This window comes from Magnolia sinica, chromosome 2, assembly GCF_029962835.1.
Source record: "Magnolia sinica isolate HGM2019 chromosome 2, MsV1, whole genome shotgun sequence".
NCBI lineage: Eukaryota > Viridiplantae > Streptophyta > Magnoliopsida > Magnoliales > Magnoliaceae > Magnolia > Magnolia sinica.
Window position 1 is genome coordinate 123,820,094 of NC_080574.1, and position 144,179 is coordinate 123,964,272.

At 41.9% G+C, this 144,179-nt stretch overlaps 4 protein-coding genes, 1 long non-coding RNA gene and 1 pseudogene across 11 annotated transcripts; 5 read left to right on the forward strand and 1 right to left on the reverse strand.

Moving 5' to 3' along the window:
* The first annotated feature begins 6,346 nt into the window (after positions 1–6,346).
* LOC131237541 (pentatricopeptide repeat-containing protein At1g11290, chloroplastic-like) lies at positions 6,347–11,177 on the forward strand. Of its 4 annotated transcripts, XR_009167303.1 has the most exons (5): positions 6,437–6,811; positions 7,025–7,104; positions 8,035–8,149; positions 9,313–9,587; positions 10,879–11,177. XR_009167303.1 is itself a non-coding variant. In XM_058235358.1 (3 exons), the coding sequence occupies exons 2-3, from the start codon at positions 9,321–9,323 to the stop codon at positions 11,104–11,106; spliced, it is 507 nt and encodes a 168-aa protein (XP_058091341.1). In that variant the 5' UTR covers positions 7,564–8,149; positions 9,313–9,320; the 3' UTR covers positions 11,107–11,177. The 4 variants fall into 4 exon arrangements, 2 of the variants coding, with proteins under 2 accessions (XP_058091341.1, XP_058091342.1); XR_009167304.1 differs by lacking the exons at positions 9,313–9,587; positions 10,879–11,177 and adding an exon at positions 8,534–8,762 and having other exon boundaries at positions 6,347–6,811; positions 7,025–8,432; XM_058235358.1 differs by lacking the exons at positions 6,437–6,811; positions 7,025–7,104 and having other exon boundaries at positions 7,564–8,149; positions 10,867–11,177.
* Positions 11,178–19,134: 7,957 nt separating this feature from the next.
* On the forward strand, positions 19,135–26,035 carry LOC131237542 (uncharacterized). 3 transcript variants are annotated; one of them, XR_009167305.1, is made up of 5 exons: positions 19,135–19,451; positions 20,716–20,841; positions 21,476–21,762; positions 21,898–22,706; positions 25,872–26,035. It is a non-coding gene; the product is annotated as an uncharacterized LOC131237542 (long non-coding RNA). The 3 variants fall into 3 exon arrangements; XR_009167306.1 differs by having other exon boundaries at positions 22,655–22,706; XR_009167307.1 differs by having other exon boundaries at positions 20,734–20,841.
* Positions 26,036–31,340: 5,305 nt separating this feature from the next.
* LOC131230392 (subtilisin-like protease SBT3) lies at positions 31,341–34,129 on the forward strand. Its single transcript, XM_058226299.1, has one exon. It carries the CDS (start codon positions 31,731–31,733, stop codon positions 34,050–34,052), a length of 2,322 nt encoding a protein of 773 aa, XP_058082282.1. The 5' UTR covers positions 31,341–31,730; the 3' UTR covers positions 34,053–34,129.
* An 18,913-nt stretch (positions 34,130–53,042) lies between these two features.
* On the forward strand, positions 53,043–55,375 carry LOC131227329 (subtilisin-like protease SBT3). The gene has a single exon (XM_058223115.1). It carries the CDS (start codon positions 53,043–53,045, stop codon positions 55,359–55,361), a length of 2,319 nt encoding a protein of 772 aa, XP_058079098.1. The 3' UTR covers positions 55,362–55,375.
* A 31,787-nt stretch (positions 55,376–87,162) lies between these two features.
* LOC131227336 (subtilisin-like protease SBT3) lies at positions 87,163–95,584 on the forward strand (annotated as a pseudogene).
* A 2,409-nt stretch (positions 95,585–97,993) lies between these two features.
* LOC131237543 (probable receptor-like protein kinase At1g49730) lies at positions 97,994–111,083 on the reverse strand. Of its 2 annotated transcripts, none has more exons than XM_058235361.1 (9): positions 110,925–111,083; positions 104,898–105,035; positions 101,934–102,230; positions 101,236–101,497; positions 101,112–101,164; positions 100,552–100,619; positions 99,550–99,639; positions 99,375–99,459; positions 97,994–98,914 (listed from the first exon to the last, which is right to left on the reverse strand). In XM_058235361.1, exons 1-9 carry the CDS (start codon positions 110,998–111,000, stop codon positions 98,403–98,405), a joined length of 1,581 nt encoding a protein of 526 aa, XP_058091344.1. In that variant the 5' UTR covers positions 111,001–111,083; the 3' UTR covers positions 97,994–98,402. The 2 variants fall into 2 exon arrangements, with proteins under 2 accessions (XP_058091344.1, XP_058091343.1); XM_058235360.1 differs by having other exon boundaries at positions 104,484–105,035; positions 110,925–111,082.
* Positions 111,084–144,179: the final 33,096 nt, after the last annotated feature.

Here is a 144,179-nt window from a genome sequence, read left to right on the forward strand (position 1 = left end):
ATGGTGGTGTACCACCATACACATGCTTAATTTATGTTAATCTAGACCTTCCAAATTGCTGGCTCATTTGTGGATGGAACATACACCAAAAAATTACCTTGAATTTTCTCTATGATTTGAGCCACTTACCATTTCAAGTTATGCGCTTTATCCAAAATGTGCACTACAATTTGTATTGTTTAAATAGCCATACATGAATACCGCATGGAGGAGAGTCGATACCATTTTTCAAAATGGTGTCGACTCTTCCTGTGAGACCATACCCGAGTGCGGGTGTGTGTATGTGTGTGTATGAGTGTGCATTTCGTTTCTCTTGTTCCCACGATCCTACCGGTTGAATCCCGGCAACCCGCGACCCTCGGATAATGTTTGCAGTCATCCTTAAGTCCGGTCATGTAGACCCAATTCGAATCGAGCCGAAACCTGTGCCGTCTTGTCCGCTTCATCGTTGCGGTTCCGACGCCGCATCTTGTGCATCCGTCCGACGTGTTGATCATAAGTTGTGTGCATTTCATTTTATGAGCCCTTGATCATGGTCATGTGGCCCACCTAGGGATAGTGTGCACGGATTTCTAAGTAGGTCTCATTTCTTGGCACTATTTCCAACGCACACTACACAGTACACACACTTCCTAGGTCCTATTCTTACACCACCTATCTCTAAAACACCACCCACAAACCTAAAAAGCCTACTAACCCTACAACATTATTTCTAACTCCCTACTGTAATCATCACTCTTCTCTAACCATGGTAAGAGAGAAATGATTACTAGGCTTAAAACCCTCCCTCTCTCTCTCTCTCTCTCTTCTCTTCTTTCCCTAGCAACTCCAAACCGTCCCACCTCCCTCCATTATTCCAGCCCCTTCTCCCTCTAATCCCTTCCCATGTAGCCCTTATCACTTCATCTCATCCATTGATTCATCATCCTTAGAGCACTAGAAGCTAGGTGATACAAGTTTGGAAGAGATCTAAGGTGGGTGTACTCCTAGGATGTAGGATCTTCATTTTTATGTTCTTAGATATCTTTTTTCTTTCACATGGGAAGTGTCGGACCCACCAATAATTGGTAGAGATCCTCTATCATCCCTTAGTTGTGGCCAAATGGCTAATTTGATGCATGCATGCCCATGCATTGGGTTTTCCTCTTATGGGCCCCATCATGGAGGATCCCTTGGATTTCATTGCATGATGGGTCATCTAGACACTAGAATCATGGTTGGGATGGCATCTCAACCATTGATCTCATTCTAGGACATGCATGTGGTTGATCTATGTTGTAACATGTGAATCAATGAAATATGTGGTGTGATTGATGAAGGGGAGGGGCTCAATGTGGCAGAGCCCCTCCTCTTGTGGCCGATCCTTTATTTTTTTTTCGGCATTCTGATCATGCATGTGTGGCCCACCTTGTGGACCAACAAAAATCCAGACCATCCATGGAGGTTGGATGTCCACGGCGGTCCATCCTTAGACATGTGGCCCCAAAATCCACCTAAATGGGGCACATGCAAGGGGTTTTTTATGATGGGGAAAGTCTGGATATTTGTGGGGCCCACTGGGGTGGTCCACAACATGATTTTTGGGGGTTAAATCCCATCTTAAGTGATGTCTATATTTAATTTCTTTCAATTACATGTTGCTGTCTAGAATTTTTTGGACAGTTTCTGGTTGATTTTGGACCAGATTTTGGTACTGTTTGGGGGACTATTCATACCCATCACATATACTTTTCTGAAAGGTGGGGATCTCATCTTGATGTTCCCCAAATTTCAGCCCCATCTGACCTTGATTGAGGTCCCAAAGGTGTGGTCCAAGTGAGGTGGACAGTCTGGATTTTCTGCACTGTTCCAGCAACATGACAGTTTGAAAATCCTAGATTATAAAATAATTTTTGCATTGGGGGGCCACTTGTGCGGACCCCACCCTGTGGTACACATATGAGGGGACATAAAAACTATTTTTCCCCAATTTTTGGAGGCCTTTAGTCCACCCCATTGGGAGCTCAGATCAGGGCCAGCCAAAAATCTGCACTAACCAGATTTTTGGGTAGGCAGTTTTCTTTAATTTAAAATAAATACTTCCCTATTTCAAAAAATTCTGAAATTTTGTGGGGGTGTGGCCCACCCATGGTAGGACTCACCTACTAATTTTCGGGTCCAACGGACCCCTGTGCACACCGTGGCAAGGGCTGGACCGGCCAACCACGTTAGGACGTCCAGATCAGACAGATTTTCTGGACAGATTGTTTTCTTTAAATTAATTAAAATACTTCTAAGTATCCAAAAATCACGAAATTTAGTGGAGCTGTGGCCCACCCATGGAAGTACCACCCTGCAAATTTTCAGGGCCATCGGGCCCCTGTACCATCCGTGGTGCGGCCTGGAGTGGCCCACCAGGCTGAGACGCCCAGGCTGGGGAGTCCAGCCTTGGTTGGCTGTCCAAGCCACTTTGTGGGCCCACCTTAATGTATTTTATATCCCACTGTTCATTCATGTGGGGTCCATAGGGGACTTGATCATCCCTTCCTTCAGTAGCATTCAATTGGGGCCCATTGGATGAGTTTTTGGGCCATATACCCAGGCCCATAGAGCTACCTATGCATGGGACGCCCAACCCATTGGGCTGCTGCTGGATGTCCAGTCCAGCAGCATGGCCCATCTGATTTATGTATTAAATCCACTCCCTTTATTTGTTGGACCCCCCTATGACATGTATGGGTTACCAGGAACTAAAATAAATTTATGAATTAATTATTTTGGAATTTCCAGCAAGCCCAGATTGTGGGTGGACTAGAATTTCAGCAATAGGCCTATGATTGCTGCCCATAAATGAATGTTTTAGGGCAGCATGGTCCACCAAATTTGGGAACATTATTAAACATATCTTGCCCCATTTTAGTTAGATTTTTTTTTTGGCTTAATTAGTGTATATTTAAGGCCCATTCCAATTGGGTTTTTATTAGACTAATCTTCTTAATTATTTGTTGGGTTTTCCTAGGCCCATTACCTTGAAACTCTTGATAGGCCCTTTAGACCCTTGGGGCTTATATTTATTTATGCCATTGTGATGGGTTTTATGGGCCAATATTCAAGTAGTTGGGCCCTTGCTTGCCCATTAAAATAAATCCATACTTGGGCCGAGATGTGAGGCCCAACTTACTTGTTTTAAATATAAGGGTTACCCATATGTTGGAATAATGGGCTGTCCATTAGGCCCACCACAATGAGTAGTCTTATGATCTTTAGGGTTGGGCCCAAACCTTGCTTAAGGGCCCACCATCTTGCTTATGTATTGGGCTTAGTGTATGGCCCATTAGGCCATGGATTGATTGGGCCTTGGACTTTACTTTATATGCGTAGCGGGCTACCTTTTGGGACTCAGTTAAGGTTGGATGTCCTCCTTGGTGGCTCTAAGGTAGGCCCATATGGCCCTTATAGGTGGTTGAAGGCCCACCTTGGACCTTGTTAAGACCGTTTCCTCCATTGAGACTTTATGACTCTCGTAGCTTGTGGGTCACCCCAAAGTATTGGGCCCCCACTAGAGGACTTCACTTCTCCTTAAAGTACCTGTGTATGTATCTAGACCTTGTCCCTCCTTGGGAAAGAGGAATATATTCTACAGGTAGCGCACTTACATCATTGTGACCCATATGCATCATCTGTGTGAATTGATTGCATTGTGTGGTGGTCATAGAGGGATAGAGTTTCTCCCCTTGTGCACATTGAGTGCCTGAAGCTTGTGCATGATCTGTATGTGTGACTCATGCATTGGCATCGCATTTCATGATGATACCGCCCTTGCTTCACCAGGGCCTTGCCTCCACAGGGACGTTCATGGATGGCCGTATATGTGGACACCGAAAATATTACTTGAGCATACCAGGTGCATAGGATGCCCATGGGTGAAATTTCTAAAACTTCCATGGTACCAAGGATTTGCCCCAACGCCGTGACTGAGTGAAAACTATGAGCGCACGAGGGCCTTATACCGTTAGGCCATGACTCCTACTATTGTGTAGCCAGTTGGGTAGGGGTGTGGCCTTACTCGCCTAATGTAAGAAGGCATTACTAGGCTGAGTCTGACCAGCTCGTAAATGAGTCCGCTACCGTCAGGCCTTGCTGATGATTGGTTGTCCACAGGCGGGTAGTGAGGTCTCTTACGCTCGTTTGACTGTGCGGGGTCTGTAGAGCGGCAGTCATCCGGTAGTGTAATGGACCCCGGTGATTTCCTTATGATTGGAAATGTACTGGATATGTGGATTGGATATAAGCACTGTCATTACTTTGCATCGCATTTGCATCAGTTGTATAAGCCCCTTTATGCATCGCCTTGGTAAGGCGCCCAGTACTCATTGCATTGTATTCATGATAAGCCTTGGTAAGGCTAGTGATATTGTTATTGAGCATGTTTCCCTTCCTATACCTCCACTATTCTTCTGTGCACCATTGTCACACACTTTCACCACCCTCTAAGCTTCTATAAGCTTATGCACGATTGATGCGTGCAGGAAATCTTAGGCAAGCGTCGTAGCGGCAGAGCTTGGATTAGAGCTGAGCTTGAGGACCCCGGTGTTGCAGACTTTTCTTTCCTTCTTCTATTATCTTATGTATATCCTTTTGGACCTTATGAAAACATGTAAAAGTTCAAATTCATAGTAGATTTTGTGATGTGTGCCTTTATTATTCTCAGATATACTTTTTGTGATCTTGGGTATGCTCGTATTGGAAATGATTTTACTATTATGGAAATCCTCCTTGTAGGATCCCAGGATCAGAACCTGCCTCAGGAGCCGAGAATGGGGTATTACAGAGGCTGTTCCGGCCAGAACTGGCTATCGGGTCCCTGTGAGTCCCGTTACCGAGTCGGGGGCGTGACACTTCCATTGGGACACTAGTTGATTATCTTAGTCATTCATTTGATCGGCCACCATTTGTAAGGGTAGGAGACCATCGGTATTAAGCATTTAGGTATTCTACATCATTGGAACCCCAATTAGTATGATTTGGATGTTTGTATGTGCATGCCATGTGTGGTAGATGCAAATTGTGGTGAAACCAAAGCTTAGTTAAATTGTTCCCTACAGCAGACATGTCACTGACAGTTACAAGATAACTGCCATATTGCTGTTGAAAACACTATAAAAAGTTATTTCAAGGCTCTTCCTGTAAAATCATTTCATTGTAATAGTCCTGTGGATGACATGTTTATCAAATCAAAATCATGTTTGTCTGAGACTATGGATGACCGTTGATTGAGTTGAATGGTGGAATGGGATTCATGTTGCCGACCCTATAGTTCTTGTTAGTTTAGTTTGTCTGTTCTAATATGTTCTTTGGCCCTTGATTGAGCTGTTCATTCTATTTCTTTATTGAGTAGATCTTTTGGATCTTTTGGGTTCCGATTGTCCATGAACAGGGGGCAAAAATTCCCCATTTTGAAATGTTGAACTGGAATATTATATTATATTATTGATATTTAACTGGACGATATGCATGTTATAGTCACCTCTTCAGTTTGCAAAGGTGGGAACCATGATTCTCTTGTCCAGGCTATTGGTTTGTTTGAGCTTGTTTCCAGCAAAATTCTTATAAAAACGGCTTGTAGGTGATTAGTTCTCTTTCATTGACTCTGCAGCATTTTCCTTTGCAGGAACTCATTTAAAATGTGGGTGATATCTAAAGTTGAGTTGGGAGCAAAGGGATGCATCCTTCTTTTCTTTTCTTTTTCTTTTTTTTTTTTTTTTTCGTTCTTTTAATTGTAGATACTATTTAGTAAGACTAATTAATACTAATGTGTCTATGGTCTTTTAGACAACTAGTGGTATTCCTCAGTGGTCAATCAGATGAATTGGAAACCCAAAAAAAATGACTCCCTCTTTTTTTTCAGCTGTTATTAGTTGGAGGGAGTAGGAAAGAAGAATCAGAATTTCTTCATTTTTTGGCATGTCTTTTTCCTTTCAAAATCTTTATCATCAAGAAACTTCATGATATTTAACGACTAATCTGTATAATTTTGAGAAAAATATAATGAATTGGTATGTTTGAATGTTTTGGCTTTGTGGTGGATGGACGCATTCTATCCCAATTTGTATAATGAGTATAACCAGCTGCACTAAGTAACTGGGTACTATTAAGAGGTTATTTCTCTGATACAAATAGTGCTGTGGGAAATGATCCATTGCAAAACACAGTAGTTTTGTTTCATGTTCCGTTCAATCTTAGGACATGGTGGGCTCAAATGCTTGGTGAAAATACGCATCAATAGCTAAAGATTTGCAGACAAATGCTGATTGCTGCAGATTTGGGCATTTACTCTTTTAATTAATTTAGCTGGAGCTTGCTGTATTGAAATGGCTCTTTGCTTCTTTTTTTCTTCTTATTATTTTTTTTTGAACATTTAGTAGCTCTTTGCTTTTAAGGTTGCATTGATAAAATTATAATTCATCAAAAAAAAAAAAAAAAAACTAAAGATTTGCTACTGGTGTCCTGCAGTGGAGATGTTGAGAATATTTACCTATAGCCAATTGCAATTGGACTTCCTTACTAAAGATGGAGTGACTAGAGCATCAGTCATTGCCTGTTCTTAGTATTCTATTTTCAATCTTTTCTTCTAAACAAATATTGTTACTGTCCCATCTCAGATTTGAAGCAAAACAGAGAGAAACACCATGTTAAAGAACTCTTTAAAAAAACATTTCTGTTACAGGTCATTATCTATCATTGTGCTTTCTCCATGCAGAGACCTCAGCTTTAACAGCCTGACTGGCGATATTCCAAGCTCCTTTGAAAGCCTTGCAAGAGTGGATTTCATGTAAGTCTAACATTATCAAATGAAAATTTGCTATTTGAGTCAATGCTTACCCTTGATAACAATGAAGTGGGGATTTTCTTTCTTTCTTTTTCTTTTCTTTTTTCTGTTTCCTCCGTTTAGGTATTTAATTGGGAATATGCTGACTGGGCCTATACCTGGATGGATCATAAAGAAATATAATCTTACTCATCAGACTGATTTCCTTAAATGCAGGTAGTTTTGCACTGAAGAAGCAAATGCTGGATGACAGAAGATTCTCCAAAATGCATCTGAATTTGCAATGCCTCCTGCAGGTATTTTCTCAATGTCTATACACATTGCCTTAGAGAAAAATATGTACAAAAGGTGCTTACCCAATCACAAGGGAAGCGCACTAAATAGGAAAACTCCACAAACATCACTACTTGTGGCTTCACCTAGCAGATGTGGGACATCTGTATGGTGTGACTTACTGTGTAGATACCTGGTCCAGAAATCAGGTGGATCACTCATCAGGGAGCCACTTGTGTGTGTGATTGTGGACCATTGGGAAGTTGTTTATGAATGTGAAAACCAAAGTAGCCTGTATTGTGAATGCTATCCATCCAAGTGGGGCCCAATAGAGCAATGATCCCAGATTTACAAAAATAAAAAATAAAAAATGAAGAGAATGCCAATTGTGTTAGATGCCCCATTTGTTTGGATATCAAACTTAAATAAGTATCTTTTTTTAAAAAAGTAATTTATTTCAGTCCTTTTTCTTTTTTGCTTTTCAAGTTCCAAAAGCAACTTATTTCCTTCATTTTTGTTGGTGACACAGCAGGTTGATTGCAAAACAGTAACAGTTCCTTCAATCTGTTGATACGAGACAACTTTTATCCATTTGTAGTTCTATCCAATCCTCTTCTGTAGTTCCTTGTTATCATGAAAACCCATTCTCCGCAAACATAAAACTTTCTGTGCTTTTCCAATTAGTGATGCTAGATGTTTGGAACAAAAAAAAAAAAAAAAGGGAAAGAAAGAAAGAAAGAAAGAAAAGAAAAGAAAAGAGAGAAAAAAAGAAGCTAGAATGTAAGAAAACTGCAAGTGGACTAAGACCAAACCACTAACAATTAACTCAAACCACAACTAAAAAATCTAAGGATCAATTAAAAATACATTAGTTTGTGTTTATCAAATATAAGAGAAATGTGCTCAAGGGAACTAAGACCAAACCACTAACAATTAACTTTGGTGCTTGCAAGTTATGTTGAGGATGCAGGGGATCCTTATAGAGATCAGATGGAAGATTATATTAGTTTAATAATGGAAGAATTGAAATCTAGAGGAATTGCCAACAATCACACTCTTGCATACCAGGTAATTCATTTAAAATTTCAGCTTTTGGTTTCTAGCTTTGATTTCCAACTATTAGAAATTTCCAATAATCACTCAAACATCATGGCCGTCATCAAAGTAGGTTTTTCTGATTTCTACCTGATCAGCTTTACATTGGATCGTTTACATTTTTATTTTTTGTTATTTATGCAAGTTCAGCTAGGAATAATTCTTTGACGAATTAAAAGATGATCATTGCATGTTCTTGATTTGGATTTCTACCAACCATTCCCTTGGTCAGTAGCCAATTACCTTCTTTCAAGAGGTAACTCGTAACTCTTCAATTGAAATGCTAGCATGCACAGAGAAGAAAAGGCAGCTTCCCATATTTGAGTTATCTTGATTTTCTCATTCCCTTGCTCTCAGGTTTTGCATTATGTGACCATCCTTCCATCTTGGACAGAGAAGAAACACAGGGCTTGTTCAGGTACTAGAATTATGTCCATGTTGTCCATATTCTTTTCTATCTTTCCGTATTCATACTAAAGGCATATAGTAGATTCAATTTCCCTCTGAAAAAGCAGCTTCCCATATTTTACCACTTAAATATGGTTGTGTTGTGTACCAATCACAACCAAATTCAAACAAGTGGAGAGAGAGAATTCTATATGTTTTGAGGTCACAATGCTTGATCGGTGCCACAGTTTCTATCCGAGCATATCGGGATGTTTTGAAATTGACCAAAAATTGACACTTAAGTGAAAAATGGAGGAAGTAGGGAATCCTAATTTTTCCATTTTTATATTAGAAAATGTGTAATTGTGCATCTCACTATGGGAACTATTATATATGGCCTTTAAAAAAAAAAAAGTCCCCTTGATGGGAATCCTAAACCCTCAATTTGTGGCCAGAAGATAAATGTTTAAGAAGGGAAAAAAAAGGGGGGTAGTTCCACATTCAACCAAAAATGGCCATTTGTGAATCCTATCACTGTTCAATTAATCTAGGTAGTGATGCTTGCTTTGATTATTTAAGAGGTTGGATCAGGTGTGCCTAGCTTCATGCTCAGATGGTGATGGGATTTGTCACTAGTGTGTTTAGGAATTTTTGTTTGGTACTAGATTATTTATCTATTCCATGTTGACATTATTATCATGTTTAAAACAAAAACTCTTTCTTTTTTCCTTGTTGTTTTGCTTTTGAAGATATCGCAATGTATCGATTTCTGCAACTGGCTCAAATGGAAGGAATGCAGCTATACATTTTATCTCTGCAAAGCAGATCAGATTCTTCTTCTCTGATTGGTGGTTATTTGAGGACTGGGGACATAGTAAGTGCAAGGTGCCTGTTTGATCAGATGGTTGAGAGAGAAGTGGTAGCATGGACGGCCATGATCTCAGACTATGCTAAGAATGGGGAACCTGGTGAGGCAATTAAGCTTTTTCACATGATGCTGGTTGATGTTGTGAAGCCAGATGAGGTGAGATTTTGGATGATGCTTTTGAATTGATGTGTATTTTTATTTTTATTTTTGCTTTTTTTCTATTGACCAATATATTGATATGGTATCATGTTATCTGATTGTTGAATACTTTGACATAACAAACGGCTTCCGTAGTGTTTGATTTGTATTTAGTGTATCAAATTTTGGATGTAATGTGAATATATTCAAAGCGGAAGAAATTGCTTTTGGATCTGCATGTAAGGGTGCTAGGAACTTAATTTTTGTCCTGTTTTATACATGACTAGTTTTAATACATGTATATGCTTCAACTTCTTTTACATATTTTTAAACTAGCCAAATCTTTGATCACAAGTTTGATAATTAGCTGTTTCTTTCACGGGAGAGATTCTGATGTGACACATCTAAATGGGAGATGGATGTGCAGATGGTGGCATGGGAGTCCATTTCCTTTTTGTGGTTTCTTCTCACTTCTTATTTGGATTTTGTTTTCAAATTATAGGATGAGGGTTTTAGTGTGCTGCCATTCTTTTGACATGGTGCCATGTTGTCATAGGAACTTCATTCTCATGGGCGCCAAGTTGTCACAGGAAGTTCATCCTCATGGGCCCAAGTCATGGACTTGACTAAATTTATGGTAATATTGTACATTACAGAGATTTTGCACCAATAAATCAAATTCCATTTTAAAGCATTGTGGAATCATAGATAGAAGTTGGTCTTATCAACTTAACAATTATATAAATTATTAATTGATATTTTATCAATTGAAGTATGAGAGTATTCAACTTTTGAGTTAAAAAAAGAAAAAAGAAAAATCAAAGATCTATTTGATTGCTATTGTACCTTTTCTCTTGATGTATCTACCTACGGACTGAAATTTCAACACTGATGTGTTGCTCATGATGGGAATTGGAAGAGTTTGCATGGACCCTGCATGAATTCTGGTTAGTCAATCTTTCTTTTAGACCTTTCTTTTAGTCGATCTTTCATTTACAGTCTTGCATGCACAGCCAAATTGAATCATAAATGTTCCATTCACTTAAAAGAAATAGTTCAATAGTAATTGAGATTATTTCATGACTTACTGAAACTAATGTGATTGGAACTTCTTTTTTCAAATTGTGATTGAGATTATTTCATGACCTACCAGATTTTGTGTGTATGTTTCATCAATCTGGTAGTACTGTGCTTTTTTGGGTCTATGGAGTTTGTAGATTTATTCCTATTATATTATTATTATTTTCTTTTGGCTTGCACCTTTTGGCTTTTGCTTAGCCTTTTCACTTGAACTCAGTCTGTGGTGCAGGTGGTTGTTTGCAAGGCAAGTCTAATGACGGTCACAGGCACTCAGAATCTATTAGTGGGGGTGAGGTCACTTGCGAGTCTTTATTGTAGCACTTACAAGTCAGCCATTTTAGGATTTAGATTTTCAGTTCTCGTTGTTATTATTACTTTTGCAACATGGATTACATTGGAAATGAAGGTGGGAGGAAAGGTAAGTCATCCTATGTTTATGTTGATTCTTTTAGCTTGATACAAAGGTTAGGTTAGGAGTAGATATCAAAATTAACAATGAAGGAAATATGTTGCATAAAAAAACAAGGTTAGACAAGCTCAAAAGATAATGTCGAAAGCCCTTTCTCATGCCTTAACCTACCGCATCAAGAAGAAAATAGGTGGGTCCATTCATCATGTGACCCACACGTATGTAAAAAAATGCCAGTCTGAAAGACCTGTCAAAGGTCCACATTCAATATACTTGTGTGACCCTCCTGATGAATGGAGCAATCTAATTTGTGGGCCAAATCATCCATGCAATGGGACTCATCTTGTGCATGGGTCAGCTGTCCCACACACATGCAATGTAGAAGGTGAGCAAAACTCAGTGAGTTGGCCTACGAGCTAAGCAAACTCCTAAGCAAACTCATTTTAGTAAATATTTGGTCCTCGTCATGTCTCATGTGTTTTAAGATTTTAAATTTTTTCATCAAGCTATGAAGACAAATCGGAGGATGAGTAGTGGCAGCTTATCCCGCTGAAAGTGTTAGGATTAATAAGTCTTTGTACTCCTTCCAGAAAGTTGTTCTCTTTGAATGCCAATGATGGTCACATCCCATAATGAGAGACCAAACTCGTGTTACAAGATTCCATAGGCGGAACAAGCCAAGCTTTGATGATCGCTTATTTGGTGAGGGTTTTTGTTGTTGTATTATTAGGATTTTCTGATTTTTCTTAAATTTTTGTAGCTTATTGTTTTCAATTCAAATTGGGGAGTGAATATGACAGTTGAACACTTGTATCTTGGTTATGAAGCACTCACATCTCTGTGCACGTGGCACGTATGCACAAATCCAGGCCATTCATTTATTAGATTACCATGAATTACAACAACGATGGTTCCATTTTATTGGCTTTTGCTCCTAGTTGCACGATTTTTGGTTTAAAACCGTTCCTGAGTTGGAACAAATACCGTTCCCAAAAATTAAGAAAGATCGGAAGGGGCTGGAAATTGAAATTTTGCGACGGTTTTCAACCGCCCCTAATGTTTTGTGCCCTATCTAGCCACGGTTGAAAACCGTTCCTAAATGGTTTCTAAAGAAGGATTTTGGTGGTGTTTACAACCCTGATTGATTTTAAGTACACCCATTTTAAATTTATGGATTTGAAAAATTGCAAGAATGCGGCTGTAGGCAAAATGGGGTGTTTGCTAGTGATCTGTAATGGAATTGCTTTAAGGTTCAAGTATATTTGATATGCATTGGAGCTTGTATATAGTTGGATGTTGCATATATTAGTGATTGTTTGCAGGTAGTTTATAGTGGAATAGTCAATTGGAGGAGAAAGGTAGTGTTTGATCCATGCAGGTGTAGATTTATTTGCTTGCATTGGAGATTCTATGAGGCTTTTAGACTGCTTACATTTATCGATTTAGGGTAAGAGAGTGTGATCCTTTCAATCTCATCCTTCCACATTGTAACGTTAGGCTTGTTTGGTGAGTCAACAGGCATGATCAACATATATGATTCTTGAATTTTGCACCTCAAGTGAATGCACCACTATTTTCAATATGCATCAAATATTCTATTCAGCTCATCATGTGATTTCCTAACTGCAGCAGGATCAAAGCCAAAGCTTGAATTGAATCTCTAGGATTTTGGCACCGAATAAGATGGTTGCTTTCTTGGCATAACTCTGGCAGTGAAATCCAGTGTTTCTAACTTAGGCAATAATGCATTTCACCCAAGTGTTTCATAGTTGAGAAAACTAGAATATGCAGGGTTTCATAGTTATTTTCATTCCACAAGATACAAGTGGAGTAAGCTTGACCATCTATAGCATCATGATTTTGCTCCAAAGGCCTAGCCTAAGACAACTTTAGTTATGATTTTATGTTAATTTTAGAAAGTTGAGATACTGCTCAGTGACTACAGATTTTTATTTTATGAGCAAAAACTTTCGGATTATAGAGACTTCTATTCAAATGCAACCAGCCACAAGTGGGCTCTTGGAGGTAAAGTTACCTTTTACAATCATCATAAATAGTATTTATTTTTCCTTTTTTCTACAAAGAAAAAAAAAATATTTCTTGAAGAATTACATTGAACTTTAGATTAAGTTAAAAGGAGTAGCCATTTTGGGTAGTTAACTTTATTTCCTAGCATTCTGTGTCCATAGCTTTTGCTGAGATTTTAGATAGCTCTTTGAATGATGTATTTGCAATTCTCTTTGTTTGATCAATTGTTGCTGGATAACTCTTTGGATGTAATATGGAAAACACGATTAGTTTCTCAAGCGTCGGGTCTTATTGGCTAAGAAACAGCTTAATGGATAATTTGCTCGTTTGGAATGCTAGTGCCATTGGGAATCTCCCGACAATTAGAACCATGAAGTGGTTATCGAATTAGTTCAAGCCTGCAATTATTGTGATTTTAGAACCGATGCTGAGAGACGAGAAGAGAATCAGAATCAACCTCAAGCTTGGTTTCTCTAACTCGGTCTCAAATGCATCTGTAGGAGGTAAAATTTGGATTTTTTATGCTTCTTTCCTATCTGTAAATATTATTGTTGCTCCGAACTAGATGCTATCGCTAGCAGTTGGATTCCCGGGCAATCCCATTGCAGCTATGGCCTCTTTTGTCTACGTTAAGTGCGCCCCTGCCCGTAGAAGACCTCTATGGGATCAGCTTGCTTCTCTTTTCGCAACTTCCTCGGTCCCTTGGTTTGTCGCCGGCGACTTTGACTCAGTTCTTTCCTAGGAAGAAAGACGAGGTCCGGGTATTTTCGACAGGCGTAGCTCTTTAGAATTTGTGGAAGCTTTGGACAGGGTCGCCCTCTCAGATGCAGGATTCCTAGGTAATAGATTTACCTGGTGCAACAATTGCAGTGGGCCAGCGAGAGTTTGGGCCAGATTAGACAGGGTATGCTATAACAGACCCTGGTTAACCCTTTTCCCATTGTTTCAAGTCCGGCACCTTCAGACCACAACCCTCTCCTCATGTCCTTCCCAGATCAACCCCCTTCTTTTCCAAAACCTTTTAGATTTCAGAGAATGTGGATGTCTCATGAGTCATTCATGGAGCAGGTCCAGATAGTGTGGACCTCTGATTTTAGGGGAGAGCTGTTGCAGATTCTCCAAAGTAAATTGAAAAATGTTAAGGCAGCCCTGATTAAATGGAACCGTGAGGTGTTTGGGAATTTATTTCTCAACATTAGGAAGGCAAAAATGATCTTATCCAAGCTGAGGCTCTTGCGCAGGTAGTGGACAGCACTGTGGCCCAACGAGATCTAAATCTGGCCAAGATAAATTTGGCTAAGCTTGAACTATATGAGGAAATCTTCTTGAAACAAAAGGCCAAAAACCATTGGCTCCAAGAAGGTGACAAAAATACCAAATTCTTCCATAGTTCGGTGGCGGACCACGCTAGAAAAGCCCGCATTCAGGAGATCAAACTTAAGGATGGGTCGGTGGCGACTGACCGCCAATCCATTAAGGAAGTAGCGATCCATTTCTTCTCCTCTCTCATGACAATGGAAATTTCATCTCCGGATCCTGATCTTCTAAATTCCCTCCACCCATCAGTTTTGGAGGATGATAATGCCATGTTGATGGAGGCTCCATCCTATGAAGAAACTTGGGCTGCGATTAAGAGTATTCCGCAGGATGGTGCTCCTGGACCCGATGGCTTTATCGGGGCATTTTTTCAAGGTTGCCGGAATATTGTGGGTCAAGACATCATCCTTGTTGTCCATTCATTCTTCGTAAGCACAACTGATCTCCCTAAAGCCTTCACTTCTACTCTCATTTGCCTTATTCCTAAGTCCCTGCCCCAGCTACTTTTGCTGATTTTCGCCCCATCAGCCTATGTAACTATATTTACAAAATCTGCTCCAAAATTATTGCGGATAGATTGGCCAGGATCCTTCCATCCATCATTTCTATCGAGCAAGGGGCTTTTATCCAAGGCAGAAACATAGCGGACAGCTTTGCATTGGCCCAAGAATTGTTCAGAGACAGAGACAGGAGAGTCAGAGGGGGTAACATCGTCATCAAGTTGGATATAAAAAAAGCGTATGATAGGTTAGATTGGAATTTTCGGCTACAGGTCCTACGTTGCCTCAGATTTGGAGATAGATGGATTTCTATGGTTGAAAAATGCTGGTCAAATTCATGGTTCTCAATCTTGCTGAACGACGAAGCATGCGATTATTTTCCTTCCTCTAGCGGCCTTCGCCAGGGAGATCCCATCTCTCCGGGTTTATTCATTCTGGCGGCTGAAGTTTTTAGCAGAGGTTTCTCATCCCTCATGTCCAATGAGAGCTGCTTGCCATTTCAAACTCGCAGGGGCTACCCCAACGTATCCCACATGCTATTTGCAGACGACACTTTACTTCTAGCAAATGGGGGCCGCAACACCTTAACTCAGATCAATTCCTTCTTGGACCGCTACCATGGGGCCTTAGGTCAAAGATCTAATGTCCGTAAGAGCTTCTTCATCCTCTCCACCTATCAGTCAGAAGCTAGAAGCAGGTCCATCCAGCGAATCCTGGGTTTCAACAGATGTGAAGCCCCTTTCTCCTACCCGGGTGTGCCAATATTCAAGGGGAGAAGTAAGGGTGTTTACTTCCAACCCATTTTGGAGAAGATCCAACGCAAAATCAATGGCTGGAAATCCAAGTTCCTCTCTCAAGCCGGCAAAATCACTCTAATAAACCACGTCCTTAGCAGTATCCCAGTTCACTCCTTTGCAGCCACTGATATTCCTCAGTCCATTCTGAGTGACATGGATAGAGCTTTTGCTGAATTCTTTTGGGGCTAGGAGGGGGACAAGAAGCGATGTCATTGGTCAGCTGGAAACGTCTTTCATGCCCAAGATTAGAAGGTGAGATGGGGGTCAGAAGCCTGACTAGCGTCATGCACACTTTTAGGATGAAGATGGCATGAAACATCTTGTACAGGGGAGCTGATGTCCCCCCCCCCCCCCGGAAAGAAATGTGCAGGCACTTTGCCTTTGTGACTGCCCACTCCAGGTGGATCATTGGTAAGGGTGCCTACGACTCCTGGCAAGATGATTGGTCCATTCTCGGCTCTCTACTGGAATGGAAGCTCTCTCAGTCGCCCCTCCATCAGATTTCATCTTCGGCCCTACGGCCCGTTTAGCTTCATTATCTCATCGGCCCGTATGGGTGGAAGGACAGGTCAATGGCCAACCTCCTTCTCCCTTCAACAGTCCTCGACCACGTTGTTGATGAGGGTATTTGCACTTCTTCATCTGAGGATAAGAGAGTTTGGGTGGACTCTAACATCGGTGAGTTTGCGGTGGGCTCGGCATGGCAATTGTCGAGAACTCCTGGTGAGCATAAAGCTTGGGCAGACTTGTGTCTGGCACCCAAAGATTCCCCCTAAATTGGCTCTCCTAACCTGGAAAATCCTTCACAGGGCCATTCTAGTTGACTCTAGAGTCCAAGCCAAGGGCATTCATTTGGCTTCAAAATCTGAATGCTGCCTCCCTCCTCTCTCGGCCTTTTCGGAATCCATAGACCACATATTCTCCATAGGTAGCTTGGCAACAATGGTATGGAACCACTTTCATCCCCTTCTTCTTTCTCCCCCAGCCCCTTCTGCATCCGCGGTCGGAAGGGCCTCTTTATGGTGGGTGTCTGCCAGGCAACTCAACCACCCTCTTATTTGAAGGGGTTTGTTGCCAATTCTCACCTTTTGGGAATTATGGAGGGGCCAGAAATGAAGCCAGTTTCGATAACATCAAGCCCTCTACACCAAGGGTTATATCTAGCATCTATTGGTGGATCTTCCATATCAGCCCCTCGCTGCCTCCTTCCATGTGTCCAAACAGCTCTTTGGATTTAGTCTCAGCTCGTCTCAACTTTCCTAGGGCCCCTCCCTACAATCGATCTTTCCAGGTGGTCCGATGGTCGCCTCCTAAGATGGGTTGCATCAAGGTCAATGTGGACGGGTCGGCTCGTGGTAATCCTGGGCCATCAGGTGGTGGCAAAGTGGCTAGAGACGCCTCGGGTTCTCTAATCTTTGCTTTCTCCTTGGGATATGGTTTTGGCTCTAATTCCAGGGCGAAGATCAGAGCGGTTTGGGAAGGCTTATCCCACTGTGTTAGTCGCAACGCCGCCAAAGTCGTGATCGAAAGTCACTCGAAGGCCGTGATTGATCTTATCAATGGGAACTCGCCCCCGTCGTGGAGCATTTTCTATTGGTGGGTTAGGATCAAACACCTTGCGAATCAGCTGAGAGGCCAACGCAATGGCTGATGACTTGGCCTGTAGGGGCAACAACAGTCAACCCCACTTGCTGTTTAGATCGGCGTCGTCCCTCCCCTAACTGACCATAGGCATGCTCTTTCTTGATAAGGTGGGGCTGGGAAACCTAAGGGCTATTTGACTTTTTGTTCTGGTCTGTGTATGCCTCATGATAGGCGGGCCTTCCCCCCTTTTTTTTGTGGGGCCTGCCCGAATTCTCCCCTTCCTCTTGTAAGGCTTTTCAGCTGATCAATGAAATCAGAGTTTAAAAAAAAATAATAAAGAAAAAAAAAAGAAAAAAAAATACAGATGGAAAATGTGGATACACAGAAAATACATCAAATATGTTTGGAACTTGGACAATGTGGATACACAGGTTGACTTATAAAGAAAATGATGGCCCAGGTATAATGAAGTGTAATTGCAACCATAACTTATAATTTAGATCCGTCAAAAACACTCTTTAAATGGGCACGATCAATTTATCCATAACTAGATAGATTTTGAAAAATCCGATCAGTCCATATTGAAGAGTAAATGATTTCAGACTGTAGATTAAATTTCACTCAAATATGACCGTTGGATCGCAAGATATGGCCCACCATACTATTGATCATTCTTGTCCGCCAAATAACTTTCTCATTTGAAACCCAATCAAGGTGAGTGACCTGTCAAATTGAAGCTCTTGATGAGTAAAATAGAGTGACTGGATCATATTCCAAATTGGGTCAAATTTTTTAGGTTAAAATTGCACCACAACTTACTAACCTCATGAATACCCATGAGTGCATTCATTGGACCCCAAACTCTAATCTAGCCGTTAAGATCTGGATCTTATCATGGTTTAGAATTGCATTCCAAAATAATATCAAGGAATAGATGGATATGATAGATATACATAAAATAACTTGGGCCCAAACGGTTGGGATAATGGATGAGGATTGGCCAGTGACCCTGCCACTAGCCAATGACTCGGGTCAATGCTATGTGGGCCCATCTTGATGCATGTGTTTCATCCACACCATCCGTATATTTTTCCAGATCATTTTATACCTAAAGCAAAAAATGAGGTAGATCCAAATCTCAGGTAGACCACATCATAGGAAAAAATGTTAATTGAACCCCCACAATTGAAAACTTATTAGAGCCGTGAAAGTTTTGGATATAAGATGATATTTGTTTTTCCCTGCATTCAGGTCTGTATGACCTAATCAAGAGCTTGGATTTCAAATAATCATTACAGTGGGCCTAGGATGTTTTTAATGGTGGAAATTCAATTACCACTGTTTTTCTGTGGTGTGGCCCATCAGTGATTTAAATCTGTCGCCCCTTTTTTACATAAAGCTCTAAAATGATCTGGAAAAATGGATGGATGGTGTGGATAAAACACATACATCATGATAAGGGCCATAGAGCATCAACTACTAAGCTACCTGGCTATTGGCCGCGTCACTAGCCATATCTTTCTAGTTGGCATTCTAAACGTGATAGTTTTGGGTCCAATGTAAAATGGTAGTGGTGACTCATTCATATCACTAATGGCAAAGACGAAAGGTTATCCAAACCAGCCAATAGTGGGTCCTCTTGTAGATGGTTAGTATTTGTCTTGGGCCCATATAAGACAATCTTAACTATCTACTAAATGGGCCCTTAAATGTATGGCTGAAAGAGAAATTCATTATATAATTTGATTGTAAACTCACATTATTCGGATGCGAATAAAAAAAAATAATTTATTTTGAAAGAGGGATTTAATCTTTCCATGTCTCTCTCGCTCTCGCTCCGGCTCTCTCTCCCCTCGTCTCTCCCCCTAGGAAGGTATTAAGGTTGTCTCTCATAAACCTATTCTTCCATTTTCCCCCTTCTTCAGTGACCCACTTTCACATTCAAATCTCGGCCATTTGGGGAAGAAAATGATTAGGGCATTTCGGATGGCCGATCTCGCCACAAAAACCATCGATGTTCCTTCTCTCATTTTCTATAGCGACAATCTTGTTTCGGTCCTTAAGAACAAGAAGGACATCAACGGCTTGATTTCCTCACTAGATGGAGCAAAGAAACTACAATCTTCTTGCGAGGCCAATCGATCCGATCTTCATATCCAAATACAAGGTTGGTTTCTCTTCCCTCATCTCGCTCTCATTACCTTTGGAATCATGCTTTTTGAATTTAAATACAGATAATCTTATAAATTTCGTTCCTTCTAGATGTCAAATGTTGGAATTAGAGTTTCCTAATCTTTTGTATGTCATTAGCTAATGGTGAGATTTTTCATTTTTTAGTTTTATTTTAAGGGTTCCGACTTCTGTACACGATAGAGATTGAGATTAGGTGCGCATCAATGCCATGCCTTCTGCATCCCAAAACATTTGATTTTGGGATTTTCATGACGAGCAGGAAAATTCATGTTGCGAATTCCCCCACCTGTCCGTGGATGTTCAGAGATACGCATTGACTGTCCCTGCGCATTCATATAATCTCCTCTCTATAAATTCATATATTTCTTGATGTTGTTTCACTATTTGGAGTTTTGGGTAGGAAGGATGATGTTCAATCTGACTCTTCTTTGATTGAAAGTAGATGGATTGTGGCTACCTTTGAAATGGAAGAGATGTTTGTTTGTTGCTTGAAGAGGAGGTATAAATGCTATTATTTGTACCTGAATTAGTCTTTGAACATGCTGCATGATCAAGACAGTTCATCTAACGGCCCAACCATGGATGAGTTGCACTCCAAAAGCTACAATATTTTACTGAGCCTAGCCACCCAGGGGAGGACTTTTCAATGGAGGTGTTATGCAATACTCAAATAGTGAATACCTACACTGCATCTGCATATTGGTTTGCATAGGTGGAATCCGTGCTTCCGGACAAATTGTTGATATAATGAGCCCCACCTTGGATGGCACATACACATGAATCTGTGTTTTTCTTTTTTTCTTTTTCTTTTTCTTTTTTCTTTCTTCTTTTTTTGGAGTTCTTTGAATCATGTATAATTCATGAATTATTCAGTAACTAATCAGCAACCAATTACACTACTCTGCAATGCTGGATTTTGACAAATGATATTGGTAAGGAACCAAAGATTTTAGCAGGTATGTCATCTGCTTCTAACTGTAGTTTCAAATAATTTTCTTCTAGTAGCAGTAATTAATCTACAATTAAGGCATGCATTTTCTGGTACTCAGGGAACAAGTATGTCATGAACCAAAATTTATGCTTATGGGGTTTATGAACATTTTTGGACAGTTAAAAATGAAAAATATCCTATGGGCCTTTTTCAACAAATAGTTAGCCTTTTGTTTAATGCAAATTTAATGTTTTGGTCCATTTTCTCTATCTTTAAATAAGACATTATTATTGGTTGATTGAGGCAGTGAAGTTGGTGTTTGAAGGAATATTTGTCAAAAGAAAAGCAACTAATGCACTTGCGCTGAGGATATTCGGAAAGCAAATTGAGGCCGGGGATTCTTCAAGTTAGGTCAGTTGACTTGCTAGTAAAGGTCAGCATCCATTTCCTCATGCATTATAGTTGTAATCTCTCTTTCTATGCTAAGGTTACTTGGTTCTTATTTTCTTTTTCCCTTTTTTTTTTTTTTTTTCTTCTTCAAAGATTTGAAATCTCACCTGCATGCTTTGTACTGAAATCTTAGAATCAATTGGAATTTATGTGAATTAACAACTTGTATTTAGAATGTAATAGTTGAGAGAGAGCCAGAGAGAGAGAGAGAGAGGACTATGACTTACGAATTACTGTGGACTATTAACAACTTGTATGTGAATTAACTTGTTTTTAGAATGTCCAATTTTTTATTTTATTTATTTATTTTTTATTTATTTATTTTTTATTATGGGGCTGGAATACATTCTAGACTATGGACTTGAAGAATATTTCATAAATTTGTAGTTTTGAACCAAACATATCAAAATTTTAATTGTTTTATGTTGTTTTAATATATGATTTGTTTGTATCTTTGAAGATTTCTGTTCTTTTTTCTTTTTCTTTCTTTTTATGTTTTGTTTTTTAAGAATGATTGAATAAATTGTATATTGCATTTTGGCCAAAAAGGACGATGATGGTTTTGTTTCAGTTTAAAATTAGGATGTACATGTTAACAACTAAACAAATGAATGTAGGTGGTGCTGGTGTAAAGAAGGGTGGTGGGCATACAGCAACTTCTTACCCTACAAAGCTCTTAAATTATGGGACCATCATTAACTTTCGACATTTCCTAAATATTCACAACTGAATTTACTTGTGTATCCAAACGCAGCCTATTAGGTTTATATTGGTGCTTAAAACTTGCTTTTGTTGTACGTATTCCTTATAAACATAAAGGGAATCGTCAGAAGCTTGGTGACTATGGTCAGCTGGTGGCCAGTTTCATACACTTTCAACTTTTTCACAAGTTAGGTATCAACAAGTGAGAGAGGTCATGTGATCCTAATATAGTTGTTTAGTTATTGGGTGATTTTATACACTTTCAACTCTAGTACAAGATTTTGTTAGTATTTACTGCTGGTTGTTTATTCTATTTTTGTTGGAATGGATAATTTAGATTGTTCCAACGGACTATCCAAATGAACAGCTCTATGTGATTCAGATATGCTTTCTTGCCTTTATGTGTGTAGAATTCGCTTCCTTCATTTTAATGTTTTATTAAACTTGATGTAATGGTGGGTAGATTTTCATTGACTATTTAAATTATGAAGTTTTCATTTAGTTCAGCTGGCCTCCAAAACACAAAATCATGCGAAGTATGACATATGGACTAACATTCCTCCTAAAACATCTCAAAACAATTACTGGTTATCCAAAGATACGGTACCTAATTAATCTCTTAAAGAAAGGAAAAAGTCGACTATCTTAATGTTGTTTACTTGAGTTAGAAGTATTCAGTTTTATCTTTGAGGATTTATTTCCTTTCAGGTACATGCAGTCTGGCTTTATAAATGTCTTAGCTGAATGGATAGACAGTAAAATCTTGTTGATGTGTGTATTTGATTGAGTGATTTATTTGCCTCTTCTGCCTATCATTTTAAGTAAAAGTCCATTTGAATGCGGATATGATTCTTATCCTCAGATGTAGATCCACTTATTGTTGTACTTTTCTCTGAAAGTGATTTATTTTCCAGCCCACTTGGCATAGGGAGTGGCTGCTTGATCTGTTGGCCTCATGGGTCTTAGTGACTAGTAAGGAAACATCTAAAGTAGAGGATTTACCGAAGGACATGAAGTCAAGGTGAATGCCAAAATCTGTTATCTTTATTTGTGTTGTTTATCACTATTTTGAATGGTATTGAATTTTGTTTCAGGATTTATTCGATGAGTAAGAAGAAGCAACAATTGGTGTAAAGAGGAATTCTGGTATGCCTCTTCTAATTTTCTACCTTGTTAGCAGTGTTTTAAATAGCGGTAGCGTGATGCATAGTGCTCAGCCCTCTATAGCGTGTAGCGTAAATACGTAGTGTGTCGCGTAAGCTACACGATACTTCTATTTTTTAATTTAAAAATAGGACAAATATAATAAATAGTGAAAAAAATATAAAAATATATAAAAATGCCTAAAAGATGATTCATTTTGTAAATTATAAGCATGTTCAAAAAACTTATTAGTAATCATTTATCAAAAGCCAATCCACATATATAAGCCAAATTAAATAATTATCACATCAACAACTTTCTAAGCAAACCACTTTAATTAATAATGTCTAATTGAAACCACAAGTCACAATTATGAAAAGAAATAAAAATCCCATAGGTTAAAAGTATCAAGTACAATGCAAGTGTTACATTCCTCAACATTAGCAACAAAGAAAACGTGAAAAAAAGAATAAAAAAAATAAAACAGTAAAAAAATACATTGTAGCTTACGCTACGGACGCTACGCGCTACATATCTGTAGCGTATGCTACGGCCCCCGCAGCGTACGCTACGGGGGATTTACGCTATTTGGGACACTACGTAGCGCTACGGCCACACTACGCTTCGTAGCGTATGCTACGGGCGCTATTTGAAACACTGCTTGTTAGTGAACTAATCCTACAGGATTGTTCTGTTTGGACAATGAGCATGGAGTTATGATTAAGTGGATCTAATTTTATTATATACTTTACTATTTTAATCATTTTTTGTTAAAAAAAATATCTATTTTTATTTTGGAGCTTAATTTATATTGATTAATTATCAATTTTTTTTTTTTTTCAATATCACTGTTTCTATATAATGACACTCACAATTTCTTGTCTTTGCCCAAAAAAAAAACAACAGGAGTTGCCTGTGGTGCAGGAAAATGTATTGTTGAAATTGTTATAAACCGTTCCTGGTATTGCTAATACTTTTTTATTGTTCCTAATTTTGGTGTAGTGCATGAATGACTTCATAAAATAGGTGAAGGGAACTTGTGCAATCTACTTGGAGGCTCACAAACTTTTGGGGCATGTTGTGGATGGTGTTGGATCAAAATCATCTTTCATTAGATAATCCCAACCATCCATTGGTAGACCTTTGCATGCACATATGGCTTGTTAGCTATATTATCCTTTTAACCATCATTTTTTAGCTTTTTTTTTTTTTTTTTTTTTTGAGACGTTACCATTCCCTTTCATATAATATTTTGAAATGTCTGAAAAGCTTACCATGTACGAGTCCAGCTTACTCTCCCAACAGTACCATTCACAGCTTTTCATCTCACAACCTTACGCTACACACTCTTGCAGATGATAGACTTCCTCTCTAGCCAATATTCTCTGAGAACATCTCAAGTGGATAACAGTCGTCTATTTCAATCTTGGCAGCTGCCACAATGGGCTGTGCGTGCCTCCAAAACCAAATGATTTCATTTCATGGGCCGTGGATATTGTGAAGAAAACATCGATGGACCTTGAAGATTATGAAGAGAATGTTGGATCAATGGTTTTGACGAATTCCAAGAACATTGAACGGTTGACAGCAAGTTTTTTTTCAGCATCTGCATACTCACGCTTTGAAGCACTCGGATGTTATTATCTCTCACTAACGAGTTCTACGCTTGCCTGTTCAGAACTCGCATTGGTTTCCACCAGCTTTCCATCTTGATTCCGTGGCCTTCTCATTTGGAACAGCATCGATCCCAGTAGCTGGATCGATATTTTTGCATTTCGTGTCTCCACCCACATCTGATGTAGAATGAGTGGCCATTTGAATTTGATCAACCTCATCTGTCATCACCTTTTCTATGTTCCCTGCAGCTGTTTGAGTCTGATCAACCTCATCCGTCGCTTTCTCTTCTATGTCCACTGCAGCCAAGCTACCACCGTCTCCTACAGCAGCTGTCGGGGGATGACCAACGTGCTTGATAGGAAGAGCATTTGGGTTTTAGCCTTCTGAAACAGAGGAATGATCCTCAACCAATAACTTGGATTCGACGTATCTATTACTATTTGCTGCAGTATGCTCTTCACTTGTAGCTTCAACATGGTTTCCTGAATCACAAGCTTTATCTTCCTCTACAACTTGAACATCATTTCTAGAATCACCTGCTGGATGATCAACTGGCATCTTCTCTTCCCTAGTCATTGAATTCAGAATGGCAGTCCCATCAAGACCCATGTCAGCTTGAAAAGGAATAGAGGGATTTTCAACCAAAGTGCCTATCAGGTTGTCGCCACTCCCAACAGTGAACTATCTCCACTAGCATTAAAATCTTTTTGATTCTCACCATCTAACAGAGTTGCCTTTTCCTCATTCACAGTGCCAGAACCATTATCAGACAGGCTCATATTCATGCTAGTAACTGACTGAGGCTCTGGATCAACATCGATATCCATTCGACCCACATTCACATTTTCAACAGTGGGATCTAGACTGACATCCACTTGCTTGGTTGATGTTTCATCATGCGGTGATTCCCCAATCGATCAACATCGATAACCATCATTTTTTAGCTTAACATCAATAACCGGAATGTTCCGATAGCTGAGTTACATGTAGCATCCCCAATCCATTGGGGGGATTGGGTATTTTCCTTGGAGTATGAGTTCAATTGGGCATACTACATTTGACTGAAAGGAAGAATCTAGGAATTGAGATTCCATCCCTTTTCTTCTTCTTCTTCTTCTTCTTCTTTTTTCTTTTTTTCTTTTCTTCTTTTTGAGTTTGAGATCTTGGTGTGTTGGTTTGGTTTTGAAGTTAGTACTGAGATTCGCTGACATTAGAAAACGAAGCTTAGCTAGTTTGCACGACTTATATTTAAATAACAGTAATATATCTATATGTTGGAGTTTCATGATTCACATGAAAATTCCTGTAAATTGGATTGAATGTTGTCAGGCATCTTCATTTTCAAAGACTAGTGCTTAAAAGGGTTAAAGGGTATATTGTAAAATAATACAATTTTGATTTCTCGATAAGTGGCAGTTTTCATTTGGTTGTGAATATAAACAGTTTGCTTCATTCTGATAGATTGATATAGAATAGAGTTCTTGTATTTCGGTCTGCGGGTTCCTTTTTCTGAATTCAGGATTATATATCTTGGTTTTGATGGATTTTCAGGAACTGAACTCTTCAATCTTGAGTTAAAGATGAGAGATTCTTCTGCGCAGTATGAGAATGTCTGTATCATACCTTGAGAAATGAACTTAAACATCAATGCAAAATACAACGTAGATTTTGGAAAACAATTGCATTTTACTAATGAGAATGTGTGCTTCTTTGAGCAGGATGTTGTAAAACAATTGCATGGAGATGGGCTGGAGGAAACGAGGAATTTTTTGTGGAGGTTCTCATTGGAAGACCATCCCCATGGTAAGATGGCAATGCTGCCACACTTCAATTTTGGTTATTTACTATATATTTAGTTCAGTTTCCTATTCAGGCCAAATGTGCATCCAAACACACCCAAAATGATATCTAGTTCAATTTCTTATTCAAGCCAATCTTTTGAATTTTGTGAATGGGGTCTTTATTAAAGAATCTTCGGAGTTTTTTTTGGACGACTATCAAGTACAACAGATTCAAAAAGCAAACACAATGATGATATTTATATTTTTGAAAATTTTAGCGACGGACCAAATCCATTGCTAATTTCTGAACAAGTTGAAAATCAACGATGGATTTGAGGTCCGTTACTTCTCCTAAGATCAGCGATGGACCGTATCCATCGCCAAATTTTATACTATCGACATATGTACAATAGTTGGCCTGCAACACAACCCAATAATGTTATGATATGCATGATTAATTAGGTATTTAGTAATTTCATGTCAAACAGTCGGTTGTTGAAGCTAAGATTTTGTCATCGTATTTGAGAAGGGGGAATGTAGGAGGATGCAACACCCTTCATATCCACCACCTTCACTCTCACTCTCTTCTTCTCTCCTCTCCTCCCAAGGCATAAAATTCGTATGGGATCAAATGTTTGCCCTTAAGGCTCCTTTTATAGCACTAGAAATGGTGCAAATGGCCCTAATGGCCCAGGGTTAGGGATACTAGCCCTAAGGGAGATTTAAGTTCCACCATTGGGGCTCATCGAAGGGTGTTACGTGTTGATCTATACCATGGAGTAAGTGACTTTAGTAAGGATCTAGGCAAGGATGTGATCGCCCCGACATTCGATTGCGTCAATCAATAGATAAGGTCCTAATTTAGTTCAACAATCATCGATGGTCGATCGGGGCCATAGCTATACGGATACGTTCATGGTAATATCCTAATTTGTCTTAAGTTTGATCGTGATCTAACGATCCAAAATCCATAAATTGGGCCGAGAGTGAAAAAGGGTTTTTAACTTAAGTTCATGTAAATACTTACAGGCACTCGTGCGCTCCAAGCAATCAGCTTTGTGGGTTCAAGTTGAGCAATCCTACTGGAAATCCCTGCTCAATGTTCTTGATGGATATCAAGTCTGGCGAGACGAACATCTTTTTATAGTTTTGAGTTCAATGGACCATGAATGAGCGGTATAGAGCTAACTCAGGTACGAGTGGCATTTCTGGAATGAGCCAAACCACAAAACTACTTGTGAACGATGATCAATGTTCGTATTAGTTAGGTTCACGATGACACCCATTCGCAATTAACGTAAAAAGGTATTTAGGTCTTAATCTCCATAATTCCACTAATCCTAGGGTAATTAGGGCATTTTGTTGGGACTATACGGTCTCCTGACAGTACCCCTCATGGACATACTCGGCTTTATTATGGAATTTTACAAGATGTTACAATCTAACCCTCTTAAAAGAAAAATTCATCTTCAAAATTATAACTATTCGTATTCCTCGAGGATTTGTGAGTAGTTCTTGGATACTTTGACTTTTGTCTCCCACGTTGCCTCTTCCTTTGTATGATGAGTCAACAACACCTTTACCAATGAGATAACCTTGTTGCGTAAGACTTGCTCTTTCTTATCAAGGATGCGAGTAAGACAAAATTCATAAGTGACATCCTCACATAACTTCACTTGTTCTCATTTAATCACATGCAATGGATCCGGCGCATACTTCTTTATTATAGACACATGGAACACTTTGTGTACACCTGAAAGAGATGTCAGTAGTGTGAGGCAGTACGCAACGACGCCGAGACAATCCATAATTTGAAACAAGCCTATAAAGCGCGGAGTCAATTTCCTTTTCTTGCCGAACCGAAGCAACCCTTTCATTGGGGAGACCTTCGGGATCACATGGCCTCCCCACACGAAATCCAAGTGTCTTCTTCATTTATCCACGTAGCTCTTCTGTCGACTCTGAGTTGTCAAGAGGTGTCGTCTAACGAAATCAATCTTGTCCGATGTTAGCTATACTAACTCCGGTCTAATCATGTTCCATTCCTCAACTTCAGTCTAGCAATGCGGAGCGCGACACAGACGCCCATATAAAGCTTCACAGGGTGTCATGCCGATATTGACCTAAAAGTTGTTGTTATACAAGAACTCAGCATATGGAAGACAATCATCCCAACAATCTTTAAATTCTGAGGCATAAGTTTGTAACATATCTTCTAAAACTTAGTTCACCCGCTCAGTTTGACCATCGATCTGAGGGTGAAATGTTGTGCTATATTTTAGAGTCACACCAATCACTTGTTAGATTCGTGACTAGAAGATAAACGTGAATATCGTATCTTGGTTTGACATGATCTCTAGTGGAATGCCATGTAGTCGAACAATCTCCTTGATGTACATCTTGGCTAGGTCTTCCGTGGAGGTCGTCACAAGAATAGGTAGAAAGTGGTCCATTTTGGTCACAAGATGCACGATCACCCAAATGAAATCGTGTCCCTTTCTTGTTTTCGGCAACTCGGAAATGAAATCCATGGAGATATAATCTCATTTCCACTAGACAATTAGCATTGGTTGTAGTAGTCTTGGCGTTCTGCGATGCTCAGCTTTTTTACTTACTGGCACGTGAGACATCTTGACACATAATCTGAGATCTTGTTCTTCATGTTGTCCCTCCAATACGTGTGCTTGACGTTTTGATACATTTTGGTACTACCAGGGCGGAGTGCTAGCTTTGGGTGATGTGCCTCATTTAGGACTTTCATTTTAACCTTGTGGATGCTCAGAATGCACAAGCGCCTACGGAAACACAACCCTCCATCGACACCAATTCGCCATTCAGAGTCTTCTCCTTGGGTCTCCCTCTCCTCCATCTTTACTAGTAACTCGTCTTGGTTTTGGGCCGCAATGATTCGACTGTCGATAGCCGACTCAAGACAGAGATGGGCTATCTTCTCATAGGGTTCATCCACATTGAGTTTCAACTCGAAGTCTTGAACGAACTCCAACATGTCTTGCTCCTTTAGCATTAGCAGCATAGTGAACTCATGGGCTTTCTTGTGGGTCAAAACATTACCTACCAGATTTGCTTTGCCTGGGTGGTAGGACACATTGAATTTGAAGTCCTTAAGTATTTTCATCCAATGTCGTTGTCGTATATTTAAATCTCACTAAGTGAAGATGTATTTGAGGCTCTTGTCGTTGTAGAATAGCTCGAACTTTTCACCGTAGAGATAATGACTCCAAAGCTTCAGTGCGAAGATAATTGTTGCCAACTTGAGATTATGAGTGGGGTAGTTCTCATCGTGCTTCCTCAGCTATCGAGAGGCATACACAATCACTCTATCTTCTTTCATGAGGACGCATCCCAAATCAACACTGGATGCATCCGTGTATTTTGTGTACTTAACCACCTGCTCTAGTAGTACTAGCATGGGATCGGACGTTGGCTTGTCTTTCAACTCTTGGAATGTTGCATCCGCTTTCTAGTTCCAAGCAAATTTAATATCCTTGCAGGTTAGTTGAGAAAGTGGCCATGCTATTTTCGAGAAATCTTCGATAAATTAGCAGCAGTGTGGAGAAGGCACGCCACCCAAACCATTGACAACATAATAGGGTCACGGCATTCATTGGTGCTCGATGGTCATTATGGGAGGTTTGTCACCCAATATTTTATCAACATGGTGGGCTCGTCGTCCAATGTTTTGTCGATGTGGCAAGCATGTCACCCCAACAAAGGTTGACAGTTTGGACGTGGTGTCCCATTCCACTATGCCCGTCCCTCGAGTCATGTCAAATCGTATCATGCTAACGGTTATGCATGAACCTCATTCACCCATAACAGGTTATCCCGAGTTCCGTATTATGTCATATAATCACTAAACATAAAGGCAATCGAGCAATGCATTAGATTGATCTGATTGACCAAGGGAAACCCGGGATAAACCAGCATTGGGTGCAAGCATCCCATGTAGTTCCGATATTGTTGATCGCGTAAGTTCCACCTCGGTCAACCACACAAGTCAAGGATGGCTACTTTCAGCGACCATCCCTTCAATGGTTTCGCAAGGCTCGATCTTTCTCCACAATAGTTTAATTTATAAAGTATACTAAGTAATATAGCAACATACTGACGTTAACAAGTACATCAAGCTTAGATCAATACAAAGCAATGCATGCCTATGAAACCGCAAGTGACCATAGTCATGCCGCAACACAAATGCACGCATCATGCCCAAGGCTATAAACACACCAAGCACCATTTGATGTCAGCGATTATCATCTTAAACCAAAATCAAACACCAATAAGATGAACATTATAATAATCAAGCATTTCATCATACACATTAACTACCCATACTATTAATATCAGAGATTTCTAAGGTAAAGCACTTGAGGAATTATTAACTTAGGGGTTTCCATTAAAGCAAAGAGGAATCATAATTTATCACCCTTGAGGGTTGATAAAAAGTAAACTTAAGGAAATAGTCTGTACCTTGCAATGACTTCCCCCAATTTACTGTTCTTTTAATGTTAGGGCTTACGGACAACCACCGGGTAAGTAATCAAATGTCAAGGATATCATGAGAGTCATATAATTTAACCTGAGAAGACCTTGATCAGGAAGAATGGCTCAATTCTTACCTCCTATCGTTGGCGGAAAGAATTCGACGGGATATTTGAAAGTTCGCTAGGGCCACGATTGAACGGGAGAAGATAAGAGGATGCAACACCCTCTCAATCCATCACCTTCACTCTCTCCTCCTCCCGGGGATCAAAGGTCTACTCTTTAGGCTTCTTTTATTTTTCGTTTGATTTCGACTTATTACATTGAATTTATATTTACTTTTGGGTTAGGGAGCATCGGGACAATCAGATCTTGATCTTAGCCTTTTCGCTCCATTCATTGTCTGTGGCAGATGGGATGAGTCCTTTGCCACTGGCCTGATTTCAGTGGATAGTCTTTTTAGTCAATTTTGAACAGGGCCTAGTGCGAGATTTTTGGTACATGATAAGCAAGGTCCGGAATCTTTTTGTTGGGACCCGCCTGAATGGCTGTACAATCTATGCAATTTGTAAAATTCAGGTGGAATGAATCGACCTTTCTTTTTAAATTTAAAAAAATAAAAAAATAAAAAAAATTGCATCCGGGATCCCAACAAATCATGCGTCACACTTATGTGCGAGCGTTTCGCGTGTACACAGCTTTATTGCATGGCAGCGAGATTCAGCCTGTGAATCCACTCATTAGGTGGGCCTACCGTGGGAATGCTCGGCCCCGAAGTGAGGTTGACCCACTGATCAGGTGGGCCAGCCATATTGCTCACTCTTTTTCCAACCATCCATTTTCTTCTTGCACAAGTGGCCCGCCTGACGATCCGAGTGATCATATTTCAAGACAATTGAATGTTGAATATTGGCCCCACCTGATGATCACATTGGCAAAGAATCGCATCTCCAGAGCCATCCTCGTCCAACAATCATCCTCCAACAATATAAGACGTACATTTCACAAGATAATAAGATCCAAACAGAATACATATATAGGATAAATCGCCCTCAACGGTTGTAGTTAACGACCAGCTAAGGTGTGATTTCTATTTATACGACACTTTTCTCAGTTCCTCAAAACCATGAAAGCTTTAATGGAAGGCTCCCCACATACCATCTTACACCACCTATTGGTGTGGTCACTACTGCTACTAGGGCCCATTTCTGATGTGTGGGCCACGGATGAACGTCAAACGTACATCATCCACCTGGACCACTCGCATAAACCCGACATGTTCGCCAGCCATGAGTCCTGGCACCAGTCCATGCTGGAATCCTTGACATCAGCTGAAGGGACGTCGAGTGAAGAGATGTTGCTCTACTCCTACACCCATGTCATGCATGGCTTCAGCGCTAGGCTGTCACCTTCTCAGTTATCCGAGCTGGAGAAATTGCCAGCTCACCGGGCTACATACCGCGAATCATACGGCAAGCTATTCACCACCCATACCCCTACCTACCTGGGCCTTAGGCATTGGTCTGGCATATGGCCTGCATCATCCTACGGCCAAGATGTGATCATTGGAATAATGGATACTGGGGTTTGGCCAGAGAGCGGGAGTTTTAATGACCGTGGGATGCCGCCGGTGCCAGGTAGATGGAAGGGTGAATGCGAGAACGGGACGGCATTTAGCCCTTCGCTCTGCAATCGAAAGCTAATTGGAGCTCGATCCTTCAGCAAAGGGCTAAAAGCCAGCGGAATTGAAATCAGTGATGGCGACTATGACTCCACCAGAGACTGGCTTGGACATGGGACCCACACGTCATCGACAGCAGGCGGAGCCTATGTGTCTGGTGCCAGTTACTTTGGGTACGCTGAGGGTAGAGCCAGAGGCATAGCCCCGGCTGCCCGGGTTGCAATGTATAAGGTGCTCTGGGCTTCGGACAGCTACCAAAGTGCAGCCACTGACGTGCTCGCAGGCATGGACCAGGCGATCGCCGATGGTGTTGATATCATGTCCTTATCTCTCGGTTTCGAGCAAACACCATACTACAAGGACGTCATCGCCATGGGCGCACTTTCAGCCATTGAGAAAGGGATCTTTGTTGCATGTGCGGCTGGCAATGATGGGCCAGAGAGGAATTCGACATACAATGGTGCACCATGGATCATGACCATTGGTGCGGGCACCATCGACCGGAGTTTCCAGGGAAAGCTGACACTGGGCAATGATCTAACGCTAGAAGGGACATCCTACTACCCCGAGAGCATATACATTGCCAATTTGCCTTTGTACTATGGCAAAGGCAACATAGACAAAGCTACATGTCTGATGTCTTCTTTGGCTCCGATCGATGTTGCCGGGAAGGTCGTTCTCTGTGATGGAGACAACAACACTGACCTTTACATGCAAATATTAGAGGTCAATAGGAGTGGTGCTGCCGCGGGTATCTTCATGATGGATGGCTCATTTCATTTTCCCAACGACTACTACATTCCTAGCCTTGTTCTAAACGGTGGGCCTGCAGCTACTTCAATCAGGAAATATGCCATGGAAGTGGTTAATGCGACGGTAAGAGAGCTGAGGTTCAAGATAACAAAGCTGGGGGTGAAGCCAGCACCTCAAGTGGCCTTCTTCTCATCGAGAGGCCCAGACCCGGTAAGCCCAAGTGTGCTAAAACCGGACATACTCGCACCAGGAGCAGATGTGCTTGCAGCATGGGTTCCGAACAAGCCATTTGCAAAGATGAAATCAGATTATTTGGTTACAGATTACGCATTGGTTTCAGGTACATCGATGGCATCGCCCCATGTAGCTGGTGTAGCCGCACTAATGAGGGCCATCTACAAAGACTGGAGCCCAGCAGCCGTCCGTTCGGCGATCATGACCACCGCAACAGCCACGGACAACACTCACTCCACTATTGGAGATCAGTGGCCAGGGCTGCACGATACACCTTTGGACTTTGGCGCAGGCCATGTCAACCCAAACAGAGCGATGGACCCCGGGCTCATCTACGACATGAACTTCCAAGACTACATCAATTTCCTCTGCAGTCTCGGATACAACAAGACCCAGATGGCCGCCATCATCAGACGGGCCGAATGGAGCTGTCCTAACACCCCTACCAATCTCAACTACCCATCCTTCATCGCAGTCTTCTCAAATGAAACTACCTACCCAACAGTTCAGAATTTCAGCAGAATCGTGACCAATGTGGGAGGCGATACTGCCTCTTACAAGGCGATAATAGATTTCCCCTATGGAATGAGAATCCAAACAGATCCGGAAACACTCACATTCAACAGTAAGAATCAGAAGCAAGGGTTTGTAGTGAGTATAGAGGTTGACAAAGAAGCATGGAGTAATGGTCCTGTGGTGTATGGTTATCTCAAATGGGTTGATGAACAAAACCATGTTGTGTCCAGCCCAGTAGTAGCTATTTCTGATTCACAGTATTAAAGAGTAATAGCTAATCTAGTATAAATACTGAAACAAACGTATTGTATTTCTTTTTGAAGAAGTTCAAAGGATAATAATGCCATGTTGGTAATCAAGACCATTGGTGATGTAGAGCGGGTCCTAGACACTTTCTTGGTGATGATGGACCAGAGAAGGCCCGATCTGATGCGGAAATGATCCAGACCGTCTGAACCATAAATTAGTCATCTCGCAAACTGGAATGAGTTTTTCGACAGCAGTACAATGAGAAGTACGACGCTAATGTGTATACTGATCACACATCTAATTCACTGCAAATGCCCCATCGAGCCATGCTAAAGTAAGATACTGGAGTGCCTCTACAATGCAGAAATGAGTGGTTGGATCTGCGAAAGGATCTCCAACAAATGGGCCTAACTTTTTACCACTAACTAGTGGGGATGCACATGACTTGGCAGACTCCATGTTCAGCACATTTCGTCTGAGTTAAATATCAAGCATTACGAAAAAAATAAAAAGTGACCTCAGGACTAATAAAAATAATGAAGATGGCATAAATCTTTCATGGCAAACAAAATCCCATGGTAGTGATGAGGCCAAAAAGATGAGGCTCACTATTACCGGTAATAAGAATACTGTCCACCTATAATAAAAGCAGTATTGAAATCCCATGGTGTTGATACGTGAACAATGAATAATTGACTTTAGATCGTAAACCTAAGGTTTTCGAGATAATCTGAAAATATTTGGTACCAAGTACGTGGTGCTTGTTTCAAAACAGAGAGAAATTTACGTAACCGGCATGCACGATGAGGAAAATTTGGATCCTCAAATCCCTTCGGCTGACACATGTATACTTCTTCGGGCCTTTTCTTTTTTTTTTTTTTTTCTTTTTTTTTTTTTTCTTTTTTTTTGTTTTTTTTAATAACCCAATGGCTATTTGTATTGCTTCTAAGAACACAACTGAAAGATAATCACCCTTACATAACAGTAAATAATTCCTACAGTAGTTGAATAATTCAGATTCACCTACCCAACTGATAAAAAGGGAGTAAATAATTCCTACAGTAGTTGAATAATTCAGGCTCGCCTACCCAATTGACAAAAAGGGTGAAAGCACAGACAAAAATCTCTCATCTCTGGAGTTACTTCCTGAGAAAAAGCTGTTAAGTATGAACTCTCAACGGTTCGCCTTGGCAACCCGCTCGATCTTTCTTCTTAATCGCATAGCTGTTCGAGGACCCTTTTGCCGCATTGATGAGCTCGTCCCCCAAGCACTCAGCCATGGTCTTGATATTCCTAAAAGCACTCTCGCGAGCACCCGTTGTGAGTGTTGGGTTTTTTTTTTTTTTTTAAAAAAAAACCAACTCTTCTAACGTATGGCTGCAGCCACCATGAAAAAACGAGAAAATGAAAGAGAAAGAAAACTTCTTTTATTACTGTACTGGGAATGAATAAAAACATTTTACACTGCTGCCTTTTATAGGCTTTCTCCTCACGTGAAATGAATGAAAATGCCCCTATCTAGATGGTTCCTAAGGGCAGTTAAAAACAGAAAAAAATCCTAATGAAATCTTAACACAGCTATTGTAATCTAAACTTAGAAAAAATTAACGCACAACTAGCTCACACGGATCTTACACGTTATGCACAGCTAGCACGGTTTTGGATTTGCACAAATCCACTACCGTGTCCAACACTCCCCTTCAAACCAAAACCGGCTTCATTCCAAGCACTGACCTAAGTCTCCTGAATGTGTCAGTTGGCAGTACTTTGGTGAAAATGTCTGCCACTTGTTCAGTGGTGTGACAGTATTCCAGCTTAATCACTTTCTGCTTTACTTGATCTCTAAGAAAATGATATCTTGTGTCGATGTACTTGCTCCTTCCATGTTGAACTGGATGTTTGGCAAGTTTGATTGTCGACTTATTGTCCACGTATATAACAGTATATTCCTCCTGTGGATGCTTCAGCTCTTTTAGCAGATTCCTTAGCCAAATCGCCTCACATACAGTGTATGAAGCTGCTACGTACTCAACTTCATATGAGGATAGGGTGACCATATTCTGCTTCTTTGAATTTCATGTGAATGTTGTCGACCCAAGATAGAAAGCATAGCCTGTGGTACTTTTTCTTTCATCTTGGTCCCCACCCCAGTCACTATCAGGGTATTCATAATACATTGCATCATCATATGGATAAAAGAGACCGAATTCAATAGTCCCTTTGATATACCTCAGTATTCATTTTGCAGCTAGCCAGTATGACTCTTTTAGCGCTTCCATATATCGGCTTAAAAGCCCAACACTGTAGACTATATCTGGCATAGTGATTGTGAGATACCTTAAGCTTCCAATTAGGCTCTTGAATAAGGTTGAGTCGACGTTTCTTCCTTTTCCATCTTTTGTGAGCTTCAGGCCTGTTGTAACAGGTGTATTTACAGCTTTACAGTCGACCATCTGAAACTTCTCAAGAAGTTCCTTTATGTATTTCTTATGAGGTATGTAAATGCCGCCCACGTGTTGCTTCACTTCAATGCCCAAGAAGAAGGACATCAATCCACCATCAGTCATCTCGAATTCTTTAAACATAGCCTGCTTGAATTCTTCAAACATCGCCTGGCTGTTCCCAGTGAACAACAGATCATCAACATATAAACAAGCTATAAGCATATCATCAAGGGTATTCTTCTTTATGTAGACGGCATACTTATACAGACATTTGACGAAACCATTCTCTTGAAGATAACCGTCGATCCATGCATTCCAAGCACGAGGAGCTTGCTTCAACCCATACAGGGCTTTCTTCAGCCGATACACCTTGTGTTCCTCCACTTACATGACAAATCCTTTAGGCTGGTCAACATAGACTTCTTCTTCGAGCACTCCATTTAGGAATGCAGATTTCACATCCAGTTGGTAAATCATCCAACTGTGATGAGCTGTAAGGGAGATAATCATTCTTACAATGTCAAGGCGAGCAATTGGGGCGAAAACTTCTTCATAGTCTACCCCATATTTTTGTTTGTAACCTTTTGCTACGAGCCTTGCTTTATATTGTTATATCTTACCATCGACATTCCGCTTGATTTTGTACACCCATTTGATACCAATGATCTTCTGGTTTTTGGAGAGTGAGGACAGCTCCCATGTTCAATTCTTCTCGATGGCATGAATCTCTTCTTCAATACTCTTTCTCCAACATTCTTCATTCACAGCCTCCTCGAATGTGAGAGGCTTGTGGTCCGCATATAGGCAGAGTAAATTTACTTCCTTAGTTTCTGCATAGATGTCATTGAGGCTTCTCATTTTTATAGGAGCAAAAGGTGAAGGAGAATTGGATGAAGATGTGCTAGCTAAATTCTGATTTGATGAAGTGCTTCCAGGGAGATGGAACGTACTTCTGGACTTCTTCGATCTAAAGGGGTTGATGTGGGTGTTTGCTCCTGATTCACATGCCTCACTTCTTCATATTCTTCAGCCTCAACCTGTCCTTCTTTGGCTGAATCTTCCTGGTTTCACTTTCAAGATTCTTCCTTGCAGAACACTACATCTCTACTTACTACCACCTTATTGGTTAGTGGGTTATAAAGTTTGTACGCTTTCGATTCTTCATTGTAGCCGATGAAGATGCACTTCTCGCCACGATCATCAAGCTTTTTTCTTCTCGCTTCTAGAACTTGAGCATAGGCGACACACCCAAAGATCTTAAGGTGTGCCACTCTCGGCTTGTATCCACTTCATGCTTCCTGCGGTGTTTGGAATCTGACACTCTTAGTCGGACACTTATTGAGCAGATAGGCAGTACATGCAACTGCCTCTGCCCAAAAATTCTTTGGCAGACTTTTCTTCTTCAGCATGATCCTCGTCATATCGAGAATGGTGCGGTTCTTCCGTTCCATAATTCCATTTTGTTGTGGCGTGTACGCTGCAGTATGTTGTTGCTTAATGCCATATTCCCTGTAATATTCTCAAAAAACATTTGAGGTGTACTCCCCACCTCTATCAGATCGGAGTGTTTTATTTTAAGACCACTTTCTTTTTCAACAAGGGCCTTAAAATTTTTAAAAATAGTAAAAGCAGCAGACTTCTCTTTAATTATATACACCCCACAATTTTCTACTAAAATAGTCAATGAAGGTAATAAAGTATTTATTACCTCCAAGAGAGATTGGCTCCAATGGTCCACAGATGTCAGTGTGAACCAACTGCAACGGTTCTCTTGCTCTTTGGGAAAATCCACTCAGAAAGGAGTTCCTTTATTGTTTCCCAAGTGTGCACGCCTCACACACATATTCTGGAGCTTCAATAGCAAGCAAGCCATGCACTATGCTTGATGAGGACAGAAGTTTCAGGCCAGTGAAATTTAGATGGCCAAAGCGAAGATGCCACATCCAGGAATCATTCTTTGCTTTCCCATAAAAACACTTCTTAAGCATTGTGTTTATATGGAGAGGAAACATACGATTCTTCGTCATCTGGACTTTCACAATTAAACATCCATGCATATCTCTTGTGAAAAAAGAAGAGTTCTCCATGTGTATGACATACCCTTTTTCGAGGAGTTGTCCGAGACTCAGTATATTACTTTTCATGTTGGGCACGTAGTACACATTGGAGATATAGTTTGAAACACCATTCTTCTGAAAGATTTTAGTTTTGCCTTTACCTTTCACCGGCGTTTTTTATGAGTTTCCAAACACCATCTCTTGTGAAAAAAGAAGAGTTCTCCATGTGTATGACATACCCTTTTTCGAGGAGTTGTCCGAGACTCAGTATATTACTTTTTATGTTGGGCACGTAGTACACATTGGAGATATAGTTTGAAACACCATTCTTCTGAAAGATTTTAGTTTTGCCTTTACCTTTCACCAGCGTTTTTTATGAGTTTCCAAACGTTACATCGCCATGAACTCCTTCTGTGAGTTCAACAAAGAGTTTCTTGTCGCCGCACATGTGATTGCTTGCACCCGTGTTGAGATACCATATATCCTGTTGATCACTGCCTTTCTCTTGTGTAAGGAGAAGTGTGGGGCTTTCTTGTTCATGTCCTGATGCTTCGGCATAGTTGGATCGCTCGTCTTGATTCACCGGCTTCCTCTAACAATCAGATGCATAGTGGCCAAACTTGTTGCAATTATAGCACTAGATGTTCTTTGTACTTTCTCATCTACGCATCGATCTACCTCTACCATTTCCTCTTCCAAGGAAATTGGTATTTTTCTGTTGGTTTTGGCCATGACTTTGTTGGTATTTGCGCCCTCTACCTCTTGCACGATTGTTAGCAAAACTTTACCACGTTGTGAACTTCCACGTCCACCATTATTATCATTTAGAGTCAATCTTGACTCCAAAGCTTGTTCCATTGGCATGGAACAAGCATTCTTTTACATTCATTGCTCATGAACTTGCAACGATCTCATCAACTCCTCAATGGCGAGTTTCTTAATATCTTTTGATTCTTTGATCGCCACAACCACATACTCAAACTTGGTTGTGAGGGATCGAAGTATTTTTTTTAATAACTCGGACATCTTCAATCTTCTCACCATTTTTTTAGATTATTGATAGTTACAAGCAATCGCGAAAAATAATCAGCAATATTCTCACCTTCCTTCATGTGAGTCGCTTCGAAATATACTCTAAGGGTTTGGAGCCGAACCCTTTTGACACGATCAACACCCTTAAAGATGGTGCTAAGGGTCTCCCATGCTTGCTTACATGATGTTACTTCAGTGATCCGTTCAAAGGTAGAATCATCCAACCCTTGATAGATGAGGAAAATAGCTTTCTTATCTTTCTTTCTTTGATCCTTGATATTGGCCTTTTGTTCGGCGGTGTAAGCAGCTTCTTGCTCCGTTGTAGGCTCTTCGTACCCATTGATGATGATCTCCCAAAGAGCTTAAGATCCAAAAAAGGCTTTCATTTGTATGCACCACTTTTCGTAGTTATCTTTAGACAACTTGGGTATTTGAGATTGTATTGTGCTTGCCATTAAAATATTTCAATATATATGCAGCTAAAGTTCAAAGACTGTCCACCACTTGAGATGAAAGAGAGAGAGAGAGAGAGAGAGAGAGAGAGAGAGAGAGAGAGAGAGAATAAACTGACAGATTTTACAAATAAAAAAATCTAGACAGTTTGATGGTGGTGATGGACAATATATATGTTGCTAGAACTTACAATAGTTCATAAATCATCCACCACTTGAGATGCTGAAAAGGAAGAAGAAAAATGACAGATGTTTCAAACAAAATTTGGACAGCAGGCTTGACAGATTTTACAAGCAAAAATCTGGACAACAAAAAAAAAAATGATGAAGAAGAAATACAATTCAGCCTCCTTCTCATGGCTGATTTTATTTATTTATTATTATTAGGTATTTCAGACCTAATATAGGTAGTGCAGGACCTGCTTTTTGCTGATGAGGCCCAAGGATCAGTAGCTCTGATACCACTTTGTTGGGTTTAAAAAAAAAAACCAACTCTTCTAACGTATGGTTGCAGCCACCGTGAAAAAGCAAGAAAATAAAAGAGATAAAGAAAACTTCTTTATATTATTGTACTGAGAATGAATAAAAACATTTTACACTGTTGCCTTTTATAGGCTTTCTCCTCATGTGAAATGACCAAAAATGCCCCTATCTAGATGGTTCCTAAGGGCAGTTAAAAATAGAAAAAATCTTAATGAAATCTTAACAAAACTATTGTAATCTAAACTTAGAAAAAATCTAACAGCACAGCTAGCTCACACGGATCTTACACGTTATGCACAGCTACCATGGTTTTGGATTTGCACAAATCCACCACCGTGTCCAACAGTGAGAAGGTATATTGCCTGTTTAACACGTATAAGAGGAGAGATATCGACTGCTTGGCACCTTACAACATCGGCAGAACCGATATGGGTCGCATCTTCTCTTGGCCCACTGTTGATCACCGCATCCACAATAACTTGAATGGGGTTGAGGTCTGTTAGGAGATGGATAATTTCCATCGTACGCTTGATAATTCGAACAGCTATCAACTTCTTTCCATTGTTCTAGCCATGCATCATTAGTGAATTTGTCAACCTCTCCATGATAAGGCATTGGGCCTTGTGGAACCTTTTAACTGAGTACCTTCCAGCAGTATGTGAGACATAGGTGGCATTGGTTAAATAGTCATAAAGAAATGCATTTTGAACATTAAGTTAGGGCACAACCCAATGTTGATGGTCTGAGATTGTGACTAGACGTCGTTACTAGACTGTTGCTCACCTGCATGAACAAAGTATAATGGAGACCATGTCTATTGCAGGGGACCCTCCCATGCTAAAGTTAGATCGAGTAATTTGGGTCTAGTGGAACTTAAGGTCTTTGTATATGTATGTGTGCATACATTTTACTGTAGATAAAGCTCTTATTTGTAATCATTTGGTGTTAGTGACGTATATATGGCAATGCTTCTGTTTAGTAGATACACATTATGGAAGGGATCTTCGCCCGATCGTGTCACAATTATCTCCCTGAGATCATTGGCAAAGATCTCAGAGAGATCCTCTTTTGATCAAGTCTCCAAGTGGTCGACTGCCAAGGAGATCTCGACAGATGGTCGAGGCTGACCTCTAGGTCGGGGGGACGAGGCTGACTTTGAGGTCGGAGGGTCGAGGTCGACTTCCAAGTCAGAGGGTCAAGGTACCACAGACCGAACCGAACTGTCGATTGTGGGAAGGGACTTTCTTTGAGGTAGGTCGGGTCGATATTGATAGTCGTTAGTTGGTCATGATAGTGAGGCTTCGGCTAGAGCCAAGGTCATTGCTTGTGGCAGATGCTCGGGTTGTTCATAGAGGTCGTGCTTAGCATTCAGGGCCGAGCTACTTCCCTTTAAATGCTTTATGTTCTCTCTATTATGGTTGTCTGTTCAGTTCAATTTTACCCAAAACACTAGCCCCCTACTTCTGAGTGTTCTTCGGGAGCTCGGGAAGTAAGTTGGTATGGGCCAACGCTTGAGTGCAGGAGCTCGTGCGTAAGCGGATGATAGATCGGGAACGCTTGTCATTATCACAGGAGGAAAGGCGGCAAGGGTAGGAATCCAGGCGGGTCCTCTAATGATCGTGACGGTTCGTACAAGGAGACATGGGCTGGAGTAGCGCATGTTCAACTTTTGACGTATAAGGTGGAGACACATGGTCCTTCCTTAATAGTCTGGTCTGTTGACAAACAGGCAAACACCACGTGGAGGGAGGCATGAGCTGTAACGCCTCTTCGTGTCGCGACATTGAATGCAAGCAATCAATGCCCAAATCTGAGCAATCTATAAGAAGGGGGAAGGGTAGCTCAAAATCAGTTTCATTTGCTTTCTTTGCTCCTGCCGCTCTTCCAGACCACCGAACTAGGCGATTTCCGGTAAGTCGAAAATCTTTCCTCCGGTACTCTTTTTCTTCTTCTCCCATTCTCTACTTCCATTCCCTTCTCATTTTCATTCTTTTTCTTCTTGTTGGTTGGAATCTTGTCAGACTAGTCCAATAGAGTGTCCTTTTCGAAGGCTTTCCATGGTGAGTACGAACTAGTAAGTGCGGACTCCCGACTAGGCACCCCTTCTGATCCACCATCTCTGATGTTGTTACGTCAGGAGGATGTAGTGGACTCCACCCCAATTGAAAGGATGGGAGCTTAGCCTGCCGTGGAGCGACCCTTGGATTTTGGCCCTTTTGGGTTGCGGTTGGGGAGCGTTGTCCTAACTTGGATTAGGGCAGAGTACCAGATCCCAAAATCGATGGTACTCCGAACTCTCGAGCTTTGGGGAAGTTCCCGGTCACCCTTGAACTGGTGAGGTGGCTACACATCTGGTCACTCTCCAATGTGGTCTTCGACTTCCCGTGTACCCTATTGTACAGGAGGTCGCTCGCCGCTTGAGGTTGTCCCCAGGCCAAATTATTCTAAACGCCTGAAGGGCCCTGTTCGGGACGTATATCTTATGCCACCAACTCAAATATACCGAGTTGTCCACCAACCAATCTATGTATCTGTATAGAGCAAAGGCCACCCCTAGCCACCAAGGTTGGTTCTACTTTAGCACATGGGCAAATAAGGGCTAAGCCCTTATTACTGACAACCCATCTTCCAGCAAGAACTGAAAGGATAAGTGGTTCTGGGCATTTGGAGAATGGGAAGTCCCAGCAGCTGAGGTGGCTAGGCTACGCTCCCGTGTCCCCACTGAATTTTCTCTCCTAAGTTAGAAATAACATTGTAGAATTTCATTTTTCTTTAGTCTTGTAGCTTTGTTTATTGACCAGTCGTGTTCTCTATAGCTCTTCCTCGGAGCCAACCTCAACTTTTCAACCTACAAATTCGTCGGTCAACCGCGCGAAGTTGTAGAATGCCATAGAGAGAAATTGGAAGAAGTTGATCAATACTCAATCTCTCTACCAATCCAGCTTATCTCTAGTCGAGTCACGAGGTAGGTAGTAGATAGCAAAATTTCTTTTTAAGTTTCTTTGCTCGGGTTTTATTCTTTCACGTATAACTGGAGTCTTTTGTTGCACAGAAATGGTTGATCTTCCTCACCCTGCGAAGAGGATCCGACTTCCTTTTGATGCTGAGATAGCTAATCGAAAGAAGACAGTCAAGAAGAGGACCGTTGTACCTCCTTCATCACATCGAGCAAGATCCTCTACCGCCGTGGAGGGTAGACCAAATCCCACCATTAAAGGGCTTATAACTAAGCAGTTGGCTTCGGCCGTTATAGGCGAATGAGTTATGGAAGTCCCTCCTTCTGAAATTCCTATACTCCTCGGCCGACTGCTTTGGAGGTGGTAATCTGGAACCTTCTCCAACTCGGGAGGAGGTTCCCCCTACTAAGGAGACCCGCGCTGCCCAAGTCCAGGTCGAGGGCGGCGGTGCTTCAGGGCATCAAGCCTCTGAGGCTAGCAGGTTGGCCTGTCCTGTGCCCCCAGGGTATCACATGGGTCTCCTTACTCCGTGGGCGGCTCGGCACGTACCGTAAGAGGAGATCTCGACTATTATGAAGACACACCTAATGTCCCTCATGACTGACTGGCAGCGACCTTCTATAAGGTAAACCTCGTATCCTTTGTATGTTGCTTTCAAATTGTCGCCTTTTCTTTTCTTTTCTTTTTTTAAAGAAAGGTGGAAAGATCCACCAAATTTTCATTAATGAAAAACTAGACTATACAGCCATTCGAGCAGGTCCCGACAAAAAGGAACCGGACCTCACCTATCATATATATAACAAAAGGGGGCTAGAAACAAATGGAAGAGAACTCAAAAATCTAGATGGGGATGGTCTAGGACTTTCTTATAGAACCCAGGCCAACCTTATCTAGGAAAATCAGCCCTCGAATTGATGGCGGAAGCAAGGCAAGGAGGGAAAAATTGGAAAAAGCTTGGGAATCACTCCCAAGGTGCGCTAGGCCATCTGCTGGGTCGTTACCTTCTCTCAGGACGTGTTGAAAGGACAGCTGCCCATACTTCTTTAGGTTAGAGATTCTCGAGCTCCAAATTTTCCAAATCCAAGATGGGTTAGAAGAGTGGTTGAGGATGTCCACTACCAACATAGAATTCGACTCCACCACTATCCTCAACTGGCCTAAAGAGAGGCAATGAATCAATCCATCCCAGACTGCTCTGAATTCTGCTAGGTTGTTGGAGCCTACATCGTACCCCACTGCATAAGCAAATAGAAAAGTCCCATTTTCAGACCTACAGATTCCTCCACTGCCAGAGGGGCCAGGATTGCCTCTCGAGGACCTGTCCGAATTAAGCTTAACCCAACCAGTCGTAGGGGAAGACCACTTGACTAGGTTCAACAAGGAGCGAGGCTAGATATGAGTACCAATTTTGAGATTGCACAAAGTCAGAACCGCAGACTGCTTGGTGGGCATAGGAATCTGCATAATCTTCCCTAATTGTTGCAGCCACCAGACCACATGAGCTATAGCTATTACAGGAGACATTCTTTTACCATTAAAATTTACCTCGTTCCTAGCTTTCCAAATCTCCCATAGCACCAAGCTAGGGACGAGGTTACAAAGGGAAGAGAGGTACCTGCCTAAAGGAGAGGAGAGCCACCATTAATTCATTTTGGCTTCAATCGAAAGAGCTCGAAGGGAGGGGATACTGAAAATTCTTCCAAAGTGGACCCAAATATGATCTACAAAGGTACTATGGAGGAACAGATCGGCCAGGGACTCGACTTCTGATTGGCGGTCTAGAGATCCCTCACAGCAAACACATTTAGAGGCTAGAGGAATACCTTTATCTTGGATTCTTACATGAAGGGGAATGGCGCCTTGGAGTAATCTCCACACGAAAACCATAATCTTTGGAGGCATCTTACTATGCCAAATTTTGCTCGTCTAGAACCGAAGAGGCCTAGGCAATCTACACAAGCTCCAGACCGATTTGACAGAGAAACTTCCAGACGGGTCCAGAGGCTAGAAACAGTTGTCTAATCTTCGAATATTGCAAAGCCACCCTAAAAGATTGTGTCCACCACTTCCTGAGGGAGGAGAGCAAAAACAGAGGATGGGGAAAGAGGGCCAGAGGTACTAATAAAGTCACTCACTTTCATATGGAGAAGAGGGATTGGAATAGGGTGGACCATGAGTCTAGAGAGGGCCCTTAGACCAATCCAGTTAGATTCACATAGACTGCAGTCCCCACGCCCTCACTGACCATTGGATCTTCTCGTTGAGGGTCTAGAATGTGGCCTTGACTTTCTTCCATAGCGGGGAGGGAGCAGCTGCCACACCAACACCATTGCTAGCTGAAATGTCTCTTCTATATCTCGCCTTCATGAAGCCACCCATGGAGAGTTACTGATGCCGAATTTTACGGCCCAGCCCAGCTTCATTCTGAATGCCTCCATCACCTCACTTTATGGATTTGATCCCTAGCCCTCCTTCTTACAGTGGCTTTGATATTTTTTCCAGCTAATCCAATGTAGCTTCCTATTGCCCCCAACCCAACCCCAGAAAAAATTAGTAAATTTCATTTCGAGGGCCCGAATCAGTTTCAACGGAACCTGCAAAGTTGCCAGCACATGGATGGGGATGCTTCCCAGAACGTGCCCGAGTAGGGTGGCTTGCCCACCCTGAGATAGGTGTCGGTTCTTCCACCCATTGATGTGATTGTGGACCTTATCAAGCAAGAATTGGAAGTCGGAGACATTAGCTCTAACTCGACTAATTGGCATGCCCAGATAACGGCTAGACAATGTGGCCTTGGAGATCCCTAAGAGATGCTCGATGCTTCTAATTCTACTCGCTGCCAACTTATTAGAACATAGGAAAGAACTTTTCCTGTAGTTTATTTTTTGGCCAGACGTATCTTGGAAGAGTTGAAGGAAGTTCTTTGCAGCCTGAAGAGAAGAGTGACTCTAGTTGAGAAACAAGAGTGCGCATGTCGTCCGCAAAGAGGAGGTGGGTGATGGTTGGACAGACCCTACGGAGATTGAAAGGATGACAAGCACCTGACTGTACTAGCGCCTTAAAGCCATGACTTAGAACTTCAGCCAAAATAACAAACAGCCCTGGGGAGATCGGATCGCCTTGTCTTAGCCCTCTTATGGAATTGAAGTAGCCCGCTGCCTCCCTATTAATAAGTACAGAAAACCAGTTGTTGTGCCAACATGATTCCAACAAAGCGATACAACCATCGCTAAACCTGAAACACTTCAACACCCCCTTCAAGAAATTCTAATCAACACAATTGTAAGCTTTCTCAAGATCGAGTTTCAGCATTAAGTTGCCTCCACGGACCTTTCTATTTAGTTCCCTAACCATTTCCTGGGCCAATGCCACATTTTTTTACAATGGAACAAACACTAATGAAGGCCCCTTGTTCACCCGAAATAATTTTGGGAAGAAGGAGGTTAAGCCTGGATGCCAGAATTTTGAAAAACACTTTGTAGATCACATTACACAGGCTTATTTTGGCTGAAAATCTCCAAAAGAAGAAACCACTGCAGCTTTGGGAATCAGACAGATTAGGAAGGAAGAGAACGCTTTCGGCAAGGGACCACCTTGAAACCAGAAGACAGTGGCCTTGTGGAGATTGGACCCATTGTTGCTTTCTCTTAATTGATTGTCCTCTATTTTTATTTCTCCTTTCAAGCCATCCCTGCCCTTTTAGCTGCCCACTAATCATTTGGACGAGTGGCAGAGGAATGTGAGTAGGTGGAGGCAGCGTTCCATGCCAAGGTCACCAAGGTTGAGACCCTCCAATGGGCATTGCAAAAATTTGGGGAGGAGCAGGATGCCTGAAGATCCAGTTGGACGAAGCCCAGCAGAAGGAAACCACGTTATGGGCTGAGTTGGAGGGAGTAAGGTTGTGCCTCTCCCGGTTTGAATGAGAGAGGACTAAGGTGGAAGCCAAGGCTGCCGGCTTGAAGGTCGAGCTGGAGGAGTGTCTCTGGTCGCAGTAGAAGTGGCAGTACTTCCGTTTGTCCCGCTTATTGGTGTCGGACTTCATTCGGTTTGGCCACTTGAGGAATCACTTGTCCTAAACTTCCATGAGAACTTGCTCAGGCGTCACATTGAGGGGAGTGTAAAAGTTGAATTTGCTTTCAGGTCATCTACTCGAACGCTGACTTTTAGTTGAATCATCGTCCTTTCTCCGCTTGTTCCTTAGGTCACTTCTCCTTGGTCAAGCTACCCTTGTTCCGAGTAGCATTTCGTGAATTGAAAAGCTCCTCGGTGTTGGAGTATTTTTTTTAGCTCAGTTGAGGAGGTCATCCAATGTTGTCAGCGGGTTCTTGCTGAGTGAGAAGAGGAACCTTCCTTCCCTCAAGTCAGCCATCATTGCAGCCAAGGTGATCTGATTTCAATAGCCCTCGATTTGCATTGTTTTTGGGTTGAAGCATTTAATGTAATCTTTTAGCAGCTCATCTTCTCTTTGGATGATGGTGAGGAGGTGGGTCATTGGTTTGAGCCTCTCCTTTCATTTGATGAAGTTAGTGATGAAGGCTTTACTGAGCTGTGTAAACGAGCTGATGGACTGTGCCTTTAGTTGTTGGAACCACTTCCGAGCTACTCCTGTTAGGGTTAAGGAGAACGTCCGACACATAACCGCAGTTGATACGACATGAAGATCCACCCAAGCTCTAAAAGATTCTGGGTGTTCGGCCGAATCGGTGGTTATGGATTAAGGGGCTATCTATGGCATCTAGAACTTGGGCGGGAGCTAAGAATGCATGATGTCGGCGGTGAACGAGGGCTCGGTTTCTTTCAAAATTGCTTCTATTGAGGTTAAAGCATGTGCACGGTAAGCCTGGCGTATGTTGCTGATCTGACCTCGTAGTTCATTGAGCTCGACCTCCTAAGGATCTTCATTTTTAGCTATCAGCTTGGCCTCAGCCTCAGGAGCTTTGTCACGCCTCTTCTTCTCCCACTCATGACGTAAGTTGGAGGCAGATAACATGGTAGTGCCTGAAGCGTGGCAAGGGGTTTTTCCTATTTGTCTACTTCTACGGAATCCTGCATGCGCTTGAGATGGTGTAGGACTTCTGTGGCTACTCGAGCAATAACCTCAGCCCCCTAGTTGGGGGGAGAAATTTGTCATTCCAGCATTCGCTTTATTTGATTGAGATTGTTGGTCAAGGCTTTGACTTGATGTTCAAGAGAGACGAACCGACCTCCCCGATTCCAAGACCACTATGCCTGGCCTATGGGCGCAAAATTGGCCTGAGGTTGGGAAGATGAGTCCCAATGATCTACAAATTGTTCTAGCAGCATAGGGCTAGGCACATTGATGGTGGTCTGTGCTTTTTTTCTTCCTTTCGCCATTGTCGAACCCCTGTGAGTGCTTACTTAAGAATGGCTTTCGATGTCGTTCCTACAAACAGCACCAAATTGTTTATGCAGTAATTTGGTTAGCCCTCCGTAGGCCTTCGATACCTACACACAAGGAAGACAAAGGAGACCCTAGCTACAGCGACGGACCCTCCGATGCCTAAGTCAGGCAAGGAATCTGGATCTAGTAAAAAGAATAGGTTTTTGGGCTAAGATTGTGCATACCTTTCACCATTAGGGGTGCTCCTACTTATAGGTGAGGAGAGGCAGTGGTGTAGAGGGATAATAGCGAGCAAACCTCCATTTTCTTTAACTCTTATGACACTCTTCCTCAGCAAGTCAAGGGTCTTATATTCCTGGATGAGGTCGGTTTAGGTTCCATCAAGTCCTAGATCTCTTGTCGATTTTGGTCTTCCCTTTTCTTTTGTAGTGGCAGGGTCCTTTTACGATAGGTTGCCACAGGCAACCTGAAAATCTGTAAATTTTGATGATATATATGGATTTGCCTTGCTTGGGTTTTGATAATATATATATATATATATATATATATATATATATATATATGTATATATATATATATATATATATATATATATATATATATATATATATATATATATATTTAAAGGAGAGGTAATGGTGTAGAGGGATATTCCCTGTTTAGTATGACCCTATTGTAGTGGGATTTGAATCCTTGGCGAATCGCACTGATCTTCCAAGATCTCCAGAGGAGATCTCGGACAACTCCGTGTTGCAATCGTCTCCTGGGATTCTCAGCTAGGATCCCGGATAGGTAAGTTTGGTAAGACCTGGATGGTTGGATTCAGGTCAGAACTAATAGAGGAGGCTGAGGTGGGGAGTCATTCCGAGTAGAGGCTCGGCCGACCTAAGTTCTTCTATCAAGTTGTTGATGACCTCCTTTCCTGTTCAGATTGGGGTTGAGGTCGAACTCTTTTCCGTATTAGTTGTTGGCCGACCTCATGGCGCGCGCAAATGTCCGACCAGATCTTATCTCATTGGTTGGTCCATTTTTACCTACAACATACATTTTGGCCAGGTCTTCCACAGAGGTCATCACATGAATAGGTAGAAAGTGGGCCATTTTCGTCACAAGATGTACGATCACTCAAATGAAATCATGTCCCTTCCTTGTTTTTGGCCAACTTGGAAATGAAATCCATGGAGATATAATCTCATTTCCACTCGGCAATCGGCATCAGCTGTAGTAGTCCCGGTGTTCCTTGATGCTCGGCTTTTACTTATTAGCACGTGAGACATCTTGACACAGTTTGAGATCTCAATCTTCATGTTGTCCCTCCAATATATGCGCTTGGTGTCTTAATACATTTTGGTACTACCGAGGTGGAGTGCTAGCTTTGAGTGATGTGCCTCATCTAGGACTTTCATTTTAACATTGTGGACGCTTAGAATGCATAAGCGCCCATGAAAACACAACCTGCCATCAACACCAATTCGCCATTAGGAGTATTCTCCTTGGGTTTCCCTCTCCTTCATCTTTATCAGTAACTCATCTTGGTTTTGGACGACAATGATTTAACTATCAATAGTCGGCTCAAGACGGAATTGGGCTATCTTCTCAAAGGTTTCATCCACATTGAGTTTCAACTCGAAGTCTTGAACAAACTCCTCATAGACTTTCTTATGGCTCAAAGTGTCAGATACCAGATTTTCTTTACCTAGGTGGTAGATACATCCAATGTTGTTGTATATATTTAAATTTCACCGAGTGAAGATGTATTTGAGGCTCTTATGGCTGCAGAATAGTTCGAACTCTTCACCGTAAAGATAATGCCTCCATAGCTTCAGTGTGAAGATAAATGTCACTGACTCGAGGTCATGAGTGGGGTAGTTTTCCTTGTGCATCATTAGCTATTGAGAGACATACACAATCATTCTATCTTCTTACATGAGGATGCATCTCAAACCAACACAAGACGCATCCATGTATATCATGTACTTAACTCCCTGCTCACGCAGTACTGGCATGGGATGGGACGTTAGCTTGTCCTTTAGCTCTTAGAATGTTGTCTTCGCTTTCTCATTACAAGAAAACTTATAAATATCTTTGCAGGTTAGTTGAGAAAGCAGCCATGCTATTTTTAAGAAATCTTTGATGAATCAGCAACAATGTGGAGCTAGAAATGGAAGGTCTGGATGTCAAGGATTGATATGCTCACAAGCAGAGGGCAAGTGAATTTTGAGCATTTTCTTAGGGAAGGTAATGTGCCGACCGATGGGATGGCATGTTTGGATAGCGAGCTACAAGGCTCCTCCATGTTCCGCCAGCTCTTGGATCTCCCACCTCAAGTTAAAGGTTCTCTATTCCTGGATAGAGTGGGGCTAGGAGCCATCAGGAATTCTCCCAGGGGTCCCATCTAGTGAGCCATGCTATTTCTGTGGTCTTTCTTTCTTCTGTTTGTCCTTGTTGCTGTGGTTCGTTACGATAGGTATTGCCCAGGTCCTTTTTCTTCTAGGCGAGCCCGAAAGCCGTCTGGGCAGTAAATTCTGTTTATTTGAATGAGAAAGTCGATACTTCTTTTGAAAAAAAAAAAAGCAATAGAGTGGAGAAGGCACACCACCCAAATCGTCGACAACATAATAAGGTCACGACATTCATTAGTGCTCGATGGTAATTACGGGGAGGCTCGTCACCAAATATTTTACCAATATGGAGAGCTTGTCACCTAATATTTTGTCGATGTGGTAGGCACGTCATCCCAGTGTAGTTTATCACCCTCAAGGGTTGATAAAAATGAAACTTAAGTAAATAGTCTGCACCTTAGAAGGACTTTCCCAAATTTAAGGTACTTTTAATGTTAGGGTTTGCAGACAACCATCGGGTACCTAATCAATTGTTAAGGATATTGTGAGATTCATATAGTTTAACATAAGAAGACCTCGATTAGGAAGAATAGCTCAATTCTTACCTCCTATCGTTAGCAAAAAGACTTTGACGGGAGATTTGAAAGTTTGCTAGGGCTGCAATTGAATGGGAGACGATAAGAGGATGCAACATCCTCTCAGTCCATCACCTTCACTGTTTCTCTCTCTTCTCTACTCTCCTTTCCGGGGGAGCGAAGGTCTACCCTTATGCCTCTTTTATTTGTTTGATTTTGTCTTATTTAATTGACTCTTTTGTCTTCGTTTTTGCCTATAGAGGGGTGACACAATAGGAGAGGTTTGAAGTCTTTTTGTTGGGACCCTCCCCAATGCCTGTATATTTTTCTGATCAATGAAAGTCTAGTGGCATGCGTCCACTTTCCTTTAAAAATAAATAAATAAATAAATAAATAATTGAATTTATATTTGCTTCTGTGATCCCAACAAATTAGACTTCACACAATTATGTGCAAGCGTGTCGCGTGTACACAGCTTTATTGCATGGCAACAAGATTCAGCCCGTTAGAATTCTGGAGTGGTGCTGATTTCTTCTGCTCCAATTGGTTTCCAGGTTTTCTTCTTGTGCTGGCCAGAAACTGGCCGGTCCTCGGCTCCTCCCCAATGCTGGATTTTTCTCCTATCTGGAGCTGCTGGATTCAGTTTGCTGTTTGGCATGGTTGCCTCTACCAGAGAGTGGACCCTTATCTCTGTTTGGCCTTCTCTGTATGCCTGGCTTGCCCTGTGCAGCTTGCACCAATCCCCCCTCTCTGTTTGTCCACGTTCCTTTCTCTTCTTTTTTTTTTTTTTTCCTCTTTGTATCTTTGGGTATACGATAGGTGACGCCAGTTGAATCTTGTGGAGCCCTCCTAAAATACATACTTATACATTTCTTCAGCAATACAAATCTGGTGGAGTATTTCCACCTTCTCTTTTAAAGTTTCAGCCCGTGAGATCCTGAGATCCAATCCACTCACAAGGGGGGCCTACCGTAGGAACGCTAGGCCCAGAAGTGAGGTTGACCCATTGATCAGGTGGGCCAGCCATACTGCTCACTCTTTTTCAAACCATCCATTTTCAAGACAAGGAATGTTGAATATGGCCCACCTGATGATCACATTGGCACGTGGCGTAAGACTTGCATCTCCTGAGCGATCCTCGTCCAACAACCACATCATCCAACAATATAAGACGTCCATTTCACAAGATAATAAGATCCAAACAGAATACATATATAGGAAAAATCGCCCTCAACGGTTGTAGTTAACGACCACCTAAGGTGTGATTTCTATTTATACGACACTTTTCTCAGTTCGAAACCATGAAAGCTTTGATGGAAGGCTCCCCACATACCATATTACACCACCTATTGGTGTGGTCACTACTGCTACTAGGGCCCATTTCTGATGTGTGGGCCACGGATGAACGTCAAACGTACATCATCCACCTGGACCACTCGCATAAACCCGACACGTTCGCCAGCCATGAGTCTTGGCACCAGTCCATGCTTGAATCCTTGACATCAGCTGAAGGGACGTCGAGTGAAGAGATGTTGCTCTACTCCTACACCCATGTCATGCATGGCTTCAGCGCTAGGCTGTCATCTTCTCAGTTATCCGAGCTGAAGAAATTGCCAGCTCACCGGGCTACATACCGCGAATCATACGGCAAGCTATTCACCACCCATACCCCTACCTACCTGGGCCTTAGGCATTGGTCTGGCATATGGCCTGCATCATCCTACGGCCAAGATGTGATCATTGGAATAATGGATACTGGGGTTTGGCCAGAGAGCGGGAGTTTTAATGACCGTGGGATGCCGCCGGTGCCAGGTAGATGGAAGGGTGAATGCGAGAACGGGACGGCATTTAGCCCTTCGCTCTGCAATCGAAAGCTAATTGGAGCTCGATCCTTCAGCAAAGGACTAAAAGCCAGCGGAATTGAAATCAGCGATGGCGACTATGACTCCACCAGAGACTGGTTTGGACACGGGACCCACACGTCATCGACGGCAGGCGGGGCCCCTGTGTCTGGTGCCAGTTACTTTGGGTACGCCGAGGGTAGAGCCAGAGGCATAGCCCCGGCTGCCCGGGTTGCAATGTATAAGGTGCTCTGGGCTTCGGACTACCAAAGTGCAGCCACTGACGTGCTCGCAGGCATGGACCAGGCGATCGCCGATGGTGTTGATATCATGTCCTTATCTCTCGGTTTCGAGCAAACACCGTACTACAAGGACGTCATCGCCATGGGCGCACTTTCAGCTGTTGAGAAAGGGATCTTTGTTGCATGTGCGGCTGGCAATGATGGGCCAGAGAGGAATTCGACACACAATGGTGCACCATGGATCATGACCATTGGTGCGGGCACCATCGACCGGAGTTTCCAGGGAAAGCTGACACTGGGCAATGATCTAACGCTAGAAGGGACATCCTACTACCCCGAGAGCATATACATTACCAATTTGCCTTTGTACTATGGCAAAGGCAACATAGACAAAGCTACATGTCTGATGTCTTCTTTGGTTCCGATCGATGTTGCCGGGAAGGTCGTTCTCTGTGATGGAGACAACAACACTGACCTTTACATGCAAATATTAGAGGTCAATAGGAGTGGTGCTGCCGCGGGTATCTTCATGATGGATGGCTCATTTCTTTTTCCCACCGACTACTACATTCCTAGCCTTGTTCTAAACGGTGGGCCTGCAGCTACTTCAATCAGGAAATATGCCATGGAAGTGGTTAATGCGACGGTAAGAGAGCTGAGGTTCAAGATAACAAAGCTGGGGGTGAAGCCAGCACCTCAAGTGGCCTTCTTCTCATCAAGAGGCCCAGACCCAGTTAGCCCAAGTGTGCTAAAACCGGACATACTTGCACCAGGAGTAGATGTGCTTGCAGCATGGGTTCCGAACAAACCATTCGCAAAGACGGAATCAGATTATTTGGTTACAGATTACGCATTGGTGTCGGGTACATCGATGGCATCGCCCCATGTAGCTGGCGTGGCTGCACTAATGAGGGCCATCTACAAAGACTGGAGCCCAGCAGCCATCCGTTCAGCGATCATGACCACCGCAACAGCCACGGACAACACTCACTCCACTATTGGAGATCAGTGGCCCGGGCTGCATGATACACCTTTGGACTTTGGTGCAGGCCATATCAACCCAAACAGAGCGATGGACCCCGGGCTCATCTACGACATGAACTTCCAAGACTACATCAATTTCCTCTGCAGTCTCGGATACAACAAGACCCAGATGGCCGCCATCATCAGACGGGCCGAATGGAGCTGTCCTAACACCCCTACCAATCTCAACTACCCATCCTTCATCGCAGTCTTCTCAAATGAAACTACCTACCCAACAGTTCAAAATTTCAGCAGAACCGTGACCAATGTGGGAGGCGATACTGCCTCTTACAAGGCGGTAATAGATTTCCCCTATGGAATGAGAATCCGAACATATCCGGAAACACTCACATTCAACAATAAGAATCAGAAGCAAGGGTTTGTAGTGAGTGTAGAGGTTGACAAAGAAGCATGGAGTAATGGTCCTGTGGTGTATGGTTATCTCAAATGGGTTGATGAACAAAACCATGTTGTGTCCAGCCCAGTAGTAGCTATTTCTGATTCACAGTATTAAAGCGTAATAGCTAATCTAGTATAAATACAGAAACAAACTTATTGTATTTCTCTTTTTGAAGAATTTTAAAGCATAATAATGCCATGTTGGTAATAAGACCATTGGTGATGTAGAGCGGGTGGCAGACACTTTCTTGGCAATGATGAACCAGAGAAGGCCTGATTGTAGGTGAAAACGATCCAGACTGTCTGAACCTTAAATCAGTCGTATCTCGCAAACTGAGATGAGTTTTTCGATAGCAGTCCAACGAGAAGTACAAGGCTAATGCCTATACTGACACATCTAATTCACTGCAAATGCCAGATCGGGTCATGATAAAATAAGATATTGGAGTGCCTCTACAATGCAGAAATGAGTGGTTGGATCTGCAAAAGGATCTCCATCAAGTGGGCCTAACTTTTTACCACTAACCAGTGGGGATGCACATGGCTTGGCAGACTCCAAGTTCAGCATATTTCATCTGAGCGAAATATCGAGCATTGCCAAACAAAAAGTGATCTCAGGACTAAAAATAATAATGAGGATGGCTCTAGTGGAACTTAAGGTCTTTGTACATGTATGTGTGCATGCATTTTAGTGTAGATAAAGCTCTTATTTATTATCTTTTGGTGCCAGTGATGTATATGGCAATGATTCTTTATAGCAGATACACATTATGGAAGGGATCTTCTCCCGATTGTGTCACAATTATCTTCCTAAGATCATCGGTAAAGATCTTAGAGAGATCCTCCTTTGATCAGGTCTCTGATTGGTCAGCTACCAAGGAGATCTCAACAGATCGTCAAGGCTGACCTCTAGCTCGGGTGGCCGAGGCCGACTTCTAGGTCAGAGGGTCGAGGTCCCACAAACCGAGCCGAATTGTCGATAGCGGGAGGGGCCTTTCTTCAAGGCAGGTCGGGCCGATATTGATAGTCATTAGCCGGTCGTGACAGTGAGGCTTCAGCCAGAGTCGAGGCCATTGCTTGTGACAGATGCTCAGTTTGTTCATGGAGGTTGTGCTTAGCATCCAGGGCCAAGCTACTTCCCTTTAAATGCTTTGTGTTCTCTCTTATTATGGTTGTTTGGTCAGTCCAATTTTACCCAAAACAGTAGCACCCCTACTTCTAAGCGTTCTTCGAGGGCTCGAGAAGTAAGTTGGTATGGACTAATGCTTGAGTGTATGAGCTCGTGCACAAGTGGACGGTAGATCAGGATCAACACTTGTCATTATCACAAAAGGGGGAAAGGCGGCAAGCGCAGAAATTGAGGTGGATCCCCTAATGATCGTGACAATTCATATGAGGAGACGTGCATTGGAGCGGCGCATGTTCAGCTTTCGATGTATGAGGTGGAGACACATGGTCCTTCCTTGGTAGTCGAGTCCGTTGACAAACAGGTAGACGCCACATGGAGAGAGACGTGAGTTGTAACCCCTCTTCGTGCCGCGGCATTAAATGCGAGCAATCAATGCCCGAAGCCGAGCAGTCTATAAAAAGGGGGAAGGGTAGCTCGAAATTAGTTTCATTTTCTTTCTCTGCTCCTACCGCTCTTCATTTGTAATATAACAAATGTATTTGATTTGGGAATTTCATTCACTTAATGATAAACAAAAGAAGATGAAGAAGACAATCACATCATTTATTCATTCCAAGTTCTTTTACATCCTTTCTTCTCCTTTGATTGCAAAATAAATTATTCATAAATTATAATATAACACAAATATTTGGCAGCATTGTGCATAGGGACATCATGCACTAAGACACTATATGCTAGAAGCGCTGTGTACTGGAGACTATTGTGCTGGAAGCACTAGAGACTATTGTGCGCTGAGCAATGTTGTGCGCTCCCTCTTGTTGTGCGCCGGCAGCATTGTGCACCGCACAACGTCTGTTCCGCATAATGAGTTCGGACTCTACCTCTCTCTCTCCTTTCAAGATCTTTTCCTCTTCCTCAATTGGATGCTAATGACCCCCTTAGAGGGGTCATGGGGTATTTATAGCCCTCTCACACATGTGAACATGCACGTAGTCATTGTGTGGTATCCCTTGTGCGCCAATTTCCCTCTGTGCGGTCTCCTCTATGCTCTCTCCATTGTGCGATCTCTAGTGTGCGATTTCCTTTGTGCGAATTTTGTTGTGCGAACTGACTCCCTTCAGCGCACAATGTCTTTCTGCACACAACGATCATCTATGCACAATGATTCTCTGTGCACAACGATCATCTGCGCATAACGAAAGTTTTTGCTGTCTTTCTCTCTCTCTTTTTATGCCTCAACAGATGCCCCCTTGATCTTATAATTTTTTATTTTTATCAACAAAATAAACAATGCAGGATCAATATTTCAATTATGCAAACCAATTTTTGCTTTCTTTTTCTTCGTTGTGCGATTCACATAATTTTGGTGCACAATGTTCTGGCGCGAAATGAGTTGCGCTCATCAAGTTGCGCACAACAATTTCAGCACAATGGGCGACTGCCAGCCTATAAATACAAGATCACCACTCTTCCCCTTTACTTCACTCTCTGTCTGCCTCAGCCCTTTTGTGTGTCGATCCTTCCTGCGCACAATGAACTCTTGCGCACAACGCTTCTCTGCGCACAACAGGACTTAGCGCGCAAGAACAGGTAGTGCACAACGATTTACGCACAACACCTTGTGCAGGATGGTTTGCGCACAATGCAGACTTAAACTTTATTTAAAATTCCCTTTCCCTTTTCTCAGCAAGCTTTTATACTTCTCCTTTAATTTTTTGGAACTTAACAAACTCTTTTCCCTGATTTTAACTTGTTTACTGATTCTTGTGTAGATTTCTAATGGCTGGCTCTAAAAGACCTCACGCCTCCCCAAGTACTGCTGGACCCTCTGACTCGCAACTAGCTGAAACCCGTAGTCAGAAAAGACCCAAGTTTGCCGAAGGTTACTCTTTCTTCTTCAAAGAACCAACTCCCACCATTATCAACTTTGATGATGATCACATCCAGCGCTTGTTTGACTATATCGCACAACTGTGCTAATGAGGGACATAGAGGGACCCCCTACTATAGGACAGGAATCTGATTGGGACAATTGGTTGAAGTCCACTACCAATTTTCGCACAGACAACACTCATCTTTCTGCTGCTGATGCTTCTCCCACTCCCGCAATTTCGAAGAAAACAAGAGAAAAGAGTAAAGATGAAGTCTTTCAGGAAAAGATTTGGGAACACAACCAGAGGCGTTTATAGAATGCCTGGGATTCAATCAAGTCAAGTGCTGATGCGATCAAATTCCGCAACCCCTTTAAAGACAAGACTATTACTATCCCTTTGCATCTCCAGCGCCACGGTCCATATTCAAAGTGAACCGACCAACTATATGACACAAAACATACTCCTGTACGTGTCAAATTGGGTGATCAAAGAGCTATAACTCCTTGAAGGTTATATCACAGAGAAAAGCTTAGTCCAAAAGACTGGGTAGATAACATACATGCGTTTCCTCACGCCATGTTACAACCCCCATGCCTTATACGCTACTCATTTCTTTGAAACGATTCAACAACATTTTCCTGATCGCGACTCCCTATGGGGTAGAGAAGAATTCAGGACACGGGATCTTTGGATTGATCGTTAGTATTACAGCACATTGACTAAGGCGATCTTGAAGAAGTATGAAGGTGTTCTTATTGCAGCGAAGATATATCATGCTATAGAAGTTACCTCAGAGTTCTTCCAAAAGGACACAATGATTTGCAAGGGTTTCTGAAGTACTGGTCCTCCACTACGAATTCTTTCCACCTTTCGGTCAAGGAAGTAAGCATCACTTTATGGGATCTATATAAGATGGTTAGCCTACCTATCTCCGGATCTTTCCTAGATGAATACGTTCCTACGAACGAGGAATTCACCTATGTTGCTCCCAAGAAAACGCCTAAGATTTCAACATCAATAATCGAACTTTTCTGTGAAATGTCTTGTTTCCCTAATGTCCATAAGATATCCCCTCTTCAATGGCTTACACATTTTTCCCGATACTTACTGTAAGTGTTCTAACATTTTTCTTATCTTTCAGATGACATTTGCCTATAGATATAAATTGTTAATCCATATTTCTTCCCTTTTTTTCAGGTTCCCTAGCAACCATTATGCCGAATTAGAAGCCAATCGCAAAAAGATAAAGAGCCCGGCCGAATTCACCACCGAAACTGAGTTAGCTACTTTCTTGGCTTACTGGTTAAGCTTAGTTGTGCTTCCTAGCTCGAAAAGCTTAGACTCTATTCGACTAACCTTATTGGTGGCGGCAGGCACAATGGCAGAAGGCAAAAAAAAAAAAAAATTTCTATGGCCCCTCCTATGTTATTCTCGTTATAAAGAGCTTTTGGTCACGCTGCGGCACACTGCTCAAGCCCAGCAATAGGAGTTTCATCTTCTTTCACTCCATGACACTATTTCTCCGGCTGGCTCGGCGTTTATTTCCCATGGACTTATAGTGACCCGGAGAAGGCTTATGTCCATCCCGATCATCTACCTCTATAGCATTTCTTGAAGCGAAAGATGATAAAGAAGGGGTATGACTGGATAGTGGATAAAATTGACAACACGGAATCCATTGACTTCTTCCCTTTCTAGTTGGATTACCAAGCTGAAAACAAGGATGTTGAAGATAACAACAACTTGGAACCCATTGAGAGAACCTTCTTTCTTTGTATTCATTCTTGCAGCCTTCCCATGCGAGAAGGAGTAGAGTTCTGGAGAGAACCGTACTATCTGAGTCGATTTTCCAGACAATTTGGGTATGATCAAGTTATGCACTAGGCAGGGGAGGAAGTCACGTGGATAATGAGAAGCTATAGAGTCGGCCCCTATAATTGGGCTTTAATATGGAAGCAGCTCTTAGCAAGAATTTTGGCTCTCGATTTCTTCTCCCAGGCTATAATCATCGAGTGACGGCTTCATATTCCTAGATGCGGTAGTGGGCGATCATTACTACTTGGTGCGCAACTGTTTTTTGGTGGATCGGCCTATCTGGGTTCCTCCTCCACGCTTGAGGAACTATAGACCGGAGCAAGGGATATGATATTTTAACGAGAAAGACCAGGCTGCTGTTCCAGGACAACTTAATCACAAAATTTTCATAGAATAGCCCATTAGAGAAATAAAGTCGCCGAATACTCTAGAAGGATGGATTACTTTCGGCTCTCCTTTCGATTTGATAAAACGAGGAGAAAGACTGGCCACTCCTGGCGATGAATTTGAAACTGCATGTGGTATTCATCCTTCCCCTACTCCTTAAGGAGGAGATCAGCCTACACACCCTGCTCCCATAATTCCTCCTACTACAAAGCCCATCACTTCTACAATTTCTCCCACTATTAAACATGCAACCACCGCAGTTGTCCCTACCATGGGTCATGCAACAACTGCAGCAAGTCGTGCTACAGCCATAGCTTCTCCTGCCACGAATCGGATTACTATCACTACATCTCCTATAACTCGTTCGCGTGCCAAGTCATTGTCTCCTGACGTTTTGGCACAACAGGTCCCTTCTCCTACTCAGAGCGCACGTCTTCTCTCTGTGAAAACTACTTATACTGAAAAATAAACTATATCAGAGAAGACAGTTCGTCAAAATATTCAGCCAATATTACAAGTGATGATACATCTTCTCCCACGAGCTTAACCGTTGAGGGAGATGCTTTATTAAATGAAGAAACTAATGCTGAAGTGGATATTGGAGAAGAAGGCAATGTTAGAGCCGAGTCTTCGCTTCCTGATGCTCCAATCACTTGTCCGAATGCCTCTCATCCGATCACAGTGGCCTCCCTAGAAGAGGAGCAACTTGATTATGGAGAATCTGGCTATTCTCCTGGCACGAATATCTTCCTTTCTTTTGATGCCTCCTATTCTCCATGTATCATGGAAACCGCCGATGTAGTTGCTTGTGAAATATCGACATTAAGGGAGACAGAGGGTCAATCATCAAAAATTCAGGCAACAATGGGAAATGTGTTTCTTCCCCATATCACAGGAGAAACCTTGCCAATAGTCACCACAACATCTAATGCCCCTATTCAGACTGATAAATCTCCTACTGCACGTCCTCCTCCTATCTAGCCAGTAGCCCGAAGTTTAGAATTCTTTTCCGATCCGGTTGACATCTAAACTTCGACGACTCTTGACTCGAGTACCGTAGGGGCTTAGGAACTTTCTTTCAACGTTGCTTTTTGACTACAGACGCACCCAGATCTGCAGCACCTGAAAGTTGTTCTATTCAAGCTACTTCCACTGTTGCCCCCAGACAGGGTATGTATCTTCTTTTCTTACTTTATATCATTTATATATATATATATATATATATATATATATATATATATATATATATATATATATATATATATATATATATATATATATATATATATAATATCTTTGCATGGGAATGGGAATCTCTTCTCTCTTTTTTTTTAGCCTTTGTTGTGCCAACTCCAAATGGGTCTGAAGGGTCTAACTCAGTAGTCATAGTTTTTTTATAGACTTTCATTGGAAAAGGTGTCCCTCCATATGCTGGGATTCTTTAAAAACGCAATCTCTGTTATCATCAGCACTTTTAAAGATCTAGCCCAGTGGCCCTTTTTGGACAGTGCCTTAGCCGTTCTTACCCATTCGGCTCGTCTGGCACACATCAATGTTCAGTCTCTTCACGATTCCTTGTCACAGTTTTATGACTCCACAAAAAACTTAGAAGCATCGCGAAGTATAGTCATTACTCCAGAAATTCTGAATAGTCAGAAAAAATTGGCACTACTTAAGGAGAAACTTTCTCGTTTAGACGATGTCCTTTCTAATTGCAATGCTGTTAGTTAATCTCTTCACCAGAAGTTGAAAGTTTCTGATAGAAATAAGGCGATCATTGATGATCAAATTGCTATTCTTAAGAGAGAGATTCTGCTACTCAAGGGTCAGAAAGAAGCAGAAGATTTAACATTCGTCAAATCAAGGAGGAGCTTGAAATGAATATTCAAGTTGTCAATATCGAGCAAGCTGAACAAACGAAGAATAGGGAAGCTGCTGCCTTTTTAGAATCAAAACTGGTTGGTGTTCCTGATCAAGCCAGGATTATTCTTGAGGCTGAATGCACGACTGTTGCGGTACAATTTCAGTTAAAAGAAGAATTACAGCGTTACGTAGCAGTATTAATCATAACTGAAGATCTGTAAGGATTGTATTTTTCATATAAATTCCTTTTGCGTTGTGATACATAAACAGATTGTGGTGTTTTATTTAGAGCAAATGCATTCTTGATAATAAAATCATTGATTTTAGGATACATGTTGATGCAATACTTTCATACTCATGCTTCATTATTTTTGCTATCTATATTCATGCATTGTATGGCGATTCTATGTGATGTTTTATTTCAATGGGCGGAACTATTTCTTTTCAAAGTTAGTTTAATTAGCTTTGTACATAGTTTAAGCTTTTGAGTAGTTGAGCAATCACAGTTTTTTAGACTCATAAGTAGTTAAAGTTGGGTCTTATGCGAATGGTCTCTTTGACTCTTATGAGTTCTCTGGACTTATCACAGCTGGGGAGTTCACAAACCGTGGTCCATCAGAGAGGCCCAGTGAAGTTACCAGAGCCGTGAACTCAATGGGATTTACACGCATGGTTGGCCATAGTAACTCTCTAGAGTTCGCGAGGCGGACAAGGCTACCTTCGGTAGCAAGTCCAGGGCCGCCAGTCCATTAATAAGGAGGTATTTTTATTAAGACATTGTCCTCATGAGTTAATACTGAAATCGAGCCAAAGACCTAGGGGGTCTTATTCTATTCCCCATTTTCCTTCATCTGTAAGTTCGGACTCATTCATAGGAGGGTATTTTTCATCCTCGTCTATGAAGCTGTCGGAGAGCTTACAAATGGCATTGGTCTCACACGTGACTAGCCATTGAGGACTTCTGACCTTTGAGGCTTTTTGTCACTGGCTCTATCCACTGCCCGCATGGGTATGCACGTGATGTGGCCTATATGAGCTTTTTAGGACTACTGGCTCCACACTATTATCCCGGATAATATATGTCTTACGCGTAGTTGGCCATATAAGGCTTGGCTTGGCTACCTTAAATGGTGAATCAATAATTGATATATCGTTATTGCTTGCTATTGCCCATGATAATCTGATGATATCTATTCTTTATATCCAGTCAGCTTGACGATAATAACAATTTTGATAAGTAACCAATAGTGACGGTGATGGCTGGAACTTCGACAATAGTGATATGCTTAAAAATTCACCTTTTATTCATCATTCGTGAAGAAAGAATACAAGGCTCTAACTTTAAAGGCTATTTCACCATTTCATCTGTGATTGCCCCCTTTTGATGTAGAAGTATTATCCTGATAATCTTATATATCAAAATCTCTCCCACTATTAGGGATGATATTTCTTAATGAAGTGAGCATTGACCGGTATACTAATGCCTCGTCCGTCTTGATCTGTTACTCTGTACGCTCTATTGGAATAGACTTTAGTTATGATATACGGTCCATCCCATTTAGGATCAAACTTGCCCGCTGTTCTTCAAGTGACTAATATTGGCCATTTCAATATCAGAACCATATCCCCTTTCTTGAAAGATTGGTGTTTAACCTTTTTATCGAAAGCAACACAAATCCTGGCTTGATATAACTACAATCGCTGTTGAGCTGCTAGTCTTTTTTCATCAAGCAGATCCAACTCTGTCAGTCGTATTCTTGCGTTCTTGTCATTTGTAATTGATCGATGCACTACTACCCTTAGTGAAGCAACTTGTATTTCGATTGGCACGACGGCCTCTACACCATAAACTAACGAATACGGGGTAGCTTATGTCGTTGTACAATGAGTGGTCTTGTAGGCCCATAAAGCTTCCTGCAATTTTTCATCCCAATCACGCTTATTCCTGTTCACTATTTTCTTCATTATTTTTACAATCATTTTATTGAACGCTTCTCCCAGCCCATTGGCTAGTGGATAATAGGGTGTCGAGAATGATTGGTGAATTTTGAACTTAAGACATAACTTCTCCATGCCCCTGTTCTTGAAAGGGGTGCCATTGTCTGTGATGATTTTCTTCAGGATGCCATGGCGATATATTATTGTGTATCGAATGAAATTAACAATATCTTTCTCTTTAACAATTCACAACGCAATCGCTTCTATCCATTTGGAGAAATAGTTTGTTGCTGCTAGTATATATATTGTTTTCCTCTGGACGACAGTGGATTTATGGGGCCAATAACATCGAGTCCCCATGTGGCAAAAGGCCAGGAAGTAGCTGACTAATGAAGATCTCCAAGGGGTACATGTATAATATCCCCATGGATCTGACACTCATGGCATCGCTTCATGTAGTCTATTGCATCTTTAAACATTGTCAGCCAAGAATATCCCATCCAGTGTACTCGGTGCCCCACATTCCCCAGAATGTAACTCTTGTAGCACTTGACCTGCCTCCTCTTCACTTAGACATCGCAACAGTATTTCATTATAGGACCTTCTATATAATCCCTCATTACACATAATGAATCTTTTTTATATCTGTTTAATCTGCAACTTCACCTCTGAATCTTCTAGTAGGATATCGTACTTGAGATAATTAATGAAAGGCTGACGCCAATCATCTATTGTCACTTCTAAGCACGATATAGGGAGTGCTTCCATTGTTTCACTGATTATTTCTGCTGAAGGCAAGAATCTCATTTCTTCGATTGTCACTTGTAGGGGGCTTCGATCTGTGTAAGATAGCACTGCTATTAAACTGGCCAAAGCATCAGCCTTCGCATTCTCGTACCGTGGTATATGCTTGATTTCAACGTTCAGGAATTGTTCCAATAAACGCTGCGCCCTTCGATAGTATGGCAAAAGTTCTTGTTTCCTTGTTTCAAACTCAGTCATCAACTGATTTATGACCAGCTTAGAATCTCCATAAATTCGCAATGCTTTTATTTTCAACTCACTGGCTATTTCCATCCCAATGATAAGTGCATTATATTTAGCCTCGTTATTTGTACATGCGGTGCCCAACGTGAAAGAGTAAGGCAACAAATCGCCTTGGGGGGTGATGAATATCACCCCTGCACCTGCTTCTGTCGCTCAGGCCGCTCCACCAAAGAACATTTGCCACACATTTGACAATTCTATTATCATGACCTTTCATCGGGAAACTCATCGAAGATAGCTTCACAGTCCGTCATAGGATGGGCCGCCAGAAAATCTGCCACTGCCTACCCTTTTACTGCTCTCGCCGGTTCATATGTAATCGCGTATTCTGACAACAGCAACATCCACTTCGCTAGCCTTCCTGACAACATCGGCCTTGTCATTAAAAACTTAATGAGGTTCGCTCGAGATATCAAGGTTATGTCATGGGACAGACAATAATGTCTTAACTTCTGGACTACAAATACCAATGCCAAGCATATTTTTTTAGTCGGTGTATACTTGCATTCTGCACCTATCAAAGTTCGACTTAAATAATAGAGTGTTGCTTCCTTCCCATTTTCGTTCACTTGTGCCAACAAGGCTCCTAATGAATTCTCGGTTGCTGATATATGCAAGATGAGAGGTCTTCCTTTCACTGGGGCTGTTAATACTAGAGGTTGTTTCAATAGTTCTTTTATCAAATCGAAGACATTCTGGCAGGATTTATCCCATATGAATTTTGTTCCTTTCTTCATCAAATGAGAAAATGGCTGACCCCTTCCTGAAAGGTTTGAGATAAAGTGGCGGATATATGCTAACTTGCCTTGCAAGCTCTTCAACTCTTTCAACATTTTTAGGGGTGGCATTTCTCAAATAGCTCTAACTTTTTCCGGATCGATCTCGATGCCTCTGTGTCTTACCACGAAACTAAGAAATTTTCCTGATGATACTCCGAATGCACATTTGGCTAGATTCATCTTTGATCCGACGAAAGACTAAAGCCAGATGCTCGCGATGTTCTTCATGATGGTTTGACCTGACCACCAAATCGTCCACATAACATTCAACATGTTTATGCATCATATCTCTAAATATATTTTGCATCACCCTTTGATACGTTGCCCCCGTGTTTTTCAGACCAAACGGCATAACTTTATAACAATATATTCCCAAGGGGGTTTTGAAAGTCGTTGCCTCCTCGTCTTCAGGTGTCATTCTTATCTGATTGTAACCGGCGTAGCCATCCATGAAGGACATTACAGCATATTGTGTGGTACTATCTATTAGCAATTCGGTGATTGGCAATGGGAAATCATCTTTCGGGCATGCCTCGTTTAAATCTCTAAAGTCGACAAAAACCCTGATTTACCCATTCTTCTTTTTTACTGGGACTATATTTAATATCCATTTGGGGTATTTAACTTCTCTGATTAATCTGACTTTTATTAATTTGCTTATTTCTTCCTCTATCTTGGGGACTAGATCTAGGTGAAATCGCCTCTGTGTTTGCTTGATGGGTCTTTTATCTTTAGAGATATTTAACCGATGCATTGCTACCATCGGCTCTAGACCCGACATTTCTGCATATGTCCAAACAAAGATGTTTTTTTTTTCTTTCAGAAGACTGACATACCGATTAGCTTCTTCTTCTAATAAACTAGCACTTATGAACGTATTTCGCGGTTCTTCTTCTGTTCCGAAATTTATCTCTCTCAAATTGTCAATTGTCGGTTGCCCCCCGTCCTCTATCTGCTTTGGAGCTGTCTCAAGCTTGCTGATCATTTCAAGGTCCCTTTCTTTTATCTGGTTAAATGTTACCATGTTCATTGAAGCCTCTGCCCCCAGTCCTCAGAATTTTTCTCTCTTCTTTTGATTCACCCCGATCGGAACCTGAATTCCTTTTCCATAATTTAAGTCAACGGGTTCTACATGATCAAAGCTCATTTTCTTCATAATTTTCTGACTTACCGGGCTATATCTTTCAAGTTCTTTGGGTGTTAATCTTCCATTTTCCACACCACTATCGACTACTTCCTCCATCTTCACTTTTGAGGGAGTATAGAATTCAATCAGCTCTGCCTATTTTATGCTAGGCTTAACATGAAATCTTTTCGTGATGAGAGGAAATGATTTACTCCTTTCAGCATACAGGAGAGGTACTGTGTAATTTGACTGCAAAATTTTCAATTGTTCTGGCGATAATAATGTCAATGGTGGTTGTCCTGGCTATCGCAAATGCTTTGGGACAAAATAGAACTTACTTTTTCACCTTTTCTGTTATAAGCGACTTCATTTCTTTTTCTTCTACTATTTTTATGCAAACATTTTCTGCGGCCTTTTTCTCATCATTCTTCTTTTCTTCTTTGTTAGCGAATGCATCATAATAACTCGCATCTGCGAAAAAAGCTTCAACTTCTATATACGGTCTCGCATCAGCTAGTACTTTGTGCTGCACCCCATCTTTGCAGTATTTAAAGCACTGATGTAATGTAGAAGGTATAATGTCATATTGATGTATCCATGGTCTCCCCAAGAGGAGATTATATGTAGTTACTGAATTTATGACGTGACAAACAACATTCGTAGTTAATTCTCCAACTTCCAATGTTATGGTGATCTTACCAAGTGCACGTTGTTCATCTTGATTAAAGCCCTGTATAATTATTCCACTAGGGCATAGGTTTGAGTGTCGATAACCCAATTTATTCAGCATCGTCAATGGCAACAAATTTACAGTAGACCCATTATCGAGCATTATTCACTTCACCTATTTTCTGCCGATGTGACCCTCTATCATTAATGGCCTGTTATGTTCCTTGTCACAAACTAGGTCATCATCGAAGAAGGAAATAATTGACATACAATCTTCTTGCCCCTCACTCTCCATCTCGATTAGCAGCACTGCCCTTATGTCTTCATCAGATAAGGCTTTAATCAAGCTTTATCGGGAGTCTTTTAACAATTTCAGAGCATCGTAGACACTCAACCGAGCCAGAATACCTTTCAAATGGCTTATAACATAATAATTGACTTTCTTTATTTCCTCTTCCTTTTCTTTCTCACTACTGTCGTTGTTGGTGTCGTGATTCTTAACTGTTCCTGTTTTCAACTTTTAATTTTTCAGATTCGATGGGCTGGCCATCTTCTTCCCTGATTGCAGAGTAGTCACTGCAACTTTCTCTCCTATTTCCTGGTTATCTGCCCTTGTCCTTCCTTGGTAATTCTCTCGAATGGTAAGCATGTTTGTTGTTGTTCTTTTATCTCTTTATTTCTCTCTTCCGACTATTATTTCTCCCCTGTTTATTATCCTTTATATAATACACTTCAACATATAACAATTTTCTGTCAGGTGTCCTATTATGCAGTGATAATGACAGAAGTCTCTTTCTTTTGTCTTGGATGCTTCTTCAGGTCGTTTTGACACAAGCAGCTCAATTGTCCCTACTTTCAATAGCTGATTCATCATGGGCAGTACATCCTCCTTTTTGAATGCAAAACCCTCATGAGAGTTCAATGATCGGGGTTTTTCTTATCATAAAACCTTCCCCTGGGGTAGTTTAGCTCTTCTTTCCTTTATATCCTTTTACCCCTTGCTTCTCTCGTATCTTGGTTTATGTATTCTCTTACGTCATGGCTTCTCTTTTCATATTCAACCATGTTCGTGAACAAGAGGTCCTCTTTGTACCAGTTCACAATTAAACGCCATCATTTTTCGAGTCATCAGTTCTAAGGCGTGGGCTTTCGTGGCTAGGTCATGGAAAGACCTGATGTCGGCATTGGTGAGATCAAATGCCACCCCCGTTTCCATGGAGTTTAGGCACATCTTCACCTGCTCTTTCTCTTCTGGTAATTACCTATGAGAAGTCCCCAAAGTCTTCCATCTATCTATAAATTTTTCTACTAGCACTCTGTCTTTCTATCTTATTGAAGCTAATTCTATGATACTGACATCTCATTCTGATGAGAATAAATTTGACATGAACCTATCTTGCATTTGTTCCCACGTCCTTATCAACCCAGTAGGCCAAAATACCATTTGAATGCTTTGTTTGTCAGAGAGGACCTCTAGAAAAATTCTCCATGCTAGTAATAAAATGCATTAGATATTCCTCTGGTGACCCATCCTCATTGAGCTTTTGAAAATCCGGATGCTTGAAGTTATTCGAGAACGGAATATCTTCGACTTCTTTTGGGTATGATGTCCGATATCTGAATCTTCTTGTATTCTCACGTTCTTCTTCTGATCCGACTGCTTCTTTAACAACTTGTCGTACCTCTTCTTGTGTTAATGCTCTCATCGCAGGGGCAAATTCATGTGACCAAGTCCGCGGCGGCTGCGACCCTCCACGGTGCTGTTCTCGTTCGTTTATGTTATCAATCATTGGGGGTGCCACCATTCATGCTACATTATGCGCAAGAGTCCCCAAGGCTTTCCGAAGGTTCCTATATTCCTCCATTAATGCTTTCTATGCTTTTGTCATCTCGGCGATGCGATCCTCTGTAGTTGGGGAAGACCCTCGGTTCGTTCCGGCCATATGAATGGCAGCTTCTCCATTCCCTGACGAGGCAGTAGTAGAGGCCAAATGGGAATGCATTAACATTATAGGAGTTGCCGAAAGAGGAGACTCATATGATCTTTGTGCATTTCTGGAGTAGCCGGCTGATTGGGGAGACAAAGATTGATGATGTGGATCCCGATGGGCTAGTCAGTAAAGTCTTTCCTTTCTGTTCTCTTATCCATCGGGAGCTCTTAATAGGTGTTGAGGGTCGAATATTGCATATCAGACCCCAGTTATTGCCAGGATTTACAAACATAGTACTGTTTAATGGCCTGATTTAATCATGTTTGTGATGCAGGGCGAATTCACGAGCCTGGACTGGAAAAGGGTACTAAAAGCATGGATTTAACAGTCTGAAGTCACCAAGGCAAGCGACGGACCCTAGGAGACCAAGATCGACAGATTTGCATGCCAGGGATCCAAGAAAATCGAGAAATTGAAGCTTAAGTGGCCTGAAAAGTGTCCAGAATGCAAGATCATACGATTCCCACCATCTAATCAGTTCAAAACTCCATACGTGGCCTGAGGACCATAAATGAACCATACACGTAAAATTTCATCCATTGGATCGCTGTGGAAGTGGCCCAATGGACAGATCAGCTCACAATTTACTGATCTGGGGCCCACCTGATCTCTGGATACACCTCATCTTCAGTCTCAATGCCTTAAATCATGTGAAGAACCAGATGGACGGAGGAGATTTTGTACATACACCATGATGGACCTCACGTGTGCATTGCATGTGTACAGTGTGCACGTGCACCAGCCATGCACCCGTGCACTCAAAGTCGGTCAGCAGGCACTGACCAACAAAAACTCAAAATTTTCAAAAACGCAATAGCGTTCACGCTGTCCGTCTGTCGGTTTTGCTTGTGGGCCCCACACATCATGCATATCATGAATCTGGACCGTCCAAGGTGTTCAGGGAGGGGGTATTACCCTTGCCTAGGTGGCATAAACACATAAGATATTGAGAGTCACAATCCAGCCGTCCGAACGGAAGATGGACAGTGGATTGAACCAGCTTGTGGGCCACACTGAAATCAAACCAAAACTATCCCTTCCTGTACGGTGTTTCGTCCTGAATCCAATGGACGGCTTAGATTTCTCAAAACAACAGTGAAGTGGGCCCCACCATCGTCACAGCGTCAATGATGCTACTCTGTTTCGTGTCCGGAAGAACCGGACGTTCCGAATCGTCCTGGCCCACTGGCGATGATCAGATGTCTGATCTCAACCGCCCATCATACAAAGGGGCTCGCTTTAGCCAAGCCCATGTTGTCTTTATGCACTCATACATGTGCAGGTGATGGTTTCAGTGATCACAAATGGACTGTCTTACAACTGTTGTAGCTGATCTCTTCCATGGGTCACGCTGAATCTGATCCAAAGCCGACCATCTCCAGTCAAAATTTTGAGGAGAATCTGGTGAACGGAGTGGATCTCCTGTTTGAATTCAAGAATGGGCCCCACCGGAACTTCAACGTAAGAATTCGATTCTTACTACGAATCGGACTGCGAAGAAAGAGCAGTTCCAGCTCCAGCAGCGTGCGTGAGGAGCTTGGGCTCTCTCCGAACGGACATTCTCTTGGCTTATAAAAGAAAGAAAAAGAGAAAAGAGAAGGGGGCCGTGGGAAGGTGATTAACGTGGAGGCTAGGAACATGAGCAAAAGGACAGGGAAGTTTGAACATGGGGCTGGAGGCAGCCGTGGAGCAGACTAAGAGGCTAGAGAGTTTCTTCTTCTTTTCATTATAATTTGTTTATTTTTAAGAGATCCGGCTCATCCATGTCTGGCTGAACCTCTTAGCTAGGGCTAAGAGGTGAAGCCTGTAGCGAGATAGGAGATTCTACTTTATGCCTTTAATTTAAAATTCATAAACTGAATTTGATTTAGTTGATTATTAAAGGAATATTTTTCTTAGTCTTTAATGGTCTGTTGTGACTGAAATTACAATGGGTTTGCAATGGCTTTGAGTATTTCTTTTCCCTTTTTATGTTTATGAAGTCAGGAAGCCCTGTTGTTCATCATTGTTCCATGGGCATGGTAGGATGACAGTACCCTTCCTGATCTTCATACATTGTTGGTTGGTTGGTAATTAGTTTAATTCTGTTGTTTACCTTGTCTCCTGGGCATAGTTTGGTGATGGAATCCATTCTAATTCATATACCTCTCATCTCTTGAAAACTATATCAAAGGAAGTCTAGTTGATTTTCATGATTTTTGAAGCAGGCATAAGAGATCTCCCTGATCTCTACAAGTAGATCCTCTGAATCCCTAGTTTCCTTCCTCTGAATTCCTTAAGTTTTAGATAATTATTCCACAATTATTCCTTAAATTCTATTGGATTTAGATTACATCTTTTTGCTAGTTCTATATCTAGTTAGTTTCAGATCACGTACAAGTTTCAGTCCCTGTGGATTCGACCTCGGTCTTACCGAGTTTATTACTACATCACAACCCTATACTTGGGGAGTGAACAATAGGCAAAGCAGGGAAATCTTGTGCTGCTGAAGGAATCACCGCTTGTGTAGGGTAAATTGCTAGGGGAGCAAGTTCAGGATGTTTCCTGGCTATATTTTGCGCTATCGGTCCCCTAACTCTTCTGAGTGGTGAAGTTGTCCCTGCCACAGTAATCTTCCGGGTCCTTGTCCTTCTTCGAGTGACGACAATCCAGTCATCTCTTTCTTCTTACGCTATTTGCGAAGCAGTTATGATTGTAGCAGCTGCTCGTGACTTTATATGCTTGATTGACACCGTTTTCTCTTTGCGGCATCCAGTTTGTTTATCAGCGTACTCCATAACGAACCCTGTCCCAGTGAAGTAAAGAACTATATTCCTCTGAACAATTACCATTGATTGGTTGGTTGCAATATTCTTTCTTCCTAAATCCTTCACATTACAAAATGACAAAAGTTAGTACTTAAATTAAGTTATATTCTATTTTGGAGATGAAAGGTAGGATGTTCCCACTGACAGGCGCCAAATAGTTGTGATTGTCTTCTATACAGTTCTTAAGCTAATATTAAGTGAATATGAGAAGCCCCAGCAGAGTCGCCATTTTTTTTGAACAAGAAACAAATGCATTCGATTTGGAAATTTCATTCACTTAATGATAAACAAAAGAAGATGAAGAAGACAATCACATCATTTATTCATTCCAAGTTCTTTTACATCCTTTCTTCTCCTTTGATTTCAAAATAGAATATTTATGAATTGTAATATAACACAAATATTTAGCAACATTGTGCATAGGGGCATCATGTACTAAGACACTATATGCTTGAAGCGCTGTGTGCTGGAGGCTATTGTGCTGGAAACACTAGAGACTATTGCGCACTGGGCACTATTATGTGCTTGGCAGTGTTGTGCGCTCAACAGTGTTGTGCGCTCCCTCTTGTTGTGCACCGACAGTGTTGTGCGCCACACAACGTCTATTCCGCATAATGAGTATGGACTCTACCTCTCTCTCCTTTCGAGATCTTTTCCTCTTCCTCAATTAGATGTTAATAACCCTCTTAGAGGGGTCATGGGGTATTTATAACCGTCTCACACGTGTGAACATGTCATGTAGTCATTATGCAATATTCCTTGTGCACCAATTCCCCTTTATGTGGTCTCCTCTATGCGCTCTCCATTGTGCGATCTCTAGTGTGCGATTTCCTTTGTACGGATTTTGTTGTGCGAACTGACTCCCTTCGATGCACAATGCTTTTCAGCGCACAATGATCATCTGTGCACAACGACCATCTACGCACAATGGAAGTTTTTACTGTCTTTATCTCTCTCTTTTTATGCCTCAAAAATGCTCGAAGCCGAGCTGTATATAAAAAGGGGGAAGCGTAGCTCGAAATCAGTTTCATTTTCTTTCTCTGCTCCTGCGGCTCTTCCAAACCACCGAACTAGGCAATTTCTGGTAAGTCGAAAATCTTTCCTCCGGTGCTCTTTTTCTTCTTCTCTGGTTCTCAGCTTTCATTCCTTTCTCATTTTCATTCTTTTTCTTCTTGTTGGTCAGAATTTCATCAAATTGGTCCAATAGAGTGTCCGTTTTAGAGGCTTTCCACGGTGAGTCCAAACCAGAAAGTGTGGACTCCTGACTAGGTGCCCCTTCTAATCCACCATCTTTGATGCCGTTAGGTCGGAAGGATGTAGCGAAGTGTGCCCTAATTGAAAGGGTGGCAGCTTAGCCTGCTGCGAAGCAGCCCTTGGACGTCGGCTCTTTTAGGTCACGGTTGGGGAGTGATGACCTAACCTGGATCAGGGCAGACTACCAAATCCCAAAATCGGTGGTACTCCAGACTCCCGAGCTTAGTGAAGTTCTTAGTCACCCCCACACTGGTGAGGTGGCTATATATCTGGTCGCTCTCCAGTGTGGCCTCCAACTTCCCGTGTACCATATTGTACGGGAGGTCACTCGCCGCCTAAGGTTAGCCCCAGGCCAAATTATTCTAAATGCCTGGATGATGCCTGGATGGCCTTGTTCGAGACGTATATCTTATGGCACCAGCTCAAACATATCAAGCTGTCTGCTGACGAGTTTATGTATTTATATAGAGTGAAGGCCAGCCCTAGCCACCAAGGTTAGTTCTACTTCAACACATGGGCAAACAAGGGCCAAGCCCTTATTACTAATAACTCATCTTCTAACAAGAACTAGAAGGATAAGTAGTTTTGGGCGTGGGAAGTCCCAGTAGCTGAGGTGGCTAGGCTACGCTCCTGCGTCCCCACCGAATTTGCTCTCCCAAGTCGGAGATAGCAAAGCTATGGACTTGTGTTTTTCTTTAGTCTTGAAGCTTTGTTTACTGACCAGTCATGTTCTTTGTGGCTCTTCCTCGAAGCCAGCCTCAACTTTTCGACTTACAACTTCGCCAGGTCAACCGCACAAAGTTGTGGGACACCATAGAGAGAAATTGGAAGAATTTATCACTCCTTAATCTCTCTACCAATCCAGCTTATCTCTAGTCGAGCCACGAGGTAGGTAGTAGATAGCAGAATTTCTTTTTAAGTTCCTATGCTCAGGTTTTATTCTTTCACATTTGACTAGAGTCTTTTGTTGCATAGACATGGCTAATCTTCCTCGCCCAACGAAGAGGATCCAACTTCCTTTTGAGGCTGAGATAACCAAGCGAAAGAAGACGATTAAGAAGAGGACCGTTGTACCTCCTTCATCGCATCGAGCAAGATCCTCTACTGCCGTGGAGGGTAGACCAGAGCCCACTGTTAAAGGGCTTGTAACTGAGTAGCTGGCAATGGCCACTACTGGCGAATGAGCTCTGGAAGCCTCTCCTTCTGAGATCCCTCCTCAGTCAGCAACTTTGGAGGTTCCCCGTGCTGAGGAGCCCGACGCTGCCCAAGTCTAGGTCGAGGGCGGTGGTGTTTCGGGGCATCAAGCCTCTGAGGCTAGCAAGTCGGCCCGCCCTATGCCCCTAAGGTATCACATGGGTCTCCTTAATCCATAGGCGGCTCGACACGTACCAAAAGAGAAGATCTCGACCATTACGAAGGCCCACCCAATGTCCCTCATGACCAATCTGGCAGCAACCTTCTATAAGGCAGACCTCATATCCTTTGTATGTTGCTTGCAAATTGTCGCTTTCTCTTAATTGATTGTCCTCTGTCTTTATTTCTCCTTTCAGGCCATCCCCGCCCTTTTAGCTACCTGTTGATCGTTTGGACAAGTGGCAAAGGAATGTGAGCAGGCGGAGGCAACGCTCCATGCCAAGGTCACTGAGGCTGAGACCCCCCAATGGGCATTGTAAAAATCTGAGGAGCAGGCTGCTCCGAAGATCCAGTTAGACAAAGCCCAGTGGAAGGAAGCCGCGTCATGGGCTACGTTGGAGGGAGCAAAGACATGCCTCTCCTGGTCTGAAGGAGAGAGGACTGAGGTGGAAGCCAAGGCTGCCAGCTTGAAGGCCGAGCTGGCCGAGTCGTCGACCAGGTCGGCAGAGGTTAGGGCCAAGCAGGCCGAAGTTGAGGCCTCCATTCCATCAACTCGGGTGGCAGCGGTGGAATATAAGGCTTCGAAGGAGCGAGTTGAGGAGGGGGAAGTATACTATAGCCTTGGCTATGAACGCTGCCTCGAGGACGTCAGGGGAAGGTATCCCAAGCTTAATCTAGAGGGCTTGGGCGAGGAAACCCTGGAAGATCCGGCCTCGATTGTCGCCGAAGCTAAGCAGCTTCCCTCTCAAGCTGACTGAGCCCTGCCACCCCCTTATACACTTGTAAATATTTTTGGTATTTTTTTTTGTAATGATCCTTTTATCAATGAAAGAACAACTTTTTTTCCATGATCATCGTGCATAATGTTCTTAATTACTTTTTTAGTATATTAGATGTAGTTTAGTAGTCGGATGTAATAGGGAGAGTAAGTCGAGCAACGTAGATAAGTCAATTGTGCATCAGTAGGTCGTGCATGGTAGAATTAATAGGTCGACCTCAAAATAGTAACCGTAGTAGTAAGCCAAGCACTATTAAGGGTTTTCTTCCCTTAAATTGAGGGAAGTCCTTATGGTTGATCGTACAGCTCCGATAGTCAAAATTTGAAAGACATTCTCTTCCCTTGACCTAGGGAAGTTCTTTCAATGTAGAATTCGCAGTAGAGGAGAATTGATATGCCGATGACTTAATAGTGGATTGAGCAATCGGTAGGAAGACCTTCTTCCTTGGAATCAAGGGAAGCCCCCATAGTCGACCATGTAGTTCGGATAGTCGAAAATACTAAAAAGAAATTATCTTCCCTTGACCTGGGGAAGTTCTTTTATTATAGAATTCACAAACATAGCAAACATAAAACAGAAGCTTTTTTAGCACCTTTTTCCCTTAGAGAAGGGAGGTTGCTCTAGTCAAGTAAAATAATAGTAATGCCCGAGCACCTTTTTCCCTTTGAGAAGGGAGGTCGCTCTAGTTGAGTAGATCAATATCAGTCGATGCACTCCTGATCAAAGGACTTCTCCAATCCTCAAGAGTAGTAGATTTTCAAATGCTTGGTGTTCCATGCATGAGGCAAGGATTGTCCATCATATCCTCAAGTCGATAAGCTCCTAGTCGCGTCGTGCCCGTAATCTTGTAAGGTCCTTCCTAGGTTAGTCCCAAAGTCCTAGAGCTGGGCTCCTTAGTGTTCTGAAAAGTTTCATGAAGGATCAGGTCTCCCACTTGAAATCTTCGTACCTTGACCCAGGAATTATATTATTGAGCGACACATTTTTGATGAGCAAAAATCTTCAACTATGCTCATCCCCTTTCTTAGTCGAGCAGATCCAATCCCAAGGCTATTTGCTTGTCATTTTGATTTTCGTCGAAGGAATCAATCCATGTAGTCGGGAGCCCTACTTCGACTGGTACTACAGCCTCTGTGCCGAAGGCCAAGGAGAAAGGGGTCTACCCCATTGATTTCCGAGTAGTAGGTATGCCCAGAGGACATATGGAAGCTCCTCGTCCTAGGCTGCTTTAGACTTCTCAAGTTTGGTCTTGAGTTGGTTCTTTATAATCTTGTTGACCGCCTCTACCTGCCCATTAGCCTGGGGATACCAATCTGATGAGTAGGCATTACGGATCCCAAGCCCTTCACACATACCTCAAAATCACGCATTGTTGAACTTCTTGCCATTGTCCAAGATGATAGTATGCGAAATCCCATACCTATAGATGATGTTCTTCCAAACGAAGTGGGTAATCTTTTGCTCCATAATTTTGGCTAACGACTCGGCCTCAACACACTTAGTAAAGCAGTCAACTGCTACAACAGTGAACTTGGTCTGACCTTTACCCATTAGTAGCGGTCCTATGACATTAATTCCCCATCAGGCGAATGGCCAAGGGCCGATAATGAGGGTCAGTTGCTCGGATGGTTATCGAAGTATGTCGAGGAATCACTAGCGCTTGTCGCACTTACAAGCATATTGTTTATCATCCTCTTGGATGGTCGGCCAGAAATACACATGTAGAATCACTTTTTGGGTGAGTGCCCTTCCACCCGAGTGATTACCTTAGATCCCCTCGTGGATCTCTTTTAGGACATACTCGGCCTCATTGGGTCAGAGACACCCTAGGTACGATAAGGAAAATCCTTTTTTGTAAAGGACATCCCCTACCATGGTGTAACGAGCTTCTCTGCTTCGAATTCTCCGTGCCTCGAGCTTGTCGTCGGGTAGCTTGTTCTCCTAAAGGTAGTTTGTAATCGGTCCATCTACCTCAAGGTCGAGATGATGGGAAGCATTTTTTTTTTCTATTATAAGTCGGCCGATGCTAGGCTCAGGCAAGAACTCAATAGGAATTGATTTAGCGATGTCATCGTCAGTCACAACTGTCAGCTTTGTGTTAAGGGTCAAATATTGCATATTAGACCCCAGTTATTATGTGGTTTTACATACATGATAATGTTTAACGCTTTATTTTAATTGTATTTGTGTTGCAAGGTGAATTTAGGAAGCTTGGACTGAAAAGGGTGCATGGATTTAACACTCAAAAATCACCAAGGCAAGGGACGGATCTTAGGGGACCGATGTTGAAGAATTCACACACCAAAGATATCAGAAAATCAAGTGATTAACAATAAAAAGGCCTGAAAATCATCCTAAATACAAGATCATAGGGTTCCTACCATATTTTTGGCTCAAAACTTTATATCTGGCCTGAGGACCCTAAATTAACCATACACGTCGAATTTTAACCATCAAATCTTTGTGAAAGTGGCCCAACGGACATATCAGCTACTAAATCATTGATTAAAGGCCTACCTGATATCTGGATATCCTTCAATTTTGGTCTCAACCACTTAAATTGGAAGAGAAAGAGGATGGATGGAATGGATTCCATAGAAAACATCACGGTGGACCCCACTTACATGCACGTGTGCACAGCACATGCGCACCCACTGCGCACCGGACCCAGACCAGGTCAAAGATCGGGTTGACCCGATCCTTCTTTGAAACGGTAGCAGCGTCCGCACGCTTGCACGCCGGGGATGTGTAGTGGGCCACCACTGTCCATCAATTAGATGATCGGGACTGTTCATTCGATCTAGGGGGTGGCCACGACTATACCCATGGACCCATGCACGTGTACACAAGCAAATCACCATCAAACACAGGATGAACGGCAACATGATTTGATATAGTGGGTCACACCAAAACTCAACCAAAACCACCCTTTTTCGACCGAAATCTTGCCAGGAATCCAATGTATGGGGTAGATTTCTCTGAAAACATCACTGTGGGGCCCACCGAGCATCTCAACGCAAGAACTTTCCAAATACGCATGTCCAGACACACCCGACCTCCGTGGGCCTCTCTGCGATCAAGATCGTGATCGGATGGCTGATCCGGGCCGTCCAAAATTTCAAAAAGGGGGCCACGACCCCAACCATGGTGCCGAAACTGAATTTTGGGACGGTCAACCGTCCCAAACTCCATCCAAACGCAGCCCTCTTGCATTCTCTGCTGCGCAACGTGCGTACAGGTTACTCCACCGACTCCAACCACCATCTTTGCTGTCTATAAAAGGAGAGAAGAGAGAGAGAGCATGGGGGTCATCCAAGGAGGGACGTGGAGAAGGAAGAGAGAGAGAGAGAGAGATCATGTGGAGTGCGGCCGGTTAAAAGAGTTTTTCTTCTTCTCTTTTCTTAATTTCTGTTTATAATTTTCTTTAAGAGATTTAGTTAATCATGTCTATGATTGGCTAAACCCCTTAGCTAGGGCTAAGAGGTGAAGCTTGTAGTGTGATGGAGTGTTTATGGCTTTGATTCATGTTAAGTTGAACTGATTTTGATTCTCGCGCCGTCAATCCGAGTTGACTCAACCTGAGATTGATACCTTAGTGACCGCATCGTCGCCGCGATTCCAATGCCGTGACTCACGCACCGATGCGATACTTTGATCAGGAGATGTAGGCCAGCGTTCAGTGCGAGGAAAACACCGCACGTGCGAATTCCTAGAGAATCTCTACGAGATGTCACATCAATCAATCAACCCATCAATCCCATCATGTCAAGTACACATCACCTTTCACCCATTCCCAAGCAACCACAAAAGTCAAAAAGTTCTTACAAGCCCATACCTTTCTTACACCATTTGCCACAAAAGTCAAAGAAATCTCTTACACCCATTACTCACCCCATCCATCACTCCATCACCCATCACTCTTTTTCTCCCTTTACAACTCTCTCTCTCATTCATTCTCAAACTACTCTCCCAAGCAAGAGAAAATCCACACGTCCCAAGCCTCTCCAACTCTTCCAAGCAACAAGTGTGGCCCACCTTTTCCACCCTCTCATCTCCCATCCCAACCATCCAAACTCCATATCCTCCGTTGGAATCGAAGCTAAGGAGCAAAGAAAGCCAAGGGAGCAAGAAGATCAAGCGGTGAGTGTGTCATAGGCTAGATTTTCATATGTTTATGATGGGTCAAGTGAGGCCAACCGATCAATGGTTTGGATCTCACTTTGGACCCTAAGATGTGGTCGATGGCCCACTTGGATCATCATGATCATTCCATGATGGGGCCATTCTCCATGGACCCCATCATGATGTTTATTTTTCTTGCATACTTAGGGTCATCTAGACCGTCTATTTTAGTGGAGAAGGGATCTCCACCGTTGGATTTCGATTTAATGGGCCCACATGTAATGGGACCCACTTGATTTATGTTGTAGATCATTGAAGGGAGGGCCCATAGTGCCGGGGTCCCTCCATCATGCGTGTCCCACTCTCTATCTCTCTCTTTCCCTCTCTATTTCATTTTTTTTCTTTATGTGATCATAACATGGTTGTATGGCCCACTTGGATGGACCCCATCCTGAAACATGTATTTTATCCAAACCATCTTCAAGTGGGGCCCACCTTATATGTATTGTACCCACACCATCCTCCATGAGGTGGCCCACCTAAGCAGGGCCCACTTCGAATGCATGTGCAAGGCCAAACCGTCCAGCGTCCCTGGACGCTGGACAAAAAGGGAAAACACAAGTATTAGCTTGTTTCCAAATGGGGTGGTCCATTCATGTAAGCCTCACCTTGAGGTATGTATTCAATCCACACCATCTATTCCTTTCCCAAGCTCATTTTAGGCGTTGAGCCGAAAGATGGGCCCAATTCAACTTTCAGGCGGGCCATGGCATAGTAAACAACATATTTATTGTTGAAACACCCTCCAATGTTCTATACACCGAAATATGCTCAATATTGGGCTTGTTTTGCTTGTCTTGAGCCATGGGGTGCCATTGGACGGGGTGGATTCACCTAACGTGGGCCCCATATGTGAAATATTATGGAAAAAACAAATATATATATATATATATATATATATATATATATATATATATATAATAAAGATGCAGTAGCTGCTGCTGTTGTTAGAAGGCAGCAGTCGCTACCTGCGGACAGGCGGACGGGCGGACGGACTGCAACCCACGGCCCTTGCCGTGGGCCCCACCATGATGTATGTTTTGCATCCACACCGTTCACGAGGTGGGCCACTCCTAGCAGTGGGCCCCCCTCCAAATTTTAGCTCCATCCACAGATCAGGTGGCCCACAGTGCAGGAAACAATGGGATTGAACCTCTGCCATTGAAACCCTTTTTTTTTATTTTGGGCCACACAAGTCTTGGATCAAGATGAAATTTGTTTTTCCTCTTCATCCAGGTCCGTATGACCTTATCAATGGCTTGGATGGGAAAATAAGTGTTATGGTGGGCCCCACGTGGGACCCACAGTGATGTATGTGATTATTCCCCTACCGGCTGTGGACGGTGGAACCCACCATGATGTATACATTTTATTCACACCGTCCAGGATCTCTGGACGGTGAAAATGCAGGTGTTTTATTCACATTGTCCAATGACAGTGGGACCCACCATGATGCATGTCTGCATCCCATCCACCCAATCATTTTAAATGCTCATTTTATATCAGGGCTAAAGAATGAGCCGGATCCATAATCCAAGTGGACCCCACCTTGACATGTTGTAAGGCCATTAGATGTATTTGTGGCCCATGGGTTAAGGCCCATTTGATGTATCGAGGGGCCCATGGGTTAAGGCCCATTGAGATGTATTGGGGTCATGGGTTGAGGCCCATTTGGTGTACATATGAGGCCCAATTGGTGTGGCCCATTTAATATACATCAGGCCCATGTCAGGAGGCCCACTGTGATGCATTCTAAGGCCCATGGGCTATGACCCATCGCAATGTACATAAGGCCCGTTGGTGAGGCCCATTAATGCGGCCCATTTGGTGAATGTAAGGCTCATGTGATACGGCCCATTTGATGTATTAAAGGCCCAATGGGATGTACCTAAGGTCCATTGCAATGTGCGATCCCAACATGGTTTATGTAATGATGTTTATGATGGGCTATGCCTTGGGAGCAATGGTGGTTTGACGTCCACATTGCAAGTATAGTGTTGGCTAAATGTCCACATTATGACTTTCCCTAAGGCCCATTATTAGGCTCGTACGTGTAATGTCTAGGCCATCTAGGCCCATCTTCGTTATGAACATCATCCATCCCATATAACATGTTTAGTTCCATGATTCATGATCATATGCATCATACGTATGCTTGATATGAGAAATGACTGATCATAGCATATGCCTTCAGGCAGATTGTTTAGGGGCTCCCGGGTAGGGAGTGTTGCCCTACATGAGCGCACGATACGCACAGGACTGCTGCATGACTGGATAGTGTGATTCATGCATTCGTATTGTGTGATATGGTACTGTATGCCCTAGCGACATCAGGGCCGTAGTCTCCATAGGCGTATCATGGTTGGCAGGATTAGATAGCGAAAATCTTGTTCTACATGGGGTGCTATAGATTCCCTGGGTGAAAGTTCCTAAACCCTTATGGTACTGCTCCAACATTTAGACCGAGTGGGTGCATGAGCGTCGAGTGCCGATTACCAGACGGTTGCGCTTTTTACTGTGTCGTGGTCGGTTGGAAGGGGGTGCGGCCTTACCCGCCCGATAGGAGAGGGTAAAGTTAGGCTGAGTCTAAGCAGCTTAAGGAATGGGTCCGCTATCGATGAGCCGAGCTCGATATTAGCAGGCGGATAGTGAGGTCTTTTCCACTCACCTTATTACGCGCGATGGGGAGGCAATCTGGCTTGGAGTGTACTAGACCCCGGTGATATTCTAGAGTTGAGCTGTATTGATATGTGGACTTAGATGAAGATTTGCATGCTTGACTTGCATTCCACACCGCATGGCCTTGATATGGCCGACATCATTCATGCCTCGCATTGCATAACCTTGGTACGGCTCATGGCATTCATGGATTCATCAGCATATTCCGCATTACTCTGATCCTGCATAACTACTACCTTGCACACACACTTACACCACCCTCTAAGCTTTCCATAAGCTTATGCACGACCGTTGCGTGTAGGTGACGTTAGAGCACAGCAGCGCTGAGGCAGGAGCGCTTTGCAGATCATCTTGGAGCTTTTTGTTTATTATCATTGTATTTTTCCTTTTATGCTTATTGTACTTTTAAAGTTTTTGATCATAGTGGAAATGTGATAGAGTTTTTGGTTGTTGTTTGTGGGTTATGCCTTTGGTTATGCTTATTATGAATCAAACTCATGTTGAAAATCCTCCTTATAACATCCTAGGATTGGAACCTGGCGAATGGGCGCTGAGAGCCGAGAATGGGGTTTTACGGAGGCTATCGGCGCCGGATTCGGTGATAGGGTTTTAGTTAATCATGTCTATGATTGGCTAAACCCCTTAGCTAGGGCTAAGAGGTGAAGCTTGTAGTGTGATGGAGTGTTTATGGCTTTGATTCATGTTAAGTTGAACTGATTTTGATTCTAATTTGATTACAAGGAATGCTTTTAGTTTTTAATGGTTTGTTATGACTTAAATTATAATGGATCTGCAATAGCTTTGAGCATGTTCTTCTCATTATTATGATTATGAAATTAGGAACCTTATTGTTCACCATCGTCTCATGGTTGGATGATGGAATCCTTCCTAATGTTCATAACTCTCTCAGATTGGTTGTGGATTGGTTAAATTATGTTGTTTACTTTATCTCATGGGCATAGTTTTATGATGGAATCCATTCCAGTTCTCATACCTCTCTTCCATTGAAAACTAGATCAAAGGAAGTTCATATGTGAGTTTTAATGATATATCTTCCAACTGGATAAAGATGGGACTCTAAATCCAGTTGTATTCGTGAATCAAGCATAGATCCCCCTGATTGCTACAAGTGGATCCTTGGCACCCTAGTTTCCCACCCTTGAATTTTACAAGTTTTAGTTAATTAGTTCACCATTATTCTCTTAAATTTATCTGATTTAGATTACATCGTCGTCTAGTTCTAGTTCTAGTAACTTTTAGATTACGTACAAGGTTCAGTCCCTGTGGATTCGACCTCGGTCTTACTGAGCTTATTACTGCATCATGACCCTACACTTAGGGTTGTGAACACTTTGCCAGAGCATCTACTCAGGAGTTTTCTATTCATGGGACCAGGGTGACTTCACATTTACTGAATTTGCTGATAAGGTCTCTCGCCTCTTAGATGTAAGCGACCATATTCTCTCCCTTCGCCTAGTATTCATCGGCAACCTAATTGACGATGAGCTGTGAATTGCTATGAATATTCAAAGTTTGGGCTCCCATGGCTTTCGCCAACCTGAGCCTAGCGAGGAGTGTCTCGTATTCTGCCACGTTGTTTAAGGTCGGGAATCCAAATCTCGAAGCATATTGTGTGTAGGTCTGGTAGGGCGCCAGAAGGATTATCCCTGCACCACTGCCTTTTAAGTTGGAAAACTCATCGACATGAAGGGTCCACTCTTGTGAGTCAGCTTCCTCCGAGAGCTCGAAGCTGGTGAACTTAGCAATGAAGTTGGCCACTGCCTGGCCTTTAATAGCAGTTTGGGATCGATACTCGATGTCGAATTCGCCAAGCTCAATCGCCTACTATGAATTTTATTCGATATTCTAATCTTTATTCATAATTTTGTAGTAAACACTATGAATAATGAGAAGACTCATAAATTCCGCCCAATTAACATTGTCTGCAATTGGGCAATATATATGGTATTAACATTAAATAAATAAATAAACCTCTGCCAATCTTAAGCAACAGTTTTATAGATGTCCTTTGAAGGTAAGATTGTTTGAGTCTGAAAAGTAGAATAAAGTATATTTCAAATTTTTTTTATACTTTTAGTGGAAAAAGATAATAAATGAATGTAAAATTGCAAATGGCCTTATTAGTGTGATGAATACAATCCGAACATGAACATGCATGAAACGAAATATGAAGTTAAAAAATTAAAGAAACGGTTAGGAGAAAAGGAAAAGGACATGATGAAGAAAGAACTCGAGATTGTGAAAAATTGATAGAAGTTACTAAAAAAGAAATGAATTTGCCTCAAATGACAGGAAAATTGGATCAACGACTACATTTTTTGTCAATAGCGACTGATGTTAAAGTAAATGTCAACGTGAATTTAAAAAAAGATGGTATGTAAAAAAAGATGATATATTTAAATTAAATTTAAAATGTTTGAATTTTAGAATGGTAAAAAAATTAACACAATGTTCTAGCAATGGATATATATGTCGTTAAACAATAATATGTAGATATATATAACGGCGGATGTATCCACCGATATAAAAGTATTCTGCGGCGGACGTACGAATTGTTATTTGTTGTTACTGGTTTATGCTGGATACTAGCGGATAGATCCACCTTAAAAGTAGTGTCATGGTATAATTGTTTTAGCAGCAGATATACATGCCACAATAAACTTCACATATCCACCCATAAATGGTTATATACAGTAGCAGTTAAATCCGCTCGTTCATAATATCATGCGGCGGATAGGTCCGCCACAATATATTTAACATCCGCCATCTAATAGCCATATATAGAGGTGAAAATGTCCGCATTAATAGCTTTTGCAGTAGCGGATGAGATATCTTCCACAGATTCTATACCAACGGCTGAGACAGCAACTAATACATGATCCACAGCTGATCCCCCACAAAATGTAGTAGTAGCAGACTTTCGTATATACAACGGCAGAAAAATCTGCTGTTATAAGTCACTTTTCTTGTAATGTCAAGTTGATCCACTGATAAAGTGGACCACAGTTTGCCAAACAAAATGTACGGCTTTGATTTTAATTCGGGGAAAACATGTGCAAGATCGGACAACCTAATGGGTGGATTGGACCTCAACTTTATTGCGCTTTCCAAAGCTCCCAAGAATTACATGTAAAAGAGCTTCCAGGCAGTTCATGGCAACAAGATTCAGCCTACAAGAACCAATCCACTCATTGTTGAGAAATAAACATAAATTTTGTAAAGCTATTATGGTGCAGTAAACTAATAATGCAATAGTAGAAGCTTCAAGAGACCCACCTAGAAATTTCAAGAGAGCTATCTAGAAGCTTCATAATTTAAATTCGTATGGAAAATGACATGGGTACTTGGAGTAGATGAAATTTCATTAAATGTAAAGAATTGTGTAGAAGGGACCATAAGGGTCTATATATACATATAGGGGTCTTTGTTGTAACGTAACAAATGAAGAATATCCAATACGAGTGAGCTTTTTCATCTCCAAGACTTTCCTCTTATCCCACTTCTAACTTGTTTAAAAATCTAAGAGTGTTCAAGGCCTCTTCACATACAACATAGTCGTATCAAAGCTAAAGGTTCATAGATGGCAAATGGGATGATGTCGTTTCAAGTTCCTCGACTCACCAAAGACAACTACGAAAATTGGTGTATTCAAATGAAGGCATTGCTTAGCTCTCAAGATGTATGGGAGATCATTGAAAAAGGGTACATTGAGCCACAAGATGAAGCCACATTGCCCCAAAATCAAAGAGAGACTCTATGAGATGCAAGAAAGAGAGACAAGAAGGCTCTCTTCCTCATCTATCAAGGAATGGATGAGGGTGCTTTTGAGAAGATCGTGTTTGCCATTTCCTCATCCTACAAAACTCATTCAAAGGAGTTGATAAAGTAAAGAAGGTATGTACCCAAACTCTTAGAGGTGAATTTGAAGCTTTACATATGAAGGAGTCGGAATTAATCTCAAATTATTTTTCAAGAGTATTGGCCATTGTAAATCAATTACGAAGAAATGGAGAAACTTTGGATGTAATTCGCGTGGTGGAAAAAATCTTACGGTCTTTAGATCCAAAGGTTTGATTATATTGTTGTAGCCATTGAAGAATCAAAAGATTTGGATTCCATGATCGTTGATCAACTCATGGGATCTTTACAAGCTCATGAAAAAAGAATTAACAAGAAGCAATAGCCATTGGAGAAATTACTTCAAAGAAAGCTCACATTAAAGGATGACCATGAAGATTCTAAAAGTCAAAGAGGTCGAGGACGAAGCCATGCTCGAGGAAGAGGAAGAGGAGGACGCATTTACAACTTTGAAGAAAGAAGCCAAAATTCTCATCCTACAAGGGGACGTGGAAGAGGAAATTTCACGAGGCCAAGGTATGAAAGATTTCAAGATAAATCTCAAGTTCAATGTTTTGCTTGTAAAAAGTATAGCCACTATGCTTCAGAATATAGAAGTCGTACTAACCATGTTGAAGAGAAAGCTAATTATGTTGAAAGAAATAAAAATGAAGAGCCAATTGTATTGTTGGCTTATAAAGGCGATGAAAGTGGACACCAAAACTCATGGTATCTAGATATTGGGGCAAGCAATCACATGTGCGGGATAAGGAGCATGTTCATTGAGCTAGATAAATCGATAAGAGGCCATGTCACATTCGGAGACTTGTCTAAAATTCCAGTGAAAGGGATAGGAAAAATCCTAATCCACCAATTTATCTCTAATGTTTATTATGTGCCGGATATGAAAAATAAAATATTGAGCTTGGGACAACTCTTAGAGAAAGGCTGTGATATTCATATGAAAAATCATAGTCTTTTAATAAGAGACCAAAGAAGTGATTTGATCGCTAATGTGGCCATGTCAAACAATAGAATGTTCTTATTGAACATTCAAAGTGATGTTGCAAGATGTTTATATGCTTGTTTGAAAGATTCGTCGTGGCTTTAGCACTTAAGATTTGGACATCTAGATTTTGGAGGGCTAAAAGTATTATCCAAGTAAAAGTCGGTGAAGGGTTTGCCATTGGTTGATCACCCGGATCAACTTTGTGAAGATTGTCTACTTGGCAAACAATTTCGAGGAAGCTTTCTAAAAGAGGCATCAACAAGAGCCGCAAAGCCACTTCAACTCATTCATACAGATGTGTCTGGGCCAATCACTCCTTCCTCACTTGGTAAGAATAATTATTTCTTCATTTTTGTTGATGATTTCAGTCGAAAAACTTGGGTTTATTTCTTAAAAGAAAAATCCAAAGTTTTTGGCGCTTTTAAGAAATTTAAGGTTTTTGTTGAAAAGGAAAGTAGATTACATATTAAAGCTATGAGATTCGATAGAGGGGGAGAATTCACATCAAAAGAAATTGAAGCATATTGTGAAGAACAAGGGATTCGCCGGCCTTTAACAATCCCATGCACACCTCAACAAAATGAGGTGGCCAAAAGGAAGAATAGAACAATTCTTAACATTGCTCGAAGCATATTGAAGAACAAAAAGATGCCTAAAGAATTTTAGGCAAAAGGGGTAGATTGTACGGTTTATTTGACTAACTGTTTCCCCACAAGAAGCATGTGGAACAAAACACTACAAGAAGCATGAAGTGGAAGAAAGCCAGGTGTTTCACATTTTCGAGTTTTTGGAAGCATCGCGTATGCACATATGCCTGACCAAAAGAGATCCAAGCTAGATGATAAGAGTGCAAAGCACATATTATTGGCTATGATGCTCACTCCAAAGGCTACAAACTGTATAACCCAAGTAATGAAAAAATGATTACAAGTCGAGATGTTGAATTCGATGAAGAATGCACGTGGGATTGGACAACAAATGAAGAAAACTATGACATCTTTCCTTTAGAAGAAGATGATCAAGTGACACGAATGCTCGCTACTCCGCCTCCATCTCCAGCTTCATCTGCTCGTTGTGAGCCAACATCATCTTCATCAAAAGAAAGTTCAAGCAAAAGGCTAAGACGTATGAGGAGCCTATGGGAGATTTATGAGGTAACTGAAAATCAAATGACTTTACATTATTTTGTCTCTTTGCTAATTGTGAACCAGTAAGCTTTGAAGATGTCATATAAGACAAAAGGTGGAAAGAAGCTATGGATGAAGAAACCAGCGCAATCGAAAGAAACAACATATAGGAGTTATCCACTCTATCAAAAGGCCAATATGCAATTGGTGTCAAATGGGTGTACAAGGCAAATAAGAATGTGAAAGGAGAAGTTGAAATATACAAAGCAAGACTGGTTGCGAAAGAGTAAAACCAACGACCTGGAATCGACAATGAGGAAGTATTTACTCCTATTGCTCACCTAGAAACTGTAAAATTGTTCTTTAACCACACAAAATACATGAAAAATCTTTCAAATGGATGTGAAATCTTCTTTTTTGAATGGATATCTCGAAGAAAATGTTTATGTGGAGCAACCATTGGGCTATGTCAGAAAAGAGCATGAAAATAAAGTTTTAAAATTGAAAAGGGCCTTATATGGCTTAAAGCAGGCACCAAGGGCATGGAATAGCAGAATTGATCAATATTTTCAAGAAAATAATTTTATCAAATGCCCATATGAGCATGCCTTTATACTAAGGTGAATGAAAATGAAGATATGTTGTTTGTTTATTTGTATGTGAATGATTTAATCTTCACAAGAGGTAATCTAAGTATGTTTAAAGAGTTCAAGGAATCAATGGTTCGAGAATTTGAAATGACGGACACCGGCCTTATGTCATATTTCCTTAGTATACAAGTAAAGCAAATGGATGAAGGAATCTTTATCTCTCAAGACAGCTACGCAAGAGAAGTTCTCAAGAAATTCAATATGTATAATTGCAAGTCGGTAAGCACACCTGTGGAATGTGGTATCAAACTGACAAAGTATGATGATGAAGAAAAGGTGAACTCTACACTCTTCAAGAGCCTACTTGGACGTCTTCGATACTTGATGTGTACAAGACCTGACATTTTATATGGAGTTGGGCTAGTGAGCCAGTACATGGAAGAAACAAAATCATCTCACATGCGGCTAAGAGGATTCTTCGATACATAAAAGGTACAATGAATTATAGTTTACTTTATTTATCATTTCTAGACTTTCAACTTGCAGGCTATTCAGATAGTGATTAGGGAGGAGATGTAGATGATAAAAAAAGCACATCCGATTTTGTATTTTATATGGGAGATACTGATTTTACATGGCAATTAAAGAAGCAATCGATTGTCACTCTTTATACATGTGAAGCTGAATATGTAGCTGCATCATCATGAGTATGCCATGCAATTTGGCTAAGGAATCTGCTCAAAGATATTCAAATGCATCAAGAGGAGCCTACGAATATCTACATCGACAATAAGTCATCCATTACCTTAGCAAAGAATCCTGTATTTCATGAAAGAAATAAGCACATCGACACTCACTTCCACTTCATCCGAGAACATGTGAAGAATAAAGATATCGAGCTCATATTCATCAAGTCACAAGATCAAGTTGCTAACATTTTCACAAAACCTCTAAAAGCAGACATCTTTAATAATTTAATAATTATGCTTGAAATAGTTGATGGAAGAAAATTATGTTTAAGGGGGGAGGGGGATGGGTGTTGAGAAATAAATATAAATTTTGTAAAATTATTATGGTGTGGTAAACTAATAGTGTAAGAGTAGAAGCTTCAAGAGAGCCACCTAAAAACTTCAAAAGAGTAGAAGCTTCATAATTTAAATTCGTATGAAAAATGACATGTGTAGTTAGAATAGATAGAATCTCATTAAATGTAAAAATTTGTGTAGAATGGACCCTAAGGGTCTATATATATACATATATATATATATATATATATATATATATATATATATATATATATATATATATATATATATATATATATATATATATATATACACACATTTAAGTCATAATAAGCATAACTACAAGATTACCCAATTCACAAGGGCAACATCATCATCTCCAAGACCTTCCTCTTGTCTCACTTCCAACTTGTTTAGAAATCTAAGATTGTTAAAGGCCTCTTCACATACAACACTCATCGGTTGGGCCCACCATGGGAATACTCGGACCAAAAGAGAGGTTAACCCACTGATCAGGTGGGCCAGACATGTTGGTAATGTTGTATTTTGTTTCAAAATTTATATTTAAATTTGAAATATTTTGTTTTCCCTCTACATTTGAAATTTTTGATGTTTTGAATTGTAGGTTTTGTCCCACATGTTTTTTGCCTTAGGGCTTGAGCCACATTTAGGGGGCATGTGAATTTAGTCATGGGGGGTGTATGTCAATAGCTCTAATCTATGTCATTGACCACACGCACGCGCCGAGCAGAGTCTAAGTCCGAGTCCGTGTCAATGTGCGCGATAAGACGAGTTGGGCTGGGCTAAGCACGGGTGCGAGTGTAAATCATTTCTCGTCTCTTCTTATAAAACTCTCTCTATATTCTAATTTAAGAATTTTTACTGAGTTCGTCGCTGAGTTAACTCAATACTTTTAAGTTAAACAAGCCCGTGTACAATGAGTGCACTGCTATATAAGTTTTCTATCTCTAATTTTCTTTTTCTTTTGGTTCTCGATTTTTAATAGTTTATTTAATTCAACCAAATATTCCAACAATCTTGAAATCGAAGTTTTGAATTAAATACACTATGGCTACCGTAACAGTAAATGCTTCTGCCGAGTTAGCCAAAATCGAACCGTTCACTGGACAATGCTTTAAACGGTGGAAACAAAAACTTATGTTCGCACTAACCACCCTTAAAGTTTCATACATTCTGTCTGAATTATTTACTATAAATCCATCAAATCAAACCGAAGTAACGGATGAAAATAATTGTAAAAATTATATTCTGAACTCTTTATCCAACGAACTGTATGATGTGTATACTTCTTGCGAGTTTGCTAAAGACATATGGAATGCTTTAGAAAAGAAGTACATTTTAAAATATGCGGACACTAAGAAAAATGCAATCGCTAATTTCCTTCATTATAAAATGTCAGACGATAAACCTGTCACTAATCTGATTCATTTTTTTCAAAATATAGTTCATGAACTATCGTCAAAAAGAATTAAGTTGGATAAAGCATTTCTATCAAGAGCACTAATAGAAAAGCTATCACCCTCCTGGAAAGAATATAAGAATAAAATTAAACATAAAAAGAACGGTGTTTCTTTGAAAATTACTATCGTACACATACGAATAGAGGAGACCAATAGAATCAGAGACCAAAAAGGAAATGGAAATGAAATAAATTTAAAGGCGAATCTTGTGAAATTAAGTCGGAAAAATAATAATAAGAAAAATGACAAATGCCTTAACTATGGCAAACCTAGACATTATGCAAATGAAAATAAGCTCAAAAAGAAGAATTTAAACAATTAATTCAAAAAAAAAAAAGAAAATTGCTACAACTCTGGAAAGCCTGGGCATCACATTAAAACCTGTAGGCTTAAGAAAATTAAAGATAAGACGCAGGCTAATCTTACAGAAACAGACAATGAGTTTGACAGGCAGTAGTTGTGGTGTCAGAAGTCTTCCTTATAAATAACTTAGAGTAGGTACTAGATACTGATGCAACTAGACATGTGTGCAAGGATCGTAGCATATTTACCTCCTACCAAGTATCAGGAGATGATGAACAGGTTCATGAGCAATGCTAGAACAACTCCAGTTGTAGGGAAAGGGAAAGTACTTCTAGAAAAACTCTACTATTGAATGATGTCTTATATGTGCCTGACATTAGAAGAAACTTGGTCTCTAATTTGCTCCTCAGTAAGACTGGTGCTAGAAACCTATTGCACTTAGGACACTGTCCAAAGGGAACAAATTCGATTTCAAGCCGAATGACTCACGTCACGCCTCGACTCAAATATATAAGTTTTCTATCTCTAATTTTCTTTTTCTTTTGGTTCTCGATTTTTAATGGTTTATTTAATTCAACCAAATATTCCAACAGGTAACTCTTTTTGTAACCAACCATTTTTTTCTTGCACAAGTGGCCCGCCTCATAATCCAAGTGATCAGATTTCGAGACAAGTTGGATATGGCCCCACCTAATGACTCACCCAGATTTACCACACGCATGATCACATTGACACGTGTCGTAGGACTCACATCTCCGGAGTGATCCACGTACAACAAACATATCCTCCAACAATATCAGACATCCATTTCAAAAAGATAATAAGATCAAAACAGAAAACGTATATAGGAAAAATCGCCCTCAACGTTTGTACTTAGATTAGTTATAACAAGTCTTCATATGTGATGTATATTTATATAACACTCATCTCATTTCCTCAAAACCATAAAATGTGAAGGAAGGCTCCCCACATACTATCTTACACCACCTATTAGTGTTCTCACTAGTGCTACTAGGGCCCATTGCTGATGTGTGGGCCACGGATGATCATCAAACATACATCATCCACATGGACCACTCGCACAAGCCCGACACATTCGCAAGCCATGAGCCATGGCACCAGTCCATGCTGGCATCCTTGACGTTGGCCGAAGGGACGTCGAGTGAAGAAATGTTGCTCTATTCCTACAGCCATGTCATGCATGGCTTCAGTGCCAGGCTCTCACCTTCTCAGCTATCGGAGCTGGAGAAATTGCCAGCTCACCGGGCCACGTAAGGCGAATCCTACGGCAAGCTATTCACCACACACACCCCTACGTACCTGGGCCTCAATCATCGGTCAGGCATATGGGCTGAATCATCCTATGGTCAAGATGTGATCAATTGGGATAATAGACACTGGGATTTGGCCAGAGAGCGAGAGTTTTAATGACGGTGGGATGTCGCCGGTGCCAGATAGACGGAAGGGTGGGTGCGAGAATGGGACGGCATTTAGCCCATCGTTGTGCAATCGGAGGCTAATTGGAGCTCGGTCTTTCAACAAAGGAATACAAGCTGGCAGAAAAATCATCGTCGATGGCGACTACGACTCTGCCAGAGACTGGCTTGGACATGGGACCCACACGGCATCGACGGCAGCCGGAGCATCTGTGTCCGGTGCTAGTTTCTTTGGATATGCTGAGGGTAGAGCCAGAGGCATAGCTCCAGGTGCCCGGGTTGCAATGTACAAGGTGCTCTGGAAATCTGACAGCTCCAGTGAAGACAGCACCGGTGCAGCCACCGACGTGCTTGCAGGCATAAACCAGGCAATCGCCGATGGTGTTGATATCATGTCTTTGTCTCTCAGTTTCGAGCAAACACCATGTTACAAGGATTTCACCACCATGGGTGCGCTTTCAGCCATTGAGAAAGGGATCTTTGTTGCGTGTGCGGCTGGCAATGATGGGCCATTGAGGAGTACGACGTACAATGGTGCACCATGGATCATGACCATCGGTGCAGGGACCATTGACCGGAGTTTCAAGGGAAAGTTGACACTGGGCAATGATATAACGCTAGAAGGGACAAACTACTACCCAGAGAGCATATACATTGCCAATTTGCCTTTGTACTATGGCAAAGGCGACATTGGCAAAGCAGCATGTCAGCCGTCGTCTTTGGTTCCGATCGATGTTGCCGGGAAGGTCGTTCTCTGTGATGTAGACAACAACACTGACATTTACTCACAAATGTTGGAGGTCTATAGGGGCGGTGCTGCAGCGGGTGTCTTCATGATGGATGGTACATTTCTTTTATCCAACTACTACATTCCTAGCCTGGTTCTAAAAGGTGGGTCCACTGCTGCTGTGATCAAGAAGTACGCCATGGAAGTGATTAACGCGACGGTGAGGAAGATGAGGGTCCAGATAACAAAGCTGGGGGTGAAACCAGCACCGCAAGTGGCCCACTTCTCATGGAGAGGACCAGACCCTGTAAGCCCAAGTGTGCTAAAACCAGACATACTCGCACCAGGAGCAGATATGCTTGCAGCATTTGTTCCGAGCAAGCCGGCGGCAGTGATGGTTTCACATTATATGGTGACAGATTACGCATTGGGATCAGGTACATCAATGGCAGCACCCCATGCAGCTGCAGTAGCCGGACTATTGAGAGCCATCTACAAGGACTGGAACCTGGCGGCCATCCGTTCGGCAATCATGACCACCGCGACAACCACGGACAACACTCACTCCACCATTGGAGATCAGTGGACCAAGCTGTCAGCCACACCTTTGGACTTTGGAGCCGGCCATATCAACCCAAACAGAGCGATGGACCCCGGGCTCATCTATGACATGAACTTCCAAGACTACATCGATTGCCTTTGCAGCCTCGGATACAACAAGACCCAGATGTCCACTGTCATCAGACGGCCGAATGGAGCTGTCCTAACACCCCTACCAATCTCAACTACCCATCCTTCATTGCTGTCTTCTCAAATGAAACTACCTACCCAACAGTTCAGAATTTCAGCAGGATAGTGACGAATGTGGGAGGTGATACCGCCTTTTACAAGGCAGAAACGGAGGCCCCCGGTGGAATGAGAATCCAAACGGATCCAGAAACTCTCACATTCAACAGCAAGAATCAGAAGCAAGGGTTTGTGGTGAGTGTAGAGGTTGACAAAGAAGCATGGAGTATGAGCTCTGTGGTGTATGGTTATCTCAAATGGGTTGATGAACAAAACCATGTTGTGTCCAGTCCAGTCGTAGCTATTTCTGATTCACACCATTAAAGTGTAATAGCAAATCTAGTATAAATACAGAAACAAACATTCTGCATTTCTCTCTTTTTGAAGAAGATATAGGATAATGATGCCATGTTGGTAATCAAGACCATTGGTCTGCAGAGAGCTTCATTAGAGGGGTGATGTCTCAAAAATCTCCATGATGAGGCAATCCTAGCCAATAATTTTGGGCATTCTTCAGTGGAGCGTGAGCCATTGCAATGTTTCTCATCTGGAACACCACTTTGGTAGGTAACATAAAATGTTAGGATCATCTAAGTAACGGGACTTTTTGGGGAATGGTCTGATCCACCCATGGTGCGTACCAATACACCAATTGTCTAGATCATGGGCCCCACTTGGACAGAATGAAAACACAAGCATGTTATGAATATCCATTGGTGAGGATCCTATAATGCCTCTATTAAATAACGGTAATGATCAGTACGGAGCTTGATTTTCTCCCAGTCCTCAATGTACCAGAAGCAAGGTTCTGTTGTGTAGACAGAAGCTGGGAGTAAGAGATCTGTTGCATATGGTTATGTCAAAGTGAAATGACAGGACTCAGCCCAATGATTAGCACAGTTACTCAGGCTTCCAGTTTGTACAAGCGGGCCCCATGGTCCAGAAATCCAGACCGCTGGCCAATCGTGGATGGATGATACCATAAAAATATCTTTCATAGGGTAATCCTAACCTTTCAATTCATGGCCTGCAAATACGCAGTTAAAAAGACCCACTATAAGTAGCTAGGAACTTCCAATATCGATAACCCTAGGCCACGTTCCATCCAAGGTGGAGCCCAACACACTTATGGTCTGGATCACTGAGCCATGGTCCCCAATCATACAAACTGCAACTTGAGTATACCATGCACCTACCATGCCGACATCTTCTCGAACATCTGCCTGAGGCCAAGGATTGATTTTCTTTTTTTTTCTTTTTTTTCTTTTTTACAACTGGGTGTTGTTGATCTCGACAGTCAGATTAAAGCCAAGATGAAGCCAGCAATCGCCAAAGAGCCTATGGCGTTGACACTATGGAAATAAATGTCCAATTCCCCACGTGGAAGGTGAAGAGTCACCCCCTCCATACATGTGAGCCATGAGGGGTCCACCTGACCACACGTGAATTATTTTGGGAGTATAGAAATCAAATATTCGAGAGTGGCGGAGTACCAAGTGGGTGATTGTCCAATGCCATAAGCATCGCAGAGAAGTCCATTGGCCTTTCAGGCGACCAGGATACGATATGGTGGGCAGAAACAAGAAGCATTGCGTGGAAGGCTGATGTTCTCAATACAGGGGTTTGAAATTTCACATATTGGCAAAGTAGTTTATATTTTCTTTTTTAGCTGTTATATGACCAGCTGTATTTCTTCATGATTTCCTAAGGAGCTGCAGTTTTATGTGGACGTTGCATCTGATATCTGATGTTCTTCAGGTTATTCTCTTTGTTGACATCTGAAGTAACGCAATTTGGAAAGCATCTCTTTCATCATGTTGTTGAGTTTTATATAATAACAAAATTCATACATGAGCTAAACATGCATACACAAAAATAAATAATAAATAAATAACACACACATACACATATATGCATGTATGCGAAAGAACAATGAGAGATTTATATGGAGAAAGATAATTGGGACATTTTTCTAATGCATGATTCTTACAGAGTTTGGAAAACCCAAGTCAAAGTTGGGAAATTGTGTAAATTCTGAGGAAGAATTTTTAATTCTGGTCTACCCTGTATAAGTAAACATATGCATGATGTATTAAGATGTTTTGTTCATGTTCATGCATGAATCCACATATATGTTAATGTCCAACTGTTTGCATATGCATGGTGAGGTGTGTGGGTGTGCCTGCGCATGTACATGCAAGATATGTGTGTGTGTGTGTGTGTGTGTGTGTGTGTGTGAGAGAGAGAGAGAGAGAGAGAGAGAGAGAGAGAGAGAGTTAATCACATGTAACCTGTGTTGTGTGTCAAACAATCATTTACTCTAAAAGCTTAAGCTGTCAAAGTGTGGTGTATCAATATACATCAAGGGACTTTATCACTCCAACACCCACCCACACATGTGGGGTGGGAACTCCGTACGGGAACATACTAACAAGGGTGGAGGGACATTCACACCATAAATAGGCCGAGCTTGATTTCTCGGTCCCTAGGCCGGACCTGATTTTCCTAAACCCCTGTGGGAGAATAATATATTAGCGAGATATATTTACTGCTCTCAAGATTCGAACATAGGACATTCCGCTCTGATACCATGTCAAACAACCATTTACTCTGAAAGCTTAAGCTGTCAAAGTGTGGTATATCAATGTACATCAAGGGACTTTATCACTCCAACAAATGACAGCTCCATTGTATATGGCTATCTCAAATGGGTTGATCAACAGAACCATGTCGTATCAAGCCCAGTAGTTGCTATTTCTCGTTGAACACAATCAAACATAGTTTCTCTACAAGTTAGTATAGATAGTGGAATCAGTCAGGACATGATTTAAATAAATCAATAATTTAAAACGAGAAACATACTATATTTTTCACTTTTCTGCGGGGAAAAAAAAAAAAAAAAAACAGAAATGCCAAACCATAGACAATGCTGCAGACCTTACCACATTAAACAATCGTAATACCTTCAGGTCCTCAACATCATTGACAGCAAAGCAGAACTTGATGGATAAGAGCAGCATACATACCTGTAACTCAGCAGGGGGAAATCCATAGTTCACACGCTTTGCTAAATCCAAACACAGTTCTTGAGAGCTTGTGATGACAAGAGACTGAAGCAGAAAACCCACCACCTTAATGGAGATTAGGGTGAACCCGTCTCAAGCAAAAAGCTCTTGCTACAGTATGATCTAGACGTGCTCGAAGAAGATTGAAGACACCTTGCATCACCGCTATGAAAGATAACCTCATTACCATGCAACTTCCCCTTAATTCTTCCACCACTACCAATTGCTTCATCTTCATCTTCCACAGCTTGTATGAAGCCACTGTGTACTGGATCCAATCTCTCATACATCAGCCTGAGAACTTGTTTAATCGAAGGTCTTGATCTCCCTTCCCTCTGGGTGCACCACCTTGCAATCCTCACCACTGTTTGGAGCTGTTCCAAGTCAAATGAGTCTGCAATTGCAGGGTCCACCAACTCGGGTAGCCTAGAATCTGTGACCATGAATTTCTGAGACCATTCCACCAGATTTCTGCTTTCTTGTATTGCTCGCCTGGCAGTCACTAGCTCCAGCAACAGCACTCCATAACTGTATACATCACTCTTCTCTGTTAGCTCCTGAGTAACCACATATTCGGGGTCCATGTAACCTGTAAGCCATTGAAAATTACATCCATTTGTAAGCATGAGGCTACACTTGGCAACTAGACACGAAAATCCTGATCAACATAAAATCTGAGTTTTGCCAGGCCTGCCACAGCCACATAAGATTTTGCTTGTCTATTCTTGGGGAAACATCAAAAGCAAGCAATCAGAAAAATATCTCTTAAAGAGGAATTTTGCAATCTCATGGATTTGTGATAATTAGGATCTCTAAAATTTCCTTGCTAAAAGTGCCCTGAGACTGTGTTTGGATGTCCGCACAAAATGAATTTTGGAGGGAAGTAGAAATCTATATAACAGGGTAAAAATGGGGTTTGGGGTGGTCTCCTGAGAAATAACATGGGGAAGAATTGGAACATTATCAATGGAAATCCACCACAAGCTGCATTTGGGCAGAAAACATGGGTTCCACCCTGAATCCCAAGGACATCCAAATGCATCCCTTACCAGGAGTTCCCCGGATATCTGTGTTGACTGGTTCGAAGCTAATCGAACCACTTCTTGAAGCATGTGCAAGGCCAAAGTCCGCAACCTGTGCAAAAACAAGGGAGTTGTTAAACAGCGATTGGATCAAGATCAAAATGAAGAGGCACTCAAAACTGAAACTAAATGGATTTTCTACCTTTGCAACAAAATTCTCGTCTAGTAGAATATTGCTCGATTTTATGTCTCTATGACAGAGAGGTGGGTCGCAATAGAAATGGAGATACTCCTGCATGTGAAAACACCAGTAAAGTCTGAGAAGGAAGAAGTTCGAATGAGAGCAGTTTAACTATCAAGTGCCTAGAATTACAATGATGAAAAAGGTGAGATAGAATATGGCCTAGGACTTCTTTCTTTTTTTTTTCCTAATGACCCAGGAATCAGTTCAAAAACTAGGGTGCATTTGGGAATTCTTAAATTCTCATTGGCCATAATGGCCTTTCACCCCAATGGCCATCATGCTAGTTTATTGTACGGCAAGAATATAAATTCCCATTGGACCAAATGGTATTTCATCCCCAGATGCCATCATGCTAGCTTCTTGAACAGCAATAAACAAGCCTAATGACAATTCCAAACCAATTTGGTGGAAAAACAGCTTAATAGGGCTGTCAATGGGCTAGTCTGGGGTGGCCCACCAAGCTTTCAGGCTTGGCCCATTTCAGGCCAGGCTCGGGCTGATATGCTAGGCCTGAGGGCCAGATTTGGGCCTAAAATTTAAACCCTCTTATTAATAAAGCTGGGCTCAGGCTGCATCTAAGGCCCGTCAGCCTGGCCGAACCTGGCTGGACCAACCTGTTTAAGATTTCAAGGGCATTTTTGTCAATAACATGCATGATCAAGCACGCCAAACAAATAGCCTACGCTTTATGGACACAAAAGTGGGTGGCTGGGCTCTGGCATGTTTGTTGTGGTCCGTCACGGGCCTGAGTTTTACTTTGAGGGCTGGGCTTGGACAGCCCTTGGCCCAGCCCATTGACAGCCCTAGTGCTTAATGTAGAAAGCAATTTTCACATTTCCCAAACACCGTGCCTTTAATGTCATGTGGATGAATGCTTTTCCACCAGACTGGCAATTTCAGTGTTCTTCTAAGGCATCCCTAATCACAAGCCCTATTAACAAATATGATATTACAGATTACCAGAGCATTGGCCACGTCAATGGCAATTTGAATTCTAGCTTGCCAACTTAGTGGAGTTTTCTCTGGAGCTGCACAGATGGGAAACAAACATTAAATGGAATATACTGGCCAACTGAACAAGAAATGATTATATCATCCTTTGCCCAGATATGTATGGGATCCTTGGGCCCTGAGTTCCTATTAGTGGGCCCCACTGATCGCTGATCCAGATTGTTAATCCGATAGAAGCCATCATGGATCCACCATACCAAAAGAAACACCCATTGCATGAGCATGACCTTGGATCACTACATGTAAATAGACAGTAAATTAAATAATACAGCAAACATCCACCTGGACAGGAGAAAAAACTGAAGATTGATCTTCCAATCTGCAGCACTTTTGGGTATAGCCAGTCTACAGTGATCCCATCAGATAAATGGTCCAGATTGCTTAACAGTAGCGTCTAGTAGTAGTAAATCAGGCCCAAAGATACCATACAGATCCACAGGCCAAGGATCATTAAATTCCCCAAATAAAACTAGCACAAGCAAATCAACAAAGTGAGTGAGGAGGAATACGGTGGAGATGATCTTTTAAGCTTCCATTTTCCATGTATTCATACATCAGAAACCTGACAGTGAACTAAAGCCGTTAGATTGCACTGGTTGTTGAGTTCAGGAAGGGCTAGAATAAGGAAAGTACCTTTCGTGTTTCTCGATACAAAAGCCTTTGAGAGCAACGAGATGACGATGGTGCAGCCTCCCAAGAAGTTCCATCTCTCGACAGAACTCATCCTCTCCTTGCTCTGAGACTTTATTCATTCGTTTCACAGCCGCCACAAAGCCATTACTGAATTGAGCCTTGTAGACTGTTCCAAATCCCCCCCTTCCAATGACAGTGCTGAAATTTTCTGTTGCCTTCTTTGTTTCCCTATAGCTGAACCTTCGGAACATGGACGATGGACCTGCATTACTGTCTACTGTAAGACTGGTAACAAGGAGGGAATGTACAATGTTTGATTGAGTATTTACTCAGCCAAGAAACTGTAAACGTGGGGCCATCATATGTGATCCAAATCGTGTGGTAGGCTCTATTGTGGATTGGAGATACCCAAGAATCTTCCCCATAGGATGATCCTAACCATATGATTAGGCCTCATTAAATGCAAGCAATTAGTTGTAACTGTGCATTTCCATCAGACGACTAGGATTATCTGATAGGGGAGATATTGAGACATCACCCATCAGATAAACATTTCAGGCTACCCTGAGGTGTCCCACCTCTACCATCATGGGGTCAATCAAAAGGGGTTTTTTTTTTCGATCAATCATCAAACAATACCTCAGTAAATATCTTGAGATCGACAAAGCAAGACATGAAAGAAGGCACCATGGACAGACCTTCCTGACATTTTCGGATCGGCTGCTGAGGGAAGCCTTTCCAAGAGGTCCCATTTGGATTTTCTGAACCCTTCAGTTCTCTGCTTTTACGACGAATGAGAAGGATCAAGATCACCAATAGCAGAACAGCCACCCCAGTAACTCCAATACCAATGCCTGGAATTAATGTAAGGTGATAGGGATGGTGGTGTTCCTTTAAAGGTATGTCCATTAGGTGCTTACTAGGACTTGCAGCAGACATCGGGCTTGGAGAAGCTTTAGGCGCAATCAAAGGTGAAGATGGTTTTGAGATATTCACTGCAAATGCAACATAACCCTAATCACTAATCAGAACAAGCTTCCATTAGTATTAATATTTAGAAGAAATCATCTTAGTCCAACCAGTGGTTTAAACATCAATATCAATGCATGTATCCTTTGGGATACAAAAACATATTGGTATCACATGGGAAATTTCGCATGTATCAGGGAATGTATCGCTGTTTGAGGTAAACATTGGGAAATGATGGAATTTTCAATAAAACTTGACAATATGTTCAAAGAAACATAATTACACACTTAGAACTCAAAAGATCACAAAAATAAATATGCACAACAAGTTTCCTTTATAAAGGGTCTTAAACTATCCGTTATCTGACAAAAGTGATGCACTTATATCCAAAACTAGTTCATATAATTCATAAACCATACAATACAAGTATGAAACATAGTCCCCCTAACAAATTTATGAGAAAAATGGATTTTGCGAGCTTTTTTTTTTGAGCTTTCTGTGGGGGAATGTGCCGCTGACACATATTGCAATGTATCACATGTATTGACAATATGGGGGAATTTTATGAAGAGTTTTTGGCAAAAAATTGCATAGATATATCGCGATATATCAGCAATAAATTGCAACATTGTGGTGACACGGGAATTTAATAACTCCCCTGTATATTAGCCACATGCGATATCAATAGTATCAGCTGATATATCAGCCAATACTATCAATATTTAAATCGTTGAGTCCAACTAATTCAGATGTGCATTGATCAAAATGACAGTAGATCGAAATGTTTAAGTTCCAACTCCTTCAACCTAAACAAATGCTTAATTTATAAAAAAATATAATAATAAGAAGAAGAAGAAAAAGAAAGAAAGAAAGAAAACACAAATCTTATCAAAAGCAATAACTGTTACAAGATATATTGTCAATTGTGTTCCATTTCAACCAAGGAGCCGAAACATTTTATACTGGTATAGGTACACAAGTACTAGAACGTACCAGTCATTTTCCTCCAGTGCAATATTTTTTATTTACTTTATTTTTCAGCTATTTTGATCACTATTTCTTGACGCATTAAGTGGGATGTAGGGAGCGAAGAAAAAAATACAACTCCTAATCAAGTGTTTGGTTGAAAAACATGTGCAACCCTCTCTTTGGGTTCTCCATTTCCTTGTGTTAACACACACACACACACACACACACACACACACACACGCACGCACGCACGCACGCACACACACGCACGCACACACACGCACGCAAATACCAGAAAGGAATTGTAGATACTCATGTAGTCGCACAAATATGCAATTATGATATTTTTGGACAACAATCTGATGATACAGAGAAACCAGCATTTCAGCAGTGAACTCCATTTTCTCGCTTTGGTGATTGATTCGTCAGATAAATATGGGCTTTTTGTATTTCTCAAACCCAAAGAGCTCTCAGTCTAGAAGTCAGAACCATAGCTCTTGATCACCTTTTCTATTGCTTTTTTTTTTTCTTTTCTTTTTGGGTGGGGAAAAGCCCTCCATTTCAATGGTCTGTTATGGCGCCACACTGACACAAAAACCTTTGCAAAAAGTGGGGCTCCTCCACCAAAATGACAGAAAGAAAAGCTAACATAGAACCACAAGTCCCATATCAAAAACTGTCAAGGATTGAAATCCTTTGGATTTGAGAAGCCATGAGTTTTTCACCGTTATTCAGCTCCCATTCCCAGAACAAGCCATTATGATACCTAAGTGAGGCACTACACAGCTCCTTTGATTTGAGCTTTGTTGCTCTCTCCCAAGAAGTATGAAACAAAAGAGAACAGAAATTTCTTGCATCAATAAAAGCACCATCTGTTTAAGAGAGAGAGTCCCATAGCCACAAATGGAACAATTGATTTGATCATAGAGGAATTATATTGTTCTCAGCCTGAGCAAGTGATGAGTATACTCAGGCCTTCAACACGTTACGGTTTTGTGACATTGACCATTGACATGATGACCATGCCGATGAATATTCCAAATTAGAAAATCCTAGCCATCCATCCATCTCTGGCAGTCTGATGGTTGAATGTGGACCATGCTCCCTTTTCTCTCTTAAGCATCTATTTACAGGTCATCGATTAGGAATGTTCCATTGTGGAGAACTTTTGAAACATGGTCCATCCATGAATGGGTCCAACAGATCAACAGTCTGGATAGCCGAAGTGGGATCCACTTGTACAAACTTAGCCATTCACACAATATTTTTTAGTAAAGAATTGGAGTCATGATGTCCTAGCATAGTCATACCCGGAATACTGCTGAGCCCTTCAACCCCAAAGAAACAGCTTGCCATATCAACAGCTGACGCGTTGTCACCTCGGCTTGCGAGTGCAACAAAAGATGCATCCCGACAAGTGCTCAATGTCATGTTGTCTTCGGCTCCTATTAGATGGTGAAGATACAAAATACCAGCATTTAAGCATCGCCTGCATCGACTATCCAATGAAAGTGGCATCTCACAGTTCCGTATAACATCTCCAAAATTCGGGGACTGAAGCATTTCTGCAACAGTCGTTCGGCCTGTGCACTGATAACTAACTGGAATTTTTGTCCCCACCCCACAAAAGACGGTTGCATTGGGTGGCATTCCATAAAGTTTTAAGGTTTCTGATACAGACTTGAGGCAGATTGCAGATAAGTCTGAGGGAACTCCCAGCTCACCTGTTGCATTTGCATAGCGAGAGATGGAAATTGCAATCAAAGAGTTGATGTAACGACAACACTTTCCTCTGTTGTCTTGATTTGAACATGCAGCAGCTGCCATAGTAAAATTGGACCCACTCAAATCAAGTGGACACTCTGCACAAATGGAAGAAAGTGATATCAGTGATGACCATCTACTTCGTAAAAAGAATATTGTCAAAAACCCATACCATTCCTATAGCTATATAGTATGCAGATTGAACACAGTTTCATTCATTAAAAACTAAACAGAACAACACCTTCAAACTACAAGGATCTTATTCTAACTATTACACATGCAAGAACAAGGAATGATAGGACCGAGAGTCTCAGCAAACGCATATGAGGATTACGTACCAAAGGGCCCATGGTTTGGTGATCCACACTACTGATCTGATGGGCCCAAAATTACCCAGATCAGAGATTCTAAAACTTTGATCTTAGGTCTCTTTCATGTTGAATGTGGACCCTAGCGTATTTATTTTTTCTCCTTTTTCTACTACAAGTGAAATAAAAAATAAAAAAATACAGCCATTGCTCTTTTCTTTTTTTTTCAAACAATCCAACTTTTAGGTCACTGATCAAAGCGTTAGAATCTTTAAACCTGAGACTTTGGGGGGCATAATGTATTCATTGAGGGGCCCATCAGATCAATGGTCAGATCACCAAATATGGATCCCACATGCAATGTATATTCATTTCAGCACACTACATTTCCTAAGGCTCTTAGGAGATGTTTAAATTCAAGAGCGTCAAAGAAAAGAAGAAACAATCAAGTGAAAATTTAGCAGGGAGTCAAAGAAGCAACAATACTAACGCATAGGGAGCAAACTTCCCATTCACTGCTTGAAAAGCAAATGGTCATGGATTCATGGGTCAAACTTCCACATATAAACTTTTGGCAATGCCAACATTTCACACAAAAATATGCAATTCTCAAGTGAGAGATGACCCAAGAAATTGTATGTGCTAGACACACACTATTGTTGATCCGAACTGTTCATATGATAGGCACAGTGGCAAATCGCCCTATTGAATGATCCCAATCATCCAATTGGTCAGCCATTAAATGTGGACCCCTGGATGTAACACAATTGTCCATTTGATGCCACCAATCCTCTAACTAGGATCCTCTTAGAGTTTGGGGCATGGCCCACCCCACAATGGGGCCCACCAGGTGAACAGTTTAGGATACCAAAAAAGTGGACCTTAGCTGTATCACTGCTGCATTGCACAACTAAAAAAAAAAAAACATTTCTTTTGATCAACTATCATATAATACCTCGCATGTTGAACCCACCAACATTTCATTTTTGTTCTTACATGAGTTAACCTAATTGCAAAATGTATACAAGATTCGCATATACCTGCAGACCACCATATAATGTTCCTTTCCTATTTGTGTATGAATGTGATTAGTGTAAACATCAGTATCTCGATCAATCTTTGCAAAGGTTCAGTAACATCTCTCGTTCAACTCTCCCCAACACAACATATGTAATTGGTTTAGATATCAGTTAAAACATAAGTCAATTGTAACTGACAATGTGATTAATGTAAATGTCAGTTACAGCTCCCACTGTTTTGCATCCATTTAGGCCTATGCAAAGTGATCTGAAAGTGAGAGAAGTGTCTCAGTTTTCATTGTCTACCTTGTTATGGAGTCGGAGGAAGGTTGAGAAAACATACTCTCTCTTTTTTTGGGTGCCTGAATGTGGCGAGCTATTTTACTCATCTTCCAATCATCATCAACTGATCAATCGAGGGGAGGAATCTGATAGAACTTGATTTCCAATGATCTTTTTTACATCCTTAGGGAATTTCAAGAGTCACAACTCACAAGTCAGGTCAATATCTCCCCTCTTCAATTTATGAAAAGATTAGTGGAAAAAAAAAAAAAAAAAAAAAAACAGCAAACTTGTTTTGGCTAGGATTTCAATGTTGGTCTTTGATTTTTCTGATTCAATTGGAATATGTTTGTGAACGGGATCTTAGACCCATTTTTCACATCCAATTCATCTGAAAAATCTGAAATTCATATTTTTCACATCCAGAAGCTTGGTTCTCGATATCTAGTTGCCGCCATATTTCAAAATTTCATGTCTCCTTGCACCACAATAGAATGGTGTGGCCGAATGAAAACATTGCGATACTTTGGAGACAGCTAGAACCTTGATGATCAAATCATGTTCCAAAAACTTTTTGGGTTGAGATAATTAGCAATGTTATCCAACTTATCGACAGACAATTTTCTTCCCCTTAAGAAAATAAATCTCATTACTTCCCGTTTTTTTTCATGAAACAGCCTAATTATATCTTCTCCACTCCCATCAAATGTGTGTGCTTTGTCTTAATCCCTCTACATGCTGCACTTTTATTGGTTATGGGGATGCATAAAAAGGTTTCTTTGTTATGACCCTACTCTAAAACGACTTTGCATCTCTCGAAATGTTATCTTCCTCGAATGTTTGTTCTTTTTTCAGAAGTGTTCAGAAAACCCCTCTTCTTTTGTCCTGATGCCAACCTTTTCATACCTTTCTCCCTTGTGTCCTGCTAATTTGTTTCGCACAGGGCCTTGTCCACAAACTGAAGAAATAAAGAGATATACCTGTTCCCATACCCTCTTCTGATGAAGTTTCATCCAATCAGCACGCAGATTCCCCTTCAAGTATATGCAACTCCTCTTTTCTTCTACATTTTTCTTTTCTTTTTTTTTTCTTTTTTTTTCTTTTTTTCTTTTTTTTTTTTTTTTTCAACTTACCAAACATACTGATTTGTGCCATTCTTCTCAAACTATTCATGCTCCTAATCATCAATTCCTAATTACAGCTCTAGACTCAACTTTTGCTGCTACATCCTACCAGCAGGCTATCTCTCATGAATGTCAGTGAACAGCAGTGGCTGAAGGATTGAAAGCCCTAGCAGATAATAATACCTGGTAGATGGTCCCATTCCCTATAAATACTACAAGTGGATCCAAATGGGTATTTTTTGTTAAATTGAAGTCCGATGGTATGTTGGACATATACAAGGTTCGATTACCTTGAACTACCGAACATAGGATTGATTATTATCAAACTACTGCACTTGTGGCTAAGATGATAATCAATCCTATGTTATTGTCAGTAGCCTAAAGTAATCGAGCCTTGTATATGTCCAGCATATACAAATTGCAGTATCAAAATCATGCAAATGCTGCAAATGGATGTTAAGAATGCATTCCTACATGGAAATCTTAAAGAGACCATGCATATCACTCATCCAACAGGGTGTTGCAAAGTTATAAATAAAAACCCCAAATCATGAATGCACTTACGCCAATCCCTTTATGGCCTAAATAAGCCCCTCATAGCTGGTTTGAAAATGTTCACCCCACAAATTCCTCGAAGAAAATTTCACTCAATGTTAGTATAGTCACTCCATGTTGCAGAAATCTATTGAGTGGATTGCTATATTTCTGGTCATGTTGATGACATTGTTATATCAGGGAATGACTCTCTCTATTTCAGCAGTTATAGGACTTTCTGAAATCATCCTTTCACATGAAAGCTTTAGGACCGCTCACATACTTTCTTAACCTGAAGTTGAATCTTCCTTTGTCAGCCCTAATGTACGAGAGATCCATCTCCCTTGCTTTGCTTGACTATCCAATATAGAACGGTAGATTCTCTCTCCAATGGAAATGAATGTTGAATACCAACATGATGAAAGGTAACTTGCCTCCGATCCTAATCTCTATCGCCGCCTTGTTGCAGGTCTCATATATGCTTATAATCAAACAAAACCTCTCTCAGGTTGTTCACAGGGTCAATCCTTTTATGGACAGCCCCCAACAACTTCATATTGCAGCTGTTCTACGCATTACTCAATATCTTCAGGGCATCATAGACTTTGCATCTCTGTCCATTGACCTCATTGTTAAAGATTTCTACTTATGCTGATGCTGATTGGGCTGAATGTCCAGACACACATTGCTCTCCAACATTATGGTCTATGTTCCTTGAAGATTCTAACTTCCTGGAAATGCTAAAAGCAATATTGGGTCTCGTCTTCTATCGAGGCTAAGGGCTCGGTTGGCATCTCTACTCTAATTCCATAAGAGCTAGGTTCCCTGAGATATGGATAGCAATTTGGTTGTCACCATATTATTTCATCGGTAACTTAACATTAATCCCCAGCTCTAACAAATTGAGTGGAAGCCCACATATCTCACATGATTACGAAGCTTGTAGATGACATGCCAGTGCTTGTGGTGAATACTAGTGAGAATAAGATAGTCTGCAAAGGATACATGACATCACACTATAACAATAGCTTCTCAAAGGTCACCTAATTGGTGGCTTCCAATTAAGCATTAAAAGCAGCCTCTTTACTACTAACAGGTATGCCACAGAACCAAAATAATAATAATAATAATAATAATTCAAAGTGTTCCTTTTGTTTCCTAACTAACCCTGAACCAGGATAAGGGATGGGTGACTTTGTTGTGGCCTTGATGGCATTCTAGATCAGCACCCCTGAAGTGCACAATAGTCGTATTTCTGGTACCTTTTTTTATAAGGGTTACTTAGGGAATATAAAATTCATTTTGGAGGTGGCCTTTCACCATCTTTCGTAATTCTGCACAAAATGAAACTCTTTGATCATCTTTTCCATTGGACATAGTCAAACATTGTCCCAAGCTATGTAAATCCATGTTGCATGTTTGTTTCACTCTTCCTTGTTGGTTTCTTAGTTTCCCATCACATTTCATTGATCTAACGCCTATAACCCAATCTCAACAACCATGTAGCCAGTGTAGCTTTCACAGGCAATACTTCTACCCAAACGTCTCCATGGAAGCATTACATGTGAAATGATAGCAATATAATGCCCAGTCATTTCTGCCCTCTCGCAAAGTAAGATATTTCTTCAGCAGCAAAATAAGAATTCCTAATGCAGGTTGACGTCTCCAAGAAGAAAGGCCACTGCCCAATGCAAATGAAACCAATGACTTTAAATCAGCAGTGAACATGTATGACAGGCATGGGCATTGCCAATTTGCCATTAAATAACAGAAAGAACCGCTATATCGGCCATAATAACATTTTGATGGTGCTGACGCAACATTTTTTTTTCTATACGAGCCAAGGTCCAATGTTTGCATAGACCCCATTATAGTTCCATATAACATAACATTTCGGGGGCATTACCATTACGATTCATCAGCTCTTAAAACTTATAGCTCTTTTCAAACCAATCTCAGGACATATCAAAGCAATGTGAGCTGGCATTTCCTCAAACAGAAACAATGCCAAATGCAGGCAAAACAGATTGAAAAACCCAACAAAGCATCATGTAATGGAAACCACATTGGAAAAAACAACAGCGGAATTGAAACAAACCAATTCGGCGAATACAACGGGTAACCCCACAAAAACAAGTTCAAATAGGACCGTCGATGAGTTGGGTCCTCAACATTCATTGCCGACCCTGAATTCCGCCCAGGCCCAGCCAACAGGCCCGAATTCACGCCCGAGTCCAGCTCAAGACAGCCATAGATAGCCCGGTATACGGCGCGGAGCCCGACCCAGCTGGCCAATTGACAGTACAACCCAGAAACCAAAACCCCCACATCACAAACATGTAAGCACGTGATGCTGAATGGAGAGAGACCGCATTTTCATTCTATCCAACCCGGCGACTGTGACAACAGGGCCCACCTTCAGTAACCAAACCTATAATCAGGAAGGCCTCATCATGAGATGGACCCCGCCCTAATATCTCCCCTATCAAATGATTCTGACCATTCCGTGAAAATGGGAAGCTACCACCAATCCTCTAGATTTTAGGGGTGAGAAAATCAGACGGTTGAAATCATCCAATGGAGGAAACTCTGGGAGGCAATCCATCCACCAATGGACCATTAAGGTGGACCCCACATCTAGAACCAATCCATCAAAAACACCCATTAAAAGAAGAGCAAACAGGGGGGAGAGAGAGGGAGAGAGAGAGAGAGAGAGAGACCTGCCATTACAAGCTGTTGCATTTCAAGAAATGAGAGAAATGCAAGAAGAGCGGCTGCTCCGTATACCACCAACATGGTGAAAGAGGGAGAGAGGGGGAGGAGAGTGAGCCCAGGGCGTAAATTAGCAGCTTGTGGGAGTGTCGGAGAGTGGCCGATTTTTCAAACCTGCAATGAAAAGCGCACTGGCGCAGGTGGGTCCTACTTAAGACTGTATGGGAGAAAAAGAAGTGAAGAGACAAACAAAAAAGGCTTTGATACTCTGGCAGAACGTGATGAATCATACACGTTAACTCAGATATTCTGATGTATCGTACTCCTAATTCAAATCAAAACCTTTGAAATTTTGTTGGGAACCACAATATCAAACAAAAATTCAAAATTGAATTAATTTCAAAGTTGGAGAGTTTTTGCCATCTAATGGACGGTTAGGAATTAAAAATAGATTACACTTTGAGTTCAATAATATAAATTACACTAGTCAGATACTAGGATCGTCCAATCAATATAATTTTGGGACCATACCCGTTCTACAGTAGGACCCACTTTCATACAGTTTGATATGAGTTGTATGGATGCCATGTGTGCAATTTCTGAGTGCAGGAGTACACTATTCCGCCATTCCTTTGCTAGCCCCAAACGCGGGAAGCCAATCTCCGACGCAGATTGTGTATGTGGGTCCCTCCGTGATGTACGTATCTTATCCACACCGTCCATCCATTTTTTCAGATCATTTAGAGCATGATCAGAAAATTTTAGTATATCTAAATCTCAAGTGGACCACACTAAGGAAACAGTGGGAATTGAATGCGTACTGTTGAAAACTTATTAGGGGCCACAGAAGTTTTGGATCAAGCTTATATTTGTGTTTTCCCCGATGTCTTTGTGACTTTATGAACAGGTTGGATGACAAATAAACATCACTTTGGGCTTTAGGAAAGTTCCAACGGTGGACCCATTACACCAACTGTTTCCTTTTGTGTGGTTCACTTAAGATTTGCATATCCTTCAATTGTAGTTTTATAGACTAAAATGAGCCATTAAAACGGATGGACGGTGTGGATAAGATACATACATCACGGTGGACCCCGCAGAGCTTACTCAATAGCGTACTGAGTTACTCGCCGAAATCCACGTCCGCCAATTTCCGGCACCTGCGAGCCCGTGTAACAAACGCTCTGTACGCCGCCGCTACGCTCTGGCGACATCCTCTCCGTTCATCGATTTTACCGGATGATGTTAGAATGCGATTGTAAAAATGAAGCATATCCAAGATTCAAGTGGGCCACACCACAGGAAACAATATGGAGGGCGTACCTGTTCTAACTGTGGTGTTTATATGCTATCCAATCCGTTGGTAAGGTGATTCCAGTCGGGTTGAAGGGAAAACACAAATATCACCTGATTCAGATCTTCAGTGGGCCCTAGGAAGGTTTCAATGGAAGGCGTACCTGTTCTAACAGTTCCCTATGACGTGGCACACTTGAATTTTAAATCTGATTATTTTTGGGCCCCGTACTAATATGGTCTGCGGTAATGGTAGGACGGATGTGTGTCACACAGACGTCACGGTGGGCCCCACGTAGCTTTTTGTTGCACGGGCTCCTGTGAATAGGTATGGTAGGAAATTCATGTCCAGAAGTAGTGCAGGGAATCCAGATCGTCTATCTGGTGGGTCTTTAAAATGAAAGGCAAGCAATGAAAGTCAAACTGAACGGATGACTCCATGTGCACATCGACATTAAAATGGACGGTCGTGATGAAATGGATTCATAAGCCGTGTGTGAACAGCACCCACTAAATGTACCGTCAGATTACCTCGAGACCATCCATGTGGTTGGTGCTACTCACCACGTGTACTTTCATTATCCATCTACTCGAGTTTCTGCCCCTTTGCATGACGATCTAGACCATCCATCTAGAGGGACCCACCGCAAATGAGGCACGTGTAAAGTTTCCACTCGTCAGAAACACAATCGATGTCTGTTGAACCGTTGTTTCAACTCAACTCTTCCTTGAACGGTTAGATAACTATCTTTCGTAACATCCCATCCATCCGTAGGACCTCATAGGCAAGAGTGGGGATCCTCTGTTATCAGGTCAACAAAGAATTCCTGTTACCCTAATGGTTTGGCGTCCGAAGCTGTTTTATATATTTTTTATTTTTTTAGTGACTGGTGACGTGGACCAATGAGAATTTAGGTATCAGGAATTCTCTGTTGACCTGATAACAGAGGATCCCGACTCCTCTCGACGGTCACGTGGGGCAGCCGCCGAGCGAGCAGCTTGGGCGCCCCGTGAGAAAGGTGAAGAGACGGAAAGCTTCCGTAGATAAAGACCACTCATATGCATGCACATACATACACGTAGATCAATCCAAACCGTTCAATTCTGAGGCCGACTAAGGACAGACACTGCATTAAAATCATATTGGCTAGAAATTGCTAAACCTTGATTGAAATTTGTTAGTTGAATTTGGACCGTTGATTTCTTTACACTTTAACCATCCATGTACTGGACATGCTTTGGACACTTATGATCACTCAATCGATATTATTTTTTATGTGGGCCCCAGGATTTTGGACGTTTTCGAATGAGGTTTGTTTATCCCACGTCTAGACATAAACATGCATGTGTGTGGATTACCATACTCTTCCAGCGTAGCAACTAACCCCACCCACTTTAATACGTGAATGTGTGGGACCCACATTTGTCGTCTCTCGAGTATCGAGAGAATTGCCGTGGGAAGTATTCCCGGTAGGGGTAGTTTTGTCATTTGGTGAAAATTTAGGAGTCCGTGGGCTCCGGCTTTCACGGAAGACGGAGGAGCATTGGAATCCTACTTGCATACGCGCACTCTCAAACAATAAACACAAGCTCTCTACACATGTCATATTCAAACACGTGTAAAATATCTTATCCATTAGTTACGTAGAGCCCTATCTTTAAGCTATTATTCACCAAATAAGAGTGCTTTCTACTCACAATAAATGGACTTTCGAGCATGTAAAAGTGAATAGCTAAAATAGATCACTAGAAATGGACTTTAAACATACGTGTGGCCTACCTTATCAGTGAACCGGATCTATTTGGTGGGTCATGTATGATAAACGGTCCGATCTCCCGCACGTATGTGGGCAGTAATCAGCCTGGTGCTGGGCATTGGCTTATGCGCGTCTGCAAATACACTCGCTTAACAGAATGGTAACTGGCTAACTGCTGTCATGCGCATGGGAAAAGAGTAGCGAGGGGACCCACGTGAATTGAGAAAAACGTTCGTATACACGGAAGAATATAATAGTTGATACTCGAGCTCTAAACGAATTGCAAATTGAGTTTACTTTAACTAAAATTTAACTGCAGAAATTGTGGATCCTAAAAGGGATAGATTAAAAACCAAAAATTACACTAATTGGTTCAATCGAAAAGTAAATTGATGGATGTCTAATGGACGGGAGAAATAAACAATCCAACGGTCTTAATTTAGAAAAATATTTATTATTATTAAGAGGTTAGAATAATTTAAAAAATGATATGGTGTTCTATCTATGATCAATCCCATAATTTAAGTGGTTTGATTTGAGTTTATATGTGCCATGTTTACAATTTCTTAATGGCTGTTTTATCATCCATCACACTCTGCCCGACTACCAAATAGCTTCCCACCTGATTAAGGTTCCGTGGCTATTTTTGGTATGAAAAAACAGACGATAGTTTGGGAGTGTGATACTGATACGCAGGCACACATAAATCTATACCTCGCATGGACGTACCTCACACGGTGGACTACACACTTGGGATTAAATTCTTACGGCTGAAACTAGTCGGGGGCACATAAGTTTTGAATGGAGCAGATATTTGTGTTTTCTCTTCATCCAGTTCTACGTAACTTTATGAATAAGTTGGATAGAAAATAAATATCATGGTGGGCACTAGAAGAGTTTCAACTGCGAAAATCATTAGCGGCTGGGCCTAGAAAAGTTTCAAGAGAATCATTATCACCGCTGCTTCCTGTGGTGTGGTCCACTTGAGTCTTTGATCGGCCTCATGAATTGAAATATATTCTAAAATAATAGGAAAAAATGGGTGGACGGTGTCAATAAGACCCATATATTAAAGTGGCCACTCAAAGCTCCTGGCCGTTCCCAGCTGGAGACGGGGCAGGACACAATCAGCGTCCACACTGATGTTAGAAAATAGTGGGCCCCACTATGGATAATGCAGTTATAATCCTAATGGATGGTTAAAATGCAATGCATCTGACAGTTGAGATTCAACTACCAATTTTCCATAATCAATGATCACGGAGGTGTGGTCTAATCAAACAGATTTTAAGCCAATGCCCTTTTTACTGTGAGACGCACTATTTGGGCCGTTGCTTTTTAGTTGCATATATCGCACGTATATAATTTCGTCACGAATGACCTGGAAGCGTCCATCATCAGGTCCTATTCTAATAAGCCATGGATCAAAAACTCTTTCTGGCGGGGACGCGGATCAGGTGTTATTGTCCACACCACCACTGTGATGCATTGGGCGCTGTGGGGCCCACCGTGATGCGTTTATTTTATATCCACACAGTGCATCTGTTTTCCCAGCTTATTTCAGGGCATGACCTAAATAAACATCTGTTTTCCCAGCTTATTTTAGGGCATGACCCGAATAACGAAGTAGATGCGAATCTTAAGTGGACCATACAACAGGAAAAAACGGTGATTGAACACCTATCATTCAAAACTTAGTGGCCACAAGTTTTGGACAGATTATATTTGTTTTTCACCACATCCATGTCTATGTGAACTTACCAATGGGTTGGATGGCAAATAAACATTACAGTGGCCCCTAGGAAGGGTTTAACGGTGGGTGTCATTATTCCACATTTTCCTGTGGTATGTTTCAAATGGACGGTGTAGATATGAGCTAGCAAAACAAGTGGACAGCGTGGGTATAAAACACATACATCATAGTGAGTTCCACAGTGTCCAACATGTCATTTGACGGGATCATTGTAAGACTTTAAAAAAATTAAAAAATTTAAGACAAATCAAAATTTCAAGTGGACTACACTGCAAAAATAGCAATAGGGGTTGATCGTCTACCGTTGAAACTTTTCTAAGGGTCATGGAAGTTCTGAATCAACCTGATGTATGTTTATGTGACCTTATGAAAATATTAGATGGAAAATAAACATATTACTAGGCCCTCCAAATATTTTAAGGATGGGAATCATTGTCCTCGCTGTTATTTATAGCGTGGTCCACTTGAGCTTTGGACATAACTCATTTTTGAGTTGGGCTTAAGATCAAAATGGTCTCATCAAGTGGATGGATGCTGTAGATATAATAAATACAACACTGTGGCCTTCAGGGTTTTGATCTCATCGTTCGTTTATCATGGGACGCGAAGACCTAACGCGATCCTCTTCGCCTGCCACGTCCGCCCTACCGGTGGCTTGTTAATGTTACCGAGTTCCGTAGGCCCCACCATAAGGTACGTGTTATATCCAAACCGTTAGTCCATTTGATGATATCATTATAAGACTTAAGGAAAAAATTTTAAAAAAAAAGGACATATCAAAAGCTCAAGTGGACATTACAGTGGGCCTTAAGAGGTTTTTAATGGTGGACATTTAATCACTACTGTTTCCCATAGTGTGGTCCACCTGAGATTTAGATCTATCTAATTTTTGGAATCAAGCTCTAAAATTATCTTTCAAAATGGATGGACGGCGTGGATAAAAGACATACATCATAGTGGGTCCGCATAACACCGACATTAGCAACTAAGCAGGCGGCGGTGTCACTAGCAAATCACGTCCGGCGGCTGCAGACCGTATTCTGTAAGACCACGTCTATCGTGACACACCGCCATGCAAATCAAATCCCGTCATGTCAAACCCCACATAATCTATAATTACCTAACTTATAATTTACAGGAAGATCCACGTGCACAGGAATTTCTTACCACGTCTGAAGCCTACGTGCCCTCTCTGATGTTTGTAATATCTACCCACTCCATTTTGTAACATCTATACGTGCCCACTAAGATGTTTGTAGTATCTACTTATTCATAGTGTGGTCCACCTGAGATTTAGATTTATCTAATTTTTAGAGACAAGCTCTAAAATTATCTTTCGAAATGGATGGATGGCTGGGATAAAAGACATACATCATGGCGGAGTCCACATAGCACCGACCATTAGCCACTGGCAAGTGGCGGCGTTACTAGAGGCGGCTGCAGACCGTACACTGTAAGACCATGTCTGTCGTGACAAACGGCCCGCAAATCAAATCTTGTCATGTCAACCCCCATCTAATCTATAATTTCCTAACTTATAATCTACCGAAAGTTCCACCATGGACAGTAATTTTTTACGTCTGTAGCCTACGTGCCCACTGTGATGATTGTAATATCTACTCCATCCTCTTGAGATTATATCAAGAAAAATCAAGTGGGTCACACCACGGTACACGACGCCAACATTGAAGCCCTTCCAATGCGTATAGAGGTTTTGAATGAGGTTGATATTTTGTTTTACTTTTACATAGGTGGGAATCAATAAAATTATCACGGGACCGGTCTAAGGAAGTCTTCTATGGCGGCGCCTTGTGCAGTGAGTCAAAGTTTTGAGTCGGCTTGATTTTTAGGCACACTTCCTTTCATGTGATGGATGAAATGATGTACGAAGTAGATTCTCTACGCACCATGGTGGGCCACACAAAGCTTTTAGTTGCACAAGTTCCCTACGGCAACCAAAAAATTATCACTAAATAAAAATTGCATTCAATTTCCCTGTAGTACACTTAGCAAGCACATCTCGCAAACTCCCCGTGGACCATCGAGCATATGAGTCAGATGCTGAAAGTAATTTAATGGTTATAGAAATGGCCTATATTCAATCAGAAGAACTTACAAGAATTCGATAGTCAGAGTTTTCCAATCGCTGTGATTTTATCGAGCAAATTTAGGACCGCCAGCCGGTTGGGTTTGGATTGAGTGCACTAACAAGGTCTGGGTCTTGCTGGGTTTTGGTCTAATTGTTGAATATCTCTACAATTGCATTGGTTTTGGTACACATTAGGTCACTTGTTAGATTTTAAGTTGAGTACGGAAAATTAAGAGTATTTATGTAGTTGGGACCATATGATGGATGTATTTTTTATTTTATTTTTAAACACACGCAGCCACACCCCCACACACTCAGGCCATAGTGGGCTTTCACCAGCTATGGATACTCGAACCCTTGACCGGGTGTTGAAACTCAAGAGAGTCTACCACCCGAGCGAGAGCAAGGATCCATATCATGGATGTATTTGATTGCACATATATGTGCCTTTTTGACATATGTAAGACATGTTAATGGAGTCTCTTACATGTATGTGGTTTGGAAAATTTTATTTTATTGTTAAAATCATATGATATAAAAATATTGGATGGATAATTATCTTATGAAAAACTAACTGGACCATAGGAGACAAGATTCAACATGTCTAGACTAAATGTTTAACCAGGTTCAAAAGATAAGACTTGAACTTGACCTAATTTCTTTATGGATGTAAAAGATGGGAGCTTGTACTTATTCATCTTTGTACACAAAGCATATGTATGATAATCCACATTTTTATTGTTATTCTTATTCTTATTCTCCCGTTCTCATATTATAATATAGAGTTCCTTGTGAATTCTCGAGGATCCGTAAGAATCCAATCTAATCATTACAAAAACCTCACTTAAAATTTAACTCATTAATTTTTTTTCTTTTCTTTTTTTCATTTTACTCCCATTGTTTGGGTATGTGACCAATGGAACACTTGTTAGAAAATACCTCATTAGATAATTGTATATCAAAATTGATCTAATTTCTATCTATTATTAGGATACTACGATTAGATTGGTGGCATAAATGGATTCAGGATTTGATTATTGGCATTGGTTTAGGGTATTGAGGAAGAATAGGTTGTTCCAGTTCGATATTGACAAGAATTCTTGACTGTTGCATGGGAACAAATCCATCTTCGAAGCATTTTTTTTCTTCCAATATTTTTCTATTAAAGCCCATTAACATCAGGTCGGGTGTAGGTATCTATTGATGTTGTTTTCTGGTTGTCCCAATCATGCTTTCGAGGGCCTGTACAAGTAGAACACTAACAGAGACCTAATTAAGACAGGGGACCCTATGATGCCAAAGTCAGATAGGAAATCTGGGTCTATGTTTATTAGGGTTTCAGTGCGTACCTTTCTCTATATACTAAATGTCTATTAATAGCCCTGGGATGCCCTCCTTAGATGGAAAGCTCCCCTACTTGGCAAGTAGATATCTTCCGAGATTCTCGACGTGGATCTTGGAATAACCTTAGTGAGATGATATCAACATGTCGGAACCTTGTGGGAGGATTGCACTAGATGGTCGAGGTCGACCAGACAATGCCGACCTTGAGTTTGAAGATCTGAGGCCGTCCTAAGGTGGATGTCAGGTCACAATTAAGGTCGGCCTCGATGCGTACTGACCAATATAGTAGTTCATCAGTTGGTCCGAACTCGGTAGGAGCTCGGATTTCTTCACCGATAATCGAAGTATTAGGCCGTTCCCAGGGCTCAGCTCTAGGGGTCAGAGTTGGACTGTTCCTCTAAGGGCACTATAGTTTATCTTGCACAGATCATCCCTAATCAATCCATTTTTACTTATAACAGTAGCCCTCTTGCTTCCGAACTTGTTTCACGAGTTCAGGAGGTAAGTCGGTGAGGACTGACCTGTAGTGCCTATCGCCTGGGAGGTCAGGTCGATTTGTTATCATTGCACAAGAGAAGATGGGTCAATGGTCATGGAGATCGAAGGAGGCCCATAATGGCCCAACACCACTTCAGCTTTCAACTAATATTGCACAAGCATGTGGATCGGCCTCAGAGATTGAGTCAGAACTGCGAGAGAGAGGCCACCATGTGGAAAGTAGCGTGCGTTGTAACATCCTCTCGGCTGCGGCATTAAATGCAAGCAATAACTACCCGCAGCCAAGGATCCCTATAAAAATGGGAAAAACCCTAGCGGCCTGGTCATTTGCTTCCATTCTTTGCTGCCACTTCTTCAGACTTCCCAGAGTAGGTGATTCCTGGTAAGTCTGAACTTTTCAATTCTCTCTGGCAGACTTCTCCCCCATTTCTTCTCTTTTCTCTTTGCATTTTGACCCGATATATCCAATATCTCAGACGAACATCCTGAATCTATAGCCTTCCAGGGAGATTCTGATCTGGAAAGCATAGATTCCTGGCTTGGGGCGCCCTTTGATCCTCCATCTCCGATATCACTTAGCTACGGCTAGATGATGGAATCTGCCTTAGCAGAAAGAGTGGCAGCTCAGCCCGCGGCTGAACAACCCATCGACGTCGGTCCTGTTGGGTCGAGGTTGAGGGGGACTTATCTAGCTTAAATCAAATCTAAGTACCAAATTTCGAACTCAGTGGGGGCTCCGAGCCCCCGAGCCAGGTGAAGTCCCTGACAACTTTCGCAAGGGCGAGGTGGCCATCTACTTGGTCACCTTGCAATGTAGCCTCCGCCTCCCCCTTCATTGGATCGTGAAGGGAGATCACTTCTCGCTTTTGGGTCACCCTAGGTCAGATCATCCCGAATGCGTGGAGAGCTCTGCTGGGGACCTACATCCTCTGGTTCCAGCTCGGGAATGACGAGCTAACAACCAAAGAATTCATGCATATATACCGGCCAAAGGCTAACCCAAAGCATCTGAGTTGGTATTATTTCTCGGTGTTGGTGAACAAGGGCCAGACCCTTATCATCGGCAATGTGTCTCCTAACAAAAATTAGAAGGATAAGTGGTTTTGGGCATTCGGGGAATAAGAGGCTCTAACAACTAAACTAGCCGAGCTGTGGGTTCAGGTCCCCATCAAATTCGCCACTTCAAGTTAGATATCGCCGAACCATTAGACTTGAGAATTTTTCTTATATTTTTATAGTCACATTCGCTCACCGCCAATCATTTTTACAGGCTTTTCTTGAACTCTGCCCATTCTTTCCGACCTTCGACTCACCCAAGTGAACAGAGCAAAGGTAATGAATGCCGCTCAAAGAGCCTAGAGCGTGCTAATCACACCCAACCTTCTACACCATTCTAGACTCTTCTGACCTGCCCCTTCGGGTATGTAGTGGGTCATAAACATATGTTCAGATCAAGATTCCTCTTAGAATTTTTATTAACTAGAAGTATCCTGTTGTGCAGACATGGCTGACCGCCCCATGAAGAGATCCCGACCTCCATCTGCGGCCGAGTTGGCCCAGAAGAAGATGAAGAAAAATAAGGTTGTTGTAACTCCAGCGAGGTTAGTGGGCTCCTTGTTTGCGGGAGCGAGGTCGGAGCCCATTGGCAAAGGGCTTGTTACGGAGCAGCCGCTCCAGGGCACCGCTGGTGAAGGAGCTCAAGGTGCTCCTGCTCTTGTGGTTCCTCAACCTCCAACTGTGGAGGTGGTAGACTTGGGGGAGTCTCCCCTGGCCAAGGAAGTTCCTCCTCCCAAGGAGCTTCCGCTCCCGATGACCTAGGCGTGGGTCGAGAAGGGTGATATCTCGGGCCAACAGGTCGATGAGGCCGATGAGGTGGGTCCTCTGCGTCACCACATGAATGGTCTCACCGGGTACACAACTTGACATGTATCGAAAAACCAAATCACCGTGATGGTAGATACCCACCCGATGACTCAATTGGGGGACGTTGATGCATGCTGCTACAAGGTAATCTTCTTCGCCTCGTCCATGAGTGTTCTTTTGTTAACTATCAATGTGTAACACCCCAAAAATCGGCACCCAAGTACAACGACCCCGATCCCGAGTTCCCAGGTGTTAACCAAATGAGAATGCACATGTGACCTCATTCAGATTCACATTCATTCCACACACGGATAATCAGAGTAACACAATTCACTTAGCGGATCTAAAGCGAGGTAGAGATAATGAAATTTTAGAAATATAAGGCTAAGAGTCAAAAATACAATTCTATTAGTGATGATCACCCAAAATAGGATTATACAAGCCACAATATACATAGCCAAGATGATTAAAGTATAAAGCTTTCAGTTTACGCCCAATTCTCCAAAACATAATGGCTGTCATGCCCCAGATCGGAAACCGGGCCGTAAAATTTTCGATCACCGAATCCGGTGCCGATAGCCTCCGTAGTACCCCATTCTCGGCTCCTGACACCCATACGCCAGATTTCGATCCTGGGATCCTACAAGGAGAATTTTTCTAATGTACGTTTATCTCATAAGAAGCATAACCACAAGTGTACCCAAATCACAATGGCAACATCATCATCACTATCCACTAATATAAACATTGAATACAGTGCTGAAAGAAAAATACGTATGTCAAAAATCAAAGCTCCAAAAGTCCGCTGCACGCTCCAAGCTCAATGTTGTTACGACCTAACGCCACATGCACGCATCTATCGTGCATAAGCTTATAGAAAGCTTAGAGGGTAGTGAAAGTGTGTGCACAAGGTAAGTGCCAAGTATGCAGTACAATGCCATAAATCATACAATATTGGAGTAAGCGGAAATACTGACAAGATCATGAATCATACGATATCAGAGTAAGCGAAAATATACTGGTAAGTCCATGAGTGTCATCATCCGTACCAAGGCTATGTGATACAAGGTATGATGCTAACAGCCATATCAATGCAGAAACATGGCAACCCAAAATGTTAAATGCTGTGGATGTAATGTAATATGCAGTGCAAATGAAATGACCAAGCTGGAGTGAAGTTAGGATGATAGTATGTAGTATCGCAAGCTATGGGGTCCATCACAAGGGACTTCTATCCAAACCAGTCTCATACCTAAATTTCGATAGCCAGACCTAGCTAATGTAGTAGACTCCTGATCTTAGGTTAGTCCAGCGCCCTAATCGAAATTCTTGCCATTACGAAGGTACACAACAATTAGTTGTGCACCACCAGCCTGAGTGGATAGTGAATGAATGAATGAATGAATGAATGAGTATGCAACTCCAACTCAATAAGTCCACATATCAGTACGATTTCTCTCTGAAAAATCACCAGGGTCTAGTACACTCCAAACTAAATTGCCGCCCCATCGCGCGCAATAAGGTGGGTGGAAGAGACCTCACTATCCGCCTGCCAATATCGAACCCAGCTCGTCGATAGCGGACCCATTCCTCGAGCTGGTCAAACTCAGCTACGCTTTGCCCCCTCCTCTCGAGCAAGTAAGGCTGCACCCCCTTCCAACCGACCACGACACAGTGGGAGACGCGGCCTAATGGTATACAACCCTCATGCGCTCATGCATCCACTCAGTTTGGACATTGGAGCAACCTCTGGAACTAAGAGGGTCCTGTGACTTTCACCCAAGGATATCTATAGCACTCCCATGTGAAAAAGATTTCTGGTGTCCCATCTAGCCATCTACGATATGCTTGTGGAAGCTAAGGCCCTAATGTCGCCAGGGCATACGGTGGTCATGTCACACAAATGCGAGATGTATGAGTCATACCATCCAGTCATGTATCAAACCTACGCATACCGTGCGCTTATGTCGGGCAACTCCCCCTATCAGGGAGTCCCATAAACAACCTACCCTATGGCATATGCAATGGCCAACTATATCTTATAACAAATATGCAAATGATACGTATGGGCACGTATCATGACGTTATGCTGTCATGTACTCATAATCAGCATTGATAATCAGCCTATCAAAGGACCTAAGGGAAGGTCACAATGAGGACATTTAACCATCATTGCCCATCAATGTGGACATTTAACCAACATTGCTCCCAAGGAGTGGCCCACATAGATCTAAACATATAATGTGCTCATAGCCTCACACAAGGGCCTAATATATATCACACCACCTCATCAATGGCTATAATTACATCACAACAGGCCCCATACAATCTCAATGGGCCACATACAATCACAATGGGCCGCATACAATCTCAATGGGCCACATATAATCACTAGGCCACATACAATCTCAATGGGCCTTACACAAGGGTCCCATTCATCAAGTGGGCCGCATCACATGGGCCTTATATATATCACTATGGGCAACATCACATGGGCCCAATACACATCACCATGGGCCGCTCACATGGGCCTAACACATATCACTATGGGTCACATCACATGGGCCTAATACACATCACTATGGGCCGCATCACATGGGCCTAATACACATCACTATGGGCTGCTCACACGGGCCTAGCACACATCACTATGGGCCACATCACATGGGCCTAATACACATCACTATGGGTTGCATCACATAGGCCTAATACACATCACTATGGGCCGCTCACATGGGCTTAATACACATCACTAAGGGCCACTTACATGGGCCTAATACACATCGCTATGGGCCACTCGCATGGGCCTAATACACATCGCTATGGGCCACTCGCATGGGCCTAATACACATCATTATGGGCCGCATCACATGAGCCTAATACATATCATTATGGGACGCATCACATGGGCCTAATACACATCACTATGGGCCGCTCACATGGACTTAATACACATCACTATGGGCCGCTCACACGGGCCTAATATACATCACTATGGGCCGCTCACATGGGCCTAATACACATCACTATGTGCCACTCACATGGGCCTAATAGACATAACTATAGGCCGCTCACATGGGCCTAATACACATCACTAAGGGCCACTCACATGGGCCTAATATACATCACTATGGGCCGCTCACATAGGCCTAATATACATCACTATGGGCCGCTCACATGGATCTAATACACATCACTATGGGCCGCTCACATGGGCTTAATACACATCACTAAGGGCCACTCACATGGGCCTAATAGACATCACTAAGGGCCACTCACATGGGCCTAATAGACATCACTATGGGCCGCTCACATGGGCCTAATACACATCACTAAGGGCCACTCACATAGGCCTAATATACATCACTATGAGCCGCTCACATGGGCCTAATATACATCACTATGGGCCGCTCACATGGGCCTAATACACATCACTATGGGCCTCTTACATGGGCCTGATACACATCACTATGGGCCGCTCACATGGACGTAATACACATCACTAAGGGCCGCTCACATGGGCCTAATATACATCATTATGGGCTGCTCACATGGGCCTAACACACATCACTAAGGGCCACTCACACAGGCCTAATACACATCACTATGGGCCGCATCACATGAGCCTAATACACATCACTATGGGCCGCTCACATGGGCCTAATACACATCACTATGGGCCGCTCACATGGACCTAATACACATCACTAAGGGCCGCTCACATGGGCATAATACACATCACTATGGGCTGCTCACACGGGCCTAACACACATCACTAAGGGCCACTCACACGGGCCTAATACACATCACTATGGGCCGCATCACATGGGCCTAATACACATCACTATGGGCCGCTCACATGGGCCTAATACACATCACTATGGGCCGCTCACATAGGCCTAACACACATCACTATGGGCCTCATCATATGGGCCGAAAATATATCACAACGGGCCATGACATATAGGCCGAAAATACATCTCAATGGGACACGTCATATGGGCCGAAAATACATCACAATGGGCCTCGTCATATGGGCCGGAAATACATCACAATGGGCCTTACCAAATGGGCCGGAAATACATCTCAATGGGCCATGTCCCATAAGCCTAATACACACCGTAATGGGCCTCATCACATGGACCTATATACATATCAAGTGGGCCTCATACTTGGGCCTCATGTTCATCAAAGCGGGCCGCATCTCATGGGCCCCGAATACGTTGCAATGGGCCACGCCCATGGGCCTAAGTACGCAACAGGTGGGCCCCATCACATGGGCCTCAAATATACAACAGGTGGGCCCCGCATCAATGGGCCTTATATACAACAAGTGGGCCGCATCAATGGGCTGCGCTAATGGGCCTCAAATACACAATAGGTGGCCTCAATTACATCTAATCGGGCCCACCGTTCTAGGTGAACTATCTACACCATACATCTATTTTTAGAGATCACTTACCCAAAAAATGAATCATAACAAAAGGTCATTTGGACCGCCACAAATAACAGTGGAGATAATGATTTCCACCCTTAAAATTATTAAGGCCCACCATAATGTTTATTTTCCATCCAATCTGTTCATATGGTCACAAAGACCTAGTTGAGAGGAAAAGCAAATATCATTTTGATCCAAAGCTGTTATGGTCCTTAAAAGGATTTCAATGGTGGACGTTCAATCTCCACTGATTTGCAGCATGGTCCACCTGATAGATCTGCCTCATTTTGTCTCAAGCCTTAAGACGAGCTTGCCAATTGGATGGACAGTTCGGATGTAACACATACATCAGCGGGACCCATAGAACTTGCTAATGTCTATACACCAGCTATGTAGCTGGTGTTGTGGTAGACCATCCAATCCACTTCCATAAAGTGGGTCCCACGTGGGGCCCACCATAATGTTATATTTATATATATATATAGAGGTGGGTCACACCGTCCAGGAGGTTGGACGGTGTGGACCAACCACATACATCTCGGTGGTCCCTACCATCCAGAACACTGGACGGTGTGGATGGAAGGCACATGCATCACGATAGGGCCCACCGTCCAGATCATGGTGGGCCACGCCAAAATGGAAGGACGGTGGATATAAAACACATGCATCATGGCAGGCCACACGTGGCATAGTTCAGAACAGACGATGTAAATATACAGTGCATTTATCTAGTGGGGCCCACCTCCACACGTGCAACATGTGTGGAGTGGGTCCCACACGGACAGTTGAGAAACACATACATCACAGTGGCCACAGAACTGACGTCTTCAGCAGCTACAGCTGTTGATGGATGGTTGGATCTCTTACAACGGCAAGTGAGGCCCACGGCTAGACAGAGTGGATATAAAATAAATACATTAAGGTAGACCTCCACCGTCCAAACAGTGGACGGTGTGATATAATACACAGTTCAAGGTGGTTGCCACCGTCTAGTACATTTGGACGGTGTAGATCAGATACATATATCAAGGTGGGGCCACGCTGGACAGCTTAGATGAAACATATATGCCAGGTGGGTCCACAAGTGTGGGACCCACCAACAATGAATGGACAGTGGAATATACATATACCTCGTGGTGGGATCCATTGTCCATGTGGCTGGACGGTATAGTTCTCACACGCTACATGGTGGGCCACAGAACTTGCTGACGTCCTACAGTGGGACCCACTGCTGGACGGTGCAGATCAAAACCCATACGACATGGTGGGCCATGTTCCAACACCAAAGAAAAGAGAAAGAGAGAGAGAGATAAAGAAAAGAGAGAAATCGGATGGTGGAGGGACCCCGCCACTATGGGCCCCTCTATACAATGCATACATCAAGATGGGTCCCACCATTTGTGGGCCCTCAATCCATCAAAATCATACAAATCGACTCTAGAAAATACCCACCTTTGATCTCCTCTTCCTTCTTCCGCCTATAGCCTCTAGAGCTCCAAGGGAACGATTTCAATGCTTGAGATGATCTTTGGATGGTGGAGATGGGAGGTAGGAAGGTGGGCCACACTAACTTCTCTCATGGAAGCTTGGACATGGGTTGCTTGGAGAATGAGGGAGAGAGAGAGATGAGAGAGAGAGAGATGTGTGAGTGATGGGTGTACTTGGTTGTAAGAGAGAGAATTGACTTTGGGGAGGGTGGTTGTACTTGGGGATGGGTGTTGTACTTTGACTAGTGATGTGATTGATTTGACATGTTTCTCTTAGGTTTACAAATGTGCGGTGTTTTCTCAAACTAAAAGCGGGCCCACATTTCTAACCTAGGTATCGCCTCGGTGCATAATACGCAGCGACGGTGCGGTCGCTAGGGTATAAGTCTCGGATCGAATCGACTCTGAAATATATGATATGACTCAAGGTCGCGCGCAACTACCGATTATAGATTGTGAGTTGCCGAAATTCCACCGGGAGGACCGCGGAAGCCTACGGAACAGTACGGGCTAGAATATGGGCCTCACAATGGCATTGACACAACTCGATATGAGCATACTTATCTGAGTTTTCACTAGTACTTGCATCAATGATACGTCTGGTTGGTGTTTTAAAACACCATCCTAGGTGGGAGTGACTAGCTAACTCAGTGATTCCATTAGTTCTAAGTTACACATGCTATCGATACAATCAACGTAATTAATGATAAACAAGAAATCAAACAATTCCTAAATACTCTTGTTAATGCGGATATGAAGATATGACATGATGCATACCCTTTGCAAATAACACTCCCTCACATGCGACTCCGACCACATGGCTCGTAAATAACAACATTTCCTCAACATGCGACTTCAACGCCTATTTCACCACATTCTAAATTAATGCGATGCGATGAATGATCATGTTAGTCGAATAATTATTAAGTTCCATTCATCTAGCATATTGGCGAAGCTAGAATACCAGCGTTATATCACGAATCCTTATCCAGATCACGTGGCTCATTGCCGCACGTAGCGACTCCTTACCAGTGTCCCTTAATCCAACTTTAGGTATCACCCTTTTATCTCATAAATCAACAATTCCAAAGGTACGGTATTGTAACGCCCTGAAAATCGGGGGTCGAGCAGAAGCTCAGCTCTCGAGTTCCAACGCATCATTTATGCAACATAAATAATGATGATTGAATGTTGTCCATATTAGTGCATTAGACATGAAAGGGGATTATACCAAATTAGCATATCATACTCTAAAGACAATTAAATTACGCAAGCGAAAGACTACGATAAATATATAGGGCATATAAGTGATTGTAAGTTTTTAGAGTATGAGCGTCACCAGGTTAAATAAATACAAGTGTAACTCTAAAAGATATAAAAAATGATAAAGTGTAATGTCATCTATTCATATCCCTGTATCCCTGATTCGTAACTCCAGGTCTATATAGACCCGCCAGAGAGTTGCATGTAGGAGAACTCCTCATTGTCGTAGAAGGTAGGCTCCATCTCGCAAACCTCAACATCATCTGCAACTACAATAGGGTCTGGTTGGTGTTTTAAAACACCGTCCCAGAACGTTGGAGTGAGTGATCAACTCGGTGGAGCTATAAGGTAAAGGTTAACATGTTAATAATTCAATCAAGCAGTAATGATAAAGCAATACAATAATCAAGCCCTAAATACTCTTGTTAATGCAAAGATGGTATGATATGATGCATACCCTCGCCTACACTCCCTCTGCAAACTTCATCTCACTGTCGCGGCATACACCACTCCAGACACATGCTACTTCCTTGCCAAAGTACCGTGCAATACAATGTTATGATCGTGTTAACCGAGTTCTTACTTAGGTTTATTCATACATCAGGGTTGGGAAGCTAAGGTACCTCCCTTTATATCATTGACCCAACATTAATCCATCTAGGGTCGTCAATCCTAATTAATCACATACGATAGGCAAGTTCAGGTCACTACTACCAACGCCCTACCAACTAGCAGTCTATTTTCGAAGGTTCGTCACTAACTCGATTGGGGACCATAACCAGGATGCACCGGGGTAGGCCTATTTCATGCTCGAGGTCACTCCACTAACGCCCTACCAACTGACAGTTTATTTTCAAATGCTTGTCACCAACCCAACTAGAGACCACAGCCAGGCTGCGCCAGTGTAGGCCGACAGCTCGAATACAGTATCCCATACCACTGTATTCAGCTCACGAGTTTGGGTTGCTCATTGGTCACTATGGGGAGGCTCGTCGCCCCAGTGTAGGTCGACAGCTCGACCACGGTGTCCCATACCACCATGCCCGACTCATGAGTCTTAGCGGATCGTGGTACTATGGTTGAGATGGGTCTTTACATTGGAAAGGGGTACCTTAGGTTCAAGCAGTAGTGTCCATATATGGTAAACACACAATAGGCAAATCGGGTTACTTGATAAGTTCGATTTGTACGAGCGTACGCTGAATTAATCGACATGGAGCGCTAACCACTGTCGATAATCATTGTACGACTTGGATTCATCGAACACCTCAAATGTGGTGAGACTAGCTCGACCACTCAAACAGGAATTGTTACCGATTTCCTGGACTACGTCGTAGTCCCAATCACAGTCAAATGCAAGAAGTAAGCATACATGATGTTATACGGCATTTAACAACCAATTCCAACGTACATATCATTTGAGCATATTATTCAACACATAAAACATGATATTCTACATATACATTTACTACACAAAATATGCACTTGAAATTAAAGTTACATGAAGAAAAGTATACATATAGCTAAGGTAGTTGAGAATCCTATCTCAACAACCCTTACAAAGCATCAACCAATTACTCATACAGGCATTTTGTTAAACACTTAGACTACATATTACACATATGTGTAATATATTAGTTCTAACAGACGTTAGGGCAAATCCTTTCACAAAGGAGCTGCTACTCATACAACGATCATATATTCTCAGTTTACAAGCATGACAAGCACAAATCATATTTCCATAGTCGTTCAAGCATTTCGACAAATACATAGAACACATTATTCTCAACATAGTTTATATCTATATATAATATATGAAAAACATCGTATTTAAGCACATGTGACAGCAATCAAGTCAGTCATAAACCATTACTGACATGCGGCCGGACTTAAGCTTCCTAACGTTGGATCTAGGTCAGGTTAAGTTTTCGGTCCGATCGGATTTACAGATCGACCGTGGAGGACCAGTTTCAGTTCAACGGCTATCTAAATCACGAAATAGGTTAGCTATTTCCCCATTTACTCATTTTGAATCCCTAAAACAGATTAGAGTTAGGATTTCTTACTTAAGAATGAAGTCAGAATTGTCGGTATAGCGATACGGACAGAGTGGTAAAGCACGTAGAGCGGCAGAAAAGGATCCTAGGGACAGTCCCACTTTCTCTCTCACTCTCTCTCTCTTTCCTTCTCTCTTTGCCCTCTTCTCTCTCCTAGGGTTGCAAATTCGTATGTGAAGGGAGAGAGAGGGTTTAAGGCACTTATATAGGCCCAGAACTGATGGAAATGGCCCCAGGGCCAAGGTATACTTAGGTTATATCCAAACGGCGTCTGTGTCAGTCTAACGGAGCATTTCTGGTGGCCCCTTTTCTGCATGCGGTCGGACTTAAGATTTCTGATGTTGGATCTAGGTCGAGTTAAGTTTTCGGTTTGATCGGATTTACAGATCGACCGTGGCGGATCAGTTTCAGTTCAACGGTCCCAGTACTCGATCAGGGCCACAAGTATACTGACATGTGTTGAAAAATTTCCCTGATCCGGGGGTGTAATTGGGTCGGAATCTGATGGTCTAAAACCTAAAAATTGGCCTGCAAGCGAATGACTCAATTCACTTAAGTATCAGTTTATATCCTAAAAATATTCTCATTTCTCACACACTTCGCTCCAGACTCAAGTTGTGTGCTTCTGGACACTATCTGGATTTGATTTCCGAGGTGGTAGTCAAGCCTAGTAAGGCAGTCATAACAGTATAGTTTCGCGGTCATCGGACTTTCGACATGTGGTTTAGGTCTGATACGGAGTTTCAACGCGCTCCCGAGAGCAAATGATCCTAAGTTTTTACGTGATATAGCGTTAACGGTTCTACTCATTTTAGGTCTTACAGATCGTATTTAAAGTGATTAGTGCTAATTTCACAGGTAATCTAGTTTAGCACTTAATAATTTTCGTCTAATTTTTAAAGGGTTCGGTCCTTAGTGATTTCTGCCTGAGGGGGTACTCAGGTCTTTATATGAATTTTTCGGGACGTTATAGGTATGATACCAAAATATATGAGGATTAACCTAGTATGAATCGTCATCCAATACCGGGTATGATCACTCAGTTCCGAGGTACGAGCTTGTCACATAAAACCAAAACACATAAAGGAAAATGGCTCGTCACCCAATTCTATTCATGCCCAAGTCATTCGAACGGTACTCTGGCATGAAACCATCGACTGGGTAATTTGACGGGGGTCGCTCGAACAATGATATATCACCTCCATTAGTGCTTACTGGTCACTATGGGGGAGGCTCGTCACCCTATCATAGGCTGACAGTTCGGACACGGTGTCTCATACCATCATGCTTGGCTCATAAGTCTTAGTTGTTCACTGATCACTATGGGGAGACTCGTCACCCCAGCATAGGCTGACAGCTTGGACACCATATCCCATACCACCATGCCTGGCTCATGAGTCTTAGTGGGATCATCACACTAAGGGTTATGAATGGACACATCTATTGAGAATGGGGTATCCTAGATTTCATTTAGTTGTGTCATACATTGTGAACATATATGATCAGTCGCTTAGTGGACTAATTTGATTGACTTAGGAGAACCACGACACAACCGGCATTGGGTGCAAGCAGCCCGTATAGTCCAGCTACTGTCGGTCGTCCGTGTTCAACCCAGGTTGATCGAACAAGCCTAGGGTGGCCACCTTAACTTGGGCCACTCCTTTAGTTTGAGCGATTAGCCAACCGACCCAACATCATAGAAATCATAAGTATTGCTATGGACTAAACATTACATCACACAATTATAGCATGGGTTCTATTACACAATCACTCAAGCATTTCATCGAACATGTGAGCATCAATTGAAGCAACACACCTACTTAGGCATTTTATCGAACATGTAAGCATCAATGGAACAATACATCTACTTAGGCACTTTATCAAACATGTGGGCATCAACAAAATAACTCATTCAGTTGGGCATTCAATCAAGCATATGAGCATCCATAAAACAACACATTCAATCACCTGGACCTTTTATCAAACATGTAAGTATCCATATCCAACCAATAACATATATTATAGAAAAAATCAAAATGTCAACATATTATCATACACAAATTTATCTACAAGCATATAATCATTAACTGGGACCCTTAAGGGTCGATAAATAATAACCTAGAGATAATGGTCCGCACCTTAAGAAGGAATATCCAATTTTGAGCTTATAGGGTTAGGGATTTGGGGAAAATCACAAATTCCTATATAAACACCAAGAACTATATGAGATTCATGCAATTTATTTTAGAAAAACTTATGTTAGGAAGTAGGATTTGTTTCTTACCTCCCAATCGCAAGTAGGTTGGATTCGGTGGAGGAAAATGATCGAGGCCAGGGCCGTGGTTGGAGGAGACCGATGAAAGGAAGCACCAAAACCTCCAACTCCTACTCTCACTCTTCTTCTCTTCTTCTTTCTCTTTCTCTCCTTTGGAAAATGTAAATTCGTAAATGGCCCCAAGGGCTGAGTGCCCAAATGAAGCCCTTATATAGTGCCAAATTTGGTGTAAATGGCCCCAAGGGCTGGGTTTTTACTATACTAGCCCTATGGGAGGGTTTTCTAACTTCTAGAGCCCACTATGGAGTATACATATTAATATATACAGTAGGATAGTTAGCCCTAATGATGATCTACGTATGGATATGATCAGCTCGCCATTTGGATGCGTCGTTCAACATATATAATTAGAAGTTTGTTCAACGGTCATCGATAGCCAATCAGGGCCGCGGTTATACGGATATGTTTAGAGAAATATCTTTAGTCGGTACCCTAACTTTGGCCATGAATTGACGGTCCGAAAGCTACAACTTTGTGAAAGAGCGAAAAGTCTATTTCACTTAAGTTTCAGGCTTTAGCCTAGGGTATTTGCGCATTTCAAGCACTCGGCCTTTGGCCCAAGTTGCGCGGTTCTAGGTATTATCTTGATTCTCCACCTGTGATGGATGTCAAACCTAGTGAGACAAACATTATTCTATAGTTTTTGAACTAGTGGCCGACTAACGAGCGGTTTAAAGCTTATTCAGAAAATCGGGACATTTCTGGAATGAATTAAATATCAAAATTTCTTGTGTGCAATTATTAGGGTATATATTAACTACGTTCATGTGACCTATTTATAATTAGCGAAAACGGCGATTCGGTCTTAATAACCCTAAACCGTTGGTTTTTAGGCTAAAGGAGTAACTGGATTGATTTGGTTTGTTAATTAAGATTTTACCACTAGTTATCCCAGATTTTAGGTGGGTCTTTATTTAGTTGTGGTTGCCTTGATTAGTCAGTTGTAGGTCAGCTAAATGTGGGCCCCATGTAAACAAATCATGTAGCTAAGCTCGGAGTTTAAGTGATCGGTTGGATTCGTTGGCTTCCTACAGTTGATTAATCAAATTTATGTGGTTCTTTATTAGTATCGCCCACGTATAGGCTCACCACAAGCATTAAGGGTCGGTTAGTGACAATGGGAGCTAATTATAGTGAAAAATTTTCAAGGTTCTTCTTTTTTTTTTTGAAATTTCAAACAATGAAAATCCAGGATGTTACATAATGCTTTCTAACTCATTCTTCTCTGTTTCAACTCATCCCCGCTCTTCTGTTTGCCCGTGCATCAGTGAGGTAGGTAAGCAGGGGTGTAAAGAGGCGGAGGCCACCCTTCAAGAGAAGACAGTTGAGGTCAAAGCCTTTGGGGAGGCTCTGAAGAAGTCTGGGGAGGAGCAGGTTGCTCTGAAGATTTAGCTGGAAGAGGCTCAACAGAAGGAGGGCTTGTTAGTGACTGAGCTGGAGGGGACGAGGTCGCTCCTTGCCACTTCAAAGGCCAGGGTTGTAAGGCTAGAGGCCGAGCTGGTAGAGGTGAAGGCTACCTCGACAGTTATGCTGGCTAAGATTAAGGCTACCTCGGTTGCCAAGTCGGTCGAGGTTGAGGCATCCATTACATCGATCAGGGTCGCGTTGGTGGAGGAATACAAGGCCTCGAAAGAACATGCTGGAGAGGTGGAGGTCTACTACAACTACGTCTATGAGAAGTGCCTCAAAGATGTGAATGGTAAGTTTTCCAAGCTCGATCTGAGTGACTTTAAGGAAGAAGCTTCTCAAGACGTGGCTATAGACGCTGCTGGATCCGAGGACCCTCCTCAGGCAGACTAGCCTCGCCACTCTCTTTAAGCTTGTAGTTAGTTTTTGTTTTTCTTTCTTCTGTAATCAATTTGTGATCAATGAAAGAATCAATTTTGTCATTTTGGTTATGTATTTTCTGAATACTTATAGTAGATTGAGGGTAGCGTTGTAGATCGGATATAATAGATAGAGTAGGTAGGTCAACCAATGGGTCGATCTCAAGATAATCGGCGTAGGAGTAGGTCGAGCATTAAGGATTTTCTTCCCTTCTGTTGAGAGAAGTCCTTTTGGTTGGTTGCATAAGTCAGATAGTTTGAGAAAGAAATTTTCTTCCCTCAATCTGTGGAAGCTCTTTCACAGTAGAATTCATGGTGGAGGATTTTCTTCCCTTGCACAAAGAGAAGTCCTTGTAGTCGATTGCTCATGTTATAACGGTCAGTCGCTCATGCCTCCACTGGTGTTCTACTTGTGCAAGACCTCGAAAGCACAACTGGGATGAGCAGAAAACAACTTCAACAGTTGGCGCCGTCTGTTGGAAGGATTGCATTAGAGGGTCGAGGTTTACTAGATGATGCCGACCTTGAGGTTGAAGATCTGAGGCCGTCCTGAGGTGGATGTCGGGTCACAATTGAGGTCGGCCTCGATGCGTATTGACCAATGTAGTAGTTCATCGATTGGTTTGAACTCGATAGGAGCTCAGATTTCTTCACCGATAATCGGGGTGTTAGGCCGTTCATAGAGTTCAGCTCCGGGGGTCAGAGCTAGACTGCTCCTCTGAGGGCACTATAGTTTATCTTGCATAGATCATCTTTGGTCAGTCCCTTTTTACCCATAACAATATCCATTAATAGTTTCATACAAATTGTGTAGAACAACCCTCCCTCTGAGTTAGCATCCCCCTTTGGAAGGACTCGAATTAGGTATTGCCACTGCAAGTGCAGCACAAAAATGAGGTGGCAAAATTTGATTGGACAGTAAGATGCTATTAGAGATGGGGCCCATTCTGATAGGGATTTTTCTCCTTAGGCTCGATCGGTCGAGTGCCTTGCTCGACCGGTCGAGGCTGGTGCTCAACCAGTCGAGTGGTACTCAACTCAAAGTACAACGAGTTTTGGTTTGAAAATTTCGAGGTGCTCGACCGATTGAGTGGGGCACTCGACTGGTCGAGGACCCTGCTCGACCAGTCGAGGTTACGCAGATTTATGTCCGGATTTTGTATGGACTGCATAAATTTGAGGTGGTTTTCACAGAGGTGCGAAAAGGAGTTTCCTAAACTATAAATAAAAATCCCTAGGGCTTTTCTATGGGATGCAAGAGAGTTTCCTGAAGCTTTACAAGGGTTTGCTAAAGGGTTTAGGACTATCAAAGGGTGAGAGAAAGAAAATAAGAGAGAGAGGAAGCTTGTGGAATGGAGGTTCTACTCGTAGAGGTGATCTACTTCGTAGTCGACGTCTCAGCGCTTCTACGTCCTCATGATCGGTGAGATCTCTCCGTCTTTCCTTTATTCTTTTATTGTTTATCCACTCCTGCGTGAGTGAAAAAGGTTTGATTTAAGTGGTGGGTGCTTGTGATCGGTTGTAATGTTTTACTTTATAGTGGATTGTTAATCTGGACTAGGTCCCATGGTTTTTACCTCTTTGAGGGTTTTCCACATAAAAATCTCGTGTCGTGTGGTTTGTACTTTAATTTATTTTATAGCTTTATTATCCCATAATTCTAATATTTTTTGGGAGGCTATATTCTAAAGTTTTGTGTAACTGCCCCCAACACATTCCACTCCGTATTCAACCAATAACTTCCAAACGTACTTGCATTGGCCCATCTCTAAACAGCGGGTTATTGTACAATCAAATCTCACTGTCTGGCTTGCATTGAGCTCCATTCGAGGGCAACACCCAACGTAGTCCCTTTTGAAAAAAACCAATTCATATACAGACCGATCATTCCCACGCGGATTGCGTTCTCCGTCTGGGCAGGGCTATGTAAAGCCCAAAGTGATGTAAGTTTTTTATCCACGCCATTAATCGCTTTTATTAGACCATTTTAAGTTAATGACCCAAAGAGCGTGGCAGGTCCACACCTCCAGTGGACCACACCAAAGGAAGCTACAGTGATAATGATACCCACCGTTGAAACCTTTATGAGGGCCACTGTGATGTTTTTTACCATCTAACCTATTAATAAGGTCATGTAGATGTGGATGAAGTGAAAACACAAATATAAGCTTGATCCGAAACTTCTCCAGCTCCCAATAACTTTTTAATGGTGGACATTCAATCCCCACTTTGTGGTCCACTTAAGACTTTTACCTGCCTAATATTTTGCATCATAAGATAAAATGATCTTAGAAAAACGGTTAATGGCGTGGATCAAACACTTATATCACTGTGGGCCCCACAGAGACCCGCCCGGACGGATTACCGTCCAGGCGGGCAGGGTAGGATGCAATCCGCGTCCCGATCATTCACATGTAACACACATGCCAACCAAGCAAACGTGTTAAACACGTCCTGTGCATGAGGTGGCTCCATCGTGACGACCACACACAAAAGTCAAGGTGGTTCACTTATCTAGTGGGCCAAACGTCTACGTTAATTGTGGACGGCCTAGCCATTTATTTGAACGGTCGATTTGTTTCATATAGTGGTGGCCCACCAGATAAGTTGGCTGGATTGATTTTTGCGCATAATTATGGATTTTGGTTAACTAGGCTCCTAAATAAACACATAGCAAAAGAATAACACAAAAGCAGAACTGGGGCTCTGTTAGTGGGCTGGGATCAAATGGGCCTTGATTTTCCTGAGGTTTAATTGTCGGTTGTGGGCCTGAAAAATGAAGCCATGGCCGGGGCTTGCTAGGCTCAACGTGCAATGTTAGAAATCTAGGCCCATAACCAGGTCTGGTCTATTTGTAAGTGCATGTGGAATGACGGGTGTATGCGTAGTGGTGTCCACGAGTCAATCCAACAGCTCGACTCAGTCCTCGAGCTTGACTGGCCAGCTCGGCTCAGTTTGGTCAGTAGCTCGGGCCGAGTTCGAACCAAGATTGAGCCGAGTTCGCCAGTGCGGTATTTTCACAAATACATCAACTGCACCTTCAAATTCTCACTGTATGTAAAACAACAACAGCGATTTTACATGCATTTCATCAAATACCTTATAGGAAACATTAAAATCAAGAAAAAATGATATTTGTTTGATGAAACATGCCTTCCTTGACACCAGCCAACACTTCGTCATCAAACATTTGGTGAGCAACATCAATATCAAAGTAACCGAGTCACTGGTGTAGGTTCGATCCGAGTTGAGTCGAGCTCGGGCAAGCTTGAACTAGGTTTGAAATTTCTTTCGAGCTCAAAAAATCAGCTCGACTCAGTTTGAACTCAGTTTCAAACCAAGTTGAATTGATCTTTTTCAAGTCGAGTCGGGCGAGCTATTTGAGCTAACTTGGTTCGTGTACAGCCCTACTGTATGCGGGGCTAAGCCCAGGAGTCTAATGGGCTAGGCCAGGCCCATAACCACCCAAGGGTGAAGCAAATCTTTCATATTGAAAGCTTATTGAACTAGATGATCCTCAACCGTAGGATATGCATGGCATCTTCCCTTTGTCACTTTACAAGTGGGTCCCATGAATAAGCATATGATGGGCCATCGTTGTTTATGGATTGTTACCAAGAAATTTCTTCGATGTACAATTCCCCTTCAACAGGTGGCCGGTAATAGACGGCCAAGAATTGAAAAACAGCAGTGGTCCATATTCAATTTTTAAAAAAGTGCAGATTAGAAGAGAGTGATTTTTTAGGCATGGTCTACATTCAACTAAAGGTAAGCTAAATATTGGATGGCTAGGATCTTCAATCAGGATGAATTTTATACACGATGAATCAGATCAATGGTCTGGATAAGGGCAACATGGGCCCCACCGATTCAACAGTCGCGATCCTACATCATGGGATCTGCATATTGCTTGATAACATTAACAGCATACTAGTACGTACATGTGGGGCCCACGGTTCTGCTGATCAACTGCTGATCTGAAGTAATCCTAAAGGAACGGCTTTCCCAGATCATATGAATCTAAACTAGGGGTAGAAATGGGCCTGGTTTTGGCAGGTCCGGGCTAGGCCTGCGCCCACGCTCAATTTTTTTTAAAAAAAAATCCATACTTTCCTCCTGAATTTTTCTAACATATCCGTTAATCAAATGGGCCACATATGCATAAATAAATAGATATTTTAAAGTTTTTGTTGCACGGGATCTCTGTAACAGGTGTTGTACGAAGGATACATACCGTTCCTACGAAACTAGAGGGTCCTCATGGGAAAAGGATTGGCTACTCCTCCCCTGCCCCCAGCCAATGGCTGGTGGTCGGTGCTCTGTGGGACCCAACATGATGTAATTGTTTCATCCATGCCGTCCATCTATTTTTATAGATCATTTCATAGTTTGATACCAAAAATGAACTATATACCAATCTCAAGTAGACCACATTACAGGAAACAGTGTTGAATGAATGTCGACCATTAAAAACTTTCTGGGGGCATAAAATTTTTGGATCAAGCTCATATTTATTTTTTTTTCCCTTCATCTGGGTCTTTATGACCTAATAAACAGATTGGATGTCAAATAAACAGTACAGTGGGCCTTAGGAGGATTTTAATTGTGGATATCCAATCACTATTGTTTTCCAGTGGTGTGGTCCACCTGAGATTTATATCCCTCTCATTTTTTTTGCAATCCTGAAATGATATTTAAAAATGGATGAACGGAATGGATGAAACACACTGGCGGCAGGGGGGTAGCAAATCCGTCTCCCTCCTCATGCATTACAACGTGAACAGTGTCCTTATGGGGGAGCGCGTACAAGTGGAGACCGCGCTTACATGATCCAAGCCGTTGATCTGATGATTCACACCTTGGATAGGAATGGACACCCAAAAGTCCCACATGTTCAAAGATCCCAACGCTTATGTGAGGGACCTACAGATAGATGGTTAAAAACAAAACTACATTTACTGTTCAGGGAAAGGTCTTATGTTGGACGGATAGGAAAAGACTTCATGGGCATGGACCAGCTGCTGTGAAGCCTATCAGGTCAATGTTCTAGATCATCTAAACAGGGCCCACTTATATTAACTGGCCACATCAAGACGGGACGAGGGTTTCCTCCAAGCCCCAATGACCCAAAGCTCGGTGGGGGCCACTGAAATGTCCGTATGACATCCACTCCGTCCATCAGTTTAGCCATTGGGATGTAAGCCCAAATAAGAGGTAGATCGAAGACTCAAATGTGGCATAACACAGAAAATAGAAAACAGTAGGGAAACGCCCACCACTGAAATCTTCTTGGGGCCAACCTGATGTTTATATGCCATCCAAGCCGTTCATAAGGTTATTCCCACTACGATGAAAGGAAATCATAAAAAGATCCAAAACTTCTGTGGGCCCAAGAAGGTTTCAATGCTGGGTGTTCGATCTCTATTGTTTCTTTTGGTGTGGCCCACTTGATTTTTTTATCTGACTCATTTTTGAACTTGCAATCTAACATAAGATTGTGAAACTGATAGACAGAGTGGATCGATGCCACACAGACATCAGGTGGGCCCCACAGCTTTGGGTTAGATGGGCTTTCAGGCAACTCCTGGTGTCATGTTCTCATGGTTCACGTGGGTCCATGGTTCATAGATCCAGACAGTTGGTCAGAGGGGCCCTCCACCATGGATGTGGCTAAAATCTTCTGAACAGGGAAAATCCAAGCCTTTCATTTATTACGTGCAATGCAAATAGACAGTTCTGGAAAGAAATTCATTAAAACTGTCCATATCCAACTAAAAAAGGCCATGATATGATGAATGGAATCTTCCTACCTTGCATGTGAGGTTCTATATCATCAAGGTCTGAACGCTGAACAATGGCCCCACTTGTATAAACTTAAAAACCGAGCATGCTATCCTAAGGTCAAAAATCATTTAATTCTTTATAGTGTTCATGTTTTTTGAAAGGCCCGAATAGATAAGCCCTCGGGATTTGATGGTATCTATACTATATTTAAAACCTCTGCATAAAGCTGAATAAAAATGTACCATATATATCTTTTTACTCAAGTTGCTATGGGGTAGGATGAGCTAATCACCTAATCACCTTCTGTTACTACGGTTAAAATACCCTTAAACTCGGTTAGCAATGGTCCCAAGTATTTTCTCTCTTAAAACTTATATGAAGAAGGGGCATAGGTGAAATATTTGTCTTATCCAACCCGTCCGTCTATTTTATCTGCTCATTTTAGCGTCTGAGCCCAAAATCAAACCATATCCAAAGCTCAAGTGCACCACCCCACAAGAAACCGTGGGGATGGTAACATCCACAGTTGAAACTTTCCTAGGGCCCACAGTGATGTAGAGTGGGCTGCAGACAATTTCATGGCCAAGATGGACCAGAGAAGGCTCGTTTGGAGGCGGAAGTGATCTGGACTGTTCGAAACTTAAAACGGCATATTTCACAAACTAGAATGATTTATTGGATGTGTCTTATATGATTTTGGAGCAGGAGAAGCTAATTTAGCCACCCAACCCAGCATAGCAGGGTTGCCCATGCTGATTAACATGGTTGAGCCAAATAGGACACTGTTTTTGGCTAAAAAACGTGAGGTCAAGTAGAAATCATGATCATCTATAAATAATAAGTTTACTATTTATAATAAGTCACGATTTATGGGATTTTCAGTTGCAGTTTGATTTCAAAATTACTTCCTAGGGTTTGTGTCACTATTTAAGAGGTTGTAAACTTAATTTTGAAAATTAATCAATTATTTTGAAATATTTTGAAATTAATTTTTTATTTTCTTTGTCCGGTGGATTCGAGGCATCTCTCAGAAAAGCTCCGCAGATTTGGAGTACTTATCCCCAGGTAAGACGGTGCTCGACCTCACGACGCCCTTCCCAGTGTCACACAGTGGTGTTTATTTGCCATCCAGCTTGTCCATTAGGTAACACAGATATGGATGAAATGAAAGAATGATTATCAGCTTGATCCAAAACTTCTGTGGTTCCTAAAAAGTTTTCAACGGTGATGTTCAATTCCCACTGGCTTCTCTCCCTCAGCCGCAACTGAAGGAGAGTGAGCTTTGGATATGCTTCAATTTTGGACTCATGCCCTAAAATGATCCGGCAAAACAGATGGACGGTGTGGATAAGACACAAACATGACGGTGGGCTCCACAGAGTTTACTCAGCATGCAATCCACTCTTGCTTAGCATAAGGTTTAACACTATGGCAAGGCAGGCTCCAACACGCTGCTGTCGTGCCTGCAAGACCGTCACGCACCATAATTAATGTGTTGCTGCCACGTGGCAGCAATCCAATGACTTCCAACAGATGGCTGTCCCCTCACCAACCAACATGGCCCACTATGATCATGCAATGTTTGGTACACCAACATGTTTGAGGGGGATATCTACACATGTTATGTAAATGCACAACTGCATGCGTCCAAAACATGTTGAAATGCATGTAATTGGGCATTTAGTAGATCACACCATTAGATATTTTTAAAATTTGAGTTTTCTCTTGAGAAAAAAACACTTTCCAAATAAGGGTGTACTGTTTGGTTGCACCAAATATCAGGATGTTTCATGATTAATTTGTCTGATTTCGTGCAAACTATCAAGAAATTTCATGATTTTGGTGCAACCAAATGCACCCAAGAGGAGATAAGTACAAGTTATAGTGCTCCTAGTTACGTCAGTTCACTTGGAACCTCCAATTGATCATCTGAGTCGTCCATTAAATTCAGGACGCACGGATTTCATGGGCTAGGATGGAAATATCGCACTGATATAGGATGATCTGATCCATGAATTGGCTTTATTTTCTATAGCCATCATTTTTTCAAGTCATCGGTGAATGTTACGATTGCCTAACAAAAGTGATTCTTCAGAAACATGGGAAATCCATGATGGTTTCTAACAAATGGATGAATCGAACTGTTGATTGGACGTACTTTGCGTAAGTGATCCTGACCGTCCATGTTTAATTTCATTAATCAAATGGTTAATAATTGTCTGATCAGTGTTATGTTTCCATGGTAGCCTATGAAATGCATGTTGGACCTGATGAACAGTTCAGATCAATGGATTGGACTGTCTAAGTGTCACAATGAAAGTAGGAGCACTATAACTTCCTGAGGCCACTATTTATTTTTATTTTTATTTTTTTTTGGGATCAAGCTAATATTTTCTTTTTCCCTTTATCAAGGTATGTATGACCTTAGAGGTGTGCAAGATGGACCCGATCCAGTGGATCCGATCCGATCCGCCCCGATTCGAACAGAACCGATGGCCTGGATCGGTCTGGTTCGGGTGAGATCGGGCAGATCCGAACGGTATTCGGATCGGATTTGGGTAAGTAGCAAATCCGACCGATTCGATCCGGAATCCGATCTGTTTGGATCCGATTCGGTCCGATCATGTGTTTCATTCATTTCGTTCATCCATTTTTAAAGTTCCTGTTATGGCTTCGTACTAAAAATGAGAGGAATATAATCTCAGGTGGACCACACCACATGAAAACAATAACGGTTGGATATCCACCATTACAATCCTCCTGAGGCCTACCATACTGTTTATTTGATATCCAGTCTGTTAACTGGTTCATACAGTCCCAGATGAAGAGAAAAAACAAAGATCAGCTTGATCCAAAACTTTTATGGCCCTCAAAATATTTTTCATGGTCAACTCTCATTCAACATTGTTTCCTATAATGTGGTCCACTTGAGATTTGGATATACCTCATTTTTTGACTCATTTTGTAAAATGATCTGTAAAAATAGATGGACGGCATGGATGAAACAAATACGTCATGGTGGGGCCCACATAACACTGACCATGTCTCCGTTTCCCTCCCACCATGACGTAACGTATCTGACTATGCTCCAGCTGCCGTAGGAACGTGTCGTGCAAAGACGAGCACTAACGCTCCTCGAGCTTTGAGTTGTACGAACGGTTCAAAGGATATCAAAGTTACATGGGCCCCACAGTGATGTATTTATTATATCTAAAATGTTTATATATTTTTAGAGATTATTATAGAGCATCATCTAAAAAATGAATAATATCCAAAAATCATCTAGACCACACCACAAATAACAGTAGAGAATGATTTTCACTGTTAAACAATTGGTATGGTCCACATGATAGTTAGATCTGTCTTATTTTTCGTCTCAAGCCTTAAGACGAGGTCGCCAAATGAATGGACGGTTTGGATATAACACATACCCCATGATGAGACCCACAAAACAGTCACAGAGTTTGCGTGAAAAG

Bases quoted from the DNA above. Each gene is read 5' to 3' on its own strand.
- LOC131237541 (XM_058235358.1), top strand. From the start codon at position 9,321: ATGTATCGATTTCTGCAACTGGCTCAAATGGAAGGAATGCAGCTATAC. The intron at 9,588-10,866 runs GTGAGATTTTGG...ACTTGAACTCAG, and splicing joins ATGTTGTGAAGCCAGATGAG to TCTGTGGTGCAGGTGGTTGT.
- LOC131230392 (XM_058226299.1), top strand. From the start codon at position 31,731: ATGAAAGCTTTAATGGAAGGCTCCCCACATACCATCTTACACCACCTA.
- LOC131227329 (XM_058223115.1), top strand. From the start codon at position 53,043: ATGAAAGCTTTGATGGAAGGCTCCCCACATACCATATTACACCACCTA.
- LOC131237543 (XM_058235360.1), bottom strand. From the start codon at position 111,000: ATGTTGGTGGTATACGGAGCAGCCGCTCTTCTTGCATTTCTCTCATTT. The intron at 100,620-101,111 runs GTATTCCTCCTC...CCATCTGTGCAG, and splicing joins CTTAAAAGATCATCTCCACC to CTCCAGAGAAAACTCCACTA. The intron at 99,640-100,551 runs GTAATCTGTAAT...TTTCACATGCAG, and splicing joins TTGACGTGGCCAATGCTCTG to GAGTATCTCCATTTCTATTG.